The sequence below is a fragment of the Gobius niger genome (assembly GCF_951799975.1).
Source record: "Gobius niger genome assembly, chromosome: 2".
NCBI lineage: Eukaryota > Metazoa > Chordata > Actinopteri > Gobiiformes > Gobiidae > Gobius > Gobius niger.
Genome location: NC_136853.1, coordinates 23,302,472 through 23,411,148, shown reverse-complemented (window position 1 = coordinate 23,411,148; position 108,677 = coordinate 23,302,472). Strand labels below are relative to the sequence as shown.

The 108,677-nt window shown below is 42.0% G+C and overlaps 2 protein-coding genes across 3 annotated transcripts; both read left to right on the top strand.

The window, feature by feature from the left end:
- Nucleotides 1–13,592: 13,592 nt before the first annotated feature.
- LOC306959923 (neuropeptide FF receptor 2-like) lies at nt 13,593–20,012 on the top strand (the record flags this gene model as incomplete). Its single annotated transcript, XM_079552178.1, has 4 exons — nt 13,593–13,791; nt 13,860–13,959; nt 14,145–14,462; nt 19,859–20,012. Coding segments are annotated over 4 exons (771 nt in total), but the record flags the coding sequence as incomplete, so codon positions are not given.
- Nucleotides 20,013–42,723: 22,711 nt separating this feature from the next.
- On the top strand, nt 42,724–97,581 carry col5a1 (procollagen, type V, alpha 1). Of its 2 annotated transcripts, XM_079581290.1 has the most exons (67): nt 42,724–43,065; nt 55,119–55,286; nt 60,773–60,986; nt 63,081–63,243; nt 71,821–71,949; nt 72,537–72,614; nt 72,698–73,111; nt 73,783–74,379; nt 74,491–74,547; nt 74,998–75,039; nt 75,549–75,611; nt 75,729–75,803; nt 76,468–76,560; nt 76,809–76,865; nt 76,950–77,003; nt 77,072–77,125; nt 77,206–77,259; nt 77,323–77,376; nt 77,456–77,509; nt 77,940–77,984; nt 78,529–78,582; nt 78,703–78,747; nt 79,233–79,286; nt 79,364–79,408; nt 79,607–79,660; nt 80,168–80,212; nt 80,316–80,369; nt 80,952–80,996; nt 81,267–81,320; nt 82,713–82,820; nt 82,907–82,960; nt 83,137–83,190; nt 84,328–84,372; nt 84,484–84,537; nt 84,627–84,671; nt 84,781–84,834; nt 84,927–84,980; nt 85,060–85,113; nt 85,601–85,708; nt 85,786–85,875; nt 85,958–86,011; nt 86,104–86,211; nt 86,298–86,405; nt 86,622–86,675; nt 86,752–86,805; nt 86,902–87,009; nt 87,091–87,144; nt 87,224–87,331; nt 88,077–88,130; nt 88,277–88,384; nt 88,454–88,507; nt 88,596–88,649; nt 88,733–88,786; nt 88,873–88,926; nt 88,997–89,104; nt 89,180–89,233; nt 89,669–89,722; nt 89,839–89,946; nt 90,031–90,084; nt 90,156–90,191; nt 90,277–90,330; nt 90,412–90,679; nt 91,603–91,715; nt 93,062–93,130; nt 93,189–93,257; nt 95,004–95,237; nt 95,330–97,581. In XM_079581290.1, exons 1-67 carry the CDS (start codon nt 42,966–42,968, stop codon nt 95,474–95,476), a joined length of 6,129 nt encoding a protein of 2,042 aa, XP_079437416.1. In that variant the 5' UTR covers nt 42,724–42,965; the 3' UTR covers nt 95,477–97,581. The 2 variants fall into 2 exon arrangements, with proteins under 2 accessions (XP_079437416.1, XP_079437415.1); XM_079581289.1 differs by lacking the exon at nt 93,189–93,257.
- The last annotated feature ends 11,096 nt before the right edge of the window (nt 97,582–108,677 follow it).

Below are 108,677 nucleotides of genomic sequence, written 5' to 3'. Positions count from 1 at the left end.
CCCTCCTGTCTGCTATCTTTCCAGGCTGTCACCAGGTCTTCCCCCAGGTTGCCAGTTGCACCCTTTAACTATACCAGGATTGAGCTGATAAAGGACAATATGGTACAATCCCGGAAACCACATATCCCAAGGTGGCTGTGTTGTGAACTGGAAATAAGAAAGATATTGAGACACGTGAAGAGGACCACTGGTGTCATCAGGTGGGCACCCTCCTTCACAAGTGTTTCGATGAATAACCCCTCCAGAGGGCTCATCGGCAACACCTAGCGTCCCAGGTGTGCCTCCTCAGCTTGTGGGGAATCAGCATTGTTGGTATTAGCTCGGCTGGCAGAGACGTGTGGGTATTTGTAGCTGTTTGCTTGGCCTCTGAGCAAACACCTAACCAAGTGCCTTAATGGCACGTTCACACCAAACATTTCAAAAGTGTCAGGTTTATTCCAAATACATCGGGGAGCATCGAGAGATCCCGCAGTGCGTCCCGTGTGGCGTGTTTTGAAGCTTTTGACGTGTGTCCAGCGACCGACACTAGGGTTGGGAATTGTTTAACTTTTTTGAGAAATTTGCGTCGATCAATCAGGAGCTTTCCCCAATAGTGACGTTGGAGCGGAGCCACTAGCGGTGCAGATCCTATGCTGTAGATGTAAACAGTCGTGCAGGATTAGCTTTAATCATCACCATATTCCCAACGGAGAAAGCTAATGCTACAAGCTAAAGTTCCGATCAATCACGTGAAAACAAAAAGTATGCTTGCCTGAAATCAATGAAACCATCATCTAATCATCATCATTATCATCATTATCCATCCATCCATCCATCCATTTTCTTCCGCTTTATCCGGGGCCGGGTCGCGGGGGCAGCAGTCTCAGCAGAGATGCCCAAACTTCCCGATCCACACACACCTCCTCCAGCTGTTCTGGGGGGACCCCGAGGCGACACCAGGCCAGCTCGGAGACATAGTCCCACCACCGTGTCCTGGGCCTTCCACGAGGCCTTGTCCCACTAGGACATGCCTGGAACACCTCCCGCGGGAGGCGACCAGGAGGCATCCGAAACAGATGCCCGAGCCACCTCAGCTGGCTCCTTTCGACGTGAAGGAGCAGCGACTCTACTCCGAGCTCCTCCCGGGTAACTGAGCTCCTCACCCGATCTCGGAGGGTGCGCCCAGCCACCCTGCGAAGGAAACTCATTTCGGCCGCTTGTATTCGCGATCTTGTCCTTTCGGTCATTACCCAAATCTCATGACCATAGGTGAGGGTGGGAACGTAGATCGATCGGTAAATCGAGAGCTTTGCCCTCCGACTCAGCTCCCTCTTCACCACGACAGACCGATACAGCGACCGCATCACTGCTGACGCCGCACCGATCCGTCTATCGATCTCACGCTCCTTCCGTCCCTCACTCGTGAACAAGATCCCGAGATACTTGAACTCCTCCACTTGAGGTAAGGACTCCCCACCGACCTGTAGAGGGGAAGCCACCTTTTTCCGGTGGAGAACCATGGCCTCGGATTTGGAGGTGCTGATCCTCATCCCGGCCGCTACACACTCGGCTGCAAACCGCCCCAGTGCGTGCTGGAGGTCCTGGTTCGTTGAAGCCATCAGAACAACATCGTCCGCAAACAGCAGAGATGAGACTCTGAGGCTCCCAAACCGGACACCCTCCGGCCCCTGGCTGCGCCTAGAAATTCTGTCCATAAAAGTAATGAACAGAACCGGTGACAAAGGGCAGCCCTGGCGGAGACCAACACGCACCGGGAACAGGTCTGACTTACTGCCGGCAATGCGAACCAAGCTCCTGCTGCGGTCATACAGGGAACGGACAGCCCTTAGCAGAGGGCCCCGGACCCCATACTCCCGGAGCACCCCCCACAGGGCACCACGAGGGACGCGGTCGAACGCTTTCTCCAGATCCACAAAACACATGTGGACTGGTTGGGCGAACTCCCACGAACCCTCGAGTACCCGATGAAGGGTATAGAGTTGGTCCAGTGTGCCACGACCAGGACGAAAACCGCATTGTTCCTCCTGGATCCGAGGTTCAACTATCGGCCGTATCCTCCTCTCCAGCACCCCGGAATAGACCTTACCGGGGAGGCTAAGGAGGGTGATTCCTCTGTAATTGGAACACACCCTCCGATCCCCCTTTTTAAAGAGAGGGACCACCACCCCGGTCTGCCAATCCAGAGGCACTGTCCCCGACCGCCACGCGATGTTGCAGAGACGTGTCAGCCAAGACAGTCCTACAACATCCAGAGACTTAAGGTACTCAGGGCGAATCTCATCCACCCCCGGAGCCTTGCCACCAAGGAGCTTTCTCACCACCTTGGTGACTTCAGCCCCGGTGATGGGCGAGCCCACCTCCGAGTCCCCAGCCTCTGCTTCCTCATTGGAAGACGTGACGACGGGATTGAGGAGGTCCTCGAAGTACTCCTTCCACCGCCCGACGACATCCCCAGTCGAGGTCAGCAGCCCCCCACCCGCACTGTAAACAGTGTTGGTGAAGCACTGCTTCCCCCTCCTGAGGCGCCGGATGGTTTGCCAGAATCTCTTCGAGGCCGACCGATAGTCTTCCTCCATGGCCTCCCCGAACTCCTCCCAGACCCGAGTTTTTGCCTCTGCGACCGCACGAGCCGCAGCACGCTTGGCCTGCCGGTACCTCTCAGCTGCCTCAGGAGTCCCACATGCCAACAAGGCCAGGTAGGACTCCTTCTTCAGCTTGACGGCATCCCTTACTTCCGGGCACCACCACCGGGTTCTGGGATTGCCGCCACGACAGGCACCAGAGACCTTACGGCCACAACTACGAGCAGCCGCATCGACAATGGAGGAGGAGAACAGAGTCCACTCTGACTCCATGTCCCCCGCCTCCCCCGGAATCTGGGTGAAGCTCTTCCGGAGGTGGGAGCTGAAGACCCCACTGACAGAGGGATCCACCAGACGTTCCCAGCAGACCCTCACAACACGTTTGGGCCTGCCAGGTCTGACCGGCTTCCTCCCCTGCCAGCGGATCCAGCTCACCACCAGGTGGTGATCAGTTGACAGCTCAGCCCCTCTCTTCACCCGAGTGTCCGAGACACGCGGCCGGAGGTCAGACGACACAACTACAAAGTCGATCATCGACCTCCTGCCTAGGGTGTCCTGGTGCCACGTGCACTTATGGACACCCTTGTGCTCGAACATGGTGTTCGTTATGGACAAACCGTGACTAGCACAGAAGTCCAATAACAGAACACCACTCGGGTTCAGATCGGGGAGGCCGTTCTTCCCAATCACCCCCTCCCAGGTCTCACTGTCGTTACCCACATGGGCGTTGAAGTCCCCCAGCAGAACAATGGAGTCCCCAGTCGGAGCACTATCTAGTACCCCTCCCAGGGACTCCAAGAAGGCCGGGTACTCTGCACCGATGTTGGGCCCGTAGGCTGAGACAACGGTGAGAGACCTGTCCCCGACCCGAAGGCGTAGGGACGCGACCCTCTCGTCCACCGGGGTGAACTCCAACACGTGGCGGCTGAGCTGGGGGGATATGAGCAAACCCACCCCAGCCCGCCGCCTCTCCCCGCGGGCAACTCCAGAAAAATGGAGAGTCCAGCCTCTCTCCAGGAGTTGGGATCCGGAACCCAAGCTGTGCGTGGAGGTGAGCCCGGCTATATCTAGTCGGTATCTCTCCACCTCCCGCACAAGCTCAGGCTCCTTCCCCCCCAGCGAGGTGACGTTCCATGTCCCGAACGCCAGAAGCTGTGCATGCGGACCAGGTCGTCGAGGCACCTGCCTCTGACTGCCACCCAGTCCTCTCCGCACCCGACCCCTACGGATCCCTCTGCGGGTGGTGGGTCCACAGGAGGGCGGGCCCACGTCGTCCCTTCGGGCTGGGCCCGGCCGGGCCCCGTGGGCAGAGACCCGGCCACCAGACGCTCGCGTTCGGGCCCCAACCCCAGGTCTGGCTCCAGGGTGGGGCCCCGGCTGCGCCATGCCGGGCGACGTCACGGTCCTTGTATATTGTACGTCCATGGGGGTATCATCATTATCATCATCATTAATTTGTTTGTTTGCTGCTTTGTTTTTACTATGTGAATGTTCTTTTTGTTTTTATCAGATTTTATTCTTCTGTTGTAGCACTTTGAGGTTTCGTTGAAATGTAAAGTGCAATATAAATAAAATGTATTATTATTATTATTATTATTATTATCATCTACATAAAGCAAATGTTTAACAATGATCACACACTGAGTGGGACTTTTTGATTCATTTATTGCCCACATTTCATCTACAATTCATCGTAACCGATCGGTCAGAACCCGAATTTAGCCGCTAACGTGCAGCTAGCTCAGATCGATCCAGTGAAAACAAGTAGCCTATTATGCACTAATAACGTCAATAAAGATGATCAATAAAGATCACACAATTAGCCTGGCTTTACACATTTGTGGTTTATTGCAGACTTTTCATCTACAATGAGCTGTAGTCGATAATAAAATGCTAACGGGGGAAACCTCAAATAACCATTGTCCACCTGCACAGATAATGTGCCTCTTTTGAGGCGTATGGTCTGGATATACGTAGGCTGGTAAGATCCTGGCGTAGTCCATTGGGGTATAGTTAAAGATCCACAGGGCATGGCAGTAGCAAAGAGGGACTAGAGCCTCCAAACGGTGGAAGGTTCGTCTCCAAAGTCACTTTCCGCGTCAGACGCTGGATCAAATCATATCCTGTGTGGCCATTGTATATAAAGCGTAGCTCCTTTCCAACAAAAAAAATTAAAATGCACCGATAATTGATCGTAGTTTTTATACATGTGGAGACAACGAGCGGAGTGTTGTGATGATGCCACAGGCAGCGTGTGGAGGGGGCGTGTCGGAAAGGGTCAGAGGAACAGAGGCCTATTTCAAGACTTTCGCTACAGCCATTTTGAGAGAGCAATTTTATACAAGGCAGAAAGGCATATCACAGTAAACATGTTCCTGGACCTTTAGAACAAATACAAACACAATTCAAACACAGACACATCGTCCAACATAGACGTTCCTCCATCACAGCTCAGTTTGAAAAACAAACGTCCAAAAGAGAATCTCTCAGGTCAGTCCCGACCCACAGTCCACATCTGCACCAGCTGCTCTTGGAAATATGTATTTATATTCCATTTTATATTTTCTGTTATTTTGTGAATATTCATAATGCTTTCATTATGTTTCTATGCTGAATTTGACCATATGTCCACATTCTGAGACTGTATTTGACACAATAAGTCTGAAGATCCACACAGGTTTCGATGCACATAACACATACTTTCACCTGCAGAGGCAAAAGGCTGTGAACACTCAATCTTTGATTACAGATCATAAAATCTGATGCATATCAGTGCTCTGAGTAGTTTTGGAAGAGTTTATGACCAAAAAAGACGATTTTGTTTGTATAACCTTTAAATAAATGTGCATCTGTCGGTGTTTATAGAATGTCAGTTGTTTGTATAACCTTTACAGTTTGTCTTTCCAAACACGTTCTGTTCTACTTTACTTTCACTGTCAAACTGCACTGAACATTTAATAATTTGATAAATTTCATAAATTAAGATGTAAACTCTGCTTTTAGCAGAATTTTTGATGAAATGAGAGTGAGAATCACAGTTTGGCTATATTTCAGAAACGGGGTTATGGCACTGGTTTGTGGGCCCTAAAACTATGAAAAAATGTGCATGTAGAGGAGGTCCTGGAGTGCACAGACCCTTTCTAAATTAGAATATCATGGAAAAGTTTATTTATTTCCATAATTCCATTCAAAACGTTAAACTTCCATAGAGTATAGATTCAGGGCCCACAAGTTAAACCATTTCAAGTATTTAGTTGTTTATTTGTACATAATTTGGGCTTTCGGCTCACAAAACCCACGAAAAGAGGATTTCCAAAAATTAGAAATCAAATCAAAGAAATCACCATTTACTTCCGAGTTTTTGCAGAAGAAAAAAAAAATTCAAACTTTTAAAATGATGCGTCAATCTTCAATACTTTGTAGGGAATCCATTTGCCTCAATCACTGCCTCGATGAGCCGTGGCATTGAGGCATCAGCCTGTGGCGTCAGGGAGTTATGGAAGCCCAGATTTCCTTTATGCTTGCCGGCTGGTGTCCCTCATTCTCCTCTTGATAAAACCCCATAGATTCTCAATGGGGTTTTGGCTGGCCAGTCAAGCACTGTGATGGCATGGGCATCAAACCAGGTTTTGGTGCTTCTGGCGGTTTGGGCAGGGGCCAAGTCCTGCTGGAAGATGAAATCTGCATCTCCATACAGATCCTCAGCAGAAGGAATCAAACTTTATGGCACTGATGCGGTGAACTTGGATTTAAGAAAGCAGAGTTTACCAACACCTGCACTGGACATTGCCCCAAATCATGACTGACTGGATATGTCACACTGGACCTCAAGCAGCTTTGGTTCTGTTCCTCACCCGTCTTCCTCCAAACCCTTGGACCTTGATTCCCGAATGAAAGACACACTTTACTTTCATCGGAAAAGAGGACCTTGGACCACTGGCCAACAGTCCAGTCCTTCTTCTCCTTGGCCCAGTTGAGACGCTTCTTTCGTTGGCTCAGGCTCACAAGCGGTTTGACCCGAGGAACCCGACAGTTGTTGCCCATCTCCCGGATGCGTGTGTATGTGGTGGTTTTTGAAGCTGTGATTCCACTAATATAAAGAGTGGAATGAGGCGGGAGGGCCGGTATCAAAGTGAAGCTTGACCAACACAGTCAGCACGTGCGCTCCCTGCAGGAATAAGGCTGTGCAATCCTATATCTTACCTTTTTCTTAGAGATAATAATGACATTAATGAACAAGAAAGATTTAAAAATCTTGAAGCCCGACCCAAGGACATGCCCGTAACACCTCCCGGGGGAGGCGGTCCGGAGCCATCAGAAATATATGCAGCAGCTCTACTGTGAGCTACCCCCGGGTGACTGAGCTGCTCATCCCATCTCTAAGGGTGCTCCAGCCACCCTGCCAAGGAAGCTCATTTTAGCTGCCTGTTACCACAGTTTTGTCCTTTTGGTCATTACCCAAATCTCATGACCATAGGTGAGAGTAGGAAACTAGACCGACCTGTAGATCAGGAGCTTTGGCCTGAACAGTCCGATACAGCAACTGCTGTACACTCCGTTGCAAACTGCCACAGTGCACACTGAAGGTCCTAATTTGATGAAGCCAACAGAACAACATCATCTGCAAACATCAGAGAGAAGTTCCCAAACCTGACACCCTCTGGTCTAGAAATTCAGTCCATAAAATTGATGAGCAGAACTGGTGACAAAGGGCAGCCCTGGCAGAGACCAACATGCACTGGGAACAGGTCTGACTTACTGCCGGCAATGCTAACCAAGCTCCTCCTGCGGTCATACAGGAAACGGACAGCCCTTAGAAGAGGGCCTCGGACCCCATACTCCTGGAGCACCCCCTACAGGGCACCATGAGGGACACGGTTGAATGCTTTCTCCAGATCCACAAAGCACATGTGGACTCCCATGAACCCTTGTGCACTCTATGGAGGGTATAGGGCTGGTCCAGTGTGCCGCACTGCTCCTCCTGGATCCAAGGTTCAGGTTCCCCTTATTTAAACAGAGGGACGTCCGCCCTGTCCTGCCAATCCAGAGACACTGTGGCCCTTGAGCTGAGGGGCTATAAGCAAGCTCACACCAGTCTACTGCCTCTCCCCGTGGGTAGCATTAGAAAAGCTGTGCGTGGCTGTGAGCCCGGCTATATCAAGCCGGTACCTCGAAACCTTCCGCACAAGATCAGGCTCTTTAGCTGCTTTTCCACATGCAGGCGCGTGTCGGCCAAATGGCTCTTTCACCCACTTTGTCGAGCTTTTCCATAACAAAGGCCTGGGCCAAACTGGTCTGACCAGGTATAGGTTTTGGGACCGACCTGTGGCTGTGGCCAAAGCGCGCTAGCCCGAGTCTGATGTGACGTGAACAGACTGCTGGCCTCTGATTGGCAACGAGAGTGGACAGCCCTCACTATTAACACGCAGGTCATACGGATTTAATATTTCACTACATCATACGGCTGGTCTAAAACGGGATTTTGTCGATATTAGCATTTAGCCGCTGTTTGCGCAGCTTTAGCTGATATTTAGCTGTAACATTTGCATGTAACTTACCTTCAGAGTTGTATTTAGCACCTCTGAATGATTCCATAAGTCCCACCTGAAGGCAGCATTTGTCCACATTTGTTCACGGCTTACAAAACTTTTAATGACGATCTGTACAGCGTGCTCCTCCGAGTGGGCGCAGCACACAACAAATGCGTGTGTGTGGTGGAAACAGAAGTGTGTGCAGGGTAGAGTTGATACATGCACATAGATCGTGGCGGCCGGGTCGCGCGACGTGGAACGCCGGCTTTTCTTCCCCGGGGAAGTGACATTCCTTGTCCCGCCAACTAGAAACTGTTTCTGTGGACTGGTCCGTTGAGGCGCGACAGCCGCCCAGTCCGACGGCTCCCTCTGCGGTTGGTGACATCGTCTTTTTGGGCTGGCCCGACCACCAGGTGCTCACATACGAGCCCCAACCCCAGTTCTGGCTGCATACCAGGCGACGTCACGGTCATTAATTTATTACTGTCCATATAGATTATCTGAACTGCTCTTAGTCTGGCCCGTCACCTCGGGCCTATTTGCCAGGAGACCCTACCAGGGACATAATGCCCCTGACAACATAGATTATAGGATCATTCTGGCACTTAAACAACCCCACCACGATAAGGTGGCAGTTTCAGAGGTCGCCTCCATACCTTTCAAACCTGTATTAATGACTGCAAGCACTGAAATGTAGCCAGAGCGCTCCTCATACCAAACGTCATGACATTGACCTCGCAGGGGTCATGGAAACCTGCCAATAATCCTCTAGGAGGTGTACAGGAGTTTAGAGACAAAAACGGCAGAGCCCACCCTGTAACAATCATCTAAGATGGGGAAACAGGGAGGGAAACAGTCAGGATTGGTGACAGTATTCGCCTTTCTGAAAGTCACACAAGTCAAAAACGAGGTGATCTGTATGACTTTTTAAATAACAAACATTGGGCTGTCAATGTTTTGATTTCAAAAACAGTTGCATTTCTCTCACACGGTGGGGACAACACCTGCACCTAAATCGACACATTTTCGGAAGGACCTTGGACCCCTAAAACAAGAAAAAAACTCAATGTTGACATATTTTCATTCATTTCTGATATTATTTACATATAATATATATCATTCGACAATTGTTTTTGCGCATTATGTCTTATTTATGTACAGTGCCTTTCGAAAGTATTCATACACCTTGAACTTTTGCACATTTTGTCATTTTTACAACCCTAAACATAAACATTTTATTTGGATTTTTTTACTGAACGTTCACACACAAGAAACAGACAACTGTGAAGTGAAAGCTAAATGATACATGATTCTGTTATGTGAAAAGTGGGGCAACGTCAGGCCCGGGGGCCAAATCCGGCCCTCCAGCACAGAACCTCTGGCCCTCAAGGTGATTTTGAGAAACATAATGACACAGAAATCAGAATCAGAAAGTACTTTAACATGTTTAAGGCTAAATGGGAGAAATACTGTCAATACACCCAATTAGGTCATATCATGTCCAACTCTGGCATTTGTAGAAAGTGCACTGAAAAAAATAAATAAATAAAATTATAGAAGAAATGACAGAAACCTTCTTGAATTAAGAGATTCAATCAAAAGTTTGAGTAGATTTGGTCTGGTCTTAGATCAGATAAAACATCTTATCGCCAATGGAACAAGTCATTATTTTTTTATATTTAATTCTTTAAATTCTCTTAGTCCATTTTGGTCCATTAATTGAGTATTGACTATTAAGTGTGTGGAATTTTAGGTTTTATTTTAGGTTTATTTGACTTAAAACAGAAGATACAGCATCTGTACACATCGTGTACACTTGCGGGAGCTGGGAGTTGAACCCCCGACTTTCCCCCCAAACGAAAAGAAAGAAAGAAGGAAATAAGGAAGGTAGGAAGGAAAGAAAGAAAGAAAGAAAGAAAGAAAGAAAGAAAGAAAGAAAGAAAGAAAGAAAGAAAGAAAGAAAGAAAGAAAGAAAGAAAGAAAGAAAGAAAGAAAGAAAGGAAGGAAGGAAGGAAGGAAGGAAGGAAGGAAGAAGGCAAGAAACAAACAAAGAAACTAAGCAAAAAAAAGGGGCAACAGTGATGCAGTTGGTAGAGTGGGTTGTCTCATGATCGGAGGGTTGGGGGATCATCCCGCCTCCTTGGGCAAGACACTTCACCCACGTCGCCTCCAGTGTCTGCGCACACTAGTGTATGAATGAGAGTGTGAACGAGTGACTGGATCCTCGCTGTAAAGCGCTTTGAGTGCCTAATGTAGGTGGAAAAGCGCTACAGAAGTTGAGACCATTTACCAAAGAAAGAAAGAAAGAGCTGACATGGTCTCCGTAGCTCCAGCGCCATTAAAGTAAAGTAAAGTAGTATTTGTAGAAATGATCTTAGCAGAAGCAGAAAGCCCTCCCTAGTCTGGTGAAGAAGCGAGTTGAGAGCAGTTTAGGCCGGTTCAGGAAGGCTTTGAGCTCAATATTAAGATGCTTCACCACATCTTCGTTAAAAGCAGCCAGCTCTGCTGCCTTCAGGAGAGCGCGGGCAGAGCCGTGCTCCAGCACCAGCTGTTTAGCTGCTGATTTTCCAATCTTCTTCAGGTCTGTCAAGCTGATGTCACATTCTCCAGCAACGATCAGCTGTTCCTTGATCTTCTCACTCAGGTTGATGGCCATGTGCACACAGCCCTGTCTGTTGTGCGATCCGGCCAATTTAAGCACTTTCTTGACCAGCGCGTGAGAGGGAATGTAGGACACAGGACGTTTACGAGAAAAAGTGACGTTGCCTGGATCACTCTCCCCAGGAGCGAGGATACTGTCCTCTCCAACGGGTTCAGCTGGTTGGTGAGCGTTAGTGAGGAGGGAACAGTCCAGACGCTCAGTAGAAGGAGTGGATACATCAATCCCTCCAGGAGCGAGGAAACTGTCCTCTCCCACGGGTTCAGCTGTTTGGGGAGCGTTAGTGAGGGGGGAACAGTCCAGACGCTCAGTAGTAGGAGTGGATACATCACTCCCTCCAGGAGCGAGGAAACTGTCCTCTCCCACGGGTTCAGCTGGTTGGTGAGCGTTAGTGAGGAGGGAACAGTCCAGACGCTCAGTAGTAGGAGTGGCTACATCACTCCCTCCAGGAGCGAGGAAACTGTCCTCTCCCTCGGCTTCAGCTGGTTGGTGAGCGTTAGTGAGGAGGGAACAGTCCACACGCTCAGTAGGAGTGGATACATCACTCCCTCCAGGAGTGAGGAAACTGTCCTCTCCCTCGGGTTCAGCTGGTTGGTGAGCGTTAGTGAGGAGGGAACAGTCCACACGCTCAGTAGGAGTGGATACATCACTCCCTCCAGGAGCGAGGAAACTGTCCTCTCCCACGGGTTCAGCTGGTTGGTGAGCGTTAGTGAGCAGGGAACAGTCCAGACGTTCAGTAGTAGGAGTGGATACATCACTCCCTCCAGGAGCGAGGAAACTGTCCTCTCCCACGGGTTCAGCTGGTTGGTGAGCGTTAGTGAGGAGGGAACAGTCCAGACACTCAGTAGTAGGAGTGGATACATCACTCCCTCCAGGAGCGAGGAAACTGTCCTCTCCAACGGGTTCAGCTGGTTGGTGAGCGTTAGTGAGGAGGGAACAGTCCACACGCTCAGTAGGAGTGGATACATCACTCCCTCCAGAAGCGAGGAAACTGTCCTCTCCCACGGGTTCAGCTGGTTGGTGAGCGTTAGTGAGGAGGGAACAGTCCAGACGCTCAGTAGAAGGAGTGGATACATCACTCCCTCCAGAAGCGAGGAAACTGTCCTCTCCCACGGGTTCAGCTGGTTGGTGAGCGTTAGTGAGGAGGGAACAGTCCAGACACTCAGTAGGAGTGGATACATCACTCCCTCCAGGAGCGAGGACGTCCTCCTCTCCAACTCTTTCTGCAGGGTCAACAGTAGCCATGCTGATCACCACAGTTAATACACTTCTCTTCTCTGCTGACCTCTTTCCTTGATCATTGTCTTTAGGTAAAGTGTCCACATCAGTTGCGTCCGGCACTGGTGGACTGGCTTCTGTTTTCCCTTCAAGTGTTTGAGGTTGAACTAAACTGCAGACATCTTGAAACTCCTCAGTCTTGGGGTTGGTTTCCACCCCCATGAAGTCCAACAAAGGCTGGACATCTGCCAACAGTTTCTGCAATTCGAGCGCGAGCTGAGCGTCCAGCTCCACTTCTGAAGGCTCATCATTAGCTTCAAGCTGGGATGCCGTAACTTCAGGTGTCTGTGTATCTGCAACTGTCATTTCTGCGTGGTCCTGAGACACCACGTCGACTAATAATGAACCCTCCATATAAACCTCTTCCTCTGGGTGAGCTCTGTCACTTTGGTCAGCTGAGGAAGTGTTGCCCTGAGGAGCCACTGGATAATGGAACACCTCAGGCTCCTCGAGGACTGGGGCATCGTGAACAGGAGCAGAGTTTACTTCTGTCATAAGAAGAAGCTCTTCCTTTGTGTTCTCTGGTTCGACACAGAGAAAGTTATAGCCCCATTTATTCAGTATTTTGGCAGCAGCGTTTTGTTTGGCCTCTTTCTTAGAGAGTCCGGCTCCCACAACAGTCTCCTCTGCTACTGTTAATCGAACGTAGAAGACCCAGGTGTCAAAGGCTTTGTCCACGTTGACGACTTTGTACTCTGCGGGCTTTCCTCTCCACTTTGTCACTAAATCATGCAGACACACGATGGGGTTAGCGGTCGGCTCAAAAGAAGGCCGTTTTCTCCAGAGCTTGGCCTTTTGTGCAGAGTTTCCGGACAGCGTTTTCCCTGGGAGCGGGAGTCGCCGTAGTTCGGGCAGAATCTCCTGTGCGGCGAGTGTTTTGGCGAGGATCTTAGTCGGGCCTTGAGCCTCAGCCGATAAACTTCCCACCGTTAAACGCAACGTGAAGGATGCGTTGTGGATTGGACCGTCTTGTTTCAGCTCCAGCAAACAAGCATCCAATCTATGTTTCGCTGCGAGTTCGAAAACCTCACAGACTTCATTCTTGTAGTTGATGTCCACCTGCTGCTGTAAGGACATCGTTGCGTGAGTATTCTCCATTTCGGAAAAGTCTTGTGTTCGTGTCTTGCAGTTTGAAGAGAAATATTTAATACGTCTTGTCTCGCTAAAGCTCTGAACAGAAATAAGCTGTGATGGAGGCTGACCTATAATCTCAACACTGGCTCAGAATTCTCTTGTTGCTATGACGTCACACTGAGATGGAATGGATGAGTTGAATTATGCAAATGAGCACGGAATGTTTTGGGCTGGTTACTTCCTGGTTACCAGTGTTGGGTAACGACGACTTCCTATCCACACAAATTATAGAGATTTACATTAATGTTAGCCTTTAGCTTCAAGGCTAAAACTTCATATGAACAAAGAAGTCTTTTTATTGAATGAAAATCCGCCTCCGAGGGCTGCACGATACGGTAAAATAATGTTGTTGCTTCTTTTCTCCTACTGATCTGTCTACATTTTTGTGTTTTATTCCATAAACTACAATATGACGCAAACTGCTCCATCTCCTACCTCTTCATCTTCCGCATTTGTATGACAGGGAATGGGATTGTGTGCTTTATTGTTCTCAGGAGGAGGAATATGCGCACAGTCACTAACCTGTTCATCCTCAATCTGGCCATCAGCGACCTGCTGGTGGGCATTTTCTGCATGCCCACAACACTAGTGGACAATATCATCACAGGTAAGAATACAGTCACTTTCCATATGCAGTTTGCTGCAGAAGTAACAGTTTTTGAAGTTATTTTTCAGGATGGCCATTTGGAAGTGTAGTGTGTAAACTAAGTGGAACGATCCAAGGGATTTCAGTGTCAGCATCTGTATTCACACTGGTGGCCATTGCTGCTGACAGGTAATATATGTCCTTTATTATTAGATTGATAATGTAGAAGACAACATGCGTAAGAATTTAAATAACAAACAAGCTGTTATAATAATGTCTTAGTTATGTTTTGAATAATACCTGCAGAGAACATTTGGCTCAAAGAGGCACTCATAATTACTACCACATTATTGATTTGTTTATTTTTTTGTGCCGTTCCGCTGCATTGTCCATCGTTTCAAGCGGAAGCTGAACATTTCTACCTCTAAGATGATTATAGTCATTATCTGGGTCTTGGCGGTCTTCATCATGTGTCCCTCAGGGGTCATGCTTCAGGTTACTAAAGAGCAGAACTTCCGTATTGTTTGGGGCCGTGACAACAGCACACGTCCTTTCTACTGGTGCCGAGAAAACTGGCCTGACCAGGAAATGAGGAAAATCTACTCTCAATCTAATCTTAATAAGAACTTTCGCAGAGGCTTCAAAGCGGCTTTCGAGTTTCAACTGTGCACTGCTGAGATGGAGAGGCATAGGTACACCAACCGTATCCGTGGGAACGCTGTTCTCCCATTGCAGCCATTAACAGAGGATGGAATCACAATAGCTCTGGGCCCATTTCAGGAAAAGAGCAGAAAAGATGCCCATAAAGAGCAGGATCTGATTGCAGAGGATCTGGAAAATATGTCATCAGTTTAAGAATCTTTAAGAAACTTGGGTGTCAGCGATTGTTATGTACAGGTAACAGGTAAGGTTCTTTTTAGCATTTATTAGAGCTATAGCTGCAAGGCTTTCATTTGGAGCGTATAGTGCTATTCACATGCTGCACAGTAAGCCACAGTTCTTGAAAGAGAAACCCCTTAACATGTCCCTTTGCAAAATGCTGTGTAAAAGTGAATGTCCTTTAAAGTGTTGTGCATTTCTGCTGATAATTTAACTTTCCAAATGTACAAAGTTTGCACATTTGCTAAAACTGTTGCTAAAATGTATATTTGTTTTTGTTTGTTTTGTTAAAAAGTCAATAAAGAGTAGGCACTGATGATCTCAGCTGCACTGACTATGCGTTGGGAAGATGTGCAGACACCGTCACACAGAAACAGCAGGTCAGGATCCTCTGGTCCTCCCGACGGTCCCTAAGTAGAAGGCACACATGATGAGCGCTGAACCTCTGACTCTTCTCCAAAAACAAGCTATAAGTGATGCTGATGTCTCTGAGCCAAAAATGAAAGGGAGTGAAACAAGGATCATGCCAAAAACTTTCCCAATTCCTTAAACATAAAAAGAAATGCATCTTTAAATAAATTATTATTATTAATTATCATCATCATCAGAGAAATACAATAAAATAAAAGATGCCAATGCATACGTCTTCATGTAAACATGTTGTTGGAGTGCCTGAAAATGTGAGTGTGCATTGCATATCCATCCATCCATCCATCCATCCATCCATCCATTTTCTTCCACTTTTTCTGTTTCCGGGTCATGGGGGCAGCTGTTGGAGCTGCCCAAATCACATTGCACCAGCCTCTTATGGCTCCTCCTGCAGGTGGTGGGTCCACAGGACGACCTCATGGTTCTAACAGGGCCTGTTGGTCTCTCATAAGGAGTTTCTGACCCGCTCTTTGTCTGACCCGTCACCTAGGACCTGTTTGCCCTGGGAGACCCTACCAGGGGCACGAAGCCCCCGACAACAGAATCCCCGGGATCATTCAGGTGCTCAAACCTCTCCACCACGTTAAGGTGGCGGTTCCAGGAGGGGGTGCATTGCATATATATGTTTAAATCACATAAATAAATGTCTAGAAACCACTTTACGCTTACCTTCCTAACTTGTTGAGAAGGTGGTAAAAACTACTGAAAAAGGGCGTTAACCGTTATTAAGCAGACCACAATTTTCAAGCAATACGAGCGATTGCTGTTATTGTTTACTTCCGTATTTTCCTGCACATGCGCAGTGTCTGGTAGGCAAGAGCTGCTGGGCTGACATGTGGTGCACCGTTTGTATCGCACGACTGGCAGTGCACAATTTGCATTCAAGAAGATGCTGGTGTCAGTTTAATGGCTGGAAAAACATACAGGTTTGTAGTTCATGTACATGTTTAAAGGTTATGTTCAGTTACATTTCAGTTCAGTTTCTATGTTTAGAGAGTCGACTGATGAGAGCAAAACTTTGCTCTCATCAGGTTGTTATGTCAGATTGCATCGTCGTGATTAACTGCATTTAAGTTATTTTCCCAAAATTAAGAGCCAAACTTGTTTATACACAACCAATGTTTTACTGTTTGAATGATTCCACCATAATAAATATTACATTTCAAAACATGACTCATTATTTCTTTTAAGCACGTAAATCAACTTGTAGAAATTAAAACATCACCTTGGTAAGTAAGTGGTCAAAAGTAAACAACTTTTATTTTTCATTTATTGGTTTATTTGGTCGGGACAGTGCAAGTTAATGAACAAGCCACACCGGATTGTAGCCTTGGGCTAATTTCCATCCGTCGTCCCCCATGTGCACTCTCAAACACACTCTCATTTATCCTGGCCTATTGTACATGTTTTTAGTGGTAGGGGAAACCGGAGTACCCGGAGGAAACCTACGCAGACACGGGGAGAACATGCAAACTCCACACAGAAAGGCCCCGTCCTTGGTGAGAATCAAACCCGGACCTTCTAGCTGTGAAGCACAAGCACTAACCGCTGTGCTACCGTGCCGCCAACTCAAAATCAGATGACAATCTGACAATTCTCTTAATAACAACAACAACAACATGTGGAGTACATGGCTACATTTCATTTGACGAGCTTTGGAAGCAGATTTGTCACACACCAGCGTGTGACAGGCATTTGGGGTCGTGGTTTGTGGTTCGTATTTTTCATGCTTCAGTGCTTTCACCCATGCCTTCCTTCTTTTCGGCTCCGACTGCAGACGAAAGAAGCTCTTTTTGCGATCATTAGATTGCCGGTGAGTTATGGCTTAGCAGTTTACTCGTGATTGACTGTTATCACTTGTTGTTTTTCATACTGACCTTTATACCACCCCAGATGTGATGACATCGCAATCGCTCCTATATGGGAAAGAAAAAGGATCTCTCTGCTGATGAAAAGCGTGAAACAGTTGAATGCCTTGGTCTAGGTATGAAAACCTTCGATATTTCATGAAAGATTAAGTGTAATCATCATACTGTTAAAGAGATTTGTGGCTGATTCAGAGCACACACGAGTTTGTGCAGATAAAGGCACAATGAGGATGGTTTCTGCTAGACAAATACATCAGATTAATAGAACAGCTGCTACAAAGCAGTAAACAAGTATTTGAAGTCTCTGGAGTCTCCCGAAAATCAAGGTGTAGGACCCTCCAGAGGCTGCAGTTGAGCAAAAACCTTCTATTCAACCTCCCCCAAACTATTAATTGAATGTCCACGAGCAGAAACGGCTGCAGTGGGCCCTGTTTACTGCTTTGTAGCAGCTGTTCTCTTAATCTGATGTATTTGTCTGGCAGAAACCATCCTCATTGTGCCTTTTTTAACCTGTGTGTGTCAGCAGCAGATAAATTATTTTTCTTTGCTTAATAATGTGGAACGTCCTCTTTCAGCAGTTTTTCCCATAACTGGGCTTAACCTGACAACTAATTATCCCAGCTGTCTGAGACTGATGTCAGTGTTTCAAAGAGCCCTGAGACACAATACCATCCAGGAGTTTAATTATTATTATAATTTTTACATTTATGACACTGCAATACAATTTGCATAATAATTGTTAACACAGTGTATACGTAGTGGAGAGAAGTTGATCCCACAATGTTACAAGAAGAGTATATTTTCTACATATTGTTGTTCTTAGCGTTGAACACTTTGCAATAGTTCAATAGTTGGGCAGTGTTTTTGTTTTTTCACTGATTTCATATCTGAAGCACACTGTGTGCATTGAACATTAAAGCCATTGAAAGCAAGTAGTAAAATGTAGCGGCCGGTGGTGTTTACATTCCCCTCAGAGCAAGTGAGGGCTTTGCTTGCTCTTCTCTCAGAGTTAGGAATCAACCTTCTCTATTTAGAACCAACTATGCAACCAAGTTAAACACACGTCAGTCTTTGTGTCTATATTCTGACAAGCACTCCACTAACTGTCTCAAAAACCCATTGTTTCTTGCATCCACTGTCTCGCCAATATTTGCTATTTTTGCTACATTTGTGTTTGTATTTGTTAGCCCCAAATCATATTTACGGTTGAAGTTGGATAACAATAGCGTCTGATGATTATTCTGTCATCCTAGCCCAAAATCGAAGCAAGCACAGCCTTTGGGGTTGTGCTCGAGATGAGAAAGAAGGAAGGAAGAGAAAATACAGAGTTAGGACAAGAAGAGGAATCCTGAAAACGGGGGCCATAAAGTGGGGTAAAGGAAAAATAGGGGGAGCCTTGGGAGGAGTCAGGCATGATGAACCCACAGAGGAGGGGACAGAGAGCTGTGTGAGAACGTGAGCGAGAGCAATGATGCAAAGGGTGGAATGGAATGCTCAGAAAGATTGAGCCAAGGCAAAAGTGCAGCTGTCAAGGACTTTTGTCTGTATTAAAAATGCGTTCAGTTCAGCGCAATTGGAAGACTAAAGATCTCGGAATCTCTGCCTGCAAGAAAGCACAACGGCAGAAGGATACACTGAGTTTGGTCACACCTTAAAAGGGACCTTGTAATGGCTGCTCAAATGGTGACTGCACAACATATCAGAAGTGAGAATCAAAGACAAACACGAGGAGAATTAAGGATGTTTTTACAGTGCACCATGTATCCCTCAGCCTCCCTGTGGACCTGTGGCCTCTGCTCACCACTGCGCACATGTTTCTACTATTACATGATAGGCGGTGTAGAAATTATAGGAAAAGCGTATCTGTGAGAGCGCTGGGAGAGGGGCTGAGAGAGCGAGAGGCGGAGAGACAAATCCACAAATATAACTTCCCCATCAATGAGCTCCACCTTCTCCGCGTGTGGGTTCAATACTAAGCGGTTAGCCATTAACAAGAAAGGGAAAAGACACAACTTGTTTATCATAAAGTCCAGATAAAAAAGTAACTGAAAACAATAGAAACGACTCATTGGTGTAAAGTAGCTCACATTTTCAATGAAGGTTCTTGAGTCATCTTCTGTACTCTGTAAAGTGAAGAACGTTTCCCAACTCATCCAAAAGGCTTCGTCAGCAACACTAAAAATTAAGCTCAGCCCGCAGACTTATTTAAATTTTAGTTCTACCATTCAATTACAGAGGGCAGAAGATGATTCAAGAACCTTCACTGAAGATGGACTACTTCTGTACGACTGAGAGCCTACACAGACTCACATTGTTGTCTCAGTAGTTTGATGATGGCATGACTGAGAGACTGGTGTTTGGCATGTTACTAACCACACAGATGGTTATAGAATCATTTACAGTAGCGAAAAAGGAGGGGGTGCACCATTGGCCTGTGATCATCTATGGACAGTGAGTCTTGTTCAAAACTATGTCATATTTTAGTTTTGTTCAAGTGATTGCAAATTAAGATATCTGGGATAAGCAAATAAATGTATATTTTCAATCATCCAGTAATGAATTGAAGAATTGAAAGAGAAAAAAAATAAGTTAAAAGTGTTTGTTTTGAGTGTAAATGTAACGGGTTGTCTCCCTTACTGCCACTTTAAGTTGGGTGTGATTTTCTTTTGTGGGTGTTTCTTTATTTGCAGTGGGCCAATGGCCATATCTTAAGTTAAGTGGGCAGTTAGTAGGGGCGGGACCTTAATCATAAAAACACCTGTGCACCTTTTGTTCTCCCTCATTGTTTTGTTTGGTCTTGTCCACCAGGTCAGTAGCCTCACTCATGCTTCATGTTCATAAATTAAGATGTATTAGTTGAATGTTTATTTCTTAACATTGCCCTCATTGTTTTGTTTGGTCTTGTCCACCAGGGGTCCAGGCCAGTCTAAGGGCAAGTCGGCTGCTCCGCTGGGACGGCGTGTGGTTGCTGGGGTCATAGTACCTGACCAGCGCAGAGACCAGGAGCCATGTTGCGGAGTATGCCGACCGTTCAGCCTGGACCCCTGGAAAAGAGCCCTTCACTAAGCCCATTCAAGTTCCTTCCAACCATGTCCCCACCAAGCTCCTCCTACTCCTAAAGGGCATCAGCTGAACAACATCTGCCTAACCTGCTCCTCGATTTTAAGTGATTTTATGAAATAAATGAACATAAAAACTTTCTCCTGAGCTTGGTCTCCTTGTACCCTGGTGATCGACCCAGAGGGGGTGTTACAACTTGGCGTTGTCGGCAGGATCACCAGAAAGTACAAGGAGCCATGCCTGAGACTGATGACACGTCGCAAAACAGGGAGGCGTCCACTTCCAGAGCTAATGCAGTGCAGCTTTCAAACCCATTGCAATGTTGCGAAGGCCAGCATGTTCAATTATGTTAAAGACTGAAATCTGCATGGGGAAAGGAGAAGTGAGACTGTTTGTAATACAGGGCAGAGTTAACTCTTTGCTGTTTGGAATGGAAAGCAAAGGGTGAGATTTTAATTGTGCCAACAGACTCAAGACTGCAAAATAGATTTTTAATGAATGGGAAAAACTTCATGGAGAGAAACATTGAACCACAAGAACGTGTTTGCTCGGTTGTCCTGAGACTACAAGGATCTTAAGGCTCAACAGGAAAGTTCAAGGGGCAATGGAAATGATTGCTGTGGTGCCATCTGGAGGAGTTGAGAAATGCATCTGAGGGGTGAGTTGGGAAAGAAGATTAAGTTACTGGAAAAGAAGTCAAGTAACAGCAAGATTGGAGTGTTTAAATCAATGTCATGTAAGACTGATACAATGTGGAGCTATGGATGAAATGGACATGTGACAGAATTCTTAAGTTTAAATTTTGGACCATCTGCTGTACAAAACGGATGGCCATGGGGTTGAGTAAAGTTCTGGTGGGGGTTCTGGCCAGACCCTGCCTTTGCTTCTGCGGCCTCTGGTCCTCGTGTTTCTGCTGGTGCGGTTGGACTCGTATTTGTGATTCTATTGCCATTGTCGCTCGTCATATCTAGAGATGAAACTGGACCCAAAAAAAAAAAAATGCATGTCTGAAGAAGCCTTACAAGAACTCTATCTACTGCACTGCTGGAGGCGGAAAGCATCAGAACTATCATTGGGACAATGACCTTTTTAACAGGGAGGGGTGTAACGGGTTGTCTCCCTTACTGCCACTTTAAGTTGGGTGTGATTTTCTTTTGTGGGTGTTTCTTTATTTGCAGTGGGCCAATGGCCATATCTTAAGTTAAGTGGGCAGTTAGTAGGGGCGGGACCTTAATCATAAAAACACCTGTGCACCTTTTGTTCTCCCTCATTGTTTTGTTTGGTCTTGTCCACCAGGTCAGTAGCCTCACTCATGCTTCATGTTCATAAATTAAGATGTATTAGTTGAATGTTTATTTCTTAACATTGCCCTCATTGTTTTGTTTGGTCTTGTCCACCAGGGGTCCAGGCCAGTCTGAGGGCAAGTCGGCTGCTCCGCTGGGACGGCGTGTGGTTGCTGGGGTCATAGTACCTGACCAGCGCAGAGACCAGGAGCCATGTTGCGGAGTATGCCGACCGTTCAGCCTGGACCCCTGGAAAAGAGCCCTTCACTAAGCCCATTCAAGTTCCTTCCAACCATGTCCCCACCAAGCTCCTCCTACTCCTAAAGGGCATCAGCTGAACAACATCTGCCTAACCTGCTCCTCGATTTTAAGTGATTTTATGAAATAAATGAACATAAAAACTTTCTCCTGAGCTTGGTCTCCTTGTACCCTGGTGATCGACCCAGAGGGGGTGTTACATAAACACTTATAAAGTACCATACTTACATGAGCCATGTGATCGCATCTTAATCCACTCTTTACCTCTATCTTTCAAATGCCTGCATTTGGAACAGCTGAGGTCTAACACTAAGAATTTACACTGTGTGTCGGATAATGTTTAGAGAGTCTGCAGCGAGAGGGTATGTTTTGTTACATCCTCTCCTGAATTATGACTTTGTCAAACACATTGTGTGTGAGAATAAATATATCCTAATATGCAAGAACAGCAGGCTATAGTGTCGGACATTATTCTTCAGCTCAAAGATCATTTGAGTTGGGTGTGTTCCTTCTAAAGCGCCCAGGTCATAAACATACCATGGATTGCTGTGTGTAGTGTTTATGGGTCAGTTTGTGAGGGTCAGGTGACAGACAATACAAATGGAGAGGACCTGTGTGTCTCATGTCAGCAAGGCTTAAATTTAGCTTCTGTAAATATAGATGAAGCTTGAAGCTCATTTTATAATACTGAGTACTGAACAGTGTTTTGTACCTGGAGAACTCGGGAATTCATAATGTAATATCCAATTGTATGAACAGGAGATGCTTCTAGTACTACACTATTATTACCCCCACTGGGGACTGCCTGCAGCTGCACACATGTGTTTCAGTCATGTATATTTTCAGAACTGTGGAGCCTTTTGAGGACTCTTTTGTATTGAAAGGATATACTACTGTGTTTTGTATTGGTTCTCACTTGCATTATTCTGAAATACATTAAAGGAATAGGCCACCGTTTTTAAATACTGAGATATGCTCTTACCTCACTTTAGCCAAGTTAATATATCCCCGTCTGGTCTTTGTCCGTGCGCTCTGCCAGGCAAACGGAGCACATACGCAGCCTCTCCCACATGTCACATAGCTCCAAAAAAGCTCACGTTAGAAGCTACCAAGCTCTTCCACGTGTTCCCTATTTAAATAAAGTTACGTGAAGTGTTTTCATGCGAAGTATATTTACACAGAAATGTAACGTGTCGATTTTATAAGCAAGTAAAAAGGGGGACTATATCGTGAGGCGTAATGATACGAGGAGCAAAACGTCCGCGCAGTAACTCCTAAAGACTTCCCCCGCTCACTTCCGTCAATAACCTTTAGGAGTTACTGCGCGGACGTTTTACTCCTCGTATCATTACGCCTCACGATATAGTCCTCCTTTTTATTTGCTTATAAAATCGACGTGCTACATTTCTGTGTAAATATACTTCGCATGAAAACACTTCACGTAACTTTATTTAAATAGGGAACACGTGGAAGAGCTTGGTAGCTTCTATCGTGAGCTTTTTCGGAGCTATGTGACATGTGGGAGAGGCTGCGTATGTGCTCCGTTTGCCTGGCAGAGCGCACGGACAAAGACCAGACGGGGATATATTAACTTGGCTAAAGTGAGGTAAGAGCATATCTCAGTATTTAAAAACGGTGGCCTATTCCTTTAAAGTAAAACACTTTGAATATAGGGTCGGCCCTTACAAGCTTTCTTGCCTCGACCTACTCCTTTTGATTGAGTTGATACGATGACGACTACTACTACTACTACTACTACGATTGATTGATTGATTGATTGATTGATTGATTGATTGATTGATTGATTAACACCATCAATGACATTCCTGTTGCTCCTTTTTTCCACTGCTCCGTGTTCCCCACAAAGCCGTTGATTTCGGCTGAAAAGGATTAGTTCCAAAACCTCTGGTATAAGAAAAGAAGTACTAAAGTTGTGTACCTTTCATGTCTTGTGCTGTCACTGCCGTTTGAAATGAATTTAAATCTCCTCCAATGCTGTGAGTTAAGCGCTACACCTGATGGGAGACATATGGTTCCTCATATAAAACTACTGGGCCACGATGCAGTGACAGGGAGCCAGTTGGCCAGAGTGTGTAATTCCTTGTTGTTTTAATAACATGATCGTAAGGCCTTTATTGATTTTCAGCTACAGCTGCTCGATAGTCGCCTGCTGTTTCCATCTGCATCCACTGAGGATTCTTCTGGTCATGGTGTTCCTGTTACTCTCAGAAAATAAAATGCATCTGAGTGACTCTGGACACATATGCAATGTTTAGTTTAGTTCATATTTCATAAAAGGGATACAGCGATTGATGCCACACTGAACACATTCCTGGACAAAAGCTCAGTGTGTGCGGCAGGTGTGTAGCAGTCACGCTCCTCCTTTGTGTTAGCACATTTCATTTCCAGTTTGATCTGTGGCAACCTGCCGGCATCTGTCAGTTCACAGAGTTTACACAAGAGTTTCAGTTCATTCACACCCTTGGCCAGGTCAGGACAGCTATGACGGGTTACATCAAGATCATGAATTCATATTGCAGTGACATGTGAAACTGCTATTTCAGTAATGAAGTATACATACATGCCACTGTAAACAATACATTTTGATTATGCACAGAGTCAGTCACAACGACGCCACTTGAACATGACAAAATTTAACAGGCAGAAATCAAATTGTCAGGAGTGTAATTGACTCAAATAAAACACACCAACACATTTTATATCAGTCCATATAAAAGTTTAATTAAATGTTTCATAAAGTGCAGTTTAACTCAATTAAAGTGGCTCATCAGGCTCAGACGTGAAGGCAGTGGCAACAGAGGAGCTTCATGTGGTATCCTGTAACATTTTTTATTTCAGACAGTTTACTCTAAAAAGCTCACATCTATTAGATAGAGATTGATTGAGTGTTATTTTAGATGAGATTCACCAGCTGAATTAAAATATTTTATTATTTGATATTATATTATATATTTATTATATTGTGCAATATCTAAACCCAAAAATTTGAATCTTTCCAATAGAAAAATCTCTTTCTAAGCAAAAATACAAAAATTGCGTCAGCATCAGTTTTTATTTGAAATTGAATATATTGAAACGATTTCTTTTCTTACTTGTAATGAGTGGCTTCACTGTCCTTCAGGAGGACGTCCCGAATGTCCAACACAAGACTACACAGCAAATTCAACTATGCCCCGTTCCTCCCGCGCCCCTAAACTGTGCTCCGAGCAACTTGAGAGATCTTTTCCAACATGTCACTCAGTGGATTGTCTCACTTAGTTTGAAAAGATCAGTCATTATCCAAGTGCCTAGAAGACTCCTGTGACATGTCTGAATGACTATCGGGCCAGTGGTTTTCACATCTGTTTTGATGAAAACTTGTGTCTAGGTGCCCTCTTCAGTTTGCATGCAAAACAAAGGTGTTAAAACTGACATTAATTTGACAGTACATAAGTCACCTCCATCACAATATCATACTTTGATGGTAATTGTAAATATTGTAGAAAAAAAGAACAGAACTTAATGTAAAGTGCCGCTTGTTAAATATAATTCAGATCTGCCAACATGTACACTTGTTGCATAGCAGACACGCATTTTGACCTCCGAGTACGCTTGTACGATTTCATGTTCTAAACTACGCATATGGAGATGTTGTCACTGACTCTGCCGCTGAGCAGATATCTGATAAGCGTGTAACGTGTTAATAAACTATAAGTTCACTGTGCTGTAACGTCAAATATGCCACTGAGCCGCTGCCCTGTGCTCGCTCACCTCACCTGAGCAGTGCTCAGCTGCCCACATCCACTCACATCCGCCCACTGTAGGCTCGTCTACTCGCTAACCCCGCCCCAACAGACGCGCTGTGAGTTGAACGTTATACCGCTGTGTATGTGTGAACTTTTACTGCTTTTCACTTAATTTAGTAGCTAGCGGTAGTGGCTAATGCATCAGTCTGCACAACAACAACAAAGGTAGGGCTGTTTTTTAGTTCAGCGACAGCTCCGCGTTCACGAGCTGGACGCACATGGGAGCCAATCAGAGAGTCTGTGACAGTTGCATAGATACAGACGGCATCTCGTCATAGAAGGGGGCGTGGCTTCGCCGAGGGGGAAAATAGAATCTTTAGCGAAACACAATTTTCCACTCTTTTAGCCATTTTCTTGCGAAATATGAACTTATTCATCACACATAAATAAAGTCAAGCCTAAATCGGGTCCATATGGATATTTTCTCACAGAAGATTGTTCCGTAAAAAGTGAAAAAACGGCAGTTGTAGCTAGTGCTAGCTAACCGTTAGCATTAGCCCGATGCTAACATGTAGCATCATGTTAGCATTCTCCGTTTTTTATGTATTTATGGGCTGTTGAACCACTTTGCTCCTCTCCATGTCTTTGTATCTTTATTTAGTAGAAAACTATATTCATAAATCAGCGATTGTTGAAGTAGTTTTTGAATAATTCGAGATTTTTCTCAATTGTTTTCCCCCTAAACTGTTTTCAAACATGACCACATATGGGCGACTCCAGAGATGCCGTCTGTGTCTATCTGCCGCTGAAGTGCACCTGCTGCACAAGGTGCCTCCGCGGTACGTGCTGCAGAACGCAATCGCCGTGATTGATTGATCCTTTCGCAAAACAAGGAAACACACAACAAACTCCTTCAGTCTCTCCCTTCCAAGTTATTTTCCATTAATATATTGTTCCTATGACTTAGTGCATTTGTGTTTTCACTTTTTATGTTATTAAAAAAAAAAAGAAATATACATCACAACGTGAATGCAGAGGAGCTACGCGGAGGCGAGACCAGCTGGAGACCAGCTAAAACAGCCTTTACACCGAGCACCAATCTAATCCAAGTTTTGTGATAACTTTAGCTTTCATATTTGACAATAGCCGCGTGAAACGTGAGAGCATCTACAAGCTAAAACCTACAAAGCTAACAGATAGCTGTCATTTACTCTGAGGCTAACGCCGGGCTCACACTGAATCTGCTTAAGGTTCGGTAAGGCCTCTGCAAACTTAGAAAGTCAGTAAAACCAAGATTGCTGACAGAAACATTTGAGCCAAGCAGGAAGTCAGGTCTATAAAATAAAATCTGTCTGCTCACTACTTATCTGTTCTCATTTACCACCTGTACACGAGCGTAACGTCAGAAATGTAAACATCTCTCCATTGCCGGGACACGGGGGCATTAGTGTGTTGCAAAGCCCCCACTTCACTGGGGAGAGTCGTTGTACTGGCAAATATGGATTTTGTTTACAAAAACTACCTATATACGGGGCTACTTATCATGTGAACTCACACCAAGAAGGAAACCCACGTGCACTTCTGTTCTCGCGTGTGCAGTTTCTGTGCCTGGCGCCGGAGTCGGCGGAGCCACAGTGTCAGCCAGACTCACTGTGAGTGGTAGTTTGGGGCAAACCCGGACTGGATCAGGACCGAACCCGGACCGGAGTTAATGTGGCTAAATTGACCGGGCAAGTGCCAATTGACACGCATTTTGCGCTTGTATGATGTTAGGGTCAGCGAGGAGAGGGCTGACCTCTCCAGGTGGACCGTGTGGTCATTGGGTGCTCATAGATATCAGCGGTTCTGGCCTGGTTTCTGCTGATCAGAGAAGTTAACGTTGGCAAGTTTGCTGAACCTTAACCAAAGTTTGCACTCTTGGGACTTACAACTATTAAAATATACACAATTCAAATAGAAGACAGTATCTTCTGATGTACAGGACCTGATTTGGAATTTAACGTTATGTACAAATCCTTTATTGTCTCTGACCACTCTGTGATGAAACTGAAGCCATTAGGAGAACTGGGGTTTTTTGATACATTGCTACGCAATTCAGCGTGGCAAATGCAACAAAGCAAAAAAAAATGATGAAATGAGAGTCAGCGGCCGCAGTTGATGACCTTGCATGATTCCAAGGTGCAGATTTCAAAGAAATGTAAATTCTTGGGCGCAACTTTATCACATGACTTGAATTGTTGCTTTTGTTCAGTTTCTCTCTCCAAACAAAGCTGCAACGATTTAGTTTAAGGGGAACATCCGAAATGTATTCAAGATGAATTAATGATGAATTTGATTCTGCTGTAAGTTTATACTAAGTTTGGTCCTTGTCCCCGTCCGTTTCTTCTGCACACATAATTAACTAGTTAATTAATGAATAAATTGATGACTTCATTTCCTTACTTAATGTGTTAATTCATGAGTATTTGTTCATGAAGAATGATTAAATCACATTGATTCATTCTGAATTCTGAATGCACGTACTCTTATTATGCATTACCAAATGTTTTTATTCAACTGCAATCTTTTGCATCTCTAAAAGTTTAGATCAATCAATCAATTGTTTTGTATAACAGAATCAGAATCAGCATTGCTCAAAGTCCATAATGACATTTTATTATCCATGGACAATTAAAAAAAACTGGCTCAACATGTAGGTCTCCATGGTTTAGCTCCAACTGATGTGCAGGGCCTTTGTGGTCATGGTGGACAACCACTCCTCCTCTGTAGCTCCGTGGGAGAGCCACAAGGCTCCATCTTTGTCCCAGTCCTATTCAGTTGGTATATGCTGTCGCTTGGGTCCATTATTGTGAAACACAACTTATCCTTCCACCTGTGTGCAGATGATCTACAGCTCTACCTGCCCGTGCTCTGTAACACTTTAATTCTCTCCATAACTGCTGGTCGGACTTGGAGCAATGATTGTCCCTCAACTTCCATTTATCCATGCATCCATTTTCTTCCGCCTTATCCGGGGCCGGGTCACGGAGGCAGCAAGCTCAGCAGAGATACCCAGACTTCCTGATCCACGCACACCTCCTCCACCTGTTCTGAGGAGACCCCGAGCCTTCTCTCAATAGGACAGGCCTGGAACACCTCCCGAGAGAGGCGACCAGGAGGCCAGATGCCCTAGCCACCTCAGTGGGCTCATTTCGACGTGAAGAAGCAGCGACTCTACTCCGAGCTCCTCTCGGGTAACTGAGCTCCTCACCCGATCTCAAAGGACCCAGCCACCCTGGGAAGGAAACCCATTTCCTGCATTTCAATGAAAGTAAAAGTGAGTGCATTATTTGTGGTTCTGATTTGCATATGGTCCAGCCCACTAATCCTTTCAGCTGCCTGATCTGTCAGTCTGTCAAAAATCTGGGTGTCATGATTGATATTGAGCTGAAATTTGACAGATAAGTCAATGCTGTGGTCAAGTCTGCTACTTTCAGCTGTGTCTTTTAGCAAAGGTCACATCCTTTTTATCACGCAGTGACCTCGAAAAGGCCATACATGCTTTTAATCGAGCAGTCCTCACTACATCGCCTTCAGTTGGTACAAAACACAGCTGCCCGCCTTTTGACAAACACATCCAGCTGTTCCCACATCACCCCAGTCCCACTGGCTCCCAGTCCGTTTTCGTATTTAATTTTGTTTTACTTGTGCCACCCTGCCAGGTCCATGTTTGAAATCCTTTCTTCAGGGAAAGGATATCACTCTTTCAAATGTTCCAATGTTCGCAATTCTAAGAGTTTCTTTCCACAAGCTGTGAAGACTCTAAATAATGTGCTTTGATTTGATCACTGCAAAGTCTTTTCACTGGCTTCCTGTTGAGTCTTAGCTTGGATATCGCCAGACTAAATATCACAAGTTATATTTAGTCTTGGGACCACCAATTAATTTTCTCATTGGAGAGCTGTGGTTTACGATTGTCACTGTAGAATGTAGAGCTTTTCGCTACATAGCTCTGGTTTTATGGAATCAACTTCCAGCTCATGTTAAAGAAGCAGACACAGTCTCTACATTTAACATTAGGCTCAAAAGCACTGCCTGTCCGTCTATGGGAGTGGATCTCTCCTTCTGTGGTTCTCTTTGGGGTTTCTCTTCTCTACCACTGATTTTTAGTAGAGTCTAGTCTGCTGACTGATTAATTAAACCTTTGTAGACCTTACCTCTGTAGATAATATGTTTGCCTTGACATTATTTGCTTGGACATTACATTGTTTTGGTTAATTTTCTAAATGTGTGTGCCGACCTGTGATGCAACTCCTGCTGTGATATTGGGTTATACAAAACCATCTATTGATTGATTGATTGATTGATTGATTGATTGATTGAGTTGATCATTGCTTTAATTTTTGAATGGAATTTTTGGCGTACAGTGTTTCAGCCTTAAGTACTTTATGTGGCAGTTGTTTGTTGTATGCTTTTTTTTCTGTCTTGTATTGTTTTTAACGCAATTTTAACTGGACAACATACAATGAACTTGCACTTTTCCTGTGATTTTTTATTCTGCAAAATGAGCTGAACTGAAGTGAAACAATATAGTACAACAATGAAAGCATAGCACACATGCAATTAAAATCAAGGATGACATGAAATATAACAAGTAACATAATACGGTACATACAGTATTTGCAGTGAGAGAAAATAAAATCTCTCTCATTAGAAAGTAGACATTTGGAGTATTGGTGGATATCAGAAAATATTCCTCTAGTGCATGTTTACGTCATGTAGTATGTGATATTTCTTCACCATATTGGCTGTTAACAATCCGTCTGTAACTTATGATGTACTTCTTGGCCCCGTACAGGAATATTTGCAGCTTGTTCCATTGCACCCTAAGTTTTAGTGTCATTACAATGAACTTTAATGACCAGGGCACCCCTATAAAACGTTGGTGCCACCCCTGTCAGTTTGTCCTGTAGCTGGCAGTTGGTCTGGCAAGGCAAGGCAAGGCAAGTTTATTTGTAGAGCACAATTCATACACAAGGCAATTCAAAGTGCTTCACAGTTGCATAAATATAAGAAAACAAATACAATCAATAAAAACATCAACATAGAATTAATCAATTACTGTAAGAGGCAAGAGTGTAGATAAAATACTTTCAGTTATATGCATTTTTAAGTCTTGTTTTGACTCGCTCTGTCTTGAGCACTATTTTTCTTGCTCCTTCACACAAAGTTACCTAACCTCTGTTTTGTCGCTCCTCCTCTGGACATCAACATAAAATTAATCAATTACAGTAAAAGGCAAGAGTGCAGATAAAATACTTTTAGTCATATGCACGGGCAAAAAGAACTGTTCTCAGCCTGGATTTGAACATTGTCAGAGTTGAGGCCTGTCTCACATCCTCGTGAAGACTGTTCCAGATTTTAGCTGCATGAAACTGAAACGCAGCCTCACCGTGTTTATTATTGACTCCAGGAGACCCCTCCCTGAAGTTCTCAGGGCCCGAGATGGTTCATACGGCTGTAACATGTCAGAGATGTACTTTGGTGCTAAACCATGAAAAGACTTGTACACAAGCAGAGCTGTTTTGAAGTCTATTCTCTGAGTGACAGGAAGCCAGTGCAGAGACTGGAGCACTCATCCTTCTATACCACTGTCAGGAGCAGGAAGTTGATTGGTGGAAACCAGATGACCCGAAAGACACCCACCCAGACATGGGAAAAACATGCAAACTCCACAGAGAAAGACACAGAAATCACATTTCAAACATGTATCCTTTCCAGATTTGTTCTCTCTTAATACTTAAGGACATATATAGGGACACAAGGAAAATGATCCCACAGCTACAATCCATTGTGGTGTATTTACATGCATGAGTCTCGCACAGTCCTAACCAAATAAATTATACAAATAATGAATTACCACATTTCTCATTAGCTGGGAAATCTGTCTTTTTCATGTGTGCACATATGTGATGCATGCAATGCTCTGATTTAACTGAGTCAAAATTGCACGGATAATTTCTTACACGCATGATTCTGTATTTTTGCCAAGTCTTCATGTCAGCACAGATACAAGGGGGATGGTTTGTTCAGGGAAACAAATATTTTCCTATTAAGCAGTATGGCCCAAACCTTTCTCTGGCACACCTGAGTGCACTTGTCATTAAAGATATTTCCGATGGGTGCAGCTTGGTGCAGGTTCTGTGTCTCTCAGAGATGCCAGCAGGTTCACAAACAATCTTAACCTCTTTGACCTCCTCCTTAATACCAGACTATCAAATCTCATTGATTTAACCAGATAATTCCATTGAGGTGTGCCAAACAATCCTGTCTATCTACACTAAATCAACCAAGCAACAAACTGTCCAACACATGTTACAATAACAATCCAACATTTTTCTGCCATTCATTGTAACTGGATTTCCCATTGTGCTGTAAATCAGTGTTCTCGAAAAAGCTCTACCGACTCATGCAAGTTAATGCTAGACACCAAATGAAATTTAAAAGTGACCACAGAGGCTGTTACGTCGTGTAGTCTATTCCACTTACTTCATTAGAGCCTCTCCCTCACTTGCTAAAAGGCCACAGAATAGCTACACACATTTTTAAAGCTTTCTGGGTGTGCGTTTTTGTCTGTGGGTCATATAGCCTAATGCAGTAACTGCCAACAGGCTGCTCCCAAAACTCCATGCTTCCTTTCCTACCCCTCCCCCGTCTACCCCAGCCGTTTGGCATCCTTCTTTTCCTCGTAAGTTTTAGGAACTTTGTGGAAAATGCTACTTCATCCTGTCTATAAAGGTCTTTACAAAAGAGGCATTAGCTAATGAGTGAGTCACTAATGTATTCAACACCAGGCCATTGTTAAAAGTGTGTCATTTATCATAAGTGCAAAAGTACGTACAGTCAGCATGATAAGCATGTCATTTTGGTAACAGTGACCCAAATATTTTAAACCCCTCCCCATTTTTTCCTCAAAGTTGTGTTTTGCCACCTTCTATAAAATTGAATAAAATGTCAACTGTGAACGTATTTTTTTTTTTAAAAAAAAAATTTTTATTTTTTTTTTTATTTTTTTTTACAGCTAATGGAGGTCCTTATTTGAAATTAAGTAAAAACACACACAAAAAGAACTTCCAAACGACTAAATGAGGATAAATAAATATCTAAAATAGTGAGTCAGCTTTGTAAGAAGGTCCAAACATTAGACTATCTGCTTAAAATTGAGGATTAATATATAGATATCTTTGCTACAAGCATGTTTGAGGTTGTTCGCCTTGAGAGTGAACAATTGTATTACAAATTGATTATTATAATAATTACATATATATGTATTTTTCCCCCAACAGTGAGTGCACAACATCTGCCTGGAATGTGGAGGGGGCCTGTGCCGAGAGAGAGTGTGGAAAAATGACACAAAACAAAAAGGGAGGACGAGAACTGAGACCAAAGACGGTGACGCCAAATGCACGAGTGTGAATGGTAAAATAAAAAATGTCTGAAAAAATGACAAGACCAGACCAAGTCTTCCATAGGTCAAGCAGTAACTATAGCAGCACTGATACTGTTGCATGTTACACAATGGGGCATCAATGGTTTTAATAGACTAAAATGTTATGCAAATCTTACAAAAGAGATTCACATGTAAAAAGGTAAACTAAACCAAGTCAAAAACACATGTTATCACAAGCTTGACCAAGAAAGGGAAAATAAATAAATGCAGTCACATGTCAATGGCAAGGCAAAGCAAGTCAAGTTTTTTTATATGGCACATTTCATGTCCAAGCCCCAGAATTGACCCTTGCGGAGCGCTACAGTTCAATGCTATTTGGTCTGAGACAAAGTTTCCCATCGCGACATGGTAAGTTCGGTCCTCAAGAATCTGAACCACTGGAGAGCCTTCCCCCGAGATTCCCACCCAAGTCCAGCAGAACTAAAACCGAGACCACTGCAAGTTTAAATGGGTTGATTCATCATTCACCAAACACAAAAAAACAGGTTTAATCCAGGCCTTGTAAATCAGGATGATTATTTATTTATTTATTTATTTATTTATTTATTTATTTATTTATTTATTTATTTATTTATTTATTTATTTATCTATTAATCTGGAAATATAGCAATAGTTAAAACAAAGCAATCAATCAGTCTCTAAAACAAATAAACATAAACTGCTAACTGCTTCCAGCACCATTAAAGTCCCTTTTACAGAAGTCATATTGTAATCAGAGGTGCAGTACCACAGTTTGGAAACACAGTTTATTGTGGGACCAGCCTGGTGGAGTGCAGCATACAGCATCGCCATAGATGAGAGAGTTGGGCACAGGCAGGCCAGAAGCAGTCCAGACACGTTACTTGCATTGCACCCTCTGCCCCGCAGTTTGGCTTGTGTACTTTTTCCATGTGAGTGTCTCCCTTCCTTTTAGGCCGTCAGTATTTTCCATGTAGTCTTGCGATGATTTAATTGTACAATGTTGAGTTTAGTATAAATATAAGTTTACAGAATTAAAATGGTTGGCCGTTTTGACTCAAGCCATCAGCTCCCTGGCTCATTGGAAGTGCAGAACTGGATTATAGAAAATGGGCATATTATTTCTGCCATTTCTAAACTATGTAAGCCTCAACTCTAGAGCATATTTTCATATCAGGGTTTTCTTAATCATACTCACTCTTTGTGGCTAACATCATTGGCAAGAATTATCTTTAACAATGGAGTCTCTCTCAACAATCAGAATTATTGTTTGGAAAGTGCTTTAATGCACAGGTAACTTAGAGCGGTGGTAGAAGACCCTGAAACCGCTGCTGCACATGTGGCAGCCTTACAGCACTAAAAAACACCCCCACCATGATGCAGATACTGATACAGTGACTCTTCTGCAGTGCCCTGCTTATACAGTATTGTATGTGCATTGTTTATCTGGTTCTAATGTGTATGCTTTCCTTGGCTCTCAGTGCCCTCTGTGCCTTCTGTCAAAAACATCTTACATTTGTATACTCATGATGTGAAAATATTTGCTCTGCTCTCTTGTTCCTTTATTTCCATGTGCATTGAGAAAGACCCTACAGCTTGTATCTTTCCATTCAGCCACACACATCTGGCCTTCAACAGATACTTTCACAGAGAGCATTTCAAGTTCTCCAGAGATGTGGCGGCCATTGTAAATGACACATTCTGCATCTTTTTACCTGCTGAATTACATATAACTAATCAAAGGATAAAACCATTAAATACAAGTTTTTTTTTCTGGATTCTGTTTCTAGACTTTGTGTTTATCGAGACCAATGAGTACTTTGGCAAAGCCCACGCTGTTAACATTTTCCACAGGAGCGTTTCCAAGCCTCAATGAGATGTTTGTGATGAATCGTCTTCGACGGACAGACTACTAAACACTGCCGAACACGGAGATTACTGCTCAAATGATGCCCTAATGAGCACTGGAACAGAAATACTGTAATGTGCGTATGCATAAGACTTTTTTCCCCAAGGAGATACAAAGAAAACCCTGTAGATAATGTACATGAAGAATGAAGTGTGCAAAAGTCTCACAATGTACAATGCATATATCCTAAAATATGTTTGACTTCAACATTGGCACAAGCTCCACCTGTCTGTTAATCCTGGCTTTTAATGTGAATAAGAAAACTCTTTTTTCTTCACTCTAGATAAAGTCCACCCTAATGCTCATCCATGCATATGATGCACCAAAAGAAAAGACTGATTCCTCAGGCTTAAACTAAATTAAATAGTTGTCTAATGACAGAATTGGGTGGCATGGTGGAGCAGTTACTACTTCGCTTCACAGCGAGGATGTCCTGAGTTTAATCCCAGACACTGTGGGGCTTTTCTGTGTTCTCCCTGTCCCTGCGTAAGTTTCTTTTGAGTGCTCCAGTTTCCCTTAGAACCAGAATGAATGGGAGTGTATTTCTGTGTGTTTTTTCATTGTAAATTATCATTAACTCTACATTCACCTATGAAATAAAGAACAGATAAACAAATGTAAAGTGTGTGCTAGTGTGGATAAGGGATGGAAACCGGCCCATGGCTATGATCTAACAAGGCCTGTTTTCATCCACTGGCCCGTTTGCACTCAGTTCAATCATTGGCACGGGGGTTTGCGCTCGTGCTTCACAGCTAAAAGGTCTCACTGGGCCAGACAGGCCTTATTGTTGGTTTCCTCCGGGTACTTCGGTGTCCTCTACTTCTAAAAACATGTACAACTGGATGAATAAGTGTATTTGAGAGTGCGAGTGTGGGACAGCTGATGGAAAGTAGTTCATGTGCTTATGTACATGGATGAATCCCATGTGAATTCATTAACACGCACTGCCCTGACAAAATAAACCATTAAACAAAATGACTGAATCAGAGATAACCAGTAGACATTATTTGACCTGCTGGGTCAGTGCGCTGTGAATGCTGCCCGCACTCATGAGCTGACAGACCACAAGCACTTGTCCATGAGTGGAATGACAGATTTTATGCACAAACTAGATCAAATTGATCGTACCAACTTAACTGGTCAAGTTACCCATATTATGCAATGTAATAATTTAAGTACAAAACACATTATCAGTGTTTTTAGATTCAGGTTTAGGTTTATTAAACATTGACATAGCAGGGAAGGATAAAATGTTCAGCCTGAAATGTGTCAATTATATTAGAATGAAAACAGCAATAGAAGTGTGGCTCTCACATGTGGTCTTCGGTGCCTGAGCTGGAGGGGTCTGAGTCATGAAGGTGTGCAGAGGAGAGGAACTGTCCTTCAGGATGTTCTGGAGTCTGCAGTGTGGCCATGTCCCGCCTCTCACTCAGAGATTGGATGTGTTTTTGCTTTCATGATGCAGGAGGCGGTATGTGGTGAATTAGCGACACTCGGCGTTAAAGGGGTTAATTTATTCACAGACTGCTCTTATTCTGTGTTGGCAACAATTGTAGCTGAATCAATGGCATCGCCACAAAAGGGAAAAACATGACCACAGGCGCCTTGACTCAGCACCTCTCACCATTTCCAGCATTTCCTGAACTTCCAAGACTTCATGTAAAAGTTCCATGAATCACTGAAGTCCACTCTTTTCAAAGAGTTGCACACTTTGTATTTCCCCAGTTAGTATATGTAGTTTTTGTAGACTTAATACAAAAGCATACAAATATAATTCTCATTTTGTGTTGAAGTTGACTACAAGGACAATGACAACACTTGGATTATTAGTTGTTTGAAATTGTCCGGTTTCATTTTAAATGAACTTATGGATCACACTAGTATTGGAGTCAAATCTTTATTGCTTGACTCCTCCTTGAGTTGAGTCCAAATCTGACTAGCACATCAAGTTCTCCCATCTCAAGTTCAGAATTTTTACAGCTTTAAACTTCTACCTGTGAAAGTTGGACCATTTGAAAAACATATTTAAAGAGGTGGGTTCATCTAGACGGGTCCAAAGGGAGTCCTGATACGTCACTGCTTTAGCTTTATCATTAAAGACAACCACTTCCACTCTGCATCCTCACTTCTTCACTTCCTCCCGTCAGACTCCAGATGTGAAGCAAAGCTGTGAGCCACATGTCGCCCAAGGTGTTTGTCACTTTTCTCCTGTTGAGAGCAAGCAGAAGATTTTCAGTCCATGCATTCAGCTCGCAATAAACCCAAAAGGAGTCACAAAAATGTAACTTTAAGGAGAGTCCGTGGCTGTTGTTCATGTTGACGATGAAAGACATAAACATGTGTTCATTCTTTGTTGAATTATGAGGCGACAAATAGACTCCAGCTGTGGGGGACAAGACTGTAAAACATTACATTTGACCTGAAAAAGGTCTCTTGGAACCATATTTTCCGTCCTCTATGTTCCAGCAGAGTTCTTTAGTGTCACAAATTCAAGTTCTGTGGAGAAAAATAATCCTCTCTTTATGGTATGATACAAGATTCAAACATTTACCTGCAGAGTTTACGGATATCATATACTGCTGTAATCAAAGGCAAAGCAAATCACTTGGTAGGTTCATCCAAAACTTGAATAAATGTCACCACCCACGCATCTTATGGTAAAGGATTGTTTGTTTTTTTGGTACCTACAGTATGTGTTTAGAAATGCAGAGCTCTGAGTTTTACCACAACATCCAATAAGAACACAGGTTTGTTGGTCGACAAACGGGACGACAAGTTCCATTTTTAACAATTTATTTATAAAAATGTGCTTTTTTTAAGGTGAGGTTCTTTAAATGAACTTCTTAGCCCCCGCCTTAGTGCATTTTCCCCCGTTTAGTAAAGCTTCTCGACTGGAAAGCAAAGTCATTTGAAAGCTGACTCTGTGTGTCGACAAATCTCTACAAAAGTGATTTTTTTGTCATGTTTTTGTCATGTATTAGTCACTTTTTTTGTCGCTTTTCAGAGCTTTTTCTGTGGCTTTTTTCTGGCATTTTTGTCATGTTCTTGCCACTTTTTTGTCACTTTTTGTGTCTTTTTTTGTCATGTTTTTGTCTCTTATTTGTCGCTTTGTCATAGCTTTTTTTGTTGCTTTTTTGTCATGTTTTTGTTCCTTTTTGTTGCTTTTCCGGCATGTTCTTCTTCACTCTTTTGTTGCCTTTTTTTCTGCATTTTTATCTTCGATTTCATTGATATTTTGATTATTTTCTTTTCTTTACGCTTTTAGATTTGGGTAAAGCCAAACTGGATGCTCTATGGTTCTTTGTCTTGTGTACATGTGGGGCCGTGGTGGTGGTTCCTGTGCTCGAACCCGGTGATTTATAAAGTTTTGTTACATTACTGTGTGCTAACCTAATGCTACATGAGAGTGACACTGGCGACGTAGCTTCGTAAGTTTGTTTACAGGGCGAACACTCAGCACAACACTGACCATGGAGACCACACACGCCTGATCTACAGCTGCTGTCGACATGTGATGGCCGTGACCGCAGTCAATCAATGAAAGGTGGTTCGTCTTTACCTGCTCTCGTCGTGCAAATCATGACTCACCATGACTGTGTTCCTGCAGAAGGTATCGGCCTCATCTTGGTTCATCCGCCTCAGACTGCGATACTGGAACTTAACCATTTTATGAACAATCAGTATTTAGAGCCGAGTCTTGTGGAATATGTGACCGTAGTTGATGTCTATTCATTCACTATAACGAATAAGAAAACACATTTTCTGTTGAAAGAAACAGAAAATCCTACAATCCCGCATGCTAACTCTAAAACGGCTCAGATCGAAGCTAACGAAGTGTCTTTCAGATCAATGTCTCTCCTTTAAGGCACTAACTAAAGGAAAGTTCTCATTACTGAAATAACCCAAACATGAAAGTTTGGGTGAAGACATAAAAACTATTCAAATGTGCCCTGTCCTCGTGTCTTCAGTCCAAATGAGACATTATTATTGGAAGAGAAGAGGAATACCAATACAAATATTATATATCAGTCCCATTGTACAGCGCCCTCTAGTGTGGCTTTAACAAGCATTCTGACAAATTACCCCCGTGACAAATAGCCCCGGTCTCCCCTACCGCTGTCTTTATGTGCAAAGTCAAAAGGAAAATACTGGCTGAAAATATACTATGTTTGTTTGGTCAGAACAAAGTTTACCATTTCTGTTAGAGGGGTCGACTCGTGGACTGGTCTCGCCGATGATCTTCAGACGAGCAATTCCATTCTTTACTTTAAAGAAAAAAATGGTTTAAGTAAGTTTTATATATAATTGTTGTGTGTAAACTGAAAACAAAGCCTATATACCTTTACCTTCCTGGTTTGCTATGAATGTAGTGTGTTTACATTTTGTAACCGAAATAAACCTTCATTCAATGTCGCACTGACATGTTTTTAGTTTGTATGATGTTAGATTGTTCTTACATGTGTTCCTCTCTTTGTGCACACAGATATCATTGACCTTACACAGACCTCCTGGAGGGTCGCACCCTGTTGAAAACATGTAATGCCTGTTTAAGGACAATGTGTCAAAAGTCTAGCAGTGTTGAGATGTGTGCAGAGTTCAGCAGAGCCAACGTGTGACTGTGTTATGAAGCACCAAAACACTAAATTCAATGTAAAGCACCAGCACCAGGCTTGTATTCATCAATATTCATGTACAATATTTAGATTGGTGAAACAATGGTCTATCCATTTTGTTTGTGACCTTAGGTGTATTGGTGCCAGTGTTTACTTAGCATCCATCATCATTATATTACATCACTAAACAACATCCCCCATTCTTTTCTGGACACTCAAAGACGCTTTACAAATGTAAATGATGCAATGTTGCATTATTGATTCACACCATATTTGGTGGTGAGCTAGTATTGTAGCTACAGCTGCCCTGGGGTAGACCGACAGAAGTGAGGCTGTCAATCTGCGCCTCAGTTTGTTTTTTCAACTGGAATTATACCCAAGTACCCCCAGGGGACCCGGTACCCCTGGTTGGGTGGGAAACACTGCTGTAGGTTGCTGACATAATGATAGGTAAAGTGTATCGCAAGATTTCATTAATTTCTTTTCAAGAAATAAAACATTTAGGTGTGAAAATGGACCATATTCTGAAGAGACTAGATGCAAGTTGCTCATTTTATGCTCACTACTGCCACCTCAGGTCTTAGACATAACTGCAGTCTCTATATTAAGCTCGTGCATGACGGCACTTCAGACCTGAAGTAACCCCTTTTTGAGTGACAGTGCAGGATTTTAGAGGCAGTTGTGGTGAACAGGTCTGAGCTCATTCTACACATTAGGACATGGCTGGAACATGTAGGGGGAGGAAAATATATAATTTTCACATTTTTAAACTCTGTATAGTCCCTTTAAATATCTTGTTTTGCCCTTTACTAAAATAGATTTTAGTGAAAATATCAAGAAAAAAGAAATTCATTAAATTTTGCAATGTTTTTTGGTGTTCAAAACCCACTACAGGCAAAAGGCAAGAAATGTGATGCTGAAAAATAAAACAAATTAATGTAATGTGATGAAATCAAAGTGAATATTTGCAGCCTGAGATTGACATTACACTGCATGTGTTCGTGGAGGAAAGATTTGACTGATGGCTGTAAAACTTCAGGCTCGAGGACGAAAGTTGTGAGGAAATAAAAACTCACTCTTACATTTCTCAGATTCTTACGGTTCCGCATTGGGATATTTGACTTTTCCTATTCTCAAATTACACAGAGCTCTCGGTGGCAATAAATGTATAAATTCCTCCAAACGACTTAAAATGAAAGAGACTGGACTTTCAAGACAAAGTATTTCACTGCTTTCAAGGCCCGGGTAATGTTTCCAACAACAACAACAGTCATCCCCAACCTGGAGGAGCACAATACACTGCCATGGGTACATCCAAGTCATGTGACCGGCCAAGTCTACAGCATATACTCACAGACCAGTAAAAAGATAAAACAAGCTTCACTCACCACTACAAACACACAGCAGGGCGTGGCTCACATAGAGGAGACACGGTTACTGAAATCTTTAGACGCCAGGCGACAATTGGCCACTTTATTTTCAGCTAGTAACTCATTTTGAAGTGCAAATGAGTGTGTTATATCTACACAGCTGTGGTTCCCAACTGGAATTTGTCAGAAATTGCTGGAGGTCCCCAGAGCTTGTTCTGGTCAGAGGGTCGGGCCATAGAAATCGGATTAAATTTGACAATAATGCTGAGTGGACATTGTTTTAATCTATGCATTTGTGGGGTCCGGTTTTAGGCTTTATCTACAAAACCCCCAGTTTATTGTTTAATTATTTGTTTATTAATCGATTTTCACAATAAAATAACAACACAGGCTTCCAGCCCCCCCAACTGCTCCCCCATGCAACTACAATCCTCCACACACTCATAGTGCTATGTCAGGAAAGTGAACTATAAATTGAAAAGAAACACAAAGCAAACAAAAATGATTCACAGAATGAAAAAAAAAAAAAATTAAAACATGTATAACACAACAAATGACACTCCTTTGAGAAAGTTCACGTCATAACTCTCACTCAGCCGACAGTCCATTACTTTTAATAGTTATTCTGTTGCTATTTGTTGCTCTAGTTGTTTCTCACATATACTGATGATAAACTCTATTGTTAAAGTGTTTTATACATTTGTCCAGGGGTTTCATTGATCTACGAGAACCTTTAAACAACGATGCACAACAAATGTGTTGCACAGACCAGAGTTAGGTACAAGTTCATGTTCATCTGTAGTCCCTGGGCAGCAGGTTTGTACAGAGAACAATGAGCATTCTTCAGAGTCCATTCACAAATCAGAAATACAGATGCACAACAGTCCTCAGCAACAGTCAAACGTAATATTTACAGTATTTACACGTACATGACTTACAATAAAACAAACAAACAAACAAACAAACAAACAAACAAACAAACAAACAAACAAACAAACAAACAAACAAACAAACAAACCTTTAAAAAAAAAAAAAACCCTCATGGCCACAAATCTGACCGTCTTTCTGCCACTTGTTCAGGTTCAGTTTAAACTATTGCAAGGTGCTGCTCTCTCCAACAGTTATTAAATAGTTCCACATCCCTGCAGCTTCACAGAGAAACAATTCTGTCCAGAGTCCAGGACCTAAAGTTCACATAACAGTCTCCTCACGGTGTTCTGCCTCTTCACTAGATTTCACAAACATTCTCAGGGACTGTGGGGCCAAATCATGAAGACTTTTACACACTAAACCGACCTTCAAATCTTCAAATGTTAATAATTCATATTTATTCACAATTTTCCCCCTATTGAAATATTTTTCCCATTGTCTTTTGACTCTTTTTGACCTCTAAAGCTTTCTGCTTGTCTTGGTGGTCTCGGTGTGGCCATCAGAAATTCTGGTCAAGGGACATTAAAAGGGAGTAAATCAGTGTAAAATATGAACAGAATTATTGAATACTTTTATTGTAAGTATTCAATAATTCATAGGATGTGATAAAATAAAGTCATTTTATCAGCCATGTGGGATGGAATTGGCATCGGCGCATGATAACAATCAATGGACAAGTAGTACTGCTCTGGGTTCTGGGTTTGTTGGCTATAGTTAGTCACACACACTTGGAATTGGATTTAGCCAAGAAATCCAGGGATGGAATTAAACCCATCAGCTGTTTGGACATTTCTTCACTGTGGACAAAAGCACATTTCAGTCACCATTATCACACACATAAAGTCCCCCTGATCGATCGCCATGTTGCCATAATTGATTTGTGTTTCGCGCCTTGATCCATCCTCACTGCAATGATCCCTCCATCTCATCGGCCCGGAGTTGGAGGCGTAAAACTTTCCCCTCGACTTTTCCTCTCTCCTCCCCCGGCCAATTACAGAGCTGACTCTACAGTGGGGTGTGCTCTGATTTGCTCGTGTGTTCTGTCCTCTCGGTGAGTGACAGCCTACGGGTGAAGACTTCTCCTGTTGCCCCGCTGGACTTGGAGGGCCTCTGCGTGACGCTATTGAGGGGGCGACACTTGTGCTCGGAGGCGCAGCGCTTCAGGACAGAGCAGAGGAGAGACGGGAGTAGCGGGAGTGACGGTGTCCATCCGTTTAGCAGCTGGAGGAACCCCATAACCCCAACCCTTATGGCTGCATGAGACACAGCGAGAGACCCCCCCGTCCCCCTTTCTTCTCTTTCTCTGGGACTTTTGGCTTTCAGTTTTGTCGTCCACAGAACAAGTCTCAAAAGTTTCTTCAAGTTGAAAGTGAATCCACTTGCCGTGGACGTTTCTAGCGGCCATGGATACCCATATAAGGTGGAAAGTTAAACGGCGGATACGGGACGCTCAACTTACTTTAGCGGTGATTCTGCTCTTTGTCACATCACAAGCATTATCAGGTAAGGCTGCGCTTTGCACGTCTGCTTTTTAGGTACCAGCGCGCAAACTTTCTGTCTGTGGAAGTGATTTGGGGTGAAGCCAGCCCCTCCTCCCTGTCTCATTCTTTATTGGCAACTATGCAGTACTGACAAAGTTGCCAAAATAATGCAGAGGCATAGGCTTGATTTAAGTGACGGGATAGTCCTAAGACAAGTGCAGTGGGCCTGGGGGAGTCGCTGCTGGTATGGTTGTTATAGTCTATCCATAGCTGGACAAGACATCTTATAGGCAAGGCAAGGCAACTTTGTTTTTCTCACACAGGGCAACTCAATGCCTTATCTGTGTATATCATCATTTAGGCGCTTTAACAGCTTTAGTAGTGTTTTTATTTATTTATAGGGCGGCATAGTATGTATGGATCCTGGCTGAGTCAACCCATAACCTTTATTCAGTGTTTTATGCCTTGGCAAATCTAATGCCAGAAAGCAAAATACACTTATAATTTAAAGGGCGGGGCTCCAGCTTTGAGAAAGGCAAAGTGGAGTTGGAAAAGCTTTCTTCTCATGACTAAGGGCTGTAGACAGGTTGCGGGTCTTTTCTGCACAGTCCTGATTTCATCACTGTCCAGCTAAGGGACTGTTGTGTTGGGGTGTCGTGGAGGTCACGAAGTGCGCCCTGGTCACTCAGCCCTGGCCTCATGTATTATTAGGCCTATTAGATGGCCGAGCTTGGTTGGTGGTCTGCTGCAAGTCTCCTCCACATGTCCCTATGGTTAACAGGTGGCTTCATGATAGTGTACAGAAATGAGACATTGTCACAGAAATGTGCTGACTCTCCAACAGTCGAGGTGAAGGCTGAATGGTGGTGGAACAGCTGTAATTTTTATAAGGTCAAATGGAATCACCATTTACTACAAACAAGTTTTAATTGGCATCAATTAAAGTGGTTGTTAAATGACACTTTGTTAATGGAGGGATAGTTGGACCAGGCTTTGGGTATTACTGGATCATGAGAGGAAACTGCTTGACAGAGAACTACACAGGAAAAGGCCGATGACAAGTGATTTCTACAGGCAGAATTTATTCATCTCCTACTACTAACCCAAACCAACCAGAGTCTTGTCTTCAAGGGTAGTGGGACACTTCCTGAAATGTGACACCTGACACATGCCAAATGGGAAATGACTTGATGACTGATTGCTGGCAACATGACAGCGTCTATGTAAACTAACGCAGGGTAGGCCAACTTTATTCTTTATTTGGAGGTCATCTTGACATGACATTAATGAGGAAAGCCAACTTTGAACTGAGGGGTAATAACTGCTGCTGTATGAGACACGGGGTCAAAAATGAGCAGAAGGTAGCAAGGTCAGGGGTGAAGGTCAGGACTTTGAAACAGCCTCTTCCACCAGGTTTTTTGTTTCACTGCCAGAGCACAGTATTTTTGTTGGACATAGTTATAGCACAAGCTTGAAAACGATCACCAAGCGCTTATCATTTGTTTCAGTTTTATAACTTTTCTTTCTTTCTTAATCCAGGATGCTTAGTTTTATTGGTAATTCTTGAGAAAGTCAAAGAGTGGAACTGAACTGTAATGCAGCTGGTTCACACTGGATATTGAAAGACAAAAGCCTCAGGTGCAAGGTATTATTCCGCACCAGAGCAACAAAAAAAAGCAGTTTTTTTCCCCTTTTCAAATGAAATGCAGGGTCGCAGTAGATCCGACACTGAGGTGAGTTAATAAGGTTCAAACTGGGCCCGTGGACACATAACAACAGGAACAGCAGTCACTCATCAACAAGTGGTGTGCTATATGATTTTGATTTCCATATACAGTTTAAAAGAGTCTAACTGAAGGCGGCCATTCTTCAGTTTTACTGAACTCTTTCACATCTGGATTCAATAAGTTCCATTGTGCTGTCTGCTAAGCCTTTCAAAAGGCCAGAAAAATGTCTTCCAGATGTGTTTTTCCCATTCTTGGTGGAACTGAGTACGAGGGGAAGAAAATGTGGAGCTTTGGAGCTGCTGAAGTTTTAAGAACGATTTCTTATCACAAAACAAATGTCTGTAAAAATTACATCATGTAATGAGTTGGTGTATAGTTACTGTATGATTGTTAGTGTCACATCCCAAAGTTGCTTTTAAAAGACTTGCAAACAGTGTGTAGATATACTGAAAGGATCTATAAATACAAATAAATACTTATAATAAATACTTTTCTTTGACCTTTGTTTTGGTTGGAATCTGTGATACTTGCGTTTACTTGTTTTCATCTTTCAGTGAATATTTCTCAGTCCAAATCCCTGACTGTGTTGTTGTATAGCAGGGGACATTTTCAGACTTGTGTCTAACTCAATCAGATAATTGGAGTGGCGTTGTGTGTGTGCCTCATGGTGTAGCTCTGAGGAAGGAATCCGAGTGAGCTGGACTGTGGAGAGGCAGTGACCCTCAACTGCATGTGCCACTTCATCTTGTAAATGCAGCCTTTGTGGAGGGCAGTCGGTACATCAGCTCTAATGCCTGATAACACAATGGTAGATCAAACCAAATATGCAGCATAGGGCTTTTACCGACTGCTTATGTTAAGGTGGTCCTTTGTGGAGGACAAAGCTGCAGTATTTGCTGTATCTTTGTCAGTGTGTAGTCTAGTTTTCCAGACCAATTAGGGTTCAAATGATCACTACTTTGTCCTCATTATGGAGTATGGAAACCTGTCTGTCCAAATTAAGGTGGTTTTGTTAGTGATGTGGAGAGATAAACAGTAAAATTGTTCTTATAGTTGTAGCTGCCTACAGTTGCAACTTAATCATAAGTGATACACATTGATTCTTACTCACAGAATGCGACAGGCTTTGCTGTATAGCAGTAAGTGTCAGTGTAGTTTGCAGTGCTTGGCAGGGTGAGAACAGGAAATGCTGTTCAAAAACATAATGGTCTGTATTGACTTGTGCTGGAAACAGCACATTTTGGTTTAACGGGTATTATTTCGTTGAGCATGGAAAGCAATGCATGAGTCATCCTTTCCAATCCCAGTCCCCCTCGGTCAGCCTAGCCACAGCCCACTGCCTGGCCGCAAGAAATACTCATATGTTCGTCGCACTGCAGAATCTACTTCATGTCCTAACTGTCATAAACCTCAGCAGTTACACTGGTGTTTGTTACGTTTACATTAGTGTGCATTGTTGTTGCTTTTCCATCATTTGCATTGTAAAAATCACAGAAATTCCTGATAAGATGTTGGAGAAGTATTTAGGAAAGAGGAGGATTGAGTTAAATTCCAGTGTAACACTGATAAAGTAGTCCAGCCACATGGGGTCAGTAAAGGTCTATATAGACTGTTTAATTCATTAATTAATTGTTATACATACTGTGTTTGTATTGTTGGCTGATTACATTTTTCCTAGACATGGTCACTTTACCTTTATACACAGGGGTGGAAAGCCACTAACCAATGTATATGTTTTTTGTTCATTTGATCAGGACAGTGCATGTTAATGAACATACATGGAACGCCTGATTGTAGCCGCGGGCTAATTTTCATCCCTTATCCCACACTCGCACTCTCAAACACACTCTCATTCATACTGGTCTATTGTACATGTTTTTAGTGTTAGGGGAAACCAGAGTACCTGGAGGAAACCTACACAGACACAGCAGGGAGAACATGCAAAGGCCCCACCCGGGGGTTGATCCTGAGACCTTCTCACTGTGTGAGAGTATCACCAATACTGATGTAACTGCTACATGATCTGTGCCCATATCTGTGTTTTCTTTTACTTACTAATTAGTATTAGATAAACATTGTAGGAAATGTTTTGGCGTATACCGACTCATGCTGTATGCACTTTTAACAGACAATATTAGACAATATTTAAAGAGTTTAAACTAAGTCAATGATAAAGCAAAGTTGATTTTGTTGTTAGTCTGAAAAGTGCAATTGGTACTGTAAATTGTCATCTTGAGTCAGTTTTTCCAGCTCAGGCTGGTGGATGGCAGACAGTGATTTATCTCCAGGGCTGTGCGCTGCAGCATGGAGACAGTGAGGTCAACCATCTGGTATTCCTCCTGTTAAAGTAGTACACGTTTGTGTTAAACAGCAGTACATGAGAAAGGCGCCGAGAAGAAGGTTCAGGTGTTTTGTGTGTTTGATTGTGAGACTTGGCAGAACTGTTAATTTGTCTGTCGATCTATTCTGTATTTCTACATTTGCTTGGTTTAGTCTGTCTTTATGGTGCTGTAGTCTGTTATTGTAACAATGTAGTTTCTTGGAAGTGTACCTTGATTCCTCAGTGCAACAAATATTTTTTTGTACATTCATTGTCTTCTGAATTTTGCTTCTTGAGTTTTTTGTTGTTTTTTATAAATATCATTTAGAGGATTTGTATCATCATTAAGGGCCATTTAGGGCCATACCACCTTTGCTCTGAATGATCCCGTCAGCCTTGAATGGGAGACCGTCTGGGACCAGGAAGCCTGGGTGAATGTAGCGAGTGAGTGGTTGGTCGTCAGTCTACCCCAGGGCAGCTGTGGCTACAATAATAGCTTACCACCACCAAGTATGGAGTAAATAAATAATGCAATGTAAAGCATCTCTAAGTGTCCAGAAAAGCGCTATATAAAAAAATAATGTTTTTTTTTCTCTTTAAAAAAACCCCCACATCAATTACACATTGAAAGATTTAGATTTTGGTGTTAGATGCCTAAGCTGACCTGAAATTACAGTAACCATGGAGTAAGTGTGCAGATCTTACTGGTGCACACATCACTTTTCATTTATGACACAGATTATGACTTCCTCTGTCTGGTGTGAATTGGGCTGTCACCATCATTCAATAAATGACAGATTAACAATACATTTCGGGCCCACTATTCACATATGTACATTTATTTGCATATTTGCCCCCATTTTAAAAATGTAATTCTTTACTTTTTACCTGAAGTAGTTTCATTGTAGTTTTCTTTCAAACAAAGCTTTATTGTCCTTTTTAGCGTTAGTTTCAGGGACATTAAGTCTTCAATAATATATTTAATCTTAATATTTTCCTGAATCCTGTTTCAGTATAAGGCCTATGTGGGAAAGAGACAACACTTCTGCCTGATTCAGTTTGTCAGGCCTTAACGATGCTTTTTCCTGTTTTTGCTTTACCTTGTTATTAGCCTTTAATGGTTACCTCCTGTATCCACTGCAATCTTCCCTTTGCGCCACATTTGGCTTTGATTACAGTTTTATAACCGAATCAGGTGGATGATTCAGACGCTGTATGCCAGGGATGCGCAGCGGGAGGGGGAAGTTTCTCATTGGGTGTTGATATTTTGTGAGAGACAGGGTCCTCCCTATGACTCCTAATTACTCCATGTCCTCAGCGCCAGGTCAAGCATGCTTCGAAGCCAGGCCTCACTTCAGGGCGTCCCGCAACAGCGCGGGGGGCAGTCAGAGACACAAGAATGTTAATCTCCCTCATAAAAGGCAACCCTCCTCCTGTCAAGTGATCCTGTGTGTATGTATTGTTGTGAGTCCATAAGCTTTTTGCGGAAATAGTGTCTGGAGAGAGAAACTGGTGAATAGGATCCACCACAGACCTGGCACGGTGCCCGCTGCAGGAACAAATCTGCCACTGAAGCTACTGTTCCCAGGAACAAAGAAAGGGCTGAGCGACAGGAGAAGTGTGCACGGCTAACAATAACACTTGTAGAACACCCAAGCAAAACATTAACAACACTTTACACATCTAATTTTATGAATTCATTACACTTTACTGTAGTGTGATCTGCCAACTTGTGTCTGGCAAACAGGCCTATAAAAGAACCAACCAAACCACTGGGTTCTAGCTCTTAACTTCAAAGATACCATTTCTATACTATAAAAAAGTGATTTCACACATGGAAACTTAAAAGGTTTTGCTTACGTTTATCTTTGTGTAAAATACAAAATTAAATGAACATTTCAATGCAGATAGCACATAGCCAAGCTACACACACAATGGCGTTGTATTATATATAGCCAAATATAGGATGTTTATGTTGAGAGATAAAAAACACTAAAACTTGAGAAGAAGTTTGAGTTTGATGTTGATGAGCTGATGTGTTTCTTGGCGTAGGTGCAGCCAAGGAAGCCAAAGAGAGTTGTGGTGGGCAGTGTACACAAGACCGTGTCATGTAAACAGTTCAAGGGGAAGCTGCCTCTTGCACATGAAGAGCTGTGTGTGAGGGAAAAGTAAATTTAGTTTTTTAGAGCGGGGACTCTCATGGGAACGCTTCCGTGAGAAGGTAAACATCTGACTTAACAAGGTGAGACCCGCTCCATACCTGCGGTCTCAGTGCCTCCGGTGCTAATGCTGCTGCAAAAGACACATAGCTCATTTCACAAATTATATATATCATTAATTATGAATTATTAGTGAGAACAATGATATGTCATGATATCTGACCCTTAGTGGAACAGCAACCTAGATACTGTAAGTATGATGTTTAAAAGGGATATGACTTTCTTGCAGAGATCAAATTTCTTAAGCACAAAACATACTTTATTGGACGATTGGATTCAATTGTGTCAATTGTCTTTTGTCTCAACATCTGCAGGAGGTTACTTATTGTCACTTTGATGTGTAACTGTAATAATGCAATATCTTGGTAAATGTAAGCAATGTTTAAAGGGCAGATGTTTTTTTCTCATAATTACATCAGCTATCATCTATAAAGAGATGTGTTATTATGGAAGCTGAAAGAGCATTAGTATCTGGAGTATATTTGATGTTTCCCTTACTGTGGTTACATTTTTTACGCATATCCTATAAATTAATAACAAGTTCGGTGTAAAACCTTAGACTCTCCTGCACTGATGGCATTTATCACTTTTATAAATAATACTTTTACTTGTCTACATTTAAGATACGGTGTCTGTCTACACCGCTTTATTTTTAAACTGTATTATAAATAGTAGTTTTTGATTTTGATTTAAAGTGATTAAAATATGTAAGTTTGCAAAGTGAAATTTGAAAGTAAACAATCAAATTCCTCCCCCTTTAACCAGAAAGCCATTAGTTTGCAAAATGAGCAGAGCAGGAACAGAATGTTAAACATAGATGATCAAGCCCCTCCCCCTCCCTCCTGATTGACCCTGACAGGCTGATTCACAGGAAAAGCTCGTCTCATTGGTTATCGCGGGAGGATACTAGACTCTGATTAGTTGCTGAGATCCAGGAAGGAGGGACTTTACAACAAATAATATATTTATATTATTACTTACTTACAATGCGAGACCAGGTGGTCGATTTTTATAACATTTATAAAAAATTTAGACTTCCACACTATCACTTTAAATGTCTATGATTTTGCATTAACGACACTGCAGACCATTCAAAATGTCACCTTAAAATCTCCCAGTGTCTCATCAAAAACATCAGAACGATGAAGTCAGACAACACCAGCAGGCCAGGCCATATTCTCCATAGTTATGCACATTTACCTCTTTTAGCACTTTTAAAACATGTGTTACTTACTTAGTCTTTTACTTTACAGAGTTTACGCTGTGTTGGTGCTTCCTTATGAGCTGATGACAGGCAAAGAGCTCTCTTTATTTGCACATCACCCTCTGTCATGCTGTGGTATGCTTAGAAATATAACAGTGCATCACATTGACATGTCCTTTACAAAGTCAAGAGTGCAGATCTGGAACTAATGTACCTCAGATTCGGGTCTTGTCTTATATATTGTTACGAAATACACATCCTTTTAAACAGGAATTCTCACACGCCCAGGACAGGTGTCCCAAACAATAGCAAAGGAGCTATGGCTGCGCCGTGTCAGCAATCCAACTATTTGTTGACACACAGTTGGTGTTTTTGGAATAAATCTTAGCTAATGATTATTCGACGCAGTACTAATTAATAACACAGTGCCCTACACAGGCCTGGCTTTTTAATCATGCCCACTTTACACGACAGTGGCTCACTGCAGCTGCTTTTAGGATCAAAGCATCAATGAATGACCTTTGCTCCTCCACAGGAGTCATCAGTGTCCAAACAGAGTCTGTCTGTTCCTAACATACTGTAATATGTGTGTGATGATGTGGGTGGGTTAGTGCTTGTCCTTCACATGGGTGAAGCACAAGCACTAACCGCTTCACACGGGTTCGATTCCCACCTGGCATGTTCTCCTCGTGTTTGTGTAGGTTTCCCCTACCACTAAAAACATGTACAATTGGTTCCCCCCTGGGGCCAGGACTCGCCTAGAAATTTGATTTTTAATCTCAGTAGGACTTTCTTGGTTAAATAAAGAATAAATTCATCAGAAATATGTTGTACTAGGACTAGGAGAGAGATGGAGGTGGAGAGAGAGAGAAAAGGCCACGGTCCTCTACTCCTCACTTCACTGTTTTAAACGCTGATTATAATGTCCGCTTTGCAATGCTATGTGGTGGTAACTTTTATGGCACATGATTAGCTGAACAAAGGAAGTTTCTCTACTCACGTCACGTTGTAACAGTCTCCCACCTGTTTCAAAAGCTGCTGCGCTTTCAGTCTGTTGGCCCTTTGTCCGTTTCTTTGTTGAAAAAGTTTACAAGAAGTGCTGCAGATCTCTTCCCTCCATCAGCTGTTTACTCCCCACTGCTCCACTACATCAGCCACATCATCGGCGCTACCGCACAGTGCCTCACCATGATGTGGTAATGTATAGTAATGTAGTGTTAAATGCAATTTATCAGCAGGCCCATTATAATTTAAAGTTAAGGTGTCCTTTATTGTCCCCACATGGGGATGGGACCTCTGCATTTGACCCATCCTTCGATGCCACTGAGACGACCTGACGAGCAGTGGGCTGCCACAATGCAGCGTCTGGGGACTCATCCAGGTGGAATCACCTGGCTGGAGGATTATACTATTGTGTATGATTTTAGTTGATGGGGGAAACCCATCCCGACATGGGGAGAGAAACATGCAAACTCCACACAGAAAGGCCTGCACAGCCCGGGAATCGAACCCTGGACCAGCAAAAATGATTACATTGCGTGTCTGAGTCATCTGGTGCACACTGATGAAAGTGTGTGTAAATGAGCCAAATGAGACCGAAAAGCAATGTTAAAATGAATGAATAAAAAACCTCATTGTTTACAACCTAACACAACACAACCTAACAGTCTATTTTTGTATTCTCTCTGATTAAATAACATGAACAAGTAACTCTAACATTAAGCATAGTAATAAGAGCACTTTAATAACTGAATGTGGGCCTTTTTTTTTCACTACTGAATTTATTTTCAAACCTTATCATATTTGGATCATTTTTAACTTTGCTTTAACAACAGACGGTGATTTAGTCATTTAGACATTTACACTGGGTTCATAAGTATCAGCCCCCCTTTAACTTTTAGACCGTTTGCCACGCTATGGTCCACAAACATAAATATATTTAATTTAACTTTTATGTGAAAGACAATAAGTGACACACAATCGTGAAGTGAAATGTATGCATGATTTTCAATCAAATCTGAAAAGTGGGCTGTGTAAACCAATTGCCTTCAGAAGTTTCCTGATGATTTCTGAATGATCACACGTTGACCCAATACCTGTGTGTAATCTAATGTCAGTACAGATACAGCTGCTCTGTGATGGTCTCAGAGGTCCATTAAGACATTATTGGGGAGCAAAAGCATCATGAACGTTTAAAGCTGGATTATGTTATAAAAAGATTTCCAAAGCTTTGAGTACATATACAAGCTTTTGGATACAGCAAACATGTGGAAGAAGGTGCTTTGGTCAGATGAGACCAAATTGGAACTTTTTGGCCGAAATGTGAAACGCTATGTTTGGCGTAAAAGGACAACAAATGGAATGGTTGAAGACCAAAAATATCCATGTGTTAGAAAGGCCAAGTCAAAGTCCAGACCTGAATCCAAGCGAGAATCTGTGGAAGAGCTGTTTTGCAAAGAAGAATGAAACATAAACATTCTAGTCTCAAAATGTGCAGGGCTGGTAGAGACAAACCCCAACAGACTTACAGCTACAATTTCAGCAAAAGACAGTTCCACAAAGTATTAACTCAGGGGATATAGATACTTTTGCACACCCCAGTTTTCAGTTTTTCAACTTATAAAAAAAGTTAAAAATCAGGTATAAATTCGATTTCACTTCACGATTGTGTGTCACTTGTGTCTTTCACATTAAAATGTCTTATATATATATTTATGTTTGTGGACCAGTGCCCACTGTATTTTGTGACCTCGGACCTTAATCTTTTTTCTTCTTCTCATATTTCCCAGTGTAAGCATTGGGCCACATGAAAGTATAAATGATGCTCTGTTAGAAAGTGGCTGTGCACTCCACGCCACATGAGGCCTATGTATTGGCATCCAGCTGGAGCCAGTTGCAGAATGAACAAACACTGGCCACTCACGCTCCCACCTTTCACACTCAGATTGGGGCCATTAAAGAGAGAACTGGTGTGTGTGTGGTCTCTTTTGGACAGACTAGAAACACTATACCAATGTGTGTGAATGTGTGATGGGCAAATATCCCTCTGACTTGAATAGATGACATTGGGAACCTTGACTTGACACAAAAATGTATACAACTGCGGCGGCTATTGTTTCTTTATTGGACTCTTGTGTCACTTCTTTTGTGTGCACCTCTGTTGACATAGTGTTAATGTCGTCTTGCTTACTTGTCAGTTGGAACTATTTCTAGCCAATAATTAATCAATTTAAATTTAAATGTTTTATTTTTTGTATATGGTATTAGCTTAATAACACATTTAGTATTAGCATTACATTTTTTAGCGTTGCCTCACAACTAGAATGGAGCAGGCTCGTTGCATTTCAGTGTGGTTCAGCATGCTCTCCCTATATCTGGGTTCTGCTTAGGGCTGCACAATTTTGATTTTATTTGTGGTATTTCAGACAAATATTGTGATTTGATTGATGATTTTATATTTGACACTTTTAAATTAGTGTGGGAAGCCATGTTGCTTTTAGAAAGTCAAACAACACATTCTTGCTCAAATTGTCCCACATTAGAATAATATACAATTATCTAATTATCTACTTTCAAAAATATTTGGTTTTATGCAGACAGTTCCGCTTCTACCTTTCCTGGACATTCAAAGTACCTCTGGGGGACAGCCACGTGACTAAAACAAGGGGATGGAATCACACAACGTCTAACAAATCTGCTTTATGGAAACTCAGACAAACTTTTATCTGTTGCAGCTGAACCTGAGATCAGAGGCTCCACAATTCTGATTGGTAACATCATCACTCAAATGCCAGAAAAAAAAAAAATGCAGTCAAAACCTCGATTCGATATTGAGAAACCCTGCAGCCCTAGTTCCCTTACCACTAAAAATATAATTAGAAATCATACTTTAGGATGAAACACTACATAAAAAGGTTGTACAGTCACTGCAGTAGAGATTAATTCATGAGAAATTGTATATGTTGTTTTCAAGTGATCTAATGCATGACTAGAGAGATGTGTTTGATGTGTTCAAACGATCAACATTAGACTGGTTAACTATTGTTGACATCAAGCGCTCGATGGACACACATCTGTGTCGTCCACAGCTGTTTCACCTCAGTGCTCTCGGTGTGCGCCTGCCGTTGAGAGCAGTTGTTTGTCCTGGCGGTTTTGGCTTATGGAGATGTGGTTTTAGGTCAAACACCACATCACATTGTGCTCTGACCCGGCGCTGCTGCGGTCGCCAGTGTATAGCCCAGACGAGTTGCCTGAAAGTGTGCTAATTGCATGGTTGTGGCCAAATGCAGGCAGTGGTAGGTTTAGCACGCAAAGCCGTGGATGGAAGGGTTAGCTTTTGTGCTCGTGTAACCCATGATCATGGCGGATCTATAAATGGGCAAGTCTCTGTTTAGTGCTTAAATGGATAACAGAATCTTCCAACGACCACAACTGTCCCATGTCCCGCCGACTGTCTGATTCAGAAGCCTCATGTTAAGAATACACACGATGAACGTTTGCCCAACACGCTCACAACTTCCACCATGTCAATTTGTGTCCTACTTGTTAATGACCCTCCTATATGTCTTTTTAAATGATCTCTTCTCTTTGTTGCTTGTGTTGCAGTGGAACCAGCAGACCTCTTGAAGATTTTAGATTTTCACAATTTACCGGAGGGTGTTACAAGAACAACAGGACTTTGCACGCATCGACGGTCGACACAAGGACCTGATGAGGCCTACAGAGTATCCAAGGACGCCCAGCTCTCTGCACCCACCCAACAGCTCTATCCAGGTATGCTCTATCCCGTGGCTGTCCACCTTCGCCCTGGTGCCTTCACAGCTTCCCCTCAAAGGCCTGCTCTTTTTTCGCAACTTTTCTACCAAATGCAGCCAAGCCGAAGCCCTGTGTCGTTTGATCTCATTGAAGTTATGCAGGGCTGGGCCTTGTTAGTAGCTGGATGGAAAATCGTGTGGGAATATCTGGTAGCTTGAGTGAGTGGTGTGTGAGTTGGTGGTTGGTGGGTCCAAATTCAGTCTACCCAGCCCAAGGCAACTGTGGCTTTATAGATGTTAAGTGCTGCACACACACCCCCTCACATTGTATTCTCAAAGCAAATAAAACAAGCAGACCAGAGACACTTTAAATGTGTATATAGCACTTTTCTTGCTAATAGTGAAGATAGGAATAAACATGACCTATTAAAATGGATGGAAAAGCTGTAAAACAGAGGTGGAATGGAGGAACGTCTGGATTTCCACTTCTGCCTTGTTCTATTGTGCTGACGTGGCTTGGGGTTACTGCTGCTGCCGCTCTCTCCTCCCTCCTCCTTCTTTTCTCTTCTGTCCTTGATATATTCCCTCACAATTTTCTCTCTTTCCCTTTCTCATCCGCCATTACTTCTGCTTCCTTACACCAGCATTGTCCGCAAACCTCGCGCACCATTTTCAGAGTAGTTTGTTATTACTTCTGTAGCTGACAGAGAGGATTTGTGCTTTGAGACGTTATTTTCTTTTTCTAAGCCTTGACAAAGCTCCGATTGGATGGCAGCCTCAGACGTCTTCTCAGATGTATCCTTGGCCCGACTGGACCTTTGATGCGTGCCATCGCTCTGCTTTGGGGCTTTAAGTTAGAGCTTGCGAAGGCGGCGTGTTTTGTCATGCTCTTCAATCAAACAAACAGAGTTCTCTTTGAAGCCGGATGACACCACAGTCCATATGAGACTCTGTTTGGATAAATATGCTGTAATTATACTCTGTGTTGCGGATCCTACAAAATAATAGTCTGCATGAAACAAATCAACTTGAGCGAGCACATTAGAGACCTGCTAGTTTAATTAAAGCCGCACTATGTATATAACTTTTAGCAACCGTATCAACAGAAAGTAGAGCAGGTTATAACAGTTTTGCTCCCCGAGGCTTGTGGGAAAAAGAATGCATTTGTAACAATAGCATGAATTATTATTCTTTGAGGCTGGAAGATGAACAGAAATTGAATAGAAATTGCAATTTGAATGGTCGCAAACACTGACATTATTTATGTCGTGTAATGTTGAAAGCAATCTGGTCTTCAGGCGGTCTTATTAGGTATAAATATGTATTTTAATTTTCTCTCAAATATCAGTGCTCTTTAATGTGTTCTTAATCTTGCTTTTAAAGATAAAATTATGCTTTTTCAATAATTATGCTGCCCTAAATTTTGATTGACAAATATATTGAATATTTTAGCATTTAATTGTAATGAATGCTGGATCTATGACGAAATAATAAATGAAAAATTTTGTTTGGATATTACTCGTGTCTGAAGGTCTTGTACCAGCTGTAAATTAACTCTAAAGTAATGGTAAAATCTTTGAAAAGACATCTGAAGCTCTGAGATCCTTGACCCATCCTGCCTTAAACTCTTTTTGTTCAGATTTGCCTCGATTCAGCTGTAGCTCTGCAGCAGAATTAAAGTGGCCCATGACCCTAAGCCAGTCTGTAATGATGTGTTGGAAAAGAACAAGCGCAGACATGCAATCATTAACCAAACACGTGGAGGAGATGATTCATTTCAATCTGCCTGGAAACACAAGAGACTTTACTTACTTAGTATTTGAGACAGTGGAAACAGCAGTGGGACACAATTTATACAGCATGAGAGAAGTCACTACGCTGAATAGAAAGAGCTGAATGCTGTCGGGCTTTTTCTTTGCCATTTAGTTCAACGCAGTAAATCATCTGCACATAGGGTCCAGTCCCGACACATCTGTTTCTGTGACTCGGGGCTGCCACAAAGAGGTCAGTGGCTTATCAATCTTTAGGTGGAGTTTCCATTAAGAAGTTACTTAATTGAACATGAACCGCTAGGGCTGAGTTCCTTTTCACTTTTAATAAACCTGTTAATGAAGCAAATTCTGCAATGTTTGAGTATTTCTATAATTGGTTTGTATCAACAATTTAGCACCACTGGAATGACACAAAATTAATCATTCTCCATCTTTCAGCAAATCAATCTAAAGCATTAGTCAGCACTTCTTACATGTTCATTTCATACAATTGTCATAGAATTTTAAAACCTGTAATATGTTTTAGTTTTTGGCCATATGTTCATTATGATTGCTGACATTCTTACAGTTATTATTGTGAACAAATCCTTTTTAGCGATTTGAAAATAGCTGAGAGGTTCTGTCACTCACAATGCTGGCTCCCCCTCTGTCTTTGTGACCAGTTATATGATTTTAAGTCATAAATGAAGCACACAGCTTCTGACAGAGCTTAACCTGCCAGTGTTTGTTGTATTTTCACACAGTTCGATTTCAGTCTTAGTCTAGTAAACACTTTGGATCTCTTGGTATCACTGACCCTACATTCCCACTGTGTTCCCTCACATAGAAGAGGAGGAATGAGCTATCTGTCATCTGGTGGCCCCGAGCACAGGTTGGAGAAACACATTCCAGAGAAACCTGAGCCCTGTGGAGTGACCCCCCACTGCCCTGCTCCAGGACTCAGCCCTTCAGCAACAATAGAGCGGATCACACTGGAGCACAATCTCAGAAAAAAAAAACCATCACACAATATTTCTGTTTGTGTGTCAATGACCACGCCACACCAGATTGTAGCTATTGTACATGTTTTAGTGGCAGGGGAAACTGGAATACCTGGAGGAAACCTATGCAAACACAGGGAGAACATGCAACCTCCACACTTGTCTGGGAATTGAACCTAGGACCTTGTAGCTATGACGCACAAGCGCTAACCGTTATGCCACCGTGCTGCCAACTTCTCTATATGTGTAATATTTGAGAGAAGACTAAAGTACTGTGAACTGCTGCTGACTTGAAGGTCCTGAGTTTGATTCCTGGGCCGCACGGGGCCTTTCTGTGTGGAGTTTGCATGTTCTCCCCGTGTCTGCGTAGGGTTCTTCCTGCTGCTCCAGTTCCTCACACCACAAAAAACATGTACAATAAGCCAGGATGAATGAGAGTGTGTAAGAGGGTGAGTGAGGAACAACGGATGGAAATTAGCCCATGGCTACAATCCGGTGTAGCAGGTTTACATGCATGAGTCCCATGTGTCTTCATTAAAATGCCCAGTCCAGACCAAACAAACAAATTCAAAAGAATTTGTAGAGGTCTAAACTAGTTGGTAGTGAAGGACATACACAAATCTTTAGTCAAGTCTGCTGAAGGGGTCCCCAACCTTTTCAGGAGCTACAAAAATATCGGAGAGCTACTTAGTATGCTTCAACACTGTGAAATGTGGCTTCAGTGACATTCACCATGAAGAATAAGAAACATAGATAATATATCAAAGAAATTACTAGAGTTTTGTTTTTATATTTTACTATAATTGGCCCAAATGTGTGCAGATTGTGTTCAGCATGTCCAGAACAAAGAGAAAATGCATCTAACATGTGACTCATTAAGGGTGTGCAGAGATGTAGCTCCAGAGCTACTGGTTGGAGGCCCCTGGTCTGCTATACTGTCGCCCCTGAAGAAGGCTGGTTTGTTGGCCATTACATCTGGAATAAAGAAACACCCTGCTTGCAATGTTTTTTTAAAGACTGCTAAATTAACCACCTGAAATACAGGCTTTTAGGGGAAATGTAAATAGAAAATGTTGATACAGGAAGAGTGCCAGGGTTTTCCTTTTCTCTCATGGGCTACTGTCTGTCCTTTCACAATGGCACATTTTCAACTATCCTCTATCTCCAACTATTAAAGGCTCTCCACACTTTTCAAGCAGCTCCTCAAAGGTTTTCTACAACTCATATCACGTCACATGTGTAGATGCCTTTTCTATTTTTGCGCCAGATTATTAAGTTATAAAGACATTGTGTGCAAGCTCCAAGAATTTGGGTTAATGTAGCAAAGTATTACAAAGAGGGTACATCTTTGTGTCTCCTTGTGGTTTGAATATCATCTTTGCTAAGATGTCCATAGTGTATTCTCATCAGTGCTTAAGCAGCTCCTGCTGTTATTTGGCTAAGGGAAAAGGTTGATAGTGTATTAAAGTAAAGGTATTTTCTTTTAACTTTGCAATTTAAAAACTCTGCTTCTGAACAAAAATCTGAAAATGGACTGAGAGAGAGAGTTAAATTTAGAGAAGGAGAAGACTAATGCTTCACTGTTGTATGGTTTAATACTCGAGCCCCTTAGCTTTGTCCAACCTCAGGTTTCCATACCACATTCCCTATGAGGCAGCTCATCCTCCTCAGCCTCTGATTGGCTGTTCGTCCGGAGCTGTGCCAATGTTACATTTTCCAGACTGCGGTGAAGCAGGAGTCTGATCGCTGCATGAGGTGCTACAAAACCACAACAGCCGCAAATCCTGACTTTCTTTCTTTTCTCTTCTGGAACTTTCTCTTGAAGAAAGACTGTATTGTCCCTTATAGCAGGTATGCAGACTTTCTACATAATGCTTTTGCATTCCTCTTCCTTATCATCTGCTGTGAAATAAAGTTATTAGTCTCAAGTAGGGCTCAAGATTATTTTCCTCATATTGATCGATCTCAGTTTTCGATTCAATTTTATTTTTTCATAATACATTAAATACGTGTTGCTGGTTCATAAAATTAGATACATCTTTTATTCAAACCTCAGCTCAAACAAAACAAATGCTTTCAGCAATTCTAATTTAACGCACAAAAGTCTTCCATTGTCCAAACCAGGTTCTGTTTATATAGTCTTATGACGATTATTGAGATTGACCAAAGTAGAGATTGCGATTTCGATTACATTTCGATTAATTGCCCAGCTCTAGTCTCATGACAAGCAGGTTTGGTCCTTAAAATGCACATTAAGTGTTAGACATAGTAGTAGCATTATGTCAAAAAGTTCCAAGCCACTTTATTTATGTATCACATTTAAACAACAAGAACGTTTCCAAAGTGCTTGCACAAAAAATGATAAGAAAGACCCCAAGATAACTATGTATCTCCACCACTAGAAGTACATAAAGAGAAAAAACACATTATAAACAGATAAAACAGAAATAAAACAGAAAACAATAATTACAAATAAAACATGTAAAATAGATAAAAAGATACAGGGGACCACACAACTCACGCAGTGTTAAAAGCGTGAGAATAAAAGTGGGTCTTCAGACGAGACTTAAAACCCTATGCAATAATTAGAAAAATATGAAGGAATCTATCATTAAGAATTCACTGCCTTATGTTCTGCTACACACATACCTTTCTCAAATGTGTCTCTTGTTCTTTCTGTGACCATTGTCAAAGATAAATATAGAGCATATTTTCTCTTTCGCTCATTCATTAATTTAATTTTTGTGTTCCAGGTGATGTTTTCCCAGAGGACTTTTCCATCTTGGCCACAGTGAAGCCGAAGAGGGGCAGCCAGTCTTTCCTGTTGTCAGTGTACAACGAACAGGGTATTCAGCAACTTGGACTGGAAGTTGGCCGGTCTCCTGTGTTTCTGTATGAGGACCAAACAGGCAAACCCAGCCCTGAGGACTACCCACTCTTCAGAGGAGTCAACCTCGCCGATGGAAAGTAAGTGTCCTGTCAATCACATGTATGCACTGTTTCAAAATCATTGTCTCGTTCCTATTCCATGTCAGATTATTAGCAAGAACATTTCCACATTCCATGTAGACTGATTGTTCTGGGACTCATAGGTTAAAGTGATGGTCTGTAAGTTTGAATATTTTACAAAGTTTATAGACTTAGATTTGTCCCTTAAGTCTCTCCCTTTGCTGATCTCAGCAACAAATAAATGAATAACGATTAATGAAATGATTAATCTAAAGCTTTTATATGCTACACTTTTCCTACATTTGTTCACCTGTAACTACATTTGCTTGTGATGAGAAGTGAGCGTAGATTTGTGCATCGGTAATGTGTGCGCAGAATCAGCCATCAGAATCAGATGAATAAATTCATTTAGGCTGCATTATAAGCATTAGGCTGCACGGCCAAGTAGGGTTGTCAAAAGTATTGATTCTTTGATATTAATTTGATACTAAAAGCTTTATCAATGCACAATATTAATTTAAGCAGATACTCTACAGTATAAAGAGTTTATTTCTTTTCATGTTATCCCTCCCTCCTCTCTCACAGCTGCCTGTATTGCAGAGCCAGAGCATATCCCAAAACTATTACTCACTCTATATGGTTCTCGGAGTCTGGCTAAAACCCCATATGAAGTTCTAAAACTAAATGCATCTGCTGTCGAAATATAGGATCTGAATACTGGTGCTGGACCGTGTTGAGAGTCCCAGGTGGGTTACACTTTATTTTACACTACCTTGATTCTTTGCACCTAATAAAATGTAGTACAATGTCATCTGCTCTGTAACAAAGTGTAGTAAGTCGTACCTATGTAGTACATACACAACGGAATAATGTGAATTAGTACTTTGGAGTTACAGAATGTAATAACAGATAAGACCCTTAGGGCTCGTGAGGGTCTCATGTCTTATTACGTTATGTACCTACAAAATACATGTTATTACATTGTGTATCTAACCCATAGGTACAAATTATAACACTTTGTTACACAGCAGATTATTTGGCAGGTGCAATGTATCAATGGTAGTGTAAAATAATGTGTTACCGTCTTAACCCCAAGGGTCTTATGTATGGACTTAGGCACAAGGTATTGCAGATTTTTACAAAGCAGATTACATTGAACAAAATTTTGTTTGGTACAATGTATCACGGTAGTGAAAAAACAAAACGTAACCGTACTTGGTACCGAGATGGAGTTTCAATTTCCATGACAATGCTCTTCTATTTCCCACTACAATAGCGGCAGCTGCAGGTTTCACTGGTGCTCATTGCTAACCTTGGCTGCAAGTTGAATTCTTGCGATATTTGCGAGTTCGCAAACACCACATTGTGCTGCTCCCATTGACTTCTGGGTGGGGGCGACAGTGGCACAGATGGTAGAGCGGGTCATCTCATGATCGGAAGGTCGGGGGTTCGAATCCCACCTCCTGAAAGTGCACATTGTCGTTGTGTCCTTGGGCAAGACACTTCACCCACATTGCCCCCAGTGTCTGCGTACACTGGTGTATGAATGAGAGTATGAATGGGTGAGTGGATCCTTGCTGTAAAGCGCTTTGAGTGCCTAATGTAGGTGGAAAAGCGCTATATAAGTTGAGACCATTTACCATTTAAACAAACAAGCAGTTGTATCAATGAACAAACACAAGGTATACAGCTACATCATTATTATGTAAACAAAGACACATCATATTTTTAACTACTAAGTATATTGCAGCTGCTGTTTTGAGACTTGGTTGTGATTGGCTAAAATAAGACGGTGCTTAATCCAATCAGCAGTAAATGCTGTGCCAAAACTCCTCAAACGATTTAGACTGGAGCAATCCCCGATTGATTTCATTGCTGCAAAACAAATCTTTGGGAAAACAATCTAAGCTACGATTGCAAATTTGTTCCAAAGTGTTGCACTTCTCATCACTAACAGATGTACTGACACCTGTACAAATCTTTATGCAATAGTAATAGCTCTATGAATTTGTGTGCCTAAGCAAAGGAATGCTCCTGTTCTCTGCATTTGGGCCGAGTTTAAATGTTTGTTTGACTCGACTAATGCTGATGTTAAACGTTTGTCTTTTTCAGGTGGCATCGAGTGGCCATCAGTGTGCACAAGCAGACCATCACTCTCATTTTGGACTGTAAAAAGAAGAGCACGCAGAAACTGCTCCGGAGCCCCAGCCCCATTATTGATACCAAAGGGATTATTGTATTTGGAACTAGGATACTTGACGAAGAAGTATTTGAGGTAGGCATCTGTCACAAATGCACTTATTCATACATATCTGCAGCCTGGAGTGGAGGCGGCTGATCTGCAGCTGTACTGTGTGTCATTTCTTTTGAGAGAATTCGTTCCATGTTTGTTTTTGTCCAATTTTGGTTTGTTTTTTTGTCCAGAACTTTTGTCCAGTTCTAGCTCTGGTTCAACATGAGTTTAGACCTGATTCAGCCCAGGTTTTAACTTTTTATAGTCTGACTTTAAACCTGTTGGTCAGCAGTTGTTTGAGGATCCTGTGGCACCCTTTAAGCGGCGTTTAACTGTCAATAGTTGATTCTTGAGCCTCTCTGAATGAGGCAGTACCAGAGACACTGCAGTGAATGGGAGTCATAGTCCATGACATGATGTTGCATTACTGGAGGTCTGAGGGATTCTCCTGATTCAAAGATGTAAATCAAAATTCCAGACATACAATCACCTCTCTCTCTGACTAACTTGTCTAATCATTTGTTTCACGTCATTACAACTTCAAACGAGCGATATTCTTTTCATCAGCAGTGTGGTTTTCTCATATGAACTCCTTATCTGCATCGGCTTTTCTACTTTGTTAGCAGATTTTCTTTGCAAGCATTGACAGGTTTTTATTGTTGAAGAAAGGGCTTTCCTATATCTTTCCCTTTTATCCAAATCTTTGCTGGAGGAGATTAATGCACAAAATGCCAGAACACTCTTAATACCCAGTGACGGCTTATGTAAACACTGGAATAATGTATGCTTATCCGGGGAGAGGAGCAGCCTATTGTGAGAGGATGTTTGTGCGCTGGTTACATATGTGCCATCCGAGGCAAACACACATGTGCACACAGGGCCACAACGAATAGTATTGTCTTTGTGTCGTCAGAGTGCTGCTTGTTTAAAGGGGGATTAGTCTGTGAGTCGGGGGCCCTCAATAATAATTAGTAACAGAGGCTGACTGATGTGAGTGATGCTGAGCCAGCTGACCCTTAGCCTCAGTCCTGCTAAACTCCAGCACACAGAAAGAATGTAAGATGACATCACTCCCCGCCGGCTCAGAGCAGTTCTCAGACCCCGCGGTGGACCTGGATGTATGATGGGACATGGGGCATCGCTTTTGACTACAGTCCTAAAGCACTGTCAGGGTCAAAAGTACACTGTGTAGAAACTGCTTTGTACTAGCACTGTAATTGCAATGGGTATTTATACAGGATATGGTTAGTGGTTTGATCAATGTGTTATTATAGTCTCATGATTGTAATTTAGTTTACAGTTGCTGCTTTTGCACAATTACAGATAAAGAAGAACGTGCACTTTGTCTTCACAACATATCCATTGGCATTAAGCATTAGCAGATACTCAAAAGTATTGATGTTGACTTCAGGACTGAAAAAGCTTGATTTAAATGTTTTGGCTATTTCAGAATATAAAAAAGTGTTGCTTGTACAGTATGTCTGACTATACTGTGACGATATACTTTTGTCACGACACAATGCGTATCAGTACTGATAACAAGCCAACACTATATATATGGGGATAAACTACTTTAGAAATGTAGAAAAAGAAAACAGTCATGTATTCAAAATGCCAAGTGGAAGTGTTAAGATTGCAAAGTGCCTTAAAACAACAAAATGCTGGTTTAACATAAAGTGCTATGCAAAAAAAGGAAGAGTGCACGATTGAAATGCCTCCAAACACTATTGCACATAGTTTGCAGAGCCGCCATGAAACATTTTAAAAGTATTGAAAGTATCGATAGTTTGACAAAGTATTAATACATGGTTCTTCGGCAAAACTGTACTGCAATATGTTGCAAAACGATATATTGTCCCATCCCTATTGTCAGAAACAACAGCACTTCAGCTTGGATGCTGAGAGCACTGATTCTACCTGAGTCTAAAATGACAGATCTGAGATTTGTGCTAAAAAAGCTTTTGTTTGTTTTTCCTTCTGATTAAGCTTCTGAGCGTTCATGTGAATTCGAGTAAGCAGTGAGCACTCGGAGTATCTGAATATATGTTAAAAAAGTTTTTATATAATTTCCCCAACACTTAAGATTGCTGGTTAGTGTGAGAACAGGCAGATATTCAGTGAGGGGTGTTTTAAGGCCTCCATTTGAGCGTCTGCCAGGTGGGAGGCACGACTGACTCCAGTGAGTGAACCACATGGAAAATATGTTGCGTTGTTTTCAAATTGAGGTTCTTTTCTTTCTCCCCTTTACTCCCTGTTCCTCTAAATGACTGACCACTAGTAGTGGTATCGGACTAAGCCATTCCAAAGCTTTCCCCACTAAAGATGATTGTGTATGAGACAAACCTCATTTATACTTACAGTAGCCACGGGCCTGCTAGTGCTTATAGACTGAAGTGGTTTGTGGTGTGGTTACTGTGGCCACAGAGGCGGTCTCAGAGTACCTTTCTGCTTTTTCCCGGTATCAAACACAAGAATTCTTATGCCAGCGAAGACAGAGAGTGCAATTATGGTGGGGATGATTTAAGAAGACAGCTATTTAACCCCGTAATGATGTGTTAAAAATGAAACAGTAATTATATCATAGTATAATGATGGTACTACACCTCTAAATATCACTCATGAGAGACGATTACTCCTTCATTATAACAGCAGCTAATGACTTAATGCACATTAAAGGTTTTGACTTGAAGTGAGCTGATTTGTGGGGCATGCATGTGTGTGCGTGTGTGTCTGACTGTTATCTGAGGTGTAAAATTGATCGAATCGTCTTCTTTTATAGATCAATACTACATTGAGTACTCAAAATGTACTTGACTAAGCATGCAAATCTATGATGAATTTGATGCTTCATTTGCTAATGTCAAAACATGTCTTAGATGGAAAATGAAGAAGGAGATACAGAATCATCCGTTTGGAATCAACCTCTGGAAACTATGATAATGTTCTGTTTGTGCTCATGACCTCATCGTGAGGTTTCTGGTTTCCACAGATCTGACTGCCTGCCTGTGCATTGTGTGTTTTTGTTTATAACGTGGTGAGATTTTGTAATAAAAATGTATCGTGCAGTTAAGACATTCATGTTAGTTATTTAGACAAGGAGGACAAAGCCATTAAACGCAACACATGAACTTGAGGCTTGTTAAGGGCTTTATTACACTGATGGGGCTTTCAGTGGGGGTCACTACCCATCTGAGATCAGAGGGTTCAGTCACGAGGAACAGAGGTGCATCTGAAGGATCTCATTCATACCTTCACCCAATCCACCGTTTGGTTTCTCTGTCTAATATCTGTGGATTTATTTTTTGCCAATAATGTAACTTGGAAAGAGTCAGATTGATATTACATTACATCACTGCTGATTGGATTAAGTGCACATTGTTATAGCCAATCAAATCCATGTAAATATTTAGAGTTGAAAAATGGTGTGTGTTTGTAAGTCCGTAGCAGCAGACCTTGTGTTATTCTGTCTTTCCCACATTGCTAATTAACATCCCTAAAAGTGCTTCTGTTAGTGAGTGACCCATTTCGCACAAACCTCAGGTAGTTTGGTCAAACAGATCGCCGGAGTAGCACATTTCACAAAGACCGCAAGAATGCAGCTTGCTGGCAAGGTTACAATAATGTGATTCTAAGAGAGTGTAATACATTATTAAGGTCTTTTGTCCCCTTTTCATCTTCAACATTTCATTGACAAGCTAATGCATAATTAGTGCGAAACAATCAAGCAAAGTTTGGTTTATTTTTGAGACTTTATTGGTCGTTAGGAAGTACTTTAGGATGATTTGAATTTAGGCAAGGCAAGCTTATTTGTAGAGCACAATTCATTCACAAGGCAAGTCAAAGTTGCATCATATTACAAGAAAGCAGATAAAATCAATCCATGAAACATCAACATAAAAAAATGTACTTAATACAGTAAAAAGCAACAGTGCAGATAAAATATCCTATATTCCTTTGTTGTCATTATGCTCCTGTAAAAATAACTGTTTTCAGCCTGGATTTGAACATTATCAGAGTTGAGGCCTGTCTCACATCCTCATGAAGACTGTTCCAGATTTTAGCTGCATGAAACTGAAGCTTTAGCCTCACCGTGTTTAGTCCTGACTCTGGGAACCACCAGGAGACCCCTCCCTGAAGTTCTCAGGGCCCGAGATGGTTCATACGGCTGTAACATGTCAGAGATTTACTCTGGTGCTAATCCATGAACAGACTTGTAGACAAGCAGAGCTGTTTTAAAGTCTATTCTCTGAGTGACAGGAAGCCAATGCAGAGCCCAGAGCACTGGACTAATATGGTTGTATTTCCTGGTTCTGCTGGAGACAAATGCATGGATAAGTCTGGTTTCTACACTTTACCTCGGATCTTGGCAAGGTTTTTCAGATGGTAAAACGTTATTGCTTTGATGTGGCTGAACCTGAACATGATGACATTTTGTTCAATCTCTTATGACAAAAACACCAAAGGATAAAACATTCATCCTATTCTCAAAGTCAAAATGCAAGGATATACTGTAGGTATTCCTATTTTGAGCCTGTTACAATCCATGTACTTCCTAAGTTTTGAGGACTGTTTTGCAAAATTCTTTATAGCTTGCTATTATTATTTGGCTCCTCGGTCATCCTACAAACAAGAACCAAGTCTGGTCATTTACGCTGATTAGAAAAGTATTATCTGAGCTGCTACTGAAAGTTTAAGACATAATGCTCTAACAAACTGGCTTTAAGAAACCACAAAATGACAAAAAAGCAATAATAATAATTAATACTAATAATAAAGCAAAAAGTGCCAACCTAATTCACATTTAGTAGTATACATTGTGCAGCAGGATCCCCGGCCCCCGAGCTGGAGAAGTTTCCACTGCGGATAATGAACAGAAATTCTCTAACTCGTGTCAGATGTTTGTCTTTCGCTCACTTTTTCCCTCTGTTATTCCTTCCCTGTGCCAGCAGCACGCCAAAGTGTGCCCTCAGCAGTTTTCTTATGTAGATTTTTGCTAACAGCCAACTCAAACGCAAATCAAGATGCTCATGTTTCCACTGGTCCAAAAGAAAATGCACCGGGCAGATTAACATGTTGACCTGTTTGTTGTGTTACAATCGAACACGCTTTGGCTGCTGAAGCTTTGTTAGAGTAGCTTGTCGTTCAGAGAAATACTTCAGGGGGACTTGAGTTGGGTAAGTTGTGTGGCTGACAGGACTGTTGATGTTGGAAGCCTAGACCTCTGGGATCAAGCCACTGTCTGGAGTAGGCTGATGCCGTCTGAATTTTTGAGTTGAAGAAGCCTTTATTGTTTGAGTGAAGGAAATGGTTCTCAATCTCACCAAAAAATTCACATTTGTAAAGTTTGTGCCATCCTTTTGCATTTCAGAAGCATCAGTCAACACTGTGTCCAGGTGGTGATGCTGTTGTCCGTTCTGATTTATGTCCCGACTGCAGCTTTCTGACCTCGACTGCAGGTTGTTTGGTTTCTGCGGTCGTGTTGGAAAAAGCCCAGGTGGTGGGACTGCAAATGTGTTGGTGTGCACTGGCGATGGGAAAAACGGCTGGCTCCGAGCTCACAGCCGACTGTGTAAATATGTCATGGAAGTAGTTCTCCTTAAAACGCAGCCAGACCTCCCACTAACTCACTCAGCTCTGGAGGGGCTGTCCTACCCACATTCTCTATTAGCACACAGGAAATGATAAATAACACTGAGTTTGGGGCTTTTGGATGGTGGGGTCCCCCTTTCTTACGCGCTTATTCTACTCTTGTGGGCTTTTATAACAGAGCGGATAGGCTGAGCATATTTGCGTACAGAAATGTTTTATAGCTTCTTTAGGTCTGTGTAATTCAAAAAAGGCAACACAGAGAAGAGCTCAGTCCACTCCTTTTGATTGCGAGTGGGATTCAGATGCAGCCAGATGTTTGGCTTCAGTCACATTAGAGCTCTCTTACGCCCTCATCTGGACAAAACATGTATACAGTATTCTGATTTGGAAGAATAAGATTGTAACTGATCAAACACGTGTTTTCATCTTGATTATTTTTTATGAGGTGCTGTATTGTTCCGCTACTACAATGACCTATTATAAATGCTTTCATTTGATTTAGTATAAAATGTCCCTCTGTTGTGTGATATAGATGTTTGAATTAAAATCTACTCCTATATTGCAAGTACTCTTCCACCATTACCTCTGGTATTTCTACACACAATACTGCCTATACCTTTGTTCACATTTTGAAATTTTCTCTTTCTTGAGCAACATGGAGAATATGTGAGTGAGGTCAGTCTTTTTTTCTTTTTTTTTCTTTTTTCTTTTTCTAATGGCTTGCACTGGAGTTTGGCCGGAGGGGCAGGGACCAGCAGCGCTCTCATATATCACAGGCGCGTCCAGGGAGATGCTGACAGCTGTAGCCCTGTTATTGTCGGACGACTGAACCTTAAGCACCGCTCTGATGTGTCACATGATGCTCCACAATGAAAAATGTCAGTGTCTCTCTCCGCTCAAATAGGAAAGCTGATTGCACGTCTTTTATCTTCCCCGCTGTGCTTTGGAGTCAATCTCTAAAGCCTGTCCCAGTAGTGTCTGCGTGTGTGTGTCGCTGCATGCGTGTGCTGCATATGCAACACACTCATTCAGTTATTACTTCCTGTTCCCGAAGTCACAGAGGAACGACAAGCTGCTGTCTTTGTGAGGTTCAACATAAACTCTGTCTCCCCAAAATAAGGGATAGAGTAGCTATATCAGTATATATATTGCATTGGACTTTGTGACTTGTAAACATGATGCTTCACAAATTTTAACTAACCGGCCTGACACTTTTTTTCAGTTTAACCTGAGGCCTCTATACATATATAATGCCTAGCTTGAAATCAACTTGAAATGTATCAGGTATTTCATCCTTTTTCCTTGTTTTTTTTATGTGCAAATCATGTCACTTTGGAGTTTGTCATGGCTGTGCAGTGTCTTATAAATCTCTAGCTATGTTGGGGGGGGTCACTTTCCTCAAACATACCAGAAATCCCTGACCCTAAATGGCTAGTGCTGAGAAATTGTTTAAAAGAGGATTTGGCATAGTGCAGTTGTAGAGTGTCTGTTGAACAAATATGACTGAGCTACTGATCTGATGAGTGGCGAGCGGGAAAATGCATGTGTGATTCATGGTAAAGTTAAGGTGTTTTGACGGCAGGTACTACAGGAACCTCTGGAATCTAAATTAAAAGTGGTTACATCAGAGTCGCATGTGGAGTAAACCATCATCAGTGTTGTATCATTGACCAGACTTACAGTTGCTGTTATATGCAAATTATTAGCATCCCAGCATGATCGCCTCAGTCATAATTTGTTGGTTTTGGGGGAAATGAAGAAAAACAAGCATTTTGAACCCTCATAAAGATGACTTAGTTTGAGTTTGTTTGGTTTTTGACTGAGGCCAATTATACTTAAAGATGCTGCACTGTACTGCACTTAAATTTGGCAAAAGAAAAAAGTTGACAAAATGTTAAAATACTGAGGTTTACAACCAAATTCATAGTTCCTAAATGCGCCGCTAATGACTAACACAGTCCACAGGCAGGGGATTTGTTTTTGTGTATCCCCCATAAAGTTCAGCAATAGCTTAAGCCAGCAACAGGAAACAACATCTTGTGGATGGCTCTGCTATGATTATTAAAGGACCCGAGCTCTGTGTGGCACACTCAGCAGCGGCGAAGTTAGATTGGTGTCCTTTGTAAACTGTCACTGAGCAGACCACAAATAAAATTCATTCTGCTTGCAGGAAAAAATAGAAATCCTTTCGAGAATATGAGCTGGAATGACATGCTTGGGGTTTGGCATCTTGACATAATTGAAAACATCTCTGCGCTGTTGCTTTTTCCCATGGCTGCGTCGCACACATTGATGAGGGTGAGATGAAAATTTGTTGAGCGATGTAGAATGACATCACCACATTTGGAAGCACTGTGAGGGATTTTTGGGTGAAACTGTTTAGTGCCAAATCCATTGTGTTGCGTACACAGTTGACACCCGACTTCCTGTGTAGCCTGGGGATCCTTCTGAGCCTTTTTCATTGCTGTTTTTGTTTTCTCATCTTTTTTTCCTGAGTGTTTGACTTATGCCACTGTCCCATACCACATACTTCACACTGTAAAGCATGACTCATACTGTATTGTATACATTATGAGTCAGATCAGCTGATACGAGATCGCACATGTTTTCTTTACTTAATGCAGAGATCTCAAACCTTTCATTCCGAGTAACTGGCTGGACGTAGCAAGTGTAAACTTGGGCTGAATCAGTCTAAACAAGGGCTAAACCACGGCTTAAGTAGTTGTGATTAAGTGGAGAGGACAAACATAAATTACATTCTCTTTATAGTATAAGGCTATAACTGCAGAGGACAAAATAAATCAATTCACTTACCATCATTGGAGCAGAAATACTGGTTTAACACATGTGTTGAACCAACACAACAATACAATACAACAGCCAACTTCATCAGAGGAATTAAGAATTACAGCTAAGGGCTCCACAGAATTATCTTGCATAGGGCTCTCCTCAAGTTCTGATATAGCTTGAATTCATTCATCTTGTCGTGAACATGGTCTTCTAACTTCCTGTTGTTGTTTTTGTTTCCAGGGAGACATCCAGCAGCTAATGATTGTAGCAGACCACCGCGCTGCCTATGACTACTGTGAGCACTACAGCCCTGATTGTGAGGTGGCAGTACCGGACCAGCCCCAGAACCAAGATCCCAACACACCACTGGTAGTCAAATACAATACATTCTCTGATAATTAGTTTACTTTGCGAAAAGACATTTGGCTTGTGTAAGAGCAATGAGGGAACAAAAGATTCGCTGTTATAAGCGGTGGCTCAGATAAGTGGTTTGCTAATAATGTTCAGGAAGGATGATCCAGAAATTGTGTGATGCTTGCCCAAACCTGTACCTTTCAATCTAAAAACACCATGTTCTTGCTCTCACTGTGAGAAGACATGCTTTACCTTTTGAACCTCCATGTGAATGTTGTAAATCAGAAATTTCTGTCAGTCAAAAGATTACGCAGATCATTTGTAATAACATAACACACTGTCTATCTATCTATCAGTTATTTTTTGATAAAATGGTAAATGCTCTCAACTTATACAGTGCTTTTCCACCTACATTTTACATTTTGTTCCCTCAAAACAGAAAGAAAGATCCAGAGCCATTCAATGTCCTTCCAAAATAAACACCATTCTCTTGCTTCTGCTTATATGATGCTTAAGTTCAATGTAGTTTTTTTTAAATGATTTTTCAGTCCATCCGTGTGATCTCTGTTCGCTTACTGTGTTTTTGTTTTGCTTTGGTGCAGAATCAAGAATCCGACCCTTACAACTACGAATACCCTTACTATGATGACTATAACACAGAGGAGACAACAGCAGAAACAGTTAAGGAAGCTAAAGTCATGTGATGAAGTCAGATGATTGCTTAATTACTTTGGATTACTGCATGATTTGTGTGTTTTTGTAGGAGACTGATACCGGCAGCGTTGCGGCCAAAGTGGAGGAAGTCCTACAAGGCGGCTCCAGAGGCACCGGCGACAAAGTCGTGACTTCGATCTCCACCGGCTCATCATCATCGTCGTCGTCCGGTACCTCCTCTAGCAGCTCCTCGGCTTCAGCCACGGCGACGGCGGGAGGTGACAACTACGGCGTGGAACCGAGCCCCTATGACAACTACGACGACGGCTACGGCAACTACGAGACCTATTACGATGAATCCACAGCCGCGCCGGAGACAGACACGACCCGGCGCGTCACCATCTCCGGCGTGAGCACCGGAGGGGACATCAGCCTGGGGGCGGGGGCAAAAGTTGAACTGGACGCAGGGAGTGTCATTGGCGGCGGGGGAGGATCGATCACTATCACGACCAACAAGACAACTGTGAGTAGAGGTGGCGTTGCTGGTGCTTATTGTAACCTGGGGAGACTGTTTAGTGTATATATATGAAATCGACTTTTCCTTTACCTCTCATTCCCGCAACTATCAAAAAGAACATAACCGTTTTCCTCTTTGCTCACTGGAAGCTGAGCCAGGCCTGTAATGGGTTTACCGTGGAATCATTTTTCTTTTGTTTTTCTCATTGTATTTTGTCTTCCTTATAAAAGTCTAAACTTCTGAAAAAGTGAACAATAAATGGTAGCATTTAAATGGTTGATATCACCTTAGAACGGAGCTTTTTCATTGGAGATATTGAAGAACATTAGCGAGTCATTTAACCATTTGTGGCACATGTTATTTCTTTATACCTAAAACGAAATGTCGCCTGAAATGTATTTAATTTAACCATTTCATGTAATGTCATCATTTCCTCATAATTACACTATCAACAGACCAGATCTTTTAAACAATGAAACTAACTATTGTTTAGATGTAGGTATTATTAATGTGATTATTATGTGGTATTCCTGTATCCTCTGCCACACTTCGGAGACTTTGTGTTGGTAAAAAGATGGATTGCATGATGTGAAATATTTAATTGCGCGCTGTGGGGCTCGATGCAAAGCCCCTCATTCGATTTACTGACATGCTGCTCATTCGCTTATGTTTTAAAGGTCGGAGGTGCCTATGACGATTACGGTGATGGATATGACTACAGCATCGACGGCTCTTATACAACAGGTGGAGGTGGCGGCTCCTCAGTCCACGTTGGAGGTGGAGGTGGCGGCTCCTCAGTCCACATTGGAGGTGGAGGTGGCGGCTCTTCAGTCCACGTTGGAGGTGGAGGTGGCGGCTCTTCAGTCCACGTTGGAGGTGGAGGTGGCGGCTCCTCAGTCCACGTTGGAGGTGGAGGCAGCAGCAGCAGCAGCAGCAGCTCCACAATCACAGTTGGAGGAGGCGCTGCTGGCGGAGGTTCTGTCTCAGTTGGTGGAGGTTCTGTTTCCACTGGTGGCGGCTCTGTGTCTGTGGGAGGTTCATCTGCTGCTGGGGCAGGCTCAGCGAGCGCCGGCACGGGAGCTGGTGGGTCTGTTGCCACTGGAGCCGGATTGGGCGTTGATGGCGAGCTGGACTATGACATAGATAGCTTCAAGGAGGAACACATCACCGATTATACTGACAGTGAGCTGGACGCGTACGGCTCCTATGATGATCTGGATTACGGGCAAAAAGAGAAAGAACTCCCAGCTGAGACCGATGAATATTATGGACAGGTATAATAAGTAGATCAAGAATGAATTAATATTAAAAACTAAGACATAAATAAATGAATTAGAGCAAAGCCCAAAGAGGGAAGGGTGTGCTTAATCCTGTTCTGTTTGTAGGTTGACGGTGCTCGTGGTGAGAAGGGACAGAAGGGGGAGCCTGCTGTCATTGAGCCTGTAAGTTTGACAACACACATGAGTAAACTGCGCATTAGAGATATGCCGCGTCCATCTCAAACACACTCATCCCCTAACTTCACAGAGTCAACAATCATCCTAACATGCTACGTCCAAAAGTTGCTTTCCCTGTCTTTAGAATATTTTTTTTTAAGTTTAACATCAGTGCAAAGTCATACACTGTACTACAATATGCTCAATCCATAACAGTCTTTAGAATAGGTTCAAAGATATTTGTAGTGTGAAGGGTAATTGGCACACGTGCATAAACATATGGAACAAGATCATTTTATGGCTGGAGTCGTCGGTTTTCTAACAGTGTATTTACATATTTATCAAATGTCACCAGTCTCAAATGTTTTCAGTCTTTGGCACATCTACAAGGAAGAAAGAAAGAAAGAGCACAACAATACATGTTGAATTGATAACTGTCCTGTGTATCCATTGTAGGGAATGCTGGTAGAAGGTCCACCAGGGCCTGAAGGACCAACAGTAAGTCGTCTCTCTCATAGACATTTTTTATTTTTTATTTATGATGATGACTTATGTATATAGTTTAATAGAACATATGTTTCCATTCATAATTACAGCAAAATATGGTAGTAACTATTGAACACTTAAAGATTAAGACATTACTTTTGAGTAACAGCCCTGTCTGTTTAGTTACTGAAGCACGGGGAGTAATCTAAGATTTCCCCGGAGCAGAAGAAGGGCTTGTCCAGATGTGAAAGAACAACATTTTGCCAAGTTTTCTTTGTCAAACAGTTGTTCATGACACTCAGCTGATAGAGTGCCATAGAAACAAGCCACTGAAGCATTAAGCATTAGTTAAACACAAAGCACCTCACAAAAGATTTACGTTGAGCGGTGCTTTATTGCCTCATACATTCCTCTCTCCTATATGTGACCTCTTTGTGAGATAAAGGCAACAACATTTACAGAATCAGATATGTTATTTTTGCATTGCCCTCTCACTGTCAAAATGTCATTTTCCTTTACAGGGTCTCCCTGGACCCCCAGGTTCATCTGGTCCTCCAGGCACTTCTGGAGATCCTGGAGAGAGGGTGAGCAGCATTCTAAGATGAATAATATATGAGTAATTGTGCAGTGATGCCCCCGTAATACTTCAGTAAAACATACAACATATACAGCTTGTAAGTGTATGTGTGTGTTGTTGAAAGGGTGCTCCCGGGCGGCCCGGTCTACCCGGAGCTGATGGCTTACCAGGACCTGCAGGAACAGTCCTCATGTTACCTGTAAGTAAAATGGAATTATTTATATTTTGCGTAATGCCAGTATATAATTATTTTGTCCCTACTGAAAGTTTTCAATAAAGAAGGCTAGTCTAAGTGTTTCTTCAACATTTAACATCCATCTTGAACTCATTTTGACCTGTAGTTCTCCCGCTGCAGTATGTGTACCACTGGTGGTAAATGGGTTTTTTCAGGTGTTTGGTGGTTCTTAGGGTCATCAGCTATTTTAGACTTTGTTCATTTTAATTATAGTTAATGTAATTTATGCTTCAGTAATATATTTAAGTTTTCTTTTTTTTGTCAATTTATGGTTTACAACCAGTTTGGACATAATTTAGTCAAATTTAGGGCTATTTTAGACAGGTTTTTTTTAGGTCAATATGAGGTAGTGCTTGGTGTGAACAAAAAAAACACTAGCTTATACTATAATCAAATTCAGCTGGTCATGATGGAGCCAAATAGAAGCTCCTTTTGCAAATTATGCAATTCCCCAGAACCACCAGCAGATGTCACCAGACATCACTTTACACACGTGTGTCCAAATGGCCAAAGTTTTTTATTTTCCACATTTCACAGATCTTTTTCATTTACTTTTGTCTTTTACACATTGACACATTTATGTTTTAAATGAATATCAAACGTATAATCTCATTGTTTGTTCCTTCAGTTCAGATTTAGTGCCGGAGGGGACTCTGGACAAAAGGGACCTGCAATGTCCGCCCAAGAAGCCCAGATGCAATCCATCATGCAGCAGGCCAGAGTAAATATCTCAGTTTACTGTGACATTTGGTGCTATTCATGTTCTTTTCTTTGCATCATCCGCATTTGATATACTAATATATCTTCTATAAACATGTGTTAATTAATCACAGACATAACCACATTTAATTGATGAAAGTAAAATCATACAAACACACTGTATCTGGTATTATTTTGTTGCTTCCATCTTGTGCTGTAAATTTGTATTAAAACATATTTATATAATTATTTTTGTATGACTTTTTTCAGCTTGCAATGCGAGGTCCAACTGGTCCAATGGGTTTAACAGGTCGACCTGGCCCTCTTGTACGTATTTCAAAATTATTTTCACCCATTTATAAAAGTATTTTTTCTGACAGTTTTGCCTCAACTTAATGTTTTCATTCTTAGGGATCTCCTGGTGTGCCAGGCCTGAAGGGTGAATCAGGAGAGTCAGGACCTCAGGTTTGTTACAAAGCAACAGCTCTACATTTGTAGAAAGTTCAGTTATTAACAATAGGTGATGCCTTTAGGGACCAAGAGGCCCGTTGGGCTCCCCTGGACCTACTGGAAAACCAGGCCGAAGGGTAAGCATTAGCCAAACTAAAAGTGTTTTTACAAATTAAAACACTCTTCATGTATATGTACTGTATATATATATTTGTAGGGTAGATCTGGAGCTGATGGTGCAAGAGGCATGCCAGGACAGTCTGGACCAAAGGTAACATTTGACATTAATTGTGTAATTGTACTTTTTGATGTAACTTTTGTATGTCATTTTCAGGGAGACAGAGGCTTTGATGGCCTAGCTGGACTTCCTGGTGAAAAAGGACACAGGGTAAGTCAACAAACACACTTCCAACAATGTTTACGTTTTCTCCTTTTGTCCTACAATAAATACATGTAAAATGTTACAGGGTGAACCTGGTCCTTCTGGACCTCCTGGTTCTCCTGGAGAGGATGGAGAAAGAGTAAGTGTTGGATGTCATTTATTTAATCATTTTGTTTGTCTTTATATTTTTGGAGTGAAATCTAAAAAAGTAAAGTAAATATTTGTATTGTTATATGTCAGTATATGTTAAGCTTTTCATGTTGCTGAAAGTCAGACATTGCTTCATGCTTTTCATTTCGCCAGCATATCAAGTCTTTATCGAGCTGTTCTCTATTTCATCTCTTCCTCATTTTTCTTTAAATATACTTTATCCCTCCACACTATTATCTGCTTTTTATCTTGCCTCCATCCTCATTACCTGCTGCTAATGCTCCCTGACTTGGTCTCGCCTGCACTGTCTTTGTGACTGTCTATTATTCGTTCATCCCACACCTCACACATTCTCAATTTCCTCTCCATTATCATTCTGGTTCTGTTCCACTCTCTGACCTGCTCTTTCTCTCTCCCAGGGAGATGATGGAGAGATCGGACCCAGGGGACTTCCTGGTGAACCAGTGAGTGATCATTTCCATTACACTCTATCCTATTCTGAGAGCTTATATGATGGAGTCAGAGGTCAAAATATGTCCTAAAGTTTTATCATCGCACTCATACTTTTCTAGACATTACTGCTGGTGAGATATTTTATGCCTTCGTGATTGTAATTATTATGCAAAGTCAGGGAGAGAAGTTTTATGTGTAGTTAAAGGCATCAACTGAATTAAAAAATCCTTTCTGTTATGTCTTACTCTGTCCACCAGGGTGTGCTGCATCAGTTACAATAAGACATACTTTACAAGATGAGACAAACTGTTTCAGTCTGCAATGGCTCATGGATTTACTATATTAGCACGGACCACATGGTAGAAAAAAGATTTGTTGAATTGACGGAAGTATTAAGTTCCAAAGTGTGAACAGCATCGCAGAGGCTGCATGACTGTCAAGTGTGTGTTGTTATTATATGTTTTGACTCACTGAGTTCAGTGCACACTCTCGATGATTCGAAAAATATTTTCAGTCAATGCTGTGAGGCTGCGTCTAATGGTAATGTTCTTACAGGGGCCGCGTGGTTTGTTGGGACCGAAAGGACCTCAAGGACCTCCTGGACCTCCGGTGAGTCAGCTCTTAAGCCCTAATTGACAGATATCTTAATTTTATTTTGTTTCATGTCTGTTTTATGTTTAATCAGATATATTCCCAGATAGTATTTGATTGTAATTTTCTTGTTTCTAGGGCGTGACTGGATCTGATGGACCACATGGACCAAAAGGAAATATTGTAAGTTTGTACAAGATGATTTTGATTCAGAATATACATTTTTATTTGAAATATGGAAAGGAAAGACAGAGAGAGACAAAGAGAACAATTGTGGAATGAACCATGTTTTAGCTTAGGTTGCACAGAAAGAAATGTTCACTCACAAAATAGAGTGAAATAAACATGAAGGCGAACATTGTGATGATTGCCGTTTTGGGGCTCGTGCTTTCACCGACCTAAACGATAGAAGGAATAAAAAAGAAAAACAAAAAGGAAAAATAAGATGGAATAAAAAAGTAGTGAAATGTGGGTAAACGGGAACCCTGAGGTCACACTGAAGACCGGGAGGTTTTTACAGGACAGAGAGCAGAAAGGTCCTCCATGAGGTGTCGTCCTTCCGAAAAGCAACCCAGTCCAGTTGACTTTAGCAAAACCTCCTCGGCAACATTCTGACTAAGACACGAAGGACGTTATTGAAGAATGACATTTGGCTGTTTTGTTTACAGGGCCCTCAGGGAGAGCCAGGACCCCCGGGACAGCAGGGAAATCCTGGTGCTCAGGTGAGAGGGGGCTGATCAGACTCTGTGTATTCAAATGTCTAATGAAAAGTGCTTATCTTTGAATGGCTTTGTTAAAGGGACTCGCAGGGCCACAGGGAGCGATTGGACCCCCAGGGGAGAAGGTAAGATCCATGTATTATCACATTTCAACTGTATAATGCAAGTCAGTGCAGTTCAACAGTAATTTGCTCTGTGGAGAAGCTGAGTTGTTAATATTTGATCTGGTCATTGTCTAAACAAATTGTTCTTTTAGTAATTATTGTTCAGTCTTTTTATTATTAGTAGTATTATTATTTTTATCATTATTTGTGTTTTATTAGGGTCCTACAGGAAAACCAGGTCTGCCAGGAATGCCCGGATCCGACGGTCCTCCAGTGAGTAATGCTATCATAATTCTAGTTACAAATCTCTCTATCTTTATATAAACTAGGGTTAATCTGTCTGTGATGGTCAGCCTCTTTGAATGAATCTCACTGTGCTTTCTGAGCCATCTCTCTCTTTCAGAAATCTCTCATTATGCCAGCAAGGCTTCCTGTATTTCCTGTCCTTTTCACTAGACTGGTTTCTTCTTCCATTTTCACCCACTGAAGTAAAAACCCATTAGGGGATTTGCTCATCTCTTTTGTCTCTCCAGAAGGCAATCAACTGCCTTCCGATCTTTTTACTGCAGAACAGTGCGTGTGAATAACATGTTTGTCCATGAGAGCAGCCTCGATGCCCATTCGAGCTGCTGCTTCCTTGTATTACAGCAACATACAAACGTACAAAACAACACGCTGTAAGAAATGCGTCTGCAAAATGTTCCAATTCCAACAAGCTGGTGTGGTCTTATAGTGGTGATTATTCATTTGGATTTGTGATGACACATTATTTCTTCGCAGGGTCATCCCGGAAAGGAAGGTCCTCCAGGAGAAAAAGGCCACATGGTTAGAAATTCAAACATTTTCTGCTTCATACTATTTACTTGCGTTACATTTAGAAAAAACACACCTCCACTTAACTGAATAACTTTCACTTAAATTATTTCAGGGTCCATCTGGTCCACAAGGTCCCATCGGTTACCCTGGGCCTCGAGGTGTAAAGGTATGTATGCAGTTATGCTAACTTAGTTATCTTAAACTTAAAGCAGAACTAAATAACTCATGCCCCTGGAGGCCATAAGCGCCACTGCAGGTGTCGTAGCATGTTGCAGATGTTTTACTCATTAATTGTCCGGGAGAGTAAATACTACGCTGACATAAAAGACAAAGGGACAGAGGGATATTCACTCAATACTGGCTGTTAAGTGGTGCTAGCCCACAGTTAGCTTTGCCTGTTAGCTTGTTAGGTTCTTCATCGTGATTCTATTAGTGTGTATTGGTGGCTCCGACCCGGTGCAGGGAAAGTTGCATTGTTGCCAGAGACACCAGGGGGAGATGAAAGACCCCACAATTATCCCATTAGCACTTGTATTACTCCCAGAGGGACTACGGAAAGGATTTATTAAGTTGCTTTTTTTTAAACTATTTTCCTTCAGTTAAATGTTATTGTTGTGGCTAAGATTGCCATTAAAATAATTTTAGACTCAAGATAGGGACGAAGACAAGAACATTTGGACTTAAGATGGAGTAAAATGCTACAATTTATTGCCGTGCCATGTTTAATATATTGTTTTTCTTTGCACAGGGAGCTGATGGTGTCCGTGGCCTAAAAGGACACAAAGGAGAGAAAGTAAGTGTTGCTAATAAAGACCTTGCTATTGAGACATTATTATTTTATCATGTCAGTTAAACCATGTATATACCCTTTCATGGATTTGTGTAACACTTGAAAGGTCATGGTGTTCATAAAACTAATCAGAAATGTGTTCGTATAGTGTTGGCCTGAATGGTGAAAGAGTTACTATAGCAACAGGAGATATAGTCCACTAGTGGTCCTTGTGTTTGAGTGGCCTTTTGACTTCATTAACATTCTCACCTCTGTTTTTATTTCACTCCAAAGGGAGAAGACGGCTTCCCAGGATTTAAAGGAGATATGGGCATCAAGGGCGACAGGGTAAGAGACCTTTAGCAAAAATAATTGAATGCTTTTGCGTCTCGTGTGTAATAAGCAAACTACAGGCGCTGCTGCATCACTCAGCATCACTACTATAAAGACTAGACTCTATGGGCCTCATTCATGGACATCTTCTAAAAAACGTCTTAAAATCCGAATACTTACAAAGACACTGTGAGGGAACTGCGCCAGATTCAGGACACATTCTGATGTTCTGAAGAATTATCACACCTGTGTTCTGAAGGTTGGTGAATACGCAGCCATAGGCACCACGCTCAAGCACCCACCCAAGACTTTGGACACACGAATATGCTCTCATTACAAAATGATTAAATACATATAATCTGTACATCACAAAAGCTTCTTCCTTCTCTTCTCGATGGTCAACTCCATACAATAAATAGGTCTCAGTGTGACAATCCGCCTGCGTAGTTCAATGAGTAGAGCGTCCAACTTGTAAACACAAGGTTGTGAGATCGAAACAGACGCTCGTCTTTATTAACAACGTCAACATTTAGTGCTATTTATAAGCGGCAGTAAGAAGTTTTAGCAGTAATACATTAGTACTTTATTTGCCGTTTATAAGACTGCAAGTAGGACTGCAACTTATTTCTGTCAAACAGGGTATATGTAATTTATTATAATTGACTTGTTTTCTGGATTTAATTACTGCAAGATTTAGTAGGTACAAATATATATGACTCAGAATGCTGGGTTCCATCAGGAGCATGGTCATGAACAGAACTGGAGATCTTTTTGTTTGTAAGAGTCCTCCTAACATGATTTGTTCTTACAGAGGAAGGTTTTGAGCAAAGAACACATTTTGTGAATGTCAAAAACCTTCCTAAACCTCCTGTGCGTAAGAACGAGTCGTGAATGAGGCTCAGTTATACTGGAGGTGCTTCCCTCGTCTCTGTATCATACAGCACAACGTACAGTGAGGACATGAAGAACATCCTCCTATGTGGCCATTGACCACGCTCTTTAATGCTGTGTGCAGCAAAGGATAAATTGATGACAGTTTAAACCCCTTCAAACTTGAGAACAAGACACGGGCCTCCAGTCTGTTATTCTCTAGAGATGCAGCAATCCAAATGAAAGCAAAGATTTGAGACGGCTGTCGACCCTGGGGATACAGTCATGGAGCAGAATCTAAATGAGTCATTTTAAAACATCACTGAGGAAATTGTGTGCTCAGTTTTAAGGGCACTTCGAAATGCTTTCTTGCTTTAAGTATTTGTACTAGTTCCCTGGTAAAAGTACTTACTTAACTAGTAAGTACTTGTACTAGAAGTACAAGTGGTTAGTAGTTAAGTGCAGTTGTATTGGTGTTGCTTTCTTGGCTGGTTCTATACTATTGTCAGACATATAATTGTGTCTTCTTCTTTCCAGGGTGAGCTTGGACCAGCAGGACCCAGAGGAGAAGATGGCCCTGAAGGTCCAAAAGGTCGTTCAGGTCTTCCTGGAGATGCTGGTCCACTCGGGCCAAACGGTGAGAAGGTAGTACCTTTTCTTTTTCCTAAATTCCAAAATCTTTTTATAACCAAAGTTTATGTAATATTTTACACAATGGGCTATGTTTGCAGGGTAAACTTGGTGTTCCTGGGTTGCCTGGATATCCAGGAAGACAAGGACCAAAGGTTAGTGTGTAGATAGTCTAGTCTACATAAGGTGATCTTGATGTTTGAAGAGCCCATTATAAACATTGCTTTGGTGCTAAATATATATATATATTTTTTGTAAAACGGCATTGCTTAAGGCTGTAAAAATGTCCCCAAAAACAAATAATAATTACTTTTTACCATTTCTCTTACAGGGATCTCAAGGCTTTCAAGGCTTCCCTGGTGCCAATGGGGAGAAAGGAACTCGAGTAAGTCAAATGGATTTATTTGAGTGAACACAGGTGTAGATGGACCCAATGCAGGAACAATGCAAGTTAGAAAATGATTTTTGTTGGGATCAGTCTAGAGCCAAAACAACCCTGCTATCGATTGATAAATTGTATTTCTCCAACAATAATAATAATAGTTAAATCTCAGTGAGTTATGGACTTAGAACTTGATCGCAACGCAAAATGCTGCTGCTGGTAGTTGCATGCTAATGCTAATGCTGACTATTCAAGACTGGGACAGAAACTATGATTGGATCACCTAAAGTAGACTAATAAAATAAAATTGGCCACTGTAGGATTTGTATTTTAGTTTATGAAATGCTGTACAGATATACACAACCGTTCCAAAGTTTGGGCCAGTTCTACAGCTTCTCTAATCAACACCACCGTTTTCAGCAGTGCTAGCATAAGGGGGCGTGGCTTCACCGAGGGGGAAAAAGATAATCTTTTGGGACACACAATTTTCCACTCTTTTTAGTCATTTTCTGTTGGAATAGGAAGTCAAGTCTAAATCGGGTCCTTTTTCACCACAGATTGTTCAGTTGAAGTGGAAAAAACGACAGTCGTAGCTAGCACTTTCCAGAAGTGCTTTTCTGAAAAATAAGGACATTTTAAGTGACAACAAACTTTTGAAAGGGAGTGTGTTTGTAATGCACAAGTTGTAATGCTTATGTGAGTTGTTTATATTGTGCAACCTAACAGCCTGCCATATACCCAAGGATATTTAGTGTAGAAAAGTCCAGTAATTCTATTTGATGTTTTTCCATTAAAGTTTATTCATAGATATAATTGAACATTGATCTGTAGCATCTCGTTTGTAAGAAAATGTAAGACTTTATTGATGATGGAGAAAACAGGACCATTCCCTTTTTCACTCACAGCAGCCACTTTTAGGAAAGTCTCTTGGTATCGGTTAACCTCTGATATCGGCAGATACTCAAACCCCCGGTATCGATAATGGAAGCAAAAAAGCTGGATTGGAGAATCTCTTAGTCAAATGAATTTTGTCCACTGGAAATTAAGGATTACAATGCATTTTAAACTCATTTGACATGATAACAATTAATTTGACATGTACATTCCTCTGAACCCTGTATTTGCTCTTGATGTGCACAGGGAACCGGAGGAAAGCCTGGCCCACGTGGACAGAGAGGACCAACGGTTAGTCTTACTCAGCGCACTCCTGTTTGTGTGCAGATGGCAAGCTTGGCACTCAATTCTGGACCATTTGAGCATCAGTAATAATCAAGCTTTTGTTTGAATTTCTAAAAGGGGCCACGGGGAGAGAGAGGACCCAGGGGGCCAACAGGAAAAGCTGGGCCGAAGGTATATTCTTCGCAGTAGTTACAGGAACATTTTTAGCAAGTGAAAAATCTATACTTTATTTCTTTTAATATATAAATATTATTTTTCAGGGCAACTCTGGAAATGATGGCCCGCCAGGACCTCCCGGTGAAAGAGTATGTAGAAACTATTTTTCTTGAAAAACATAAAAAGTGAAATTGATTATCTAGTTAAATTACTGTCCTGACAATTCAACCCCATTAATTCAAAAGTGTGTTTTTTCAGGGTCTGCCTGGACCTCAAGGCCCAACAGGATTCCCTGGCCCAAAAGGACCTCCTGTAAGTCCTGCTTGAGGCGCTTTAAATCCGATATAATCCGATATAACCGATATGTAAAGTGTATGTGTTAAGTCTGGCTGATTTGGTTTCAGGGACCACCCGGTAAAGATGGACTGCCCGGACATCCTGGCCAAAGAGGGGAGACTGTGAGAAACCTTTTTTTTTTTTGGTATAATTTGAGTAATTTGAACATCATTCAGCAGCAACTTTCTCTGTCCTTTTCAGGGCTTTCAAGGAAAGACTGGCCCTCCTGGTCCACCAGGTGTGGTCGGGCCTCAGGTTAGTCTGAAACCATAATCTCTCAGGTAGAAAACTGTTTTTGACTTTAGAACAACTCCTAATGCAGGCAAGATTTTACTCTCATAGGGACTGCAGAACCAGGATCATGACTGAAGTGTTGTTTATCTATTTAATGGGACTCCATTATGTATAAACATTTACCAGGCTTTGTCTCCCAGCTGCTCTGCTAATGCCAGCTAACATAAACTCATAAGAGCTCCTGCTCCTCCCACACATGATTGTTCTCATCTTTTGTGATTGATGGATAAGACATTTTACTGTATGGATGTGGATGTTTTTGTCTGAGTTGTTGATACCATGTCCAGGATTGGTTCTCAGCAAGTTGCAGCCCAGTCCTTTGTGAAGATAATGATTGAAGAAAATGACTACAAAACTTAATCTATAATACAGTCTTTGCTTCTGTGATTGAATAAACACAGTAAATATATGACATAATTCATGTGTATTCATGATTACTTACATTCAGGGGCCAACAGGTGAGACAGGACAAATGGGTGACCGAGGTCACCCTGGACCCCCGGGTCCTCCTGGGGAACAGGGTCTACCAGGAGCTGCTGGAAAAGAGGGTGCTAAGGTAAAAAAATAAATAATAAAATGTAATCTCCATGTCATATCTTAAGAATCACAGAATGATCATCTCTTTATGTCAAGGGTGACCCTGGTCCTGCTGGCCCTGCTGGGAAAGATGGACCACCTGGGCCAAGAGGTTTTACTGGAGAGAGAGGTCTGCCTGGACCTGTGGTGAGTTGTTTTTTGTACCATTAGAATGGTATGTTAAAGCCTTAGAAATGATGTCTATGATATTTTCCTTTGTATGCTACAGGGAGCTCATGGTCTGAAAGGGAACGAGGGTCCTCACGGCCCACCTGGTCCTGCCGTGAGTATACAGTAGCATTCATACTCCAAAGGATCACCAGTACCATTAAAGTACTGTACCAGTGTTTTAATGCTATTAATCCATTACTTTAGGGCTCTCCTGGTGAACGTGGTCCTGCTGGCCCTGCTGGACCTACTGGACTTCCTGGACGCCCTGGTCCTCAGGGTCCCCCAGGTCCCGCTGGAGAGAAGGGTGGACCGGTACTTGTTTTTATATGAAAATAAACAATTTGGTGTAACATTTCTTGCATACACCAAATTATATGTTCTTTTGCATTTGATAATAGGGAGAAAAGGGACCTCAAGGCCCTGCTGGAAGAGATGGTATTCAGGGACCTGTAGGTCTCCCTGGACCTGGAGGACCTCCTGGACCACCTGGAGAGGATGGAGACAAGGTCAGTTTTATTTAGATAAGGCTGGGCAACCTTCTACTTTGTTTGCTCATACTGATCATAGTGTAATTATTCATCAGTAAAGTTTTAAGATTAACTTTCCATACCAAAGGACATGTAGTGTTCAAAAGGCACTGCTTTGAATTAGGCATAAGATTGAAAAAGAACATCCAAAGCAAATATTTATTAGCATTTTATTTTTATTTTTTTTCTCTCCAGGGAGAGCTTGGTGAACCAGGTCAAAAGGGTGGCAAAGGTGACAAAGGAGAACATGTAAGTGTCATTTTGAGTTATTGCACAATTTTGGCTTAAAACAGTGGAGTTATATATTATTTCTTCATTTTTTCAGGGTCCTCCAGGACCAACTGGCCCCCAGGGACCTGTCGGAGCACCTGGTCCTGCGGTAGGTTTCCAGTTTTGTGTTTGGTCCTTGATACAGTAAATGATCTGGATTTAGTGGGTCCAGTTGATAATGGATTCCTCTTGATCTTGAGTGCAGGGTGCAGATGGTGAGCCCGGTCCCAGAGGGCAGCAGGGTCTTTTTGGACAGAAGGGAGATGAGGGAACAAGAGGCTTCCCTGGACCTCCTGGCCCAGTTGGTCTGCAGGTATGATAAATATACAGTATTTTTGTTCAATATACATTATACATATTTTTGGGTGCAATTTTTGTTGTCTAATTCACGCAGGGTTTGCCTGGTCCACCAGGTGAGAAAGGTGAAACTGGAGATGCTGGTAAACAGGTAAGGCTAATTTCTTTAGTGTTGACCAATTTGTAAGAGTGAAATGTACTGTATGGCATTTTTCTTGCACCATCTCTAGGGCCCACCTGGACCACCAGGTCCCAGAGGACCGTCTGGACCTCCTGGAGCTGATGGCCCTCAAGGACCTACTGGTGGAATAGGAAATCCTGGAGCTGTTGGAGAAAAGGTGACAAAAACATAGTTTGTTATTAGGATGTGAAGAATAACCGGTTTCACAATTACAATGAAGAACACGAGAGGTTAAACTAATGAATTTTAGAAGCCACTGAAATCTCTGCGACGTGCTCGAAGTGCCACTGCACAGCACAAGCAGCCCCTAAACTCACCAGTAAATTGAGAAGGCAGAAGGCTCCCCTGGAGTTGCATCCACCCAAAACAATTATTGACGTGAGCGGTGTCGGACCTCTTTGGGTGTCCAAACGCTTGGGTATCCAAAAGATGACTAAAGTGTTGTCACTGATGGACATAGGCTGTCATCTGTCTAAAGTTGCAGCAAAAGGCATAAACACGTTAAAAATGAAACAACATCTTGGAAAGAATCCTTCAAGAGGTCAGGTCCTGGGGTCAGGACTACACTGAAAAAGAGATTCTGAAATTTCAGGTTGTTTTTCCTGCTAATTAAAAGTTGACGAAAAATAGGAATGTACTGTAAACCATCCTTTTAGATACTAGATCATAACAGTAGATTTTACTGAAGTGAGAATACAAAGGACAGCAGGATTTATAATCAGGATTTAGAGCTCTGTAGTCAGTGCCCTCTCCAGCCGAAATCTCCTGTGAGCTTTCTATGTCTGTTCATGTGATTAGGGTATTACAACAGGAGAGTCAGATTCACTGTGAATGACAATGTTTTAAATGTAATACTGTAACTGTCTGTGTCCGTCTTACCTACCCTTGTTCTCGTCTGTTAGGGAGATTCTGGTGAACCCGGAGAGCCTGGTCTTCAAGGAGAACTTGGCCCCCCAGTAAGTAGTGAAACTGGTTTTCAAATGGATTAGCAACAGTCTAGAGTACAGACTGGTTGAGTTTTACTATCAAACATGTGAATATAATGTACATTTGGGACTATTGAATTTGTGCAGCATGCCACTAACACTTGTGTGAATGACAGGGACCAAGAGGAGAACGAGGAGAGAAGGGGGAAGCTGGTCCTGCTGGTACAGCTGGACCTCCTGGCCCCAAGGGTCCCCCTGGAGATGATGGTCCCAAAGGAAGCCCAGTAGGTTAAGTTTTTAAATACAACTAGGTCAGTTTTATGTATGATTAAAATATGTAATGTGTATTTTAGGGTCCAAGCGGTTTCCCCGGGGACCCTGGCCCCCCTGGAGAGACTGGTCCTGCAGTAAGTAAAGATTTCTCATGATTAGTTGGCATTTAGCTATTATTTCCCACTCAGGATAATGGATGTATCCACATACATTTTCATACAGGGTTTAGATGGTCCACCAGGAGACAAGGGAGATGATGGAGAAGCTGGTCAGGCAGTAAGTGTGACAATAGTGCTATAAATACAACCTGACAAACACAAAAAAATCTCATGGTCATATTGTCAAAAACTCTAATTTAGGGATCTCCTGGACCCACTGGAGAGTCAGGTCCCTCTGGACCACCAGGCAAACGGGTAAGTAAGAAGAATGCTGTAGATATCAGAAGACTAAATTGCTGTGTCTTTTGTGACATTAATGAGAATTGTGATGCTGTGAACAGGGGCCTCCAGGTCCTGCAGGACCCGAGGGGCGACAAGGAGAGAAAGGAGCCAAGGTAATTTACACTTCTATCACACATTTTTTGCTGTTGCAAGAAATACAACACTTAGCATTTTGCGTTGCAGGGAGAGTCTGGGTTGGAGGGTCCCCAAGGGAAGACTGGTCCTGTTGGTCCCCAAGGTTCACCTGGAAAACCAGGCTCTGAGGGTCTCAGAGGTATCCCTGGCCCAGTTGTAAGTATACAGGTTATTTTTGTCATGTATGCTGTATATAAGACAGCACAGTACTAAAGCTCTGTTTGTGTACAGGGTGAACAAGGTCTTCCTGGTGCCCCAGGGCCTGATGGACCTCCTGGACCTATGGTAATATGGATGTTTTGAATCAACTATTCCTTCTTATGATCTTACCTTAAAGGGACAATACGGAGTATAAAAAAGTTAAAATGAAGTATTTCCCTCCCCCTACATGTTCCAGCCATGTCCTAGAATGTCCTAGAATGAGCTCAGACCTGTTCACGACAACTGCCTCTAAAATCGTGCACTGTCACTCAAAAAGGTGTTAACTCGGGTCAGAAGTGCCGATGCACGAGCTTAATATAGAAGCTGCAGTCACACACAAGACCTAAGTAGAGAGTATAAAAATGACCAACTTGCATCTAGTCCCTTTAACTATAATCACTCTAAACTTTGAGATTTAGATTTTGAGATAACACTTTGGGATTTCCTTGAAATGTAAAGTGTGATATAATGTATTATTATCATTATTATTATTAATCTGCTGCAATGTGTACATCACAGGGCCCTCCAGGTTTACCAGGCATGAAAGGAGACTCAGGTGTTAAAGGTGAAAAGGTGAGTATTGCTATTTTAAATATATCAACGCTTAGTTGGTTTTACTACAAGTTCTATGTTTTGGTATACCTGTCTGAATTACATCACTTTAATTATGTGGGATTCTCTGGACATAGGGCCATCCTGGTCTCATCGGCCTGATCGGACCCCCAGGTGAACAGGGAGAAAAGGGTGACAGAGGTCTTCCTGGACCTTCAGGAACATCAGGTCCAAAAGGAGATGATGTGAGGACTTTAATACATGTGGACTATCCATCAGATGTGCGTTTCCTGTGGTTATAAATACCAGATGATATTGTTTTGTTCAAGGGTATTGCTGGTCCACCTGGTCCTCTCGGCCCCATTGGTCCACCTGGATTAGCAGTAAGGATAAGTGGTTTATATGCAGAATATAAGACAATGAGACAATGTGGCATAACTCATCTGTGTTTTAGGGCCCTCCCGGTCCCAAAGGAGCCAAAGGATCCTCTGTAAGTGTTTATTTTCTGCAAAGGAAGCTATATGACTTTCACAATAAATGTTACTCACATATCATGTTTTGTTGATACCATTTAGGGCCAAACTGGACCAAAGGGAGAAACTGGCACACCTGGACCCCCTGGTCCACCTGTAAGTTCATTTAACCTTCTTTTTCATTCACATTTATAGATTTTGATTGATTTTATTTGATGCATTGTATCTTCACCACAGGGCCCCCCTGGCGATGTCATTCATCCTCTGCCTATCCAGGCCTCTATGAAAGGCAGAACACGAAGAAACATAGATGCCAGTCAGTTAGTGGATGATGCAGCCGTAGACGCTAATTACAAGGACTATGATGATGGCATGGAGGAGATCTTTGGATCACTGAACTCTCTAAAACTAGAGATTGAGCAGATGAAGCACCCACTGGGAACACAAGCAAACCCAGCACGGACCTGCAAGGACCTCCAGCTCTGCCATCCTGACTTTCCAGATGGTCTGTATGACATTGTTATGATAATGCAAATATACTAACATCAATGTTTAATGCCACAATAAGCAATTGGGGCGGCGCGGTGGCGTTGTGGTTAGCACTCGTGCTTCACAGCTAGTAGGTCCCGGGTTAAAACCCCGGGCTGGACGGCCTTGAAGAGTTGCATGTTCTCCCCGTGTCTGCATAGGGTATTGTGTTTCCCCACTACTAAAACCATGTCCAATAGGCAAATCCTCCAGCCAGGTACTGACTGATAGTGACCATTAGCCTGGCTCCGCATCATCCACTGTTCTTTACGAGTTACCCCCAAAATAATCAGAAATGTTTAAAGCAGCAGAAGCAGCAAGAGTTAGCATACTAACACAGCCAGAATTTAGCATTATGAAAGAAGTTTACTCGATCTTGTGCCTGGCGCACGAGGTGTGCAGGCTTCTAGCAAATTGAGATTTTCCGAGTGGCAGAGCTATACGCCTTCACTTGTGAGAGGGCGTCACAAGAGGAGGTGACTGCTCTAATGGGAGCACCGCTGACATTCATTTTCTCGTTTACATCGCGCTTGTGTTCTTCCTTTAGCATTACAGGCTCTCACAGGTCAAACTAAAAACTTTATCAACCCCATCGTGAGCTAAAATATGTTTGTGTCTTGAGAGAAAGAGATGTAGCCTGTGGCGGTCCAGTCCCACTGTGGCGCGGACCGAAACAAAACAAATGCACAGTTATAATGGTGAAACAACCAGACATTGTGGTGGTGGAAAACAGGACATGAACCATTCGAGAAATACAAAGAAGAGTTCTTAGTCCGGCAGTTCTAGTGTTGTGCACAGCTAGAAAAGTTTTTTTGCTTCATGATTGATAATGGGGGCTGTAACAACGGTTTTGGATCTATTAAGTTATCTTGTTACGCTGATATCTTTGTCCATCTCCAGGTGAATACTGGATCGATCCAAACCAAGGCTGCTCTCGTGACTCCTTCAAGGTTTACTGCAACTTCACAGCAGGAGGGGAAAGCTGCATATACCCAGAAAAAAAATCTGAAGGGGTGAGTAAAACAGCAGATGCACAAATATACATCAAGAGAGCACGGAAGCCAAAAGCAAAATGTTTTAATGCAGTGAATGGGTTTTAGTTTTGCAATACACCACTTCATTGATGGAGGTAAAGGGAACTTATTATCTTTACAGTGGGAGGAAAACGTGTATGAACCCTTTGGAATTTCTCCTGTGAATGTTTACATGTTATGGTCATTGTTTGGGGGGTTTGTTAGTTTAAGCAGACACTGTTTACTCATTCTTGTGTTCACAAACTGTCCTACATTTTCCTCCCACTGTATACATGTTCTGTCTCAAAAGCCTTACATTTATAATACTATTTTTTACTTTTATTAATGAAGGGTTTGCTGTTGTAACCAAGAGGTAATGACTGACAACGACAAAAGAACATGAGGTCCTCGTTTTGTCAAAGTTAGCATGACCTTGTTTATATCACCGGAGTAAATGCCAGGATATTTTTCCTTCGTTGTAAAATTCACTTCTACTGAACCCTCGGAGTGTTGTTTTATCACTTTTTAATAAGTATTTAGAAGGTGTGTGACATTTTGGTCAGTGTGGTCAGGTTTCCGTGTCAGAAAGGAGAAGAGTGTGGTGAACACTGTCTTTGACAAGGAAGTCGTGTAATGGCACAGTGTTACAGTCATTTTAATGATCCCACTCACCAAGTCTCAGAGGACCTGGGTTTGCTTAAGCGAGGAATAATGAAGCAGACTTTTTATAGCATGGGCTGCTCACATTTGTGTTGAGTGTGCTGAGTGGAGAGATTAAAATAAAAAATATATTTATAGAGAAAACACATCACACTGTAAACTGGGTGTTTGTGTGGGCGCAGTCACTTCTCCAATTAGTGAAGGTCACCTTTAGGGGATCATGGGTCTAATGTCTAATGCCATTCCACTGTTAGGTGTTTAATGACCACCTCATATTAAACTCTGTCACCTAATAATATTGAAATTCATCATTGTCATTGCTAAGATCATTAGGTTGGAGTTACTCAAGTCACTGTTTAATGACATACTGTATGACAAGGCTCCCCAACTGTCAAGAAGCGATGGTTATTGCAGGTAATCATTTCATAATTAACAATGTGTACTCATGCATTTTTCAGTAGCAATTAGCAAGTAGCTACAGTGCAAAATGTAAAATGACTCTGTCACCATTGGTCAGGATGATTTCACTCAGTATTGTTCCAGGTTTGGACAAATCCTCCGAGGGATAAGCAAAAGGGCAGAGTGTGAGCAACACACTCAGACCCATGTGTCTATCAAATGCACTTCTTTACATTAACACTACGTTTTCTCCTCCTTTTTCGCTTCCCTGTCGATTTATGCCCCAGGCTAGACTCACGTCCTGGGTAAAGGAGAATCCTGGTTCCTGGTTCAGTGAATTCAAACGTGGTAAACTGGTAAGCCACACTCCTGTTTTCCCCAGCCCCCGTCCTGAATACTTCTCATATTTTACAGAGCAAAATGGCAAAATGGCCCAAAGACTCACCTGGCACATGGTATAGTCACTACAAGAGAGGTTCCCTGGTAAGTGTCCGTGCCTATGGTCCAGAGTCCAGGCAGGGCCGGGACTCTGTGCCAGGGGCTCTGCATGGGACTGCTCCACACAGTATGTATGTGATGCTGCACCTGGCTGCTGTGCATAACATCAGTCATACTACATCATGTGATGCTCTGGTGCTCTGGGAAGATGAGCTTAGGAATTACCTTTGCTGCACCTTTGCCATGAGAAAGCATCACAAAGTCAGACTTTGTGCCTTGATACTGCAGTGACTCTTCTAACCTTGTCTCTATGGCTGAATCAAATAATTAAACCAGATTATTTAGCAGAAACAAGTTTTTTGGTTTTCTCCCCGTGAACGTACAGTATGTGTATGTTCCCATTGACACATCAATCTGAGTCACACAGTTCAGGCGCTCAGTCAACACCCAGGGGTCACTGGGTTCTCAGTCACTGTTGACTTGCGGCTATGATGATGAAGAGGTAATGTTTCTTTGTGAATGGTGCTGATACACACCTTACGGGAAAGAAGCACGGAAACATACAACATGCATGATTATTGCCCAGCCACATGCAATAAAGTCTGCACATTAATAAGAGCGGCCAAACATGCATGCTCGTGCCTGTGTGAGGTGTGCTGCTCTGGGTTGGTGCTTCAAACGCAAAGGTGATTTATTTTTTCTTATTTTGCTGCTTTGGTTGCAGTGTTGGTGGGATTTCTCCATAAAAGTAATCCATATACTGATAACTGATTACTTCCTCTAAAAGTAATCTTGTTACTTAATTGATTACTTAATTTCAAAAGTAATCTGAATGATCTGATCACTGTTTAAGACAGTTAAGGTCTACCCCACTTATATTCATATTCATAAAATCCATAAGTCTGAGCTGGAATGCTTTAAAAAGTGTGTTTTGCAGAACAAAATGTAATTGACAGTTGTTTGATTAAGTAATTATAATCTAATTACCAGTTTTGCAATTGTAATGATAATATGTTACTACCTAACTTAAAAAGTAATCTAATTACAGTAGTGGATTACTTAATATTCCGTTACTCACCAACACTGTTGCATGACATGGATATTGCATGTGCTTTAAACTCAAGGAGGTCTTAATGTCTGAAAGACGAAGAGACGTTGTGGATCTATTGGATTCTTGATGGTTGGTATGGAAATAGTAATTGTGGTGAACGTTTATCAAAAGGTTTCAACTTCACAGATACTAGTCAGGCCCAACTAGTGCCTCGTCTAATTTAAAATATCAAAAATGTCATTTCTGGAACACAAGACTGTGCTGTGGGGATTCTGAATGAAGCAGCAACCTGAACACAACCGTATGTTTCTTCTAGGCCTGTCTATATTGCCCTAGTCTTAATTAATATTCATTTGTATCTCAGTAGTCAATAAAATGTATTCTATTCTTTTGCATTGTGTAGCTTGAATAGCATACAGTCACCCGTATCTGCAGCAGAGTTAAACAATACATACATTATTATAAATGATCGTATTTTAGATAGTCACACAGCTCAGACTGTGCTCCAGAATACTAACAACAAAAACTACAATTGTACAGCATAAATGTGTTCACCTTCATTGAACCTTATTTTTGGAGTTATTGAATAAAACAATGACTATACCTCATTTTAGATGTTAAGTTGTAGATGTTAAAAACTGACAAGCCTCAAAAGACTGATGTTTTCAAGTGATGTGAGAATGAAGAGGTGGTGCACTTATCTATGTGTCTCATGACACAATCATCTGTTTCTGTTGCAGCTGTCCTATGCAGACGCAGAAGGCAACCCCATCGGAGTGGTTCAGATGACCTTCTTGCGACTGCTGAGTGCATCAGCGAGGCAAAACATAACATACAACTGCTACCAGTCAGTGGCCTGGCACGACCAGGACCAGGACAACTACGACAAAGCCATGCGCTTCCTGGGCTCCAACGATGAGGAGATGTCATATGATAACAACCCATACATACGCGCACTGGTCGACGGCTGTGCGGTGAGTTCAAATCTGAATCTGACCACACAGAGAAATCAGCTCATGTCTTTGTGCTTCCTAATTGACTCTCTTCTACTTTGTCTCTTCCACAGTTGAAAAAGGGCTATGAAAAATCAGTACTTGAGATCAACACACCAAAGGTGGAACAAGTGCCTTTTGTGGACATCATGTTTAATGACTTTGGTGGCCCCACGCAAAAGTTTGGCTTTGAAGTGGGCCCTGCTTGTTTCATCGGCTAAGACTGTTTACTGAGTGAATGGAGGAAAAAGCATATTTGTTTTCTCAGAAAAAAAAAAAACAATTCAAAAGTAGGACGATTCTATTTGTAAAAAGTACCTTCTTAAAACAAGTATGAGTGTGATGAATTCAATGAGACAAAAGTGACAATACTAAAGAATAGAGGAAAGTGAAAAAACGGCAACCTTGAGACCTCAGTGTGCCTTCTCCATCACATGCAAGTTTTGAAACTGGATGTCAGGTCATGCCCTTCTCTTTTAGACTTTGTCCAGGAAGGCGGCGCTGCTGTGAGCTGCTGCTGCCTGACCGCCGCACTGTTCACTGTGGACTTCATCTGATTTAACTCTTTACCGACTCGCGTCTCTTCACATGGTTCTTCACCGTTTGGTTTTCACTCATTCACTAAGGGAGCTTTGTTTGTGCATAATGATCTTCCCATTCTCTTGCAATGGACCGTATAGTATATAAATATATATAAATAATTTTATGTTTGTAAGTACATTCTGTATATTTTTTCCCCTGGTAAAGTTTATTGTTTCTGGCTTCAAAACGTGCATGTGACTTTAGCTTTGGAAGGTAAGGAATCACCTGAAACATTCAATTTAAACTAAAATGTCATATTTCAAATGTAAATTTGACAAAAACAGAAGTGAAAAGTCTTTTGTTGTTGCAGTACAGCGTGTTGTAAATTACGACCAGCATACAAATAAAACCCATTCAAGTTCTGCGATAGTATGTGACAATTGTTTTCAAAGAAAAGAAAAAAACGACATTCCTCTTATTGACCCAGGAGAATCTTTGGGAGTTTAACTTATAAATATCTGACTATGCAGTTGCAGATGAGTTCACGGTTCACCAAACACAGATCACATAGGTGCTATTTTCTCTCTTCTGTGGTGCTATGTAATGTTTCTATTTTGTACTGTTTGAATGCAATTGTAGATAGCTGCCCTTCCACCTGCTTGGCCTGCGTTGCTGGTAGCACACTGGCAGCGGGCTAGATGTTGGTCCTTCTCAAACATAGTTGGTCTGTGTTGTTTGCATGCCACTTGCCTGCATATCCACGTATTGGCCAGAGCAACATGTCCAGTGTGTATCCTGCTTCAGTGGCCCCTTCACTGGCCATGGTAATCGTTGGAATAAGCAGCAACTGATGACGGTGGCTTTGCATATGGCTGTTCCAAGATGCTGTATTCTGGGCTCTTGTTGCTGGCTGGCATGTGCCGCAGACCCTCTGTGCCACAGCAAACCACGCGGAGTGGACGTGCCAAAGTGTCTGAATGGATGAAGTGATATTCCTGATCCCTTCCAACCAAAGTGTTTCTTGTATATTTAAAATTTATTTTTGTATGGGGAAAAAACAACTCGGAAAGAATAATTTGTACTTAAATTAAAAAATAATACTAAATGTCACTAAAATGGCGACAAAAAGACTAGCTCCACCACACGCTCTACTCTCTGTGTTGCTTTTTGCCATTATTGTTTGGATGCTCAATTAAAACTATGCACTCTCTTTGCCTATGACCACTACTAGACCACAGAACGCAACCCCCCGTGTAAGATTGTTTTTTTTTACATAAAATGAGAGACTTGAACAATTTCTGTTAAATGAACGCCATGCTTATAGAATCGTAGTTTTATTTTTTATTTCATTACAGTACGTCTTAATGAAACACACAACACGTCTCTTTTGTAAATTTCTCTGACCAGCTAAGGCTGCCATTGTTTCTTGTGTCTGCAGTTTTCTGTCATTGTTAATTTGTTTTCACAATCTTGTCAAACCTGTGTAAGGATTAGAGGATAAAAGGTTTTATGTCAATAAATTCAAGTTTACTGTGGCCATCCACTCTTGTATGTCTTTTGAAGCATTAAAATTTATCTGTATGCATGAAACTGTAAAGTTTTTTTCTCTTGTTATATTGTGCCATGACATGATCTCACGTTCATGTTTTACTTAACAGGATTCAGCAACTTTTTCAATGCTACCGATAAACCAAAAGATCATGTCCAAAATTGTGAAGTGCAGAGAAAATGATGAAATTGTAACTCTACCAAAGCCAATGTTTTGTAGTATATTTATTGTATTATTTAAAATAAATAAATGTTAAATGAGACCATAGCATAAGTGTATAAGGCCCACTCTTTACATTTCCATACACATGTACTACTGTACACATAATTGGTCGTGATCCTCAGGGTTTCTCTTTGTTTGTGATGTATTTCAACTGAATACTTTGCAGTGTTTTTGTTAAGTGCACTCTTAGTGAGAGATCTGCTTTGCATCCGAGACCTCTAACTATGACCCCTAGTGGCTGACCTGTGAAAGTGTCCACAGAACAGTTGTATGTTGGCTCTATGTGGATTATTTCCACACGTGCAGGTCTTTTGCTAGAGGTAAAGTCAGATATTCTCTGCTGCTCTTACAGGCACTTGGACAGTGTATCTAGTACTGTAGAATAAGGCCTTACAATAAGTGTATGCCAGTGCCAAGCCCAGATAAGCAAAAATACTGTCAAATGCTGTAGTTGTCGATATGTATAAGCTGTGCATGTATGCTTATAGCCTTTCCTTTATCACCTATTGTGCTTTTTATCAAGTCATTTATGCAGTATTCCTTTCTCAGTGGTATAAACTAAAACATTTATTCTTTCTTTTGTAGCTACAGCTGCCCTGGAGGTGACTTACAGAAATATGGGACTTCTAATCACTCACTCACATACCCAGAAAGATACTGGGTGACGGATGTGCATCAGCGTGCACTGGTTGGAGCTGGGATTTAACCACCAACCACCTGGTTAAAAGATGTCTCCCAGCTTTATTTCTTCTCAATATGGACAAGTTCTTACACAGTGTCATATGTCCTTTATATCAATTTGTCCTAGGAATCGGTACAAGACACAACACAGACACATTCAAAACTAAAAGGCCATTTAGAGGTGGCAAGTCTTTCAAAGCACTGGAGTCGTTCATTCATTCATTCCAGTGGTGGTAAGCTACTATTGTTGCCACAGCTGCCCTACGGTCGACCAGCGGAAGCGAGCCTGACATTCACTCATCCCACAATCATACAGGCTGGGTGGGTGAAGCCTTTTGCCCAAGGACAAAATGACTGTCACGTCATGTCCCCTTGTCACTATAGGCCTAGTGTGATTGCCATGTAGAAAAACAAACAAAAACAATTAGAAGCTTCAAGAACTCGCTCTCATTTTGCCTGTAAAAAAGTTCAATAAAAACGGTACCTGCAGCTAAACAGGTGTTCCCCACTTTAGCGGCGCCTCTGTAGACTTTCCTTTAAAGATGAAGGCGACATTTATAGTATGTCGCTTGAACAATCCAAATAAAGACTTGATCTCAATGGTACAAACCGATCTGCCTCAAGGATATAAACCTGTCAATCAAAGGAGCTCCAGCCCACTCACAACTGGAGGCCCAGAGCAGCCGACTGTCTGCACACACCAGAGGGATTAGAACATTCCACTGTATAGGCTTTGTCTGCTCTGCTTTTTTACAATTAGAATTCATGTGGATTGCAAAAAAATATATCATGATAGTATTATTATTATTTGCATGTAACAAACTGAGTTAATGAGCAATAATAATACAGGATATGAAACAAACCAGAATGGTAAGCGCACAGGGGGAAATGAGAGAAACGTTTGATATGGAAATACTACAGACACCAGCACTGAGGTTTTTCCCTTGATAAAATGCAGGTAAATAACACATGAGTAGGCTCCTATTTTGAATGGTACTCAAATGGAGCAGACGGGTTTAGCATTGGAAAAAACAGTGTGGCTGAATCCTTTTGTTCCTCTCACTTCTTTATTTTTTATTTTTTTGCACTCAAACATCTGGCTTGTCGTTAAATCCCCTCTCTCAGAAGATGAGTTATTACCCACAGGACAAACACTCAGATGTTATGAGAGCCAGCATTAACCAGTGGTGAAATTAGCACCACCACAGTGTATGCATACAAGTAGAAAATATATTTTATGAACATATTGCAATAAAAGGAAACTCGGGGCAGTCGCTTTGCGTCTATATACATTTGCCTCAAGCTTATTTTTATTTTTCTACAAGTGGTCTTGGCCCGCAGATCTCGAAGAGCACCTGATTGTCACATATACAGATCAGGCATTTGCAAAGAAATAGTTTTTTGTTCATATTTTGTACATGAACAGGGTCAGTGATAAATAGGGGGTAAAAAGCTGCTTAGTTGGAAGAAGAATAACCCTGGAGAAATAAATAAATGAGTTCCAAGTCATGTCACACAATCAGTACATTTTAAATAATTATTACTTATCTCTAATAGTCTAAAGTTTGTCATATCATTAAAAAATAGGTGCTAGTTGCTCCTGGATATACTTGATTCAGTGAAGTGTGGGCGCAAATGTTTCAAGGTCAGTATTTTTTAAACCATTTGCAAATATTCAACAAAAATAAATATTTTTGGTCTGGGGAAAACCGTCCCCCAAAAGAGCGTTGTACTTTACTTTGTCTCCACCAACACTGATTACATTAAAAGCAATCAAACTGAAGTTACAAATGCCTGGTTGCTATTATTGTAACTTTGTATCTCACTGGGGGAGGCTTTGTCCCACTCATGTAAAACTTACTTGATTTAATTAGATCATCTTGTTTCCTGGGCCAGAAGGAAGAGCATATGGCAGCACACTGTTTTCCCTTCACATGCAGCGGTGTTCTATTTCAGGGGCTGAGTGTTTGAAGTGCCATGGGACTGTCCTCCACTGTAAAGGCTCCCCTGTGAAGACACGCAGGTCAAATGCACCAGCGTGGGCTGGACCCCAGCAGCAGCCAAGGACAGGCTCAAATGATCAGCCTTAATTACCACTCCATTACACAGCGTGAGCCCCGCTCTCGTGGTTGTCATTCAGCTGCAACAAATAAGGACAGGACATATTAATCAGTCAAAGGACAAAGCTGTCATTCCTTTAATTGGTTTATATATCAATATTACGGTGGCCTCATGCCCTGCTGAAGAAGCAGCTCTTGTGTTTGAAATACCGCTGTACCCTGACAGCACTTGCACACATTTATGGAAATGCAGGGAGGGAAAGGGTTTATACCTCCAATTAAATTTAGCAAACTAAAAGTGAGTTTTTATGAATTGTCTTTATTAATACTTGGGCTTCACGTTAGCACATCGATAGAAGCACTCAAGAATTTTATAGAAATACAGTTTGGTACAAGTTTGGAAGATTTTGTGGTCTGGGTCACAAGTGTAAGACACACAGGAAGGGAAGGGTAAATGGTCTCTTTACAGCAAGGACCCACTCACCCATTCACATTGTCATCCATACACCAATATATGCAGACAATGGAGACGATTTAAACCTCCGACCTTCCCATCATGAGATGACCTGCCCTACCATCTGCCCACTGTTGCCTCAGGTGCGGCAAATTTCATTAGGTGGGTTTGTGTACATTATTTTATTTTATTTTATTTATATTTTTTGCACATTTCCTGTCTATTTTGCCTTCCCTGAGTTTCTGAGAGCTGATGGAACAAGTGAATGTCTCCATTGTGAGATCAATAAAGGCTTTTTTTTTCTTTCGTTTTCCTGGTGCCCATACATACAGACATTTCTGGATTTGTTTATATATGGTCATGTTTGAAGACAGTTAGGGGGAAAACAATTTGGAGAAAAATCTAAACTTTCTAAACCTAGCCCATAAGTAGGCTACATAAATAACAGAGAAGGCTAACATAATGCTTCATGTTAGCATCATGCTTATGCTAACGCTAGCTAGCGCGAGCTACGACTGCCATTTTTTCGCTTCTGCTGAACAATCTGCTGTGAATAAACATCCATATGGACCTGATTTATACTTGACTTTATTTCTATGTGATAAATACGTTTATATTTCTCCAGAAAAATATAAGAGGCCACACCCTCTTATATGACACAATGTGACCATGGGGGATTTCTGGGCTGCTACCCCATTAGATTTAGTTTATTTATTTCATCTTTTATGTAAGATAAAGAAAAATACAGTTTTAATGACAATTCACAAATCAGTTTAAGTAAGGATTAAACAACGAGGAGTCGCGCATTATACAGTTTTCATACACGATGTGGAGGAAAGAACTTCCTCCATGAAGTGCATTAAAACTGTATAATGCACTCCTCGCTCCATGGTCCCACAAACTGAAACTGTTCACTGTGGCCTGTTTGCTTCTTCTTCTTTTTTCTTAAGTCCAGTGTAGGAGTTATTTTATGTTTTAAGCTGTTTTACCTGAAACTAGTTCCAGCTCAAATCTTTGTCGTTACTATGGCAACAGCTGCAGTGGAGTGACATAGAACGTGATTCAACTGTTGCCGGACTAGCTGTACGTTATGTAAGGGATAATGTATAGAACGCTGGTCATTATCGGGAAAATAAGCACCGACAGGGCGAACCGGACCCCGACGCGAAGCCCTGAAGGTTGTGAAGAGTTGTGAAGAGCTGTATAATAAACAGTTTTAACGCACACCAGTTAGCCAATAAGAATTGACTATTCACCCATTTGTCTTTTTGCAATTATTAGTCAGACGGTTTTATAACTTTTATGAGCAGACATGAGAGGAGCAACTGTCATTTTCAACAACCTGAAGTGAAATAGTGAAGTCAGATTTACCCAGACATGAATTATTTTTTGAATTTCCACAACAGCACAGGGACGTATATCTCAGCTATGCATCAGCTTATGTCGAACACATTCAAATGAATCAGGTTATAAAATCATTTCAGTGTCTGTGCACTCAGCTGAATATTTCATGAAGTTGGTAAAAGCCATCGGCGGCTCCTCTCCTGCACTTTTACTTCCTATTAAATCATTTGTGAAGTAACAAAATAGAACCTAGCCGCAGTCATTTCCACATGCAAATGCAAAAACCTTGAATGCATTAGCATATTCATATTGTTCTGCTTGTGTACAACAATGCAGGAAACAGTGATTTATTCCCCGGACGAATCTCAAGCACCAGCACACAGTTCTAAGAGTCTGACTCTAATGGACATTAACACCGCCTTGGTCTTTGCCTGACCACAATTGCTTCTTGATATAATTGTATCTATTTCAAACTGCACTTATCATTGACAGTGCATTAGGTTAGGCACTTTGTGTGAGAGGGTTATTTTTGCTCCAGGTTTCAACTTTCCTTTTGGACATTTACGAAGTATAAGATATATTTACGCTCACCTAATGTGTTAATTCTCAATTTACCTGCGGATTCCAAACTTCATTTGCTGATGATCAAAGTCACCCAGTATCACATCCACAGCATCATGCCAAAAATATGTTCTTAAAAAGTGAGAATAAATTATGGAAATGCCCAGAGGTCAGAACGCGGGAGGTAATTCATCACTGTCATTTCCACATCACACCTGAGCAGCGGGTCAAAAAGCCCTCTGATTAAACAGGCTCAGACGCACTCATGCCAACAAGAATGAAAGCAGCAGCCTGCAGTAGATGAGACCTCCAAGAACATCCATCTCCTGTTAATCCCACCACTAATTCCTCAGCAGCTAATGTACTTTGATGCTTGTTCCAGAATGTTACCTGATTGTGTGTTTTCTGATTGAATGTGAGCGATTGTTGTTTACATCTGTAATGTTCGCCGGATGTTTTGGTGAATGGTGGGTAAACAACAGCGACACTACAGTCACTCGTATATTCTTCAATGTAAAGATGAGACATGTGCAGATTATGTCATCAGTCGTGGCAGCTTTTTAGTATGACACTTTCACTTGAAAATGTATTTAATATTCTTGATTCACTCATTGAGTATCATTCATCAATTTTCCTGCCTTACTTTTTTCTCAACACAAATCCTACCGAAAAGAATACCTTTTATTGCCATTGCAACGTCAAGTGCAACAAAGTGTAAAATGGAGTCCAGTTGGTGAATTGTTCATAAATGAGTGTCAAAAGACAAATAAAGAAATCTTGACCTTCATGGTCGTTTTACTTTTACAGCCTTCAATGAAGCAACAGCAGTTGGAATAAAAACAGTTGTTAAATCTGTTTTTGGCCATATCCCTGTGTGGTGTGTATTTAAATCTGGCTGTGGAAGTCCTCTTCCGCCATTGGTGGACTGTCTCTGACCATGGCTCCTGATTGGCCAATGGTCCTGCTGCACCGCTCCGGAGTCTGGCCAACCCCAGGATTCCATCTGAGCTGCCACACCCTCTAAGGACCTGCCACCGGCCATTCGGGGCGGCTGGGATTTGAAGAGAACAGCGCTCGACTGGCACTCTGTGTCTCCTCCTGTGTGGTTTGCCACTGTGTCCTTTAGTGACGTGCAGTTTAGTAGAGACACCCATAGTCGTCTGGGACTTAGTTAGAGACTGGTTTTGTTTTGTATTTAGTTTGTGTTTTGTTTCATTCTGTTGAGCCTTTTGGTAGCACTTTATTATAATGGTACATGAGTTCATGCAGGGTTTTCATGAATACATGATACATCCATGAATAACTAAATCATGACTTCTCGGGAACAAACATGATCACATGTTGGTTCATGGATTACTATATTCCTGAATTAAACGTGTAACTACTGTCATGAATGTACATGAACATCTTAATAATTCATCATAATCATGAGGATCACATAAGAACACCATGAATTTATCACAACAATAATGAAAATGATCAGCCAATCATGAGGATCATGCATGCATTATCCTAAAGTTTTTAACCTGTGAAAGATCTGGAGATCTTATTTGATTGTACTTACAATAATTTGTAATACAAAAATGTCAATTGTTTTTTCAACACAAAAATTCCAATTTAGGAAAACAATCCAGAATGCATTACTTCTTCATGACTCAGGTGGTCTTTAACAGGTTCAAAAGTTTAGGTAATTCACCACTTTAGTTGAGGGGACAGAATCATAATGAAATCATGTTGTATTAAGGATTAGCAAATGAAAAGTTCATGATTGCCGTAAGTTGTATCCTATAAAGTTATACTTTGTGTTTTTGCCCATAATTTGTAAGTAGATTTCCTCCATATGAGTCATGATGTTCATGCATGATCCTCATGATCATGATTGGTTGACTCTCATGTACATTCATTACAGTTACACGTTTAATTCAGGGATGAAGTCATCCATGAACCAACATGTGATCATGTTTGTTCCTGAGAAGTCATGATTTAGTAAAGCATGAATGTATTGTAAAATGATGCATTAATTCATGCATACGTTCATGACAATCATGCATGAGCTCATGTACCATTATGTACCTTTATTATAAAGTGTTACCATATCAATTTACATCTTGCTTTTGTTACTTCCCCTCCACCCTAGCAGAGCTGGGTCGTAACACACCCTCCACCTGATAATAACAGTTTAAATAGAGAGCACTCTGTAGGTGTAGCCCGCACATGCATCATGTACGAGCCGTGCATGATTATCTTTAGAATCAATGTGGAATGTTTTGGTTTATGTTTTACACTGAGAGTAGCAGTAGTTATTTTCAGGCAGAAGCAATAACATCATGAATGATTGAAAACAAAACCCATTGCCCTCTGTCATTGACATTAATACCCACCTCTTCTTGGTCCACTGTGGGTGCAGTGACCCCCTCCCTTTAAGGCAGACTGAATATTGGGAGAATAATTCATCCAATGGTATTAAGCTGACACGGCTCTGTGCTGTCATCACCTGTCTCTTCAACCTGCCACAGCTCTGCTCGCACTCATCATCCATCCTCTGCCAATTCTGTTTCATGAGGGAAAGGTACATCAACTCTCTTACCAGGCTGTCTCGCTGCTCTACTTTAGCCCAATTTTACCTTCATTTGACTTAAATTATGTCCGATTGAACAGATGCCAAGTAAAGGAACACAACTATGAATCAAAAGTTAACAATAAAGTATTTAATGGTTTTCAAAGTCAAGGAATTCATAACAATTACACAGTATGTTCTCTCTCCGTGGGCTCATGGTTCTAAGACTCTTGCCTCAAACATACTGCACGTGATGCTAGTAAAGTAAAGTGAAGTAAAGTAAGGTATTCTTGATGCTTGAAACGGCAAAAGTTGCTGTAATGAAACATTTTTAGCTGTTATGAAATATGTTTGTGCTTGGAGACCTGGTAAAGGTTCATATACATATAAAACAACACATCTGTTTTGTCATTATGATGCAGGTCATCACTGTTATCCACAAATACATGAACCAGATGCTGCTCCAAAGCTGGAGTATCATTTTGCAACTACAGGAGACACTTTGTTTCCTGTGTGCAACCATTACTGCATTTCATTTTCTCAATATAGGTTTGTGCCTTACAGTTTACCCTCAAAATCAGTAATAATGCAAAAAAAATACCATACTTTAAGGGGCTGAAAGAGCAAGAATAGCAAAGCATAGGAATATTAAAACCTCTAGATACTTATTATTTGTATACACTCTAAGGTGTGTACAAACCATTGTTGCACATATAATAAGTAAACCGACACACTGTGGGCAAAGCTTAATACATCCACTGAACACTGAGGGTATTTTGCAGTCCACTTTGTGTATTCAAGCAGAAAGGTCAACCCCAGTCGACAACAGAGCCTTGAAACTGAACACATAAAAATAACCAGAAAAGCATAAATATTTATTCCACGCACCAGGACTAGACATTCTCCTATAAAATCATTCTTAAAGATGCTTTTCTTGAGCACAATTGACACTATGAATTTGTACTCCCATAAGTTCAGAGTAAAGTAACAGTTTTCTTCACCTGCTATTTTCATAACCACAGTTAAAAAGTGTTTTCCAAAGATAATAGGAAGGATTGTTTGATCCCGATATTTTTTCGACATTGAGAGCAGTAGACACACACACACACACACACACACACACACACACACACACACACACACACACACACACACACACACACACACACACACACACACACACACACACACACACACACACACACACACACACACACACACGACATCCTGTTTTGATTGGCTCTTTCTGGACTTTTTTTTTAATGCAGGATGATGGCTTTCTCATGTTTTAAATATAGAAAAGAATATAACACAGACACTGATGAGTAAAATACAAATATTGGCTGATATAAACATATATTAATAAAAGTATAAAATAAGAGTTGTTGTTTTTTATCTAAATTCCAACCTTGTGCCTTGTTAAGGGAAATCTGCATATCTGAGGGTATAGTATACTTGCGATTGCTTTTGCTGTGGTTGTCCAATTCCCATGAAAACTGGCACAGAGGTGTGTTTGTACATGTTTTTAAACATATCTGAGTTTCATTTGGTTCTGATCAGTTTTGACTGCATGAAAAGTTTTGTTCCCTCTGCGAGTGATTCAGAAATCTGTGTACCCATAGACTTCCATTATAAACTCTTTGTTTGACCTCCCATCTCTAAATCAAGGTGAAACTTATTTTTCCTGCAAATTTCCATTTTTTATCTTCTAAACCCTTTACATTTTTGAAAAAAATGTTTCTCATTGACTTCCATTATACTTTCAGATTTTGACCTCCCTCTTTAAATAAAGATTAAAATCATTTTCCCTGCAATTTCCATTTTTTTATGCTACCAACCCCTTTCTTTAATGTCCATCCATCCATCCATCCATCCATCCATCCATCCATCCATCCATCCATCCATCCATTTTCTTCCGCTTTATCCGGGGCCGGGTCGCGGGGGCAGCAGTCTCAGCAGAGATGCCCAAACTTCCCGATCCACACACACCTCCTCCAGCTGTTCTGGGGGGACCCCGAGGCGACACCAGGCCAGCTCGGAGACATAGTCCCACCACCGTGTCCTCGGTCTTCCACGAGGCCTTGTCCCACTAGGACATGCCTGGAACACCTCCCGCGGGAGGCGACCAGGGGGCATCCGGAACAGATGCCCGAGCCACCTCAGCTGGCTCCTTTCGACGTGAAGGAGCAGCGACTCTTCTCCGAGTTCCTCCCGGGTAACTGAGCTCCTCACCCGATCTCGGAGGGTGCGCCCAGCCACCCTGCGAAGGAAACTCATTTCGGCCGCTTGTTTTCGCGATCTTGTCCTTTCGGTCATTACCCAAATCTCATGACCATAGGTGAGGGTTGGAACGTAGATCGATCGGTAAATCGAGAGCTTTGCCTCCCGACTCGGCTCCCTCTTCACCACGACAGACCGATACAGCGACCGCATCACTGCTGATGCCGCACCGATCCGTCTGTCGATCTCACGCTCTATCCGCCCCTCACTCGTGAACAAGACCCCGAGATACTTGAACTCCTCCACTTGAGGTAAGGACCCCCCACCGACCTGTAGAGGGGAAGCCACCTTTTTCCGGTGGAGAACCATGGCCTCCGATTTGGAGGTGCTGATTCTCATCCCGGCCGCTACACACTCGGCTGCCAACCGCCCCAGAGCGCACTGGAGGTCCTGGTTCGTTGAAGCCATCAGAACAACATCATCCGCAAACAGCAGAGACGAGATCCTGAGGCTCCCAAACCGGACACCCTCCGGCCCCTGGCTGCGCCTAGAAATTCTGTCCATAAAAGTAATGAACAGAACCAGTGACAAAGGGCAGCCCTGGCGGAGACCAACACGCACCGGGAACAGGTCTGACTTACTACCGGCAATGCGAACCAAGCTCCTGCTGCGGTCATACAGGGAACGGACAGCCCTTAACAGAGGGCCCCGGACCGCATACTCCCGGAGCACCCCCCACAGGGCACCACGAGGGACGCGGTCGAACGCTTTCTCCAGATCCACAAAACACATGTGGACTGGTTGGGCGAACTCCCACGAACCCTCAAGCACCCGACGAAGGGTGTAGAGCTGGTCCAGTGTGCCACGACCAGGACGAAAACCGCATTGTTCCTCCTGGATCCGAGGTTCAACTATCGGCCGGATCCTCCTCTCCAGCACCCTGGAGTAGACCTTACCGGGGAGGCTAAGGAGGGTGATTCCTCTGTAATTGGAACACACCCTCCGATCCCCCTTTTTAAAGAGAGGGACCATCACCCCTTTACGATGTAAAGAATATTATTATTAGTTTTGCCATTTTTACCCTCTTCCCTCTCGTGCCCTATATTAGAGCCAAATACCACAACCAGACAGCATTGTATTATTCATGTCTAGAAACCAGATTTGTTTTTTTCTTCTTCCTAAAATGGTTTGGATGTGTTGTCAGTGAGTCCCTCTTTGAGTCTGAATGATTGGAATTTCAAAAGAATGCATT

What these genes read in the sequence shown, in the direction of transcription:
- col5a1 (XM_079581290.1), top strand. Translation starts at nt 42,966, where the DNA reads ATGGATACCCATATAAGGTGGAAAGTTAAACGGCGGATACGGGACGCT. An exon ending in CTGGAGAGGATGGAGAAAGA is followed by an intron (nt 77,510 to 77,939) that starts GTAAGTGTTGGA and finishes TCTCTCTCCCAG; the next exon opens with GGAGATGATGGAGAGATCGG. An exon ending in CTGGAGAGGATGGAGACAAG is followed by an intron (nt 86,406 to 86,621) that starts GTCAGTTTTATT and finishes TTTTCTCTCCAG; the next exon opens with GGAGAGCTTGGTGAACCAGG.